The sequence below is a fragment of the Falco cherrug genome, chromosome 10 (genome assembly GCF_023634085.1).
Source record: "Falco cherrug isolate bFalChe1 chromosome 10, bFalChe1.pri, whole genome shotgun sequence".
Classification (NCBI taxonomy): domain Eukaryota; kingdom Metazoa; phylum Chordata; class Aves; order Falconiformes; family Falconidae; genus Falco; species Falco cherrug.
The window spans coordinates 11255207-11398929 of NC_073706.1; the positions used below are offsets into that span (position 1 = coordinate 11255207).

The following is a 143723-nucleotide window of genomic DNA, read 5'->3' on the forward strand; positions in this document are numbered from 1 at the left end:
AGGGATTTCCAGTCCCCCGAAAATACCCATTAAAACTCTATTGCCCTGGTCTGTTGCCAACTATTAGGAAATTACCCTAGCAAGGAGCATTCCAAAGAGAAAGTGCAGTCAGGCTCAAGCTCTCCTACAAACTGTAGTAACTAAACGGCCAGTTTAGCTAGAGAACAACGCCATGAATACTTAAGCTACAAATTAAAAGCCTGTTTGAGAGCTGTCATCTTAGCTGCAACATCACAAGTACACGAGCTTATGTCATAACTAAAACCTACAGATCCCACCCAGTGACCTATATTTGAAGTGTGGACCTCTGGGAAACTCACCGACCGTACCTTGAAACGTGCCAGAATCAAGTTAGTCCGCAGGTATTTTAGGGTGCGGGACCAGACGCCTGCTGCAAGGCCCAGGGCACAGCCTGGAGGGTGGCACGATGCCAGGGAATCTCCTCCGCCACTGGAAACAAACCAGTGCATTCACCCTGCTGCTGGCCACGCAGGCGGGCCAGGCTGGCCCCTCTGTCCCTCGCCACCAGGGCCAAGAGCTCTCGCCCATCGCTCAGGAGCGGTTCTGTGCAGTCCTTCCCAGTGGGTTTTAGAAGGCACATCTGCACCTGCAAATGATCATACCTGGCCGAGCAGGACAAGGCATACGAGAGGAGGTAATGCCACCTGCGGGCCATCACACACAGCTTTTTCCGAAGGCAGATGCAGTTGGGTTTAGTCACACCCAGTCGGTGGGATGAGCCAACCTGCCTAGTGAACAAGCGCTCCTGGCGCTGCTCGCCCGCAGCTGACATTCAGGGGACCGTGGCCAGCGTGGCCACAGCGCAGCAGTGCCATCGCTTTCACACCAGGAGCTCTCATGTACTGGGAGAGGGCAACGTCCTTTCACAGGGACAAACTGAGGAGGCCAGGCTCCAGAACCCGGGCTGAAGGGAGCACTGTCAGACAAGGCGGGATTTCCTGCTCAGCACTCCCTTTCGATGATTTAAAAAAAAAAAAAAAAAAAAAAAAAAAAAAAAAAAAAGTGATTAACAGATGTCCTTTCATTAACAAATGTCTTTTTATTCAGGACAATAAAGTGACCTCAGCCAACCCAAAGGACCGTCTGTTGTGCAAATGCAGATTTCTGGAGAAAGGCAGCTTTTCTAGTGCAAAGCAACAAACTCCCCAAATGTCAGAGCCACAGAACTAGTGCTTACCACTCTTCTTGTATTTCAGTGGCCAACAAAAATGAAGTGTTTCTAGGTAAGAAGAAAAAAGCAATAAATAAATGAGACTCAAAGAGGGAAGTAAATAATCAGAATCCTGTTTGCCAGTATGAATTGCTCCAACACCGTAAGTCATTACACTCAGCATGAACAGCAGTTTTTATTGTCTTCAAGCCTCCATCAGAACTGATGTGCTGAGTACGTTCTCCACCTCAGACACAAAATAGGCGAGGCCATTTGGGTAAAAATCCATGGCCTGGGTGAGCAGGAAGGTGGCGTGCTCTACAGCCATGGCTGGAGAAGCGTTCTAAGAACATTACCGTGTCTCAGGAGAAACTTGGCAGTTTCACCACGACCTCTGTGGCTGGCCACAAGCAGTGCCACGAGTGCTCGGTGCGCTGCCCGCTCCTTTTTCTGCTCTGGTTCCAGTAACTCCACGTATGGCACGGTGCTGGCAAAGCTGCTTAACTGCCAGGTGGGGTGTTTGCTGCAGAATAAGCACAAACCTTCCAGTCTCTTTCACAACAGTAGTCTGATTCTTTTTAGGTATCAATAAAATGTCATACCTGTATTTAGGGATGCTTGCACACTGCATACATCACTCCAAGACAGCTAAATAATACCTGTTTCTTACTCTTCTGCCCCATCTTGATTCTGTACTAGCTAATGGTATTTATCCATAGCCAGCCCTCGGAGGGAATGTTAACTTGGGTTTTCCTTTTATATGCAGTTAAGCAGCACTACAAAATCTTCTAGAAATTGTTTCTTTTTGCAATCCTTGTCCTTCTCTCAAATTTGTTGGGAACTGACCTGAGCTTTTAGTGAAAGAGGACTCAGCATTGGCCATGTAAGCTCAGGTTCCTTAGGAGGCAGTTGGGACTTTGGACCTTAATTCCAGCAGGCAACTCAAACCCCAGCCACCTCAGGGAACAGTCCTCTATCACATTCTTTCCCAGGAGGAACATTTTTTTTTTTGTAATAAGCCCAAACACACCAGCCCAAGTGTTGCTGTGAGGCATTTTGGAAACAATTTTCAGCTGCCTCATGCTGCTCTTCTTCCTGAGAAACCATTTCCATGTCAGGGTGCATCCTCCGCAGTGTGCCATCGTGTTCTCATTTGGTAAGTGGAAGCCCATTACTAAAACAGCTGTAGGGTTATTTCTTAAAAAGAAGCTTTGGGTTTGTGGTGTCTTTTTTTTTTTTTTTTAAATTTGAAAATCAACAGTGTCAACAAGCTTTCTGTGGGGCTCTTATGCCAAGACACCTTTCATTTCAAAAGAAACCATTCATCTTCGTGGCACATCCTTCTGTTTCCTGCTCTACACTGAGTAGGAAGAATCTTTAATACACAGGGAACTAGGGAACTCAAAACATGGGCAAACCCCAAACAGAACAAAAGGAACAATTTGCCCAGTAGGAAAACACAAGCCCTTTGCGGCACGAGGCGGAACAGCTGCTTGCCAATGAACTGCAACACTACGCAACAGTTAAAAGGAAGAGAAGGACCCAGCGGTACCCATCTGCAGCGTTGGGGAAACGCAGAGGAACAGAACGGGATGAGCCAGGTCGGAATTTGGCCAGGACAACAGATAACGGTCCTGCATGAAAGGCTGCCAAAGGATATTTCATGAACACATCTGCTCAGGCCTGAAGGGGTACAGCACAGAGCACTAGAGTACGTTGGCTTTCTGCTGAGGCAACACTTCAGTCCTAAATCAAGCAAGCAGCATGCCCTCTATCAAAGCACCACAGAAACGATTTGTTCTATAAAAATCAAAGCTTTCTTAGTGGTCAGACTTGACAGGATCGCAAACTGAAGATGGTCCGTAAACTGGCACCAGGTAAAGTGGATGAGATGAAGAACAACTTCCGAGTCTTGATTTTGGTACTGTCACATATGGAGTCCCATTCTTATTCCAGAGTCAGCATGGCTGAAGGGGGATGGGCTCTGAAACAGTTTCTGCCTCCAGTTCTCGTAACAGACAAGGCACTCTGCCTCACCAGAACACCCAAGAACAGATAATCTCGATCTCCTAATGATGTTCTAAGACAGCCAAGAAAAAGGTCTTGTTTACATACTTTGTATTGTTTCTCCTGTCCATATAAAAAACACAGGGATTAAGTATATTTTGTTGAGAACGCATCAGAAGAGTAAATGGCAGGCAGCTGAATGAAAAATGCAAACATTTTTCAGACATCAGGATAAGCAGGGACAAGAACAGTACTCTGAAAGTATACTCACATCAAGCTATAAAACAGTGAAAAGAACTTTCATTCCAAGCATATGTGCTGTTTACTAGTAACAGCCAAAAAGTCTTATTTCTAAACTGAACAGACTGTATTAGGGATTGACCCCTTGGTTTTGGATTACCAGCCCCCTTGAAATTATAATTTCCATTGTGAACTGTGGGTGCAACCCACAGAAAGCCACAGTTAACATGAAGTACCAAGGCTGTAGGAGAAACATAACTGAAATGTATCCATACATACATGGGGTCTTTATTCTAAGAACAAAGCAGCAAATTCGATCTGAGAAATCAAAGAAAAAAGTGTTAAAAAAAAATAAATAAGAAGAAAAAAAATAAACAAGTTTGAAGGGCTCTCTGCTTGTTACCTCCAAAGCCAAGTATTCCAGCACCACACATTCAGCTCACAATGGGAAAAGCCACTGCTGCTCCGCACGTGTCCGACTGCGGAGGGGCCGGCCAGGGCTGCTCTAGGCTGAGGTGAACCCAGCCAGGCACCGCCATGGGCCGGTGGCAAGGCTGTGCTGACCTCGAAATCCCCGCGTAATCTCTAATCTAAAGAGATGCTGCTGTGCAGGCCATGGCCTTTAAGGAGTAGGAAGCAAAGTTAACGGTCCGGTCAAGAGCTGAACCCCAAGTGCAGTACAGTAGAGAGAGGGAGGCAGCACCCTGACCTTCATCCAGGACCTAAAAGCAGCTGTAACCAGCAGGTAAAGATACTATGAATAACTTCCATGACTCCCAGCAGTTCCAGGTTCTCATCTCCATCCAGGTGCTGAAGCCACTGGAAATGAAGGGGGAACCCCAGTCAGCAATCCTAAATGGGACTCATACTTCTTCAGTCAAGTTATTTTGGCATCGAGGCAGTGAAAGATCTCTGTAGTTTCAGCCAGGTGCAGCTTGGCAACAAAGTGGTTCCTTTGTGTTTGTGAGACCTGGAATCCTTACAAGGACTGGGGTCTACACCTGGTAGTAAGTCCTCCCTCCCCTAGACCTCCCCTCGTACCAAAGCCCTCCAAGTATAGATCCCCGTGTACCATAAGCACAGCACAGTATCCGAGCAGTATAAACCGACATCAGGGACATAGAGCCTGCGTGTGTGATGTAATAGCTTATACAGGCTAGAGACCACCACAGAAAGTAACGCGCCAGAGTGATTACAAAAGGATTTTTGTTCCTGCCCATCATTTGATTTTCACTAGGATGGCATAAACCGACTCGGAAGGCAAGCAGTAGCAAAACAAAGTAGTAACTTGGGTAAATACCCAGAGCTGCCTGTATTTCATGTTCCTGTTTTCTTCATTAAAGTCTAGATTTCAATCTACCCGTTTAGTCTAATGCATAATAAAAACACCATATGGCTGCTTAATTTGCGTTCCCAGTTTACAACATGGGGGTCTTGTGCCCTAACTCGGAGCATATGGGTAGGCTTCACCAGGGGGTGCAGGCACTGTTTATTCTCCTCACTTTTGCATCAGCTAAAATCCCACCAAGAAAGAGGGGAGCTCAGATACTCCCTTGCAGCAGTTCTAGAGCACAGGATGGGGCAGCCAGGGAGGGCCTGAAACAGCCAAAAGGGCGACTGCAGCAGCAGAGGATATAGAAAACTCCTGAAACCAGAAGCAAAAGCAACCAGACAGGTGTCTATTCATTTCCCATGTACACACTCCCCGAGGCGTAATCACGGAGTTCATTAAAGTAGGATGTCAGAGTGCAACGCCACACTGGGGAAAAAAAAAATGTCCACAATGTCTTTCCAGGCTAGTGTTTGGAGAGGGAAGGACTTAAGATCAAGAGCTGAACGCCAGTCTCGCTCACCCCATGCAAGTTCTCTTTGTTTAAAATACCTTGTCAGAATTTCAAAGCACTTTTGGCATGCTCACTTCAAGGAAAAAGTGCAGGAAGAGCTACTTCAAACTTCTGGACATCTAATGAATTTTTTACTACACAGTACGAAGAATTCCACACTCAGCCCTGGTGGGGCAGATGACAGTGTTTACACTAGGGAGAGGTTTCATTCACCGAAGGAATACACTCACCCCCACCTATGACAAAAGTCAGTTACCACAAGTTGGTTTATAAAACAGTCACAGGATTTATTGAGATAAATACAAAGTTACATAGATTCTCTGTTCTGACAAAGGAATGACACTTCCAGAGTGTCCCCACTGAACTGGGTTCTAACCACCACCGTGTACAGACACCGCTGCCTCTAGGGCAGCAGCCTGGCCGATGCCACGTGTGCATCACGCAGGAGACACCAGGGAGTCTCAGCTCTAAGCAACATGACTAACATGCTTTGGATTACAAGTGCTCGATTATTTGCTATAGCATCCAAGCAATATTGCACGCACTAACGTTACCTTCATGTTCCTTAGCTAGACATGTTTACAAGTGATATTCTTACTGCTGCTGTGAAAGTGGATCAACTACCTAACTTTGCTCCATCTGGACTTTAAAATACAAATTTTTGCATAATTTAAACAACGCAGAGAATTGTACGTGAACACACCGCTTTACTCATTGCATACGTTTGTCTAGTACAAGACGTAGTGTGGTCTTAAGTCATGCTGAAATAATTTCTAGTTTAAAACTAAAGCAAAAAGACAACCTTGTAGAGGGTAAATCTGTTTCCTAGACCTGCACATTGTCTACAAAAAAAAAAAACCCCACCCCAAAACTGTGATGACCCTCATTAGTGCATGCAACTGCAGAGTTTTAACAACAGTTTTCAAACACTCTACTGAAATCATATCATTTAAAACAGACATGACTTCTGGAGCCAGAGAGGTACCAAAATGTTGTTACCAAAGAACTTTGTTTAGCCTTTTAATGAACTTTTATAGCTGGTGGCTTACTGTTTCACACATACTAATTAAAACCTCTTAGTGAACACTAACCAAACATGCTAAAACATATGGAAGCTTGTGTTTTCCAGTGGATTATTGCAAGTAAAGGTAACTAAGATTATCTGACAAACAGAAACCTGGGTTGGGTTAACACTCAAAGTATTTAATTTATATACAGGACGTTTCAAACATACTTACATATACACACACTTGAAAAATTTGTTCAGTGCTGAGAACTAATAATAAAAAACAGAAGTAAAACCTTGTCAGAAAGGCCTTAGAAAATTTGAACTGTTAGAAAATACGTATAATGCCAGCATTAGAAAAAGATATTAGAACTAGAAAAAAGTAACTTGAGGGGTCTTTTTGTTAAGAAATTGCAATCATAAAAAGTCTGTACTGAAGAAGCATTTGTTTTAAATTATAAAAAAACTGTAAAAAATTAAATGTAGAATGTTGCAGAATTTACAGAGTTTATACTGTTTGCTGTAATAGCAGGGGTATATTTCTGCCTGCAACTTTGAAAAAGCATTTTGTGATCTCACAAGAAAACAATCTGTTACAAATACTGTACATATTATATTACAAGAGTAGTTAAACTTACACAAAACTGAGCCCTCCAAAAATACAGAACCCAGCCGAGGAACCTACTTGCTGTATTGCAGCCAAGCCTGATTTAAAACACAAAGGAAAAAGTAACGTCTGAAAAAACATTCACCAATGTGAACTACTTACTAGTACAACAGTGAAATAAGAGGCAGTATTTACACAGGTTATTTATCATGAAGTATTTTGTTCACAGAGAGAAAGTAACTGTTATTACATAAAACCATTTCTTCAAGCGATTGAACTGAACAAAGTCCCAATCCACAATCTTAGAAAGTCAGACTTTTTTTTTCCAGGCCCCGCATTATCTACAGATTTGGGACACAACAGAAGATGGGATCCAATTTAGTTTTTTAAACCGGTCAGAAAATATCCCATTTTTTTAACAGAACTTGGTTCTATCTGTATATCCTTTCTTTCTTCTGAAAGACCTGTTTAAATACATAGATGATGTCCTACTTAAGCTTAAGGATCTCAATAACCTGTATTCGTTGCTTGCCCCAAAACAAACGATACAATCAACGGAAGTTACAAATCAAACTGCATCACTGCCTTTCCCCTCAACATTTGTTACTTGGGGTTTTTCAGAACTTAGAGGTGCGTTGTTGGGGCTGCTTGGGATTTGAACATTGGGATTGGACCCAGCTAAAAGGTGTTTTTTAAATAACATGTGTATGTAAAACAAACAAACACTGAAGTCTGGAAAATTCTGTAATACCCTTCTACAGATACCGCACATATTGCAGGAACTGAATTCCTTAAATGAAGTTATTCTTGCTAGAGCAGAATGAGTAATTTTCTGTTTGGGAAATTTACAGTCTACCTACCACTACAAGAGCCAGCAGTAACAAAACCAGACATGTTAGCACACCTGTAAGCGTATAGCTCAGAAATAACAAATTAATAGAAAAGTCACCATATACAAAGAATCTTGAGCTCTCTGTGCTTTGAAAAATATCACATTAAGTAAAAATTAACCATGCCTTAATTCCAGTAACTACTTTATAAAATGAAATTATTTTTGAGCTTTTTTCCACTGATATAGAAGTTTGTAATTTTTTGTTAAAATCTGAAACTATTCACATATATACACACCTTTCTTTCTGTTAAAACGCAATACTTGAAACAACTCAAAAACTACAACAAAAGTGAGGAAAGAAATCTTCATGTAAGTTTGCTATAATCAGGTTTTAAGATTTAGAAACCATTTTAAGCTTATAGCAGACTGCTCTCTTACAGGAAATGTGTTGTTAAAAAATGAAATATGGATTTCAGTTACACTGGAACACTGAGTATGATGCAGGACTTTGCATATAATACTTAACTGCAGGTGAGATCAGTTACCACTCACAAAGAAAAAAACCAAAAAGAATTACTCACACATCTCAGATAAACACACAGCTGTAGATGAAATGTGGTCATGAAAGGAAGACAGTGACATTTCTCAATATACCCTTTCCAGCTCAAGTACATAACAAAAGCTGCATTATTTGTCCATGTTATTCATACTAACGGCGAACAAAGTGAATAACCGTTTTGATGTTTGGTGTTTACTGCAGAAGGAGACATTAGCTTTGTTTTTCAATGCTAGTACTGTCCACGTTACCCTGTTTCAGTTTTATGGTGGCAAAGAAAGACACATCTTGATCTCTGTCAGACTGCAAGGCTAGAATGGTCTCTTCTGCTGCTTCTAGATGAGGGTTGCCAACACTTTTAAAATAAGCTAGAATAAGAGGAGAAAAGGACAATTTTAATCAAAGCCAAAAGAATAAACCCCTAAGTAGTGCTGAAATACAGACGATGCAAAAACATCTGGGTTAACTCATCCAATTTATAGGTTCTTTAGAGAAACTACAGGAAGCTAAGGAAGCTGACAGAGAAAGACAAATATGCTGCTTCTTACTCATCTTATTATGTACTTAAACATTACTAAGAGAAATTATTTTTGCTGTGCCCTAAATAGAAAAGTATCAATAAGTAAAAGCAAGCTCAAGAAACTGCCACTGTACAATGCATTACAAAACATTCTCCATACTTTATTCTGAAAAAAAGACAGGCAGGAGTAGAGATTTCTGTGCATCTTCCTTTGCATAATCAGAGACCAGCTGATTTATTTGTTTTTAAGGAACTGGACGTAACACCAGAAATTGCGGCAGGACACAAAATACAGTGCAACTGTTCACTTGCGACTACAATGACAAAGCAAACCATTTCAGAAAAAGGTGTAACGCTTCACCGGGAGGACCCCAAAGACACACTTAACAGAAATGTGTATATATATGTATACACACATACATACATACATATATATACACATACACACCCAGCCTACCGGAAGGCAACGCTCCCCAGCCCCCGCCGCGCCCCGCACGGCGGGACGTCACCGCCCTCTAGCGGAGGAGAGGCGACACGCCTCCGGCTGCGGGCGCGGGCCCTCGGGAACGAGCATCCCGTATTCCAAGAAAAAGCAAAGCCACTGTAGTATACATTTCTAAATCTATATTCCTAAACCCCAATTTAAATGCAACGTCCCAGATTACAGGCTATAATTCTGGCTTCCGTATAACCAGACCCAAACGGCCTCTGCCAGCAGCGCCAACGTATAGAGCTGCGCCGGCAGCAGCGGGACAGCATTCGAGAGACCGAGTTCTGGCAGAGGAAGCGAGCGAGCACACCTTTCTCCAGCAGCGTCTGCCTCAGAGCCTTGGCGAGCAGAACCCTGACGTTTGGCACAGGATCTGAAGCGAGACTTAAAAGGCTGGGGAGTAAGTGTTCAACAAACTGGTCGACAGGCATGCATTCTTCTTCTACTACAGCCTACAGGATAAACACAGAACACGAGAAACAAGATTTACGTTACAAATACACTAGCTGCCATTCCTCTCCACCTTGTCCTTCATTTGGGCCGTCTATTAAAAAAGCCAGTGTTTCACCCTGCACAACTGCACCCTATGCTGGTGAAACAAGCACCACCTTTGAAATACTGTTACGAAAACACATCTCACCATTCTGAAGATGACCCACTGAGAGCGGGTACCTTTCAGGTACCTTTCTTTCAAGTGTATTTTAGGCAATAGTGCTCCTCTGCCCATCATCAGCCTTTTGCCTTCCAACATTCCACCCCTGCTCCTCACTGCCACCGAAGTAATAAGCATTTTCGGTTTGGAGAGGGGTGGGTAAGTGGCAATGAAGAGGGGAATGGTTCCTGGTGCCTGGCACCCGTTGGCAGTTTGCAGCACTCTTGCGAATCTCTCTCCTAGCACATCAAAGTATTACAAAATGCGTCTGCGTTTAGGATTTAATTCTCAATTTTGCTACTGGGATACTATAAAGTGCAAGGATCGGCTATTTCAGCTGGAGGCACAGACCAAAACAAGGACCACAGCTTTGAAACTGGGTAGCCATACGCTAGTCCTCAGAGCGGAGCGACCCTGACACTGCCAGAACCCATGGATTGACAAAAAAAATGGTGAGTCCAAATGTCAGTTTTGCCCATGTTGCTGGAAAGCCCCAAACCAGGTCCGAATTAAATGCACACCCAGGGAGAGAGAACATTCCAACCTGACAGATGAAGGCAAAAGCTTGTCTTCCAACCCACTTGGAGCAGTGACGAAACCGTACAACAAGTTCATTAATGAAATTTAATCCCAGTGCATTTGCGTTGTTTGCGTAGAACTTCTGTAGTATTGCTACAACCTGTGAAGCCAAGGAAGGGGGAAGACGAAAAAGGAGTGGAAAAAAAAAAGGTAAGACTTAAGCTGTAGCCCCCCTTAAAGTTAAAAAAGCATAATTTCATTTAAATTCTAACAAAGGGACACCAAAAACTGTATTCAGCATAATCAGGTGTGCTTGCAGGATTTAATAAATTACTGTGTTTATTCTGGAGAAAAGAAAGCATAAGCTTTAAAAAAAGCTATGTGTTCAGGTTAAACAAAAAACACTAAAAGAAATTAAAACAACCATTAAAATAATGCCCCTTTCCTCAATGGTATGAAGGAAAATAAGAGATTGAAAGAATCTTTCTGCTGTCTTTCAGGACATTTATGGGATGATGGCATTACTATGAAGTTCCCAACAAATTAAATTAACTCTGAGAAAAGATCAGTTTGGGTGTTTTGCTTTTTTTTTTATTTACACACACACACACCCCGGAACTGAGGGAAGGTCTCTCAAATCTTCTACACCCCAGCTTTGATAGAGTTGAAAATACATTTATCAGTCACATACATCCAACAGACTAAGATTTTAGCATCTGTGGAAGTCTGACAACTCAAAGTATTTTTTATGAATTTTTAATTTCACTTTTTTCCATATCACTTAGAATATTTATCAAAACCATGTCTCTCTTCACCCTGCTTGTCTGAAAGGAAACAGAGTGATTTCAGGAATCCCTCTCCTGCCAGGAAGTGAACTAAATCCCCCTACCAGTTTGAAGGAGATCCACCGAACTTCTGAAACTTTATCGGAGCAGAGAGTTAGTGCAATATGTCTTAAGTAGTCATAGACATCATTGGGATTGTAGAGTTCCAGTATCAGGATCAGCTGCCTGGAACACAGAGAAAGTGATTAACTCTAGCAAGTGCGACACTTAACCTGCTGCAGCTATGCCGTTTGTTATAGGAAAGGATCATTTGTAGCCTCAAAAATGCCATGGTTATTATAAAACACTGGAACAGTTTGTTCTTCTCTTTACTTTATAAAGGTACACGTGCATATTAAAGAGGCATGTGCTTTAATCCATCAGAGTCCAAGAGAAAATTTATCCAAGCTACAGGAACCAATGAATCAAAGTTATCCCAAATAATAACAAAAGTTACAAACAGAAGTATAACGAGAAGTTTCTTTGTAACTTCAGACCAATATCCTGTACATTGTTGCAAAGCAAAAATGGAAGATTTTTTTGTAGAAATCTATATTTCTGAAATATTTATTTCTGAAATATTTCTGTTTCTCTCTCACAACTGCACAGAGCTCATACCAGCCACACCACAGCCAGCAGCCACACACAAACCAAGTGCTGAGTGACAGCTCTCCACTAGATGTCAGGGAACTACCACGACATTCTTGCACCACAGAGAGATCCAGTCTGTTGTGCCAAACTACAAGGGGAGAGTAAATCCTCAATAGCCCAAAAACATCACGTTCAGATTTTAGCTGCAAACTATGCCTATGGACATCCTTTGGGTGAATAATAAATAAATAAATCTTCAAATAAACAGGACTTGTAGAAAAAGATTTCTCAGATGTTAATTCTATCTCCGTTACAACCAGTCATATGGAAATATGTAATGAATAAACTAATTTAAGAACTGTTTTTTCTTTCATACACATTAGAAAAGTTACTTTGTACACACATTTCACTGATTCTTACAAGGCAGTCTAGAACTGAATAAAATCTGAAACCTCACTGAATAGTATCTATCAGACTGTCATATTTCATAAACTGCAAGCAAACCCAATCTCCATTTTGGTATAATCACAGACATTTAAGTTTGTAACACTTGATTACAACACAGCTTACAAAAAAAAACCCAACCACCAACCACCAGTAGCTTTTTAAATTCAGTTCCCTGATAAAGAATGGTTGTAATCTTTTAGCTCCCCAATTAGGGTGTGCTAACTTCCTCCAATGTAATTAATTACCTATTCCCAATTTAGTAACAGATTAAAAATCAGAAGTTAAAAAAAATACATACTCCGCCAGCTCGTAACGAAACCTCCAGTTCCTGCTGTTATCAGTCACCACAAATTCTTGAAGTTGGTAAAGATACTCTCGCCTTTTGTCTGCATGAAGTAACTAAAAGGAAAAATATTGCTAGTATAAAACTGACAAAATTAAATACTTGCAGTTCTCTCTATATGCATTTTCCTACTTGAGAGCAAGCGATCACTCACAAGATGCTTACTAAAAATTGCACACAACCAGTCAAGTGCCCGAATATGCACATTAAGTCATCACTTCTGCAAGGATGCCCATCGAAGCACCATCTCTGGCCATAAGACCAAGCAACCAAAAATTAAAAATTTGTGTTTATTACACAGCAGCTCACCAGAAGCTGCTCTCTTCTCTCCCAGCCCCGAAACACAAACTGCTAGTGGTCCAACCTCCCAGCTGGACAGCACAAAATACTAATTCCTTTACAACAGGTCGTAGCATTAACAAAGGGTTTCCAGTTTTGAGATTTTATTGGGATATGAGAAAGAAGTGAGGGACCTTAAGAAAGCAATGGGGGACACACAGAAAATGGCAGTATTGCACAAAACTGAACATGTTAATAAGTATTGGTACCTGCACATCTCATTAAAAAGCTCTCTTAATATAATGGAATCAGAAAAAAATTTATCTTGAGAAATTAAGTTACACTTTCCTACCTTCAGAAAGTCATACAGATGTTTAAGGACACCAATACGCACTTCATCCAGATCTTTCAAGAATCCATTGAAGATTGGCACCAGATCAGCAGCTGTTAGCTGATCCCCCAAAATAACCGCTAGTTCATGTATGGAGAAAGCTAGTGTCCGACGTACCTTCCACTGCAAACAGTTTAAGAAGTGAACTAGATTAGGCACTGTTACTAAAATAAAGAAGCTTTTTGAACTATACCTGTGTGAGGACTGAGAGAGCAGAAGCAACAGGGCTAGTTACACAGCAATAGAAAATGTTAATCACATTTATGAAGTCTGATTAAATCCTGAATTTCATATTTTTAGTGCACATTTCATCTCTTGTAAGTATACAGTGTTACAACTTCAGTGAAAATTGAACAAAGCAGTTAATCAAAATTCTGATTTATCATTAAAAACTTTTTTTTTTTTACCTGTACATCTGAGGCCAGCGTCTCGTATGTATCTTTCAGGCAGTGCCAGTTCTGCCTGCCCAGTGTTAAGGCCACCCCAGGAAGACTATACGCACAGTGTTTGGCTATTTCAGTATCAACAGTCTGGGCTCTAGCTGGGTCGGTCATTGACAAGTACTGGTCTAATAAAGGTTGAGGTATGATATCCTATAGACAGAGACAGTGCATCAGCAATACACACTTTAAAATCAGAAAGCAAATACATCTGTTGTGCTACAGTATTCTCTTGCTACCAACTAGCTAACAACAAAACACACACAGTGGCAAGACAACCCTTTTATGTGTTAGCTTTACAAAGTGTAAATGACCTCTATAGTTATTTGTCCACTCATTAGGACACAGCAGGCAGCAATGAACTGTAAGGATTACTTTATCAATGTGCTGCACCAAACCAAACTGAAAATTACTTCCTTGCTGAAGACAAACAGAAAATCTAGTGATAAAATAGTCCAGTTTGTGCCCACCTTGGTTGCACAGATTGCCTCTAAGGCACCGAAAATTATTCTAGCTTTCTGGTTTAAAATAGTTATCCTCAAATGGCTGGAACATTTCTTCATATTTGGCAACTGATCAATTGCAAAAGTTATTGCTGTATGTTAACTATATCAACTACTTCACTAATGCAGTTAGATGCTGTTTTAATCACCTGTAATTTTGACTTGTCATCTTCAAATGGTGAATTGTTTTCTTGTTCTTTCTTTAAAAACACTTTGGTTCCTCTGTGTTGCTCCTCCGAGTCCTGTAAAAGGATGTACTAGCTAGTGAAAATGAATTAAGACTTACTGCTGTTTCAGTTATTTCAAAGCATCACGCTACAGAACAATGCGACTCATATACAGAAGAGCCTTTCACAGACAATGCCTTGCACAGGCAAAGCCTTATTCAGTGTGCTGTATTATACAAGTACAAAAAGAGTTGTACACCAAGGCAAACACTGTTAAGACCCCAGCAGCAACAAGGCTAGATTTACTTCTAAAAAAAAGCAATCTAATTTAAGACAATAAACCCAACATTCATACAGATTCTGGATGGTTTCTTTTACCATACTCTTAAATAGTTTTTATTCTTGGGATCAATTGAAATTGTATTAAACAAGACAGCTTAACAGTCGATCCAAGTCAGTCAATACCACGATAAAAGTTTTAATTATTTTAGAACATACATCCTGAGCCTATCAAATTATGAAGCATGCACTTCCCCCCAAATAGCAACAAAAAATTCAGAAGAATTTAAAGGTTTAAGCGACCAAAACCATCCAAAGTTCAAAAGCTCACACAGTATTTTACATTTTCATTTGTACAGGTTTTATGTGCAATTTGTCGTTCATAGACAAGGAGAGCTTTTCTTTATATTTCACAGTTAGCTCCAGCAACTGTGCAAACCATTATTTTTTTCCAACCCTATCTGTACATTATAACCAAGAAACAGTAACCAGGAACTGAGTATGTGTCACTAACTGATTCAGCCTCCTGTCTGGAGATAAAAAACTAATTTTAGATTCATTACAGGAAGAGGCAAGAAGGTAGTGGCTCCATTTAATTTGAAAAAAAAAAACCCAACAAAAAAACAAAACCCAAAACCAAAAACCTACAAGACTACAGCAAAACTTTAACTCTTTGGTAACTTGTGTGCAAACAGAAGTAATAGCCCCCAATAGCTTTTCTTTTTAATTAAAGTAAGTAGCGTATGATAGCTATGGTGTGGTAACATTCAAAGGCTTTAGATTCAGAAGTGGGTCAATTATGTTCAAATATGAACACACGCTGTACTTCAGCAGATAAGAATTCATTTCAGACACGGAGCACAACGCATACTTACTGTGCTTTTCGGGATACTTGTGGTAGCCTGATCACTGATGTTATCCTGGCCAGCAGCGGATGAGAAAGTATCCTCCACCACCTGGCTGCAGGTAGCATCTGAAACAGCTGTTTCATCTGAAACTGTTTTGTTCTGAAGTTTGCCACTGCTTTCTTCCATTTTTTTGGTCTCATAGTCACCAACAGAATCAAACTGAGCAGCTCTGAGAGCAGCGGACAATACTTGGACCTGAGCTGTATAAAACAAGACAGCTATTTAGTCTCCCTTCCACACTTAAAACCTTTAAAATTTTAATTAGTTAATCCAAAAAGATAAAAAGAAGCCCAGTTTGAGCTACACAGAAACGACATATTAGCAAACATTGGCTCCTAGAAAGAAAAGGCCCATTACTCTTCCACAAAACCATCGCAAATTAAGAGCAACAATTTGGATGTATTAACATCCTGAGCAGAACCATTCTACCAATTTCTACTACTGAGAGAGATTTCTAGTAAACCCCTATAATGAGGTACTGCAGCATACTGGCTCACCTGCCATTCTTCATACTGTCAAACACTTTAATACAAATTCTTCTGTTTTATTGTTTAATTGATTCTACTGCTTGGAAAAGGCATCAATGTGCATTTAAAACATTGCTGAGAAAAACTTTATCCAGAGGAGGGAATCAGTAAACCCATCTGTGAATTTTTTTGCAGAAGCAGATAAGAAAACAAAAGGTCGGGTTTACCACTGTATCACCAATAAAGTCAGGACAAACTGTATTTGGACATTACGCTACATTCCTGCTAGGATCATGAAGTTACCAAGTTTAGAATTCAGAAATTTTGCTAGCTACATCTGCGCAAGCCTACAGCACATACAGTCTTAACACAAAACATCAGCGCATACTTTGAAGGTGAAGAATACTACAATACTTTAGAAATAAAGGAAACAGACAAAAAGGCAGAACATACAAGTATAGTTATGAATGTTCTAGCAGTTAGAGCAGGAGGAAGAACAGAAACTAACATCCACATCTCCTTATTCTGAGAAAGGAGGGACAACTGTTCTGCTAAACTCGGGGTGGGATGGGGGTTGTGTGCACATCTCAAATCTTCACTGTTTTCTCCCATACCTCTCCGAACCCCTCGTTTCTCACTGTACAGCTGTCAAGCTAACATCTCTTTATTTGTCTTATTTCTACATAACGGGGTTTTTGCTCTTTTCTTTTTGCTTTTACTCTGACTTCTTTCCAAAATTCACTTTTTCCCTATATTCGTTCATTTCCATTTCCACTTTTTCCTTTACTACTTCAATCTTTTCATCTCTTCCACTTCTACATCTTTCCCTTCCCCTCTGATCCTTTGCCTCTCACACAGGAAGAATTATTCTTTTTCCTGGTACCTTTCCAAATGGCCATGCGGAGCCACCTAAATATGCCATGCTGCCAGACAGCTTACTACTCACTACTGCTACAGCGAGGAATCCAAATGATGCTGCAGTTCCCGCAGGTATGACTTTGCATGCAGAGAAGGGATGAACAAACAGGTAGATGAAAACTGTTAACTCACTAGAGTACTCAAACTTAGTGGATCAAGAAACTGAGTTGACTACGGATGATTGGCTTGTCAAGAGGGATTTGGCCCAGGAAACACATATGCATCCCACTACCAGGCCATCACCACTTCAGTATGTTCATCAATGGGCTTGTATGTGGGACACCAAGAAAAGATGACATAAAATTAGGGCTATTCTCATTCAACCAAATGTCAGATGAATTCAGCTGACAAGACAGATCTGTCCCTAAAGCCACCGTACTTGGTTACAGTACTTAAAATTACAAGACAGTTTTTATAGACAAGCTCTTTTCCCTTTTGTAGTTCCAAATTACTTCTCATGCAAACAGAAGCAAGGAACACTTCCCCACCTGTTCCAGAAATAACTTGGGTCTTGTGGAAAAGGTTGTTGCATAACTTTCTACTATAATTTACTACTCAAGGAAGTATCATCACCTTACGAGTACCAAGCCAATTAAAATACAGTTAAGGGTTTTGTAAAGGCCAAGAGAAAACCTGCTCAGAGAAAACATAGTTTTACTGTTACAATCTCACCTTGAACATCTGGATCATCTATGTGCTCTTGTAAGCTTTCTAGAACTTTTTTTATTTCATTACTAGCAACACAGTTATTACAGGGCACAGAACAGCTATCTTTGTGCTTTTCAGTCTTGAACTGAAGCAACTCCAGATCGTGACTTATATCAGGCAGAGGAGGGCGCCAGTATAGAAACGTATTAAATACATCCTCAGCAGACTGTAGCCTTGAGTTCACTCCAGGAAAACTGCTGTCCTTAGTGACTTCTACGACACCAGCAGCAACTCTGTCACCCTGAGACGATCGAGACACATCTTCTCCAGGATTAGTACAACGATCTGAACCTTCTTCCTGTGTATCTTTTAGGTTCTCAACTGAGAGCTTTGCATTAACTTCAGCTGAAGCCTCCTCAGTCGATGACTCTGGTTTGATTTCCCTTGGCTGTTCTGAACTGGTAACAGACACACACAGTTATGCAAAATAAAACTTAACAGTACTCTGTAGTTTTCAGTGAAATAATTCATAAAATACAGCATCAACTACAGAAGCTTATTTTCTCTACAGAAAGACAGAATTTGTTACCACTATGGTTTACTTCACTAGTTTTCCCTTTACCCTCCTGACAAGCCAAAGTGAATTTTTCAATGAAGTGACTACACCTAAACAGACACATGCATGACCTCACTCTTCATACCTTTTCTTAAGTTTGTATTTTTAGCCCTGAAGAGCAGCAAAAAGATGTATCTTATTTTTTTTCCCTTCTACTACACATCTTTCCCATGCTTTTACCTGGGCAACGCAGCATTTGTACTAGAGGACATTAAAGTTATGTTGTTGCTTGGCTGACAGGAACTGGAATTCACATCTTGCATTGGTGGTCGGATACTCAGTGTCCCATCTTCTCGAATGTAAAGACCAGCACTTGAAGGGTTTGCGAAGGTAGAAATAAATGGGCCAAGAGACTGAAAAGCAGCCTGACGAACCTGTGATAGCATAAAGACAACAGTCAGGACTCATACAACTCCCACAGAGCTAACGCTGAAAAATAAAAATTTGGTTCTTACCAATTGGAACAGATTAATATCAAATATAAGCAACTATCAATTACCAAATAAGTGACACATAAGCAAATGGAGACAGAATATTAAACATGTATCTACAATCATAGTAAGGAGATTTTTTTAAAAGCTATGAATTTGAAGGACATCACTGTCTACTTCAACTAATACCTTTAACACAAGCTACCTGTTCTAAGAAAACCTGTTGATAGAAATGCTAAGTAGTAAGAGAGAGGAAAAATAAGATACTATCTTATCAGAGGAGATTAGATCTTAGTAGATTTTACTCTAATCTCAGCAAATTTTGTTCAGAGAATTTTTACAGCACACTTCTGAATTGCCATTATTTGTGTAAGATCTGCCTGGGAAGATGCATCAATTATAGAGTTACTTACCCATCTACAAGTGTCACTGATAAGACTGATAAACAGCGGCGATAGTTTGCTTCTGCGAACTTCCGGGGATGTGGTGTAAGACACTGCCATAAAGCATTCAGCGCAAGCTTTTCTCATTCCCCAAACATTATCTGAACATAGTTCAAAGAACTTGGGAATCTGCCAAAAATAAGCCAAAATCAAGACTAATTAAAGACTAAACAAAGACTGCAGCAACATACTATCAAGATATTTGGAAACTGGAGATAATGATAACTCAAGAGACAATAAATGAAGAATAGAAGAAGAAACAGGGACAGGTTAAAAACAATATATTAATTGAAGACACTGGAAAAACTATCTGTGTCCCACTTCGTTAGGATTTTATGGATAACTCTATGCACTAGGAAATAGAAAGAATTACTAATGGTCTATTTTTCCTGAAATTGTAATTTGACTGATTGTCTAGTTCAGAGAAAAAAAAATGAGTATTTCTAAAGTAAGAGTACATGTGTGTATACATGCTGCCAAATATATTTTTAAAAATGTCTTACAAAACAAGTACTTTGCATTTCAATTCATTCCCAGTTTTGCTACATAATTGCAACCAAAGCCTTAGCAAAATCAATTAAAAAAAATACGTATGCACATCAATTAATTTACAGGGAAGACAATAAAAGAATTCATTATTAAACCTGTTGAAATGAGAAATACAAGTTTTGTAAATTGATTTTGATTTTACATACCAGCAGTCTTTCTGTGGCTTCTTGCCCAACTGCATTACAAATGTCACCAAAATTAGCTGCACATATCTAAGAAATAATAAAAAAATATTTTTATTCTTTCAAGTGCATTAGTCTTATTGTCAACCTCACCATGCATTATTTACCCCATGTAACAACTGCACATTTGCTTATTCAAATTTCAGCCATGTAACTACATCCTGTAATCCTAACTCATCCTGAGCAAAGACTCCTTAGAGCAACCTTCCGTAAGCCACATGGCTTTGAAATCAATAGTAATAAAGGTTTCTGCATGAAGAGTATCTTCTACTTCAGTAATCACTAAAAGGGACAATAAGCCTACTGGAAAGTTTAAATTACTTTGAACAACAGCTGTCAAAACCAAAGCAGATTAAAATATGATACGAGGGTGAGGACTTAGGTGTACTGACAGAACTACCTTCACTATGGCTGAGACTGGCTTAAGTACTTTGCTGAGGCGAAGTTTAATCAAGGTCTCAAGTTAGTGGCATTCACAGTACATTACAAATGATATAATGTAAGGCAAAAGGGACATTCCCTCATGTTGGAGAAAGAGGTTGCCAAAATCTGAAATCAATTAAAATAGCACTGTATTAATACAGGATTTATTTATTCTCTATGCTTATTTAAAAGGCCACAACGCAGCTCCAATTCCAACAACAAGTACAGCTTATCATAAGGACCCAAGCTGAAGCTCTGCATGACTCAAGTCTACTCAAACATTTTAAGACTTATGCTGTAAGTTTCCTTTCGCCCTCGACTATGAGTAAGAATAAGCCTTACACTTCTGGGATTTCTCAGTAACACCAGATTTATTTTTGTTTTTCCTTTAAGGGAATGATGTCTCAAATATCCATTACTTTTTACTTTCTCATTTTGAAATATGATGGTTGAGATCAGGTAGCTTGTTTGCATCCTATAACCAAGCATGGTTGCTTAAAAAAACAGGTTGTACAAAACTATTAAAATGTGCAAGATCAGTTTAACTGTTACACCAAAGCTATTCACCAAGGACTGTTACCTGTTTCTTTACTGTACTACAGAAACTACAGCCACGTCAGTAAATTAGAACTGCTCTTCCAGACTCTCTCAAAGTTCATCAGCTAAAGTTATGACTACGTTATTCAGGAAGTTAATCTGAACAGCAATATAAAAATTCATTTTTAAGTGGTTTAGGGTTGAAAACACACCAACCTTTCGTACTTGAAACAATTTCCCATCACTGCACAGTTCACAGAAACGAGGAAGCAGCATGTGCTCAACTGTTGTTCTGCTCAACATAGAAGCCATTTTACAGATTATCTAAAAATCAAGAAAGGAATATGTGTGAGGAAAATAAAATTATAAATCTTGTAACACAGCCAAATATTCCTCCTAAAAATTACCTCCAAGTACAAGCAACATCCATCAAACAGATTTAACTGCTACACATTATTTGTATTTTCATTCACCTGTTCTATGTGAAGCACAACTATAATTTTTATTTAAAAATCATTCAACATCACTGTGCCCAACATTTCTGCACGTAATTAATTGTCTTTTTATCCTGCTAAATAGACTTTTAGTATTAAGTGCATTTTCAAGGGGTTTTACAATGTGGCATACACTGGTATTTTGTATGGAGAAGACTAAAGTTCCATTGCACTAGCCAGCATATCAAGCCACAATCTTTAAGTGTATTACAAATATCTCAAGCTTAAGCATGTAAGTTCCTTAGCTTTAAAAGAACTGTTCAAATGCTTACACAAGTGTTGTCAGATTAACTGTATTCATCTGTATTTATTTTTACAAAGTTATTGAAGTTTTCTACCTCCACAAAAATAAGCTTTATTCCTAGAAATGTTTGCCTTCATAATAGAATGCTAAATAAGAAGTAAGGAAGACACCATTCAAGGACTTTCCTGCAAGTTTTAGAACTCCTAAAAGGCATCTGGTGCTCAGATGTCACCCTGGAAAACTGCCTAAGCAATACACAACTCCCAAACAAGTAAGAGGAAAATCTAGCTGGTAAAACTATTTTACAGGTCAAGTGTCAGATATCCATGCTGAAATGTAATTACACACCAGCCCTTTTCTGTGGAGTCAACCGACTTCTTGAAAGTGAACAGGGAATGTTTGGTTTGGTTTTTTTTTTTCCAAAATGCTTAAGCATTAAGATCAGGTCATGATTCATACTTTGAAAGCGTTACTGTGAAACCTGGTAGTGCAACTGTAAAGACATTGTGGGGGAACATAACAATCTGAAGAATTAAAAAAAAGGCTGCCAAGAACCAGCTGCATTTTGAAGTTACTTGGCTACCATTTTGGTATCATTTAGCATCCTGAAGTATAAAGATGGTCTCTTTAAACGTGATTTTTTCAAAAATTCAGAATAAAAACTGAAAGATTTGTTGTGTTAAACTAAAAATTCAAATATATCAATCAATAAACACAAAAGGTTTGATTGTTTATTTTATTTGACATCAGCATTATTCCTGGGCATCATCTTAATTACTGTTGTAAGTGAAAAGGAGCAGTTCTTGCTAATCCTCAGTATCATCAATCATCTACAGGAAAAAGACCCTCATCATTTTGGGAAAAACTTTTGCTGAGTTTGGAGATACGATACTTTACATTTTTAAGCATACAGTAACATTCTTGTTCCCAATCACTCTACTGTATAGTTTAATTCTCAAGAACCACTGTTTCAAAAAGATTCTTCAAGCACTTAATTGATGCAGAAGCCCAAATTTTTTTCATCTCACAAGAGATACAGGACCTAGGGAAAGCTTACTTGGAGTACCTCTACACTTAGCCAAGGGCATTAAGTAAGTAGTACCCAGTACAACAGAGGGCAACTGCTTTCTTCTTGAATTCAGTTAATATAATTTTTAACCTTTCAGTATGGTGCAATAGGTCTTGACCCTGTTCAAATTCGTTGAGAGTTCACACTGAAACAATGGTACTCAACTCTAGAAACCACTAGGAAACCTACAGATTCAAGGCTTAATGGCTTAGCACACTTCAGCGTCAACTGGACCACAACAGCAGGTTCTCAATTCACAGACTGACTAACAAATAGAGAAGGAATAAATCAAACTGAAACAGTAATGATATTTAAGTTCAATGATTAACGTAAAGCTCTCAAGACACTAAGAATGCAAGTACAATTTATCTCATACAAAGCTGTATATTCTACAAGAGCTTTACAGCACTGCTAAACGATAAAGAACAAAAGCAATTAAAAAAGAAGGAGTAAAGATAAAAGATGTCTTCCAAATTCACTTACATTCACAGCTTCCACCTTGTACTCATCATCACTGTCGGGAGCTGAGAGGTCCAACAGAATTGGACACACCTTATTTTCAATGTCACTCTGAGCAACAAGATCTTGTTCTAGCAGTATAAGCAGTGCTTCTTGACCTGCCTTTCTAACCTATTAATATGAACAAATATTTAAAAAGTATGTCACTATAAAAACATTTGCTGATAGAGGAACCATAAAAGGCATGTTTTCAGTGAACACACAGACACAAGTTTAAAAAACCCTCTCAGTTTTAACATCATAAGGAATTAGTAGTAAATACAGAACTTCAAATATAATCATTACATGACATTTCATCAAATTCTGATGAGAAGCCAAATGATCAAGTAGAAGACAGGACTTGTAAGTCAGGACTCCTGTAACAGACTGTGTCAATATACTGCTAGGCAAGTTCTCTACGTTTCCCATGCTCTGCTAAGGAAATTATACCCAAAAAAATAGTTCAGAACTCCCTAACAAAGTGTGCTGAATCCAATAAACAAAGCACCATGTAAAAGCTATCAAGCAACACGGAACTTCCTAGTCTCTCTTCCTCATGCCTTAAATTCACTAAACCACAAAGAATTTTCCAATGATTCAAACTCATGTTGTCTGTTTTTCCTACCTGATTATTAACATCTGTGAGGTATCTCACTACTATGGGCATAAGGTATTCAAAAAATGCTGTTGGGAATTTTGGTCTACTTTCTTGCAGAAAAATGGCAATAGGAGGTATTTGTTCCATCAGCTCTGTACGTACAGTTGGCTCTAGTAATAAAAAGAAAGTAAAAGCTACATCAGTAAATAAACAATTAAGATCAAGAACCTTAAGAAAAAAATAGGGGTTTTTTTGTTTAATGTTTTAAAACAAGGAAGATTAAAATACTCAGAACATTAAAGAAGGATCACCACTGAGACTGCCTTTACTTAAAAGGAAAGCTAAATAAAATAGAACAGCCTTACATACATCATCACAGTCCAGAGACTTGGAATCAGTTCCCAAACAAATCAGATAAAATGAAAGCACCAGTTAGAAAACCCAATCGCATGAATGTATGAAGCATTAAAATGCACAGCTGTTCTGTGCCACAAATACCACAAACGTTTAGATGTAACAAATTGCTTGAAAAATATTACTTCAGGCCCTATACTAAGTAAGGGCCTTTCATTTATGCACCTACCATATAAAGTACTTCAAAACAGAGAAAAAAATTAATGTCATCTTCACTGACAGATACTGCTGTTATATGATTTAGTTTCTTTAATTCACTCATTGCCTTCTATATTGCAGCTTATGTAAAAGAAGTTACAGAAATTTAATGAAATAAAAAAATTCAAACCTGCATCTTCAGAGAGCCTGACAACTATTTCCATCACAGTCAGGAAGTCTTCTTCATTATTACTGAAATCTCGAAAGACATCCAAAAGACCTCTAGCAATAATTTGCCTGTGGAGTGAACAACATATTAATTGCCTTAATAGCTTGCCAATGAAATGTAGATGGCATGCAAGAGGAACTTGTCAGATATAAATAGGCAGTTTAAAGATCAAGCTCTTCTCTGAGCATTCAGACATACTAGTTAAGAGTTTTTCCACCATCCCAACAAAACAAAGATGGAGTCGAGAGATCTTATTCAGATAATCAAGAAATAAAACTTTTTATGGAAATTTTATACAGAAATTACTCAAACAGAATAATAGTAGGCATGCACTTAGAATAACAACAGAAGTAGTGACACCTTAACATCCACAATGCTATCAGACTCAATTATCACATAACGTGTAGCCATTGTACCCTTACCTGTTAAATATGTTATCACTGAAGGCATATTTTTCAAGGCGAGCCAGTGGAGTCAAGTTATCCTGTCCAGGAATATCCAAGAAAGCAGTTATCCTCATGCTATCGCAGTCTGGTCCATAATCTTCAAACCCAACTTGAAAGACGAGTAACCCAAAAAAAAAAAATTTAAAAAAATCCAAGAGTCAGCAAGAGATGTTACAGTGAAAAATACACCAGAGCAGTAACTATTTCTCTTCAGAGCTATTCTTCAAAGGAAAATTATCTGTACATCACTGGAAACTGCTTACAAAAAAACCCATGTCTTGAATTGTACCTAATGAAGTCAAGAGCAACACTGCATATAGACCTGTTACTTCAAGCTTTGGAATGTAATTAATTTCAAAAGGTCATAAACCCCTTGGCTTTTAACATATCTTACTTGCAATTTCAGTGGACTAGCCACATGTACTACGAGTTAAAAGAGGGCTCAGCTGACAAAATTGCATGCCACGAACTGACCAATGCATTCAAAAGGAAAGTAAGTCCCATTAAAAGAAACTGAAATGTTCACAAAGACAGAAAATCCCAAACTGTACTACTTTAAAAAAACAAATTCTTGGGTCTGTTTCGAAGTTATCAAGGTACATTTTTCTCACTGTAGTTACTGGATCTGTCCCATACATCTAAATCAGACTGGTAGTTCTGGGAAAAACTTCAGCTTTACTCTACTTGGGAACATACTGGGAGCCTTCTACTGCAGGCCTATCAACTACAGACTTTCCCATGTAAACCTACTCTTTTTCTAAATCTTTTTTTTTTGTATTTGCAGCTTCAGACTTTACCAAATATTACCGTATCAACTGTTAATGCCTGCTTCACCAAATCTAAGTCACCTTATCCAGTAACATGCACTCGATTACAGACTATAGGCAAAAAGTAAGACTGAAGAGGAGAGGGAATAGGATAACTTTGCTGCCAAATTTTTGTAATCCTTCATCCTTAAACAAAGACAGTGAAATAACGTGTCTGTAACACCAATCTTTCACACAAATTTTCTCATTTCAGCAACAGATACAGGAACACAGAGCGACCAAACCTACAGGAAGAGTTGTACTAAAGTAGCTGATTCTCCTGCTCTGGGTTTACAACCTCCCCAATCAAGCATTCCTAGATTTATACACACTTTGTTCACGTAAGTATGATCTCAGTTGCTGTATTATTTAAGTACATGCGAATTGTGCCAATAGGTCTTTTCATATGCAAGAAGTAAGTCTCTCAAACCAGCATATGTGAGGAGAATAAAAACCACTGAAGACAACAAGCCAGTTTCTGACTTGACAGAAGACAATATTAGATATTTAAATCAGTGAAGAAAGCACAAAACAGGTAATAACTTCAAAGCACAATGACAAGCCAAATAGGTTGTATTTGAAACTGTGCCTGTAAGACTATAGTCTCAGCACTGCAGGTTATGCCTCTACAGGCAGAACCCTCCTGTCCTTGCGCACTGGCACTTACAGAGTTTTATTATTAAAAAACATCAGAGCTTTGCCTAAGACCCAAAAGCAAACTAGGACTAGTTTCATTTATAGCACCAGTTCCCCCAGTTCGTAAAATGGGAAGAAGAGGAATACCATCTCCCACTGACACACTTTGAAGATTAAGAAATGTGTATATAAGGTACTATAAAATCCCTATCTTCAGTATTCTCGTTTAATAAAAAAACAATATATAAATAACTATAGTCCTTCCCAACATGTCATCCCAACCAGTACAAACCTTTTACGCATCTTAAAGTGTATTATTTCATAACGGACTCAAATTGTCAGTGGGTTAAATTACATATATATGTAATCCCACGATTTCCAATATAACAATTTCTTCAGGACTGAAGTGGCTGTACCTTAAGCAGGATAATTAAGCTTCAGCTCTACCGTCAGTCTTATCTTACCAGTTTCATATTATAAACAGTCTTCCCTGAAGAATCTCTTATCTGAGACCTGGCACAGTGAACTTCGGCTCTAAACTACATTAATACTCATTATAAATCACTTTTTATATTTAAAAAATCCGCTATTAATGAGAAGTACCAAGCCTCAGCTTTCTTCCTACAGAAAAACTCGTATTTCACATATAAAACTCTGTTTTCCAATTATTTAACATGAGCCAAAACTTTCTCAGAAATACAGTTCATTTAAAGAAGAAATCATCCTGACATACTTGCAGCAAAACGTTATACCTGGGTCTTCAGGGAAAAAAACAAAAAGCAGATTGGTTTAAGAAGGCAGAGAGTCTCCAAGGAACCCAGCTGCATTAAAAGACTAGAGCAATTCTGAATTCTGCTGCTCTTGCAGACAATATGATCTGAGCAACAAGTTTAATGGAATTTAAACAGAAGAAAATTGTGGGATTAGAATAAATACATTTCAAATGTATACAGATACTACAAGTGAACCCACATCTACACCATCAGAAACATATGCTAATTATTCATGGCTTTTTATAATGTTGTACTGAACCCTTGCTTCCATTCAACTAGTCAGTATTATTCTAGTGGCTGCTCTTTAAGTAGTCATCAGGTTCAAAACATTCATCTGCACCAGTGTACTTAATTTACATTGCACAGGTCTGTCTGGGATTGATCTACCCACATGCTCTAGGGCCATCCTTCCCACCAAGCTCAGCATCTGAAGAGGTAGCATCCAGGATTTGCTGCTTCAGAAGAAACCTACTGTATTACTGAAAGCTCACAGGAAGTTAGGCAGCAGATGTAGGGCTGCGGATTTCCTTTCTGAGGTTGCAACCTCCCCGTATCCAAACCCAACTCTGACCATCCTTATTATCTATGCAATTAGAATATATACATATATATATTTTTAAATCCACACAGATCGGACACACTTTCACTACCTAATTTTTGAGGCTAACCACCTGTTACACGAAGACAGATTTATCAGGGCTTAAACAAAATAAAAACCAATATACTTGCCATTAACTTCATCTAGTGCCCCCCTGTTTTTGAAGTAAGAAACATTTTAGAAAGGAAGGCTCTTGGCAGTTCACTTCAAATATTTTAGAATCCCTACCAATTCAAACAACAATGAAGTAAATCTCAATTCTAACTTTGACTACAATACTAAAACTGGGAATAAATTTTGCAAACATGATGAATATGCTTAACTTTACTACTTGGAGTACTTCTGTTACTCATTCAAATTAGCTAAGCACACATCAGTGCTTCTAGGACTAGAGGGGAAGCAGAGCAAACTACTACTGCTCAGGATCAAGAGAGTTAAATACCTGAAATTTTTTCCACACACTCTCAGTACACATAAGTAAAGAACAGTCATGGCAGAATCCATTTTGTCTTCTCTCAAGAATTTTCTTTTTCCATAAAATAAAAAGCCCTAAGTACTTACAAGTTTCAGAATATACCAGAGTACTAGAAATTGCAGAAAAATAATGAACTAGCATTGCATATCTAATGTTCTTTCATAGGTGAATCAAACATTAAGTATTTTTCCCCCTCTAACGATATCAACCAAATGGCATCTGTCCATCAATAAGCAAGAGTAAATGTAAAAATATTCACAGCTGAACCTGAGTTCACTATACCTTAGTTTGACTCGGACTCAAAGGCTGCTTCGAGTCTGTAAGAAACACCTACAGGGTGACAGAATTTATGCAATTCAACATCATTAGCTAGTATCACTATGCACTTTTTCCAATACAAAACAGTAAATACTAGCGTAGAGTGCAAGGATTTCATGAACTCAAGGAAGTAATTTTCTCTCCTGCTGTTTTTAGACTGAAAACCAATTTTTAAAATGTATATTCTTTATTGTAAGAAGGGCATAATTAAGCTTATTTTTCCAGATGATCCAATATCTCATCTTACAAAAAACAAGTTTCAAGCTGTACTTAATGAATTTCGGTAGATTTTACCACAGCTTTTCCCCATATTCAGAGGAGCACACACACACACACACCCCCCATCCGTTTGTTTCAATTTAATTGACCCTCAATGTGCATAACGCTATTCACCAATTTAGTTAAGTAAAAATCCAGTTCCAGTGATTTCACTGAGATTTTCCTAAGATGCATCATGAACTCTTTGCCAGACCAGACCGAGATAGTTGTGCTAATGTAGTGACTAATGGGACACCTGAACTATGCTAACAGAAATAGAAGACAGTTTCAATGCTATTATTTAACTTCATTGGCAAGTTAATGAACTTAAAGAATATTTTTACATCATGAAATCAGATTTTAGTAATGCTCTAAAAGGCACTTTTGTTTATATGCTCATCCTGAAACTGATTTCTTTTACACAAATCTTTTTTGTGATTTATAGTGACCCATATAAAAGGCTTATTAATTACTGCTTAGAGCAAAATTTTCTTTATCTCAACATTTTTATTAACTTCGTGACTCAAACTATTGAGTTTTGCCTACAAGCATCAAACTTCTTAATCAACTTACCAGACAAATCCATTACAGTCTCAACAGAACAGCCGAAGCCTGAACATTAAAGGAGAACAAATACTTAACTCCTAGTGACAGTCACCCCTGGTTCAAGGCCAAGACCCATACCAGAACACTACAGGAAGTTTGCATTTATGTTCACTGCTTGCACTTTACACACTCAGCAAACAGAACTCAAATGACATGCTAGGTGTTCTGGGTTTTATTATTATTTTGTTTTTTCTTACTAGAGAGACAAGAAAATTGGAAAGGGAACCAGGAGCAATTCAGACCCAATCAATTCAAATAGCTAAGCATTCATTAGCACTATCAAGGGTTTCAGGTTTTTGTTGTTGCTTTTTTAATTAGGGCAGAGATATTCTCAACTCTTAAATATGGTCCTACAGCAACAACTGCTGCAGCTCTTCTGCAACTCACTGAAAACAGTCTTTAAACTGGCATAAGCACATTGAGATGTATCAGCTCATGTCCTCACTTATATCCTGTTCAACACATACATGCTTTTTGCTATCTAAGGTGATGACTACTTAAAAACTCCTTACATTTACTTACTGCAGCAAGCAGTAACCTTTAGTACCTCTTTTTAAGCAACTTCTTACAGCGTTATCAAAATTTTAAATCCTTGTGTATTAAATTTCAGGTACTAGCCTCCCCACTTACTACCTTTTTTTTAGATTTCTAGTTTTTCAAATAGATAAATGTATTAAGGATACTTTTTAATTGTAGCTTTACATTCATTACGACTCAAGAGTTAGCATTTATCTGTATAAGAGAAATGTTGAAAATCTTTTCAAATACACAAAAATACAACCATAAAACTAACCAAGAACTCTTACATACACAATTAATCTCATTTATACATCACTCACATCACAAAAGACCCTAAGCTTTTCTTTCTAAAACTTCATCAAAATACAAACACTGCACCTTTTCTTCTGCCTAACTACTAGGGAAATGCAGAAATCTCAAAGACTGAGAGCAACAACACCTTAGAGCAACTAACAAAATCCTGCAGAATGACCTCCTGCCCAACAGAGGTAAAATCTGTGCGCATCTTTCCAAGTAAATACTTTAGATCTGTTTTTCTAACATTTCCCCGGTGTTCCTGAAGACCATTTTCTTCCTAAATTAGCTTATTCATGCCAGACTGGGGGGAACGAACAAATCCATCTGTTACGTGCTTTCAAGTACTATTAAAGAATAACGGTACTGTGGTAAGCAAGTAAGAGACTCTGTCAAGAAAAAAACTCAAGTTGTTTCCACGTATTTTTTTAACAGAAAAGTCAATCCAGTACCCAAAGTGCCAATGAAACCACCCCACGTACACAGCTGCTTTTTAAAGCAGCACAAGTTCATGAAACCATTAGTCAAAAACATTTATCTCCTCAAGTAACAGCTTCTTACCACGCTAATAACTGTTCAGCTCAACTCTAACACAACTCTGGACTACACCGGCTGGAGGTGGAGCTGTTGCCTGGTCTAGGACCAGGTACCTGGCCCGCACCCCCCGCGTTAGCCAGCCGGAGGGCACCGGGTACCTGGCCCGCACCCCCCGCGTTAACCAGCCGGAGGGCACCGGGTACCTGGCCCGCACCCCCCGCGTTAGCCAGCCGGAGGGCACCGGGTACCTGGCCCGCACCCCCCGCGTTAGCCAGCCGGAGGGCACCGGGTACCTGGCCCGCACCCCCCGCGTTAGCCAGCCGGAGGGCACCGGGTACCTGGCCCGCACCCCCCGCGTTAGCCAGCCGGAGGGCACCGGGTACCTGGCCCGCACCCCCCGCGTTAGCCAGCCGGAGGGCACCGGGTACCTGGCCCGCACCCCCCGCGTTAGCCAGCCGGAGGGCACCCGACGGCGCTTCTCCTTCTACCCCCGCCGCAGCCGCCCCCCGCTGAGCGCCTGTGCCGCAGGGATGCGGGAGCAGCAAAACGCGCGGCGGCCCCAGCAGCCTCCGCAGCACTCGGCAGCCTCGCTCGCCCGAGCTACTGTAGCGAGGAAATCCCTCGGCTACCCCAGGGTCATTTCCACCGACAACAACCGCGGAACTAACCCCCTCAAAGCACCGCCGGCCAGACCCGCTTTCCTTTCCCAGAGGCTCATCGCGGGCCATTGTTGGAGGTGCTGTTTACACTCGTCCAGCGCCCATCTGAAACAGCGAGGAGGGTCTCTCGGCCGGCCGGTCCCAGCCGCCACCCCAGGCCCAGCCGCCCCGCCAAACCCTGCTCGGAGCAGCCGCCCGTCCCCCGGCGGCTGGGCCCGCCGGCCAGGGCCCGAGCTGAGGGAGGGACCGAGCCCGCTCCCTCTGCCAGCGCCCCGCTCCTGCGGGCACACAAACAGCTCGTTAACTCATGAGCCCTAACGCCCTGCGAGCCTTCACCTACCAGCACAAACTGCCTCAAAATCCTCCCCTCAGCCTAACCTGGATAAACAGACGGAGAGAGAAACAGGACGCAGAAGGACCCAGGGTGGGAGAGCGGGGGAGGGCCTAACCAGGGAGCAGAAAAATAAAAAAACAGTTACTCACAATCATCTAAGTCATCCTGCAAATCCACAAAATACAAAGGGATCCCTACAAACAAAAACAGAAGAGAGATACCGGGGGGTTGGTTTCGGAGGGCTGCGGCGAGGACAGCGGCAGCCCCCAGGTGAGGCGCCCCGGCGCTCCCCGCCCGCCTGACCGCCAGCCCCACTTACCGGCCATCTTGGAATGGACATGGGCGAGGAGGAGGAGGGGAGCGGGAGGGCAAAGGGAGGAGCCGGGGGTACTTCCTGCCCCCGGGTCGGCCCCCGCGCCGCCGAAACACGGCCGGTGTAATAAACAGCCGCTGCCGGGGGGCGAGTCGCCCCTTAGCAGACGCCGTCGCCTCCTGAGAGGGAAGAAAACCGCGGCGGCGGGCGGGGGGTGCAGTCAGGTGATCTGGCGGGCCGACCAAGATGGCGTCGCGTCCGCGGAGCCTGAGGAGGAAGGTTTACTGGTAACCACGGCGTAGGGGAGGCGGGGGGCTGTCCCCGCAGGCCTCGGGTGAACGCGTGCCTCGGGAAGGGCTATGATCGTACTGGGCTGCGTCTCAGGCGCTCGTTAAAGCCGCAGTCTGCCCGGCCATGGCTCTGAGGGAGCTGAAAGTTTGCCTTCTGGGGGTAAGTTCTCTGCGGCCGGCTCTCCACGGGGCCCCAGCGCGGGCTGGGGGCGGCGGGAGGAAGGGAGGGAGACCACTGAGGGGCTGGCTTGAAAAGCTTTCGCTGGTGGCGGAGAGCTTCGGCGTGAGCCCCAGAGGGGCTGCAAACTCGGGGGTCTTCTCCCCGGAGAAGGGTGGGCCTCGCCCCGCGAGAGCTGCTAGCGCGCCCGGCTGCCTGGCCGCGTCCTCCTGAGGAGAGCGGGCGGCCTGAGGGGCCTTCCCCTCCGCGGCGGGGAGGCGTTCGCTGAGGGAAATTAGCCCTCCTTCTTCTCCCATGTTTTCCTTTAAAAAAAGAAAGGAGAGGAAGCATGAACGTCCAACGTATGCATCCCTCTTCCTTGCAAGCTGGTTGGGGCTTGGAGTTCACAAAATAAATAAATAAATAAAAGCACCTGGAATCAAACTCGTGGGAGAGAGGGAGGGGCCTGAACTTTTTTTTTTTTGATGCAACATATGTGGGATTTGAAAGTGCCCTAAATGTCACAGGTGGTGGAAGGAGAAGATACCAAGCAACCTGATGTCGAAATTTAAAAAAATGAAGGCTTGTAAAGCTGTGTCTTGGCACGGTTTGGTCGGAGGGCCTCACTGGATAACCTTGGGTTGAACAGGTGGAGACAACTCCTGTTACTACGACTACAACAATTTAGATATTACAACAATTTTCTAAATCCTGTGTTGTACAGAGTACAACTGGCAGAATTGTGTTCTGCTTCTAAGTGCCCACATTGCCCTTCAGAGGGAATAATTACGTGTTTCTATGCTCTTTGTGTGATGAAGGTATTTCTGTCACATAAGGAGAGTAAGCATCCAGGAAAACTGGTCCTTGAACTCCCAGAACCAGGAACTGCATCGGTGTTTCTCTTAAAAAGACTTGCTCTGCTTATTGAGACTGCAAATGTTGTGAAATACAGAACTGAGATAATAATACACTTTTCTGTGAGAGGAAGACAGCTTGAAAAGATAAACACAAGCATATGTTCTGTACCCAGATTTACTACAATGTTCAGAAGGTTCAAGAAGATGTATGAATGGCATAAAACTTCATTTTCAATGAAGCAGTTCCTCAGGTTGTGTTTTTGCCCTTAAAATTTTAAGGACTGTAAAGCAAAAAATTTGTCTTCACCTGTCTTAATTAAATAACCATTTAAAATGGCCAGCTGCTGTGGAAAACAGAACTGCTAATAGCTTATTGAGTTATTTCACTCCTAAATATGCGTTCTATATTTTATTTTTTTTTTAAACTATGGAGTTGGTGCGAATACAAATATGACATAATTTTTGTGTTACATTTCCTTTTTTACCATTTGTAGCTCTGTAGAGTTGCATTAGAAACATGTTTCAGGTGTGTCACAAGAAATTTCAAGTCTTTCATTAAGCAGGGTGGGACAGCATTAGTCAGAGGTTGAAATGCATGTGTCACGCTTGTATAATTTAATGTGCTTAATCGTCTTGCAAAGATGGAGTACCATACTCAGTTGCTGTATATTTTACTAAAAGTGGTAGATGGTCTTTCCTTGCTCCTGTACAAATGCAATTTCTGCATGGTTTTGGAAAAAAAGAAAATGTTTGTATAATTAATAATAAGCATGAATGCAGATTTTTATAGTCATTCATATAAACATCTTAAGCTACAGGTTTTTTAAACAAAATTGTTATCGGAAACCTTTTATTTTTTTATTAAATTAATATAATACCTGAAGTATTTATTTCAGTATCTAATTTCTGTAAAAATCTCTGAGGAACATATTATTCATGCACAGTGTATTGCAAAATTTGAGGACAAAAGAATCATCTGTTTATAGTAACTAATGTGTCTCTCAACTCTTTCTGTTCTTCTTTCAGGACACTGGTGTAGGCAAATCAAGCATCGTGTGGAGATTTGTAGAAGATAGCTTTGATCCCAATATCAACCCAACAATAGGGTAAGAAACTAAAGTAAAGGTGACTTATTCAAGAATAAAACCAAATTACATGAATATATATTTGTACCTCCTGAATAGATCACTTGAGGTTTCTCCATGTGCGGCAGCTAAATTTGGTAATAAACACAACTGCAGCCTTAATTAGCTTGTGAGTTACTTTAGGGAATATAGGAGTGCACTCCTGTAGTTTGCATTTTTTTTGTGTAAGATCTGGTCCTATTTTGTATATTGTTAATCTAAGCTAACAACATCCTGGTAGGAGTCTTGGGTTATTAATAAATTGCACTGTAGATGCTTCTGTTAAAATAACAACATTTTTTTCTCATGCACTACTCTTAAATTTCCAAGTTGTTATGCAACTACATGATTTTTCTTTTAAGAGTCAAGTACAATAACAAGTCTCCTAGATTTTTGAGTGTAGTTAACATACTAATTCAGCTTGTAGCTCCCTTCATTAATTAGTTCTAACGTTATACATCTATATGCAATACACACACAAGTAGCTGATGAAATTGTTAATGCAATTGGTCTCACAGGTAAGGATATTGGAAAATTGAGCCTCAGAGTAGCAATGTTACCAAGCTCAAATCTTCAAATGGATAAAAGGGCAAGCATCAGGAATTCTTGGAGTGGTTGGATCTTTTTATTTCTTTTTCTGTCTTTTTTGTTTTGCAAGTGTCTTATGGGTTGCTTTGCTCAGAAACAATTCTTTACTTACAGGACATGACTTCACTTGGTGCTGAGAAGTGTGAGTGGGGGTGTCAGTGCAACTTCCTGTCTCAGGTGTCATACCGGGCTCTACTACAGCTTTGACCAAAAGAGATCCTGCTGATAAAGATCAGCTGTGACTCATCCTGTCCTAAAAAATGTGGTTTCCATGATATGTCTCTTCCCCCCTTCTTTTTTTCAGAGTACATACTGGTACTGAAGTATAAGATATGCTGTCAGAAGTAGGCTTTTGTTTAAATTTCCCTGTAAACAAAAGTAGCCTTTGGAAAGAACTTCATCAAATCTTGTCTTCCTTCCAAAAGTTAGTTTCTCTTATCTGGTAGTCTTCTGACTGTGCAGTGTGTGGGTTGATTTCTTTTTTTTCTTTTTACTCCTCCCTCCAACATAGCATCTATCTGAAGGCAGAAACCCAAAGAGATCACATGCATGTCTTCCCAGAGGAATGTCTGTCACAGATACTATATAGTCAGGTGCTGTTAGGAGATGCTAGCCATTCTGGTAGTGAGGCTAATGTGTAGAATAAAATTTGTTTCATGGGCCTAATGACAGTACTGGGACACTTTACTGGTATACGAGTATACTTTCTTGAAGTGACAGCCTAAAAAAATCTATTTTTTCAGTCTTTAACAAAATCATTCATTAGTCTGAGGACCTGGTATCTTGGTAGTTTGCTATAGTAGTTTAAATGAATCAAAACTTCCCAAATGCAGGGATTGTATGAATCTCCAGTAAGATACAGTCCCACAATTTTAAACAAACTCATTTTGAAACTTTTTCTACATCTTGTTTTTATTTCCTAATTGAGACTAGGAGGTGGGAAGAACAAAGCAAGGATTAGAGAGGAGTTTTGAGCATCTTACAAAACTAAAGATGAGAATGTTCATACGTTTACTCCTGGGTTTGAGTTAATGAGATACAATTTTGTTTCCTGTCCTGTTCCCATTCCTTTTAGCAATCTGAGCTATCATACTTTGTTGTCATGAATGTTCATCATTCAGGTTCAAATATGGGCAGATGTAGAAACCCTGTCTTGGAACTTCTGTCCTCAGGATGCTGAGGACACATTCTGCTTTGCCTGACCAGCACGTATCTCTAGGTACTGTAGAATATCTAGTCTTTCATCACAGTATCAAAAAGGAGTTATGAATGAGTATAAAACTATTTTCAGGTGCATCTTGTTCATACAGTTCTATTGCTTACTTGGCTGGGAAAAGCAGCTAGAAAATTTAGTAGGGATAATGCCTGTTTTCTTACTAGAAGATGTCGAACATAGCTCTAGTTTGGAGACTTTCGTTGACCCAACGTTTGTCTTTGAGCTCTTTGGTGAGTTTTGGGTTGGGGTTTTTTGTGGTTTTTTTTATGTAATGGACATTTTTCACAATGAAAGCTTCTTCAAATTCTTTGAAAGTAGAAGCATTTAACCTCCGTTGTCAGCTACCATCTGGGATGTTTAGTTGTGATGTGAAATAGAACAACACAGCTGTTCAGTTCAAGTTGACTTACAGGAATGTCTTGGTTTATAGAACCAAGTAAGATAATTTTCAGCGGGAATCTGTGATTTAGGAAATTGTTTCCATATCAGCCAGAGAATTCAGAATTGATGCTTAATTTGCAGCAGTGTTAAGGAAGTGGAAGTCTTTGTTGTGCTTTACAACAGAAACTCCTATCAGTTTATTTTCTGTTACTCATTGCTAAAATACATCATCTAGTTAACTGTGTTGAAATGCATTGCAGTTGGACTCTTTCTTTTTAGGGATGTTGCAACCTTATGTTTGGCTTCTTAAAAGTAATCAGCTTTGGAGATGGGCATACTATTTGGCAAATCGTCTGAGCTTAAAGAATGGGGAGAAGGTTACCTCCTAACAGTTCAAAGCATTGTGTGATTGCTCCCTTTCCTTCTTTAAAATGTAGATAGCTGGTTTTTGTCCTCCTATAATGTTGAAACGTGTCCAAAGACTCCAGTTATATTAACTACAGAAGTGTCATGGGCATTGTGAAAATCTATGCCTTGGTGGTACTTAAGATCCAAGATGAACTGAAGTTGAATCTTGGACTCAGGTATTTAATGTTGTTGATCATGCTGAAAGACTCTTGCTTTCTGATTCTGAATCTACAGCAAGCTTTAGTGTACTGTAAGAAGCTTCAATACAGGCCACCTCTAGGATCCTATCCTGAATCCTGTCCAAAACTGACAGTAGAACAAGTTTGGAAGTCTGTAGTATTTTCAACTGACAGGGACTAAGCATACAAAAGATATTCAAGATCATAACATACAATGTCATATGCTTAAAATAATGATGGCACCTATAGTTCCTCTTCTACAAGGATTTGAATTCACTGTGGGGCTTTTCTAGTAAAAAAATGTGCCTACACATAATAGATACAGCAAAAAACTCCCTCTTGCAGATTAGGTCTCTGGATTCCTGTTCCTTGTGGGAAGTACACTGATTCATGAAAGAAGATAAAATAAAGCACAAAAGTATTTTTGTAATGTTTTGCAATATTTTAGTGTGAAACATCTAAAGTTGGGGGCAGGGGAGGCAGCTGGAGCACAGGAAGAAAGTTTATCTTTTAGAAGTGCAAGAACGTCTGCAGACTGAAGTGTGTAATGACAGGTAGGATTTGGGAGCTGTACAGACAACAAACAAAAAGTTACTCATTGATTTCTGTGTCCTCTTAATACCTACCAATAGTGATAACAATCTCCCATATTTTATTCCCAAGTATGGGCTTTACAGCTTTTATCTGAATGTTAGTACAGGGATAGAAAAAGCTGATACAAAAGGAGAGGATTTGATCTCCTCCCTTCCGGAAGTTTCCAATATACACTTGAATGATTTGGTGTGATGATTCCCCCATTTAGGAAGAATGTTGTTAAAAAGGCTGACATTCCTGATTATTTTTGGTCATACATCCTTTTATTAAAAGCTTATCAACAATAAAAGCTTATAATTTGCATTAGTGTTACTTCTGTTTTGATAGTTGAATTTCATCCTCTAAAAGGAAATTTCATCCTCTGAGATCTTTTACCTTGTTAATTTCAGCCTTTATGCATGAAAATCTTCATTATTTCTCTGTGTGTGTGTAAAACGCTTTTATTGGAATGTAAACCATTTTAAAAGTTCTTAGTAGTAATGTTCTAAGAATGTATATTCTGAAAAGCATAAGCTGTAATGTTTTTCCAGAGCTTCATTTATGACCAAGACTGTACAGTATCAAAATGAGCTGCATAAATTCCTAATTTGGGATACAGCTGGACAGGAGCGGGTAAGTAGAATCAATATCTGTGGTGATAGTTTTGGCTAGAGTTCGTGCTGCTTTTCAACCATGCCCTTGAAAGTCACAGTGTGATCTGGTTTTACAAACATGTATTAGAATGTTTGTTTCTATGCAGGTTTCTATCAAGATATGGGTGCTGTAAATATGTTTTTATTATCATAGTTAAAGTACGAAGTTAAGGATGATTACCCAAGAAGAGGAGCTTATAAAACAAAAGACTGGGTTTAGATGCGTTGAAAGGGAGTGCCATTTCAAAAGAAAACAAGGTCGGGGAGGGGGAAGCCCCCAGCTGTCTCTAGTACTATTTCTACTTGAGTTTTAAATGTTCAACTGCAGTGTTTGCAGCCAGTGCAACTGGCAATGTGAGAATCAAAGTTAAATGAATAATCGTATTTCATAGTACAAGTAAGGCCCTGATTATGGAAAAATAGACAACGGCTAATACATTCTGTTAGCTTCAGTGTTACGATTATTAATGTGAGTAGGATGTGGGTTTAGGCTTTCAAAAGCAGCATTTCAAGCAGTGTTATCGGTGTTAACTGATCTTTAATTATTTTGTAAAGTTTTACTTCTCAAATCTGATAGTGTTAGCCATGTCAAGAAATCTTTGAAATCTAAATTTTAATTTGGTAGTCTGGGGTTTTGTTCTCTGTAGCATGCATGGCTCTGAGGGGAGGTAACAAAAGCTTTCAAGATAATGATGAGTAAAATGAAATCACAATTTGCATGATTTTTACTTAAAATTTAAAAGGAAAGCTTTGCTAGTTAACTTGCTTGTTTATGGATTGCTAGTAACAGTTGTAGAAATTACAGCAGCTGTATTAACAGTGCTTATTCTTGCAGTTTCTTGACTGTTAACTACTGGTAGCTGTCAGTTATTCATGATGAGTTTATTTAGGATGTGAGTTAACTGTAACAAAGGTAGACACCAGAGCTGTCCCCAGTAAGGGTCAGATTGATCAGGTTGGTTTATTACTTCAGGATAATGACTGGCAAAGGCAACTGTACTATTTGTCAGGATTGGCTCGAGAAACAAAGAGCCCAAGCAAAAAAAAACAATCCCCCAACCCCCCCCAAAAAACCCACCAATCAACAAAACCAAAGAACAAAACAAAAAAAAAATACTAAACAAAAAATTCCCAAACCTTTGAAAAGGCTCAGTCATCCCTGTTGAGGGTCACTTGACCTTTTGGACTCCTGGTGGAACTGACTTGCTAGCTTTTCAGCTTGAGAACAGCCTTGATGGCTAGAAGGTAACTTGAGTATTTGTATTGCATTTCAGTGCTCTAGATTTTGAGTGACAATTTATTTCCTTCCAGCAGCAACATATAAAGCAATCTTACATTGTCAGGGATGTGTCCCAGTGATATGTCAAATAGAATCCATGTTATCGGAAATATCAGAGTCCTTCCATTACTAGCAGTCAGTCAGCATTTGCTGTAAATAGTGTCTTAAGTGAACATCCTAGTCTATTCTGAAAAGTTAATGCTGGAATATGAGTCTTCTAAGAGGTAGAGTATGAATTTTAAGAGATTGGTACTCTTAAATGGAAAGCTTTATAAACATACATGCTGCAATTTGGCAGGAAATGTCCATTACATGTTAGCGTTCCGTGCTCTTCACTTCAGCTGTGTTTGCAAGCAATGGCAGAACACTGTAATTTGGATTCAGAACACTATACAATCTGAGGAAGCATCTCTGTGCACGACTAGCATGTTCCTTGTCGTCCTGTTTTTGGATTTTGAGGAATACCTCTTTAATTTTCTTCCATAAAGTTACGTGGTATCTTTATTGAAATTGAAAAAGGAAAAATGTCTTACCTGGGCTCTGATCCAGGAGCTGTGATATCTGTGAAGCTTATGTTCCACACCTGAGAGAAGTCACTGTGAGGCTCCAACATATCCAAGGAAACCAGTGAAATGGAAACAAGGCTATTTACTTTGAAATGATGCCAGTATCTTCATAGATTTCTTTTTTTCCTCCAAAGCAGAACACCACTGTCACTTACTGCTAGTCATAAATGGTCTGCATACCTACCTGCCTTGCCCTGAAATCTGGCACAATTTTTTGGTCATGCAACTCATCTGACAATGAGTTATGAAAGGGATCCCCTCCATGGTGGGTGAACACCAAACAATGTCCACGTTTCAAATACCAAAAACATCCACACCATTCTTGGAACTAAAATGTCTCTGCTGAGCTATGAAGTGTAATGCACAGAATTCATAGTCCTGGCTTCTTGAGGAGCATTTGCTATTTTCCACCTCCAAAGCCCAGCAGTGAATAGTTCTGCACTACACTGGGCAATCCACTTGATCTAAATGGCTTCGGGGAGTGGCTGGCTAGTTTTGTTCTGAAAGTGGAACCCTGCACTAATTCATTTCACAACAGCTCATTTCCCTACACACACCCCCCACATCACACAACCCTCTTTCTTCTACACTGAGTAAAGTTGATAGGAGATTACTTATAGCAATTGGGATTTTGCCTTCTTAACAATTTTGAGTTTTTCTGGATAATTACATTATGTCATCTTAATTCTGCCAAAACACAAATTGGAGGCTGGAGGGCAAGCTGAAGTCTTTGAAAAAATAGCAAAAGGAAAATTCAGTGTTTCTGGTAACATCTGCTTTGTTACTGTATTTTATCTGCTGACTGCTCTTAGGTGGAAAAAAGTATCTAAGTGTTAGCAGGCAGGAAATGAGAGTAATACAAAATCAGCAAGTGAAAGTTGGTTTATTCCCAATGTAAATAGTCAAATAATCAAAAAGCCAGGTTGCAACCAGTCCAAGGGGTGGTTTACCAAATATGTTTCCCTTTACATTTTAGTACTTAGGAGGAAGAGAGGGATTATGTCCCATCATGAACTGAATGCCTGCCCATGTTTCCCTTTCCCACTATTAAATATTTTTATATTCTGACCTTTGTGTTCAAAATCCTGTTTTCAAAACAGAATTTGAGAGCCAAATGTAGATGGTCTGGAATTCTGCTTTATAGCAAGATTTTTATGATTTTATAATATTGCTCACAGTTGAACTGTACTAAGCAAAAGGAAGTTGGTGTTTTATTAGAACCAAATAAGCCTTTGAGAAAAACTTTATTCTAGTCATGATTTTCATGCTGACTAATAAGATGCACAAAAGCTTTAAATCACATATGCTGACATTGAAGCAGTACATACAGTTTACTCTGCGCTTTGACTGAGAGTTTTGGTTCCTAGATTAGTTGTCTCGTTGTTTTTAAATCAACAGAATGTCTCGCTTTTTAAGAATGCTTGACTGACTGACTGATATTTTTGATGCAACTTAATTGTGTACTGTCACTTTTTTCAGTCCTGGATTCATAACACTCTGCCCATGCAAAGGTACAGGTCTGGTTTATACTCTGGGTTATTAACCCACTATCAACCAAATATGCCTGCTGTCGATTTAATTCTGAAGATTAGAATAAAATTACTGTAGCCTTTTACTATCTAACGTGTTCCTTAAAGCTCTGTTTGCAACAGGTCGTGTAGTTGAGGGCTTTTGCAGTTTTTAGTTTTAAACATGCTTCTAACTTCTGAGGCAAAAAATGTAAGAGATATCCCTAAAACTGTTAGATTATGAAGAAACCAACATTTCTAGCTTTTAAGAGTGCCATGATGGATCCATGGGGCTAGAGGTTGACTGACACCAGCTTCTGAACGTTTCAGATCAGCAGTAGTATATGCTAGTTTTCTTGGAAGTATTTTTTTTGTCCAAAAGCTTGAGTGTCTTAGAGGAAGAAGTGAGTTCGGGTTGCAACTAGTTTTGGTGTTTAAACTTTAGCATATATCCTGTGGGTTTGTGTCTATGTATGATCTACAGTCTTTTAAATCAGAGATTTTAATCTAGTCAAAATGGGGTCAAGTTTGGCTTCTTGCTTTTTGCAGCAGGTATGTTGCTGATCCCTAAACTATTTATTGATTGGCCTTTGTAAAACAGTACTTTCATGGATGTTTATGTACTCTACTGCACAAGCCTGTCTGTAACTGAAAAGAACAAAGTTTTCTGGTAATGTGAATTTTAAAGCTAGTTTTCACTTTATTTGATAATAATAATACGGAAATTATGGAGCTCAGTGGAGGATCAGATTCATTATGTATGGTGTCTGTCTTTCAGTTTCGTGCTTTAGCCCCCATGTATTACAGAGGGTCAGCGGCAGCCATTATAGTGTATGACATCACAAAAGAGGTAAGAAATTTGATCTTGACCCAGAATTACAGTTTCTAGGGTGTTTTTTTTGTCACAGGCCAGTTCTGACTCTTAATTCCTTCTGTGTTTTTTCTTTTTCTTTTTTTTTTTTTTCTTCACCTTCAGGAAACTTTCTCAACATTAAAGAACTGGGTTAAAGAGCTTCGACAGCATGGACCTCCAAATATTGTTGTAGCTATTGCAGGAAATAAGTGTGATCTTAATGATGTAAGGTAAATAATCATTGGCAGGTTGGAGATTTTCACTTAAGCTCATAGTACTAAATATTTTAAGATTTCAGAGCAGGTGAAAGGTATAAAGCAATTTAAACTGTCTTGCACTAGCATTGTATTTTCACAAGTGGTCTGAGCTGTTTCGACTGTCAGAAGATTTGGGAGTCTGCCCTTGGACAGTCTTGCCCACTTCCTCCCCTGTGCTGGTGTGAGTATGTGCGTGATTGGGCAGTATATCAGACTGTAAAATGGATTCAGATTAAAACTAACCATTTAGAAAAAGGAAAACTGATCCAAGTGTATTTATTTTTCTCACACCATGGACACTTGCTGGCATAACAAAGGGGAGATAGCCGGTTTGGGAATGAGCAGTTTACAGGGAGACAGGATTACCTTTTCTGGTGGCAGTGCTAAGTTACACAAGCCCAAACTGCCTGTGAAACTACAGTGTAATACAAGATGTTTACCTCACTTTATAAGAAGTATTCCTGTCAGTCTGTAGCACCTCATTTTGGTAGGAAAAACAAGAAGACTGTTGGAAAGCATTGTGTAGGTTTTTCTGACTTGCTTTTTCAGGTGCCTTCATTCCCTGCTTAAATATTGGGGTAGAATTGGCTGTGGCTGAAATAGTTGCAGGGAGCAGGGAAAATTCCTGAGAAACTTTATGAACATAAGGCAAGTACTAAAAACAAAAGAAGCACTTTTTGATTGATGTCCTGGTTAAACCAAAATTCAGAAAGGTGTGTGCAAACTTCTTGGTTTTTGATTTCATTGGAAAAGGCACCACAGCTGGTGTCTTAAAGGATGGTTATGTATTTAAAGGACCACTACAAAGTTGGCTCTTAGTATAGTTGTAAAAATTTTTAATATATAGCAGTTATCTAGTGAGCTCTAATAACTTGTTAGAAGTAGCACATCTCTTGAAGGAAATACGGCATAAAGTTACAAAGTTACGGCATAGAGGACAAATATAAAGTATGCAGTACTAAGTTTCAATGCTTGTTTCTTGGTGCTTAGGTGGTATCATAAATTATGTAAACATTACTGTTCAAGCTAATGAGCAAAATTCCTTGTACTTTATAGTCAGAGGCAATATTTGAGTCACTGATCAAAGTCTGTGCTTTTGATATCCTAAAGTCTCTTGTTACTGCAAGTAGCCTATGTTTTTTAGAAATTGTATGTAAATTGATACAAGTATAGTCCGGTCCTCTCTCCACCTATGATGTTTGGATTTTTCATGTTGTTTAAGGAAACAAACTTAATTATCAACTTAACTACTTAGGGATGCAGAGTAACTTTTTCACTTCTCAGCTCTGTTGTGTGCTCAGTCTAAATATGTTCCTGTTTATAGCTATGTCGCCATGCTTCATGTAATGTATAAGGTATACTAATGATCTGTGCAGCGTTGTGAGATACTTGGCTTTGTAAACAGCTGGATTAGTGCAACTAATGCTTTAGGATCTTCTCAGTACATCTAAAACTGCTGTGTGTGTGAAGAATAAAGCACCCTATAATGATTGACTGCAGACCTACGCTTAGAGCACTCAAGAAACAAACCCCACACTAATGTTGTCAGATAGATTAAAGCCTTGTTTAGTTTAATTGTGCTTCAGTGATGCTCATACTTCAAGGCAGGGAGGCAGCATAGAGTAAAGAATGAGCATCAGTCTCAGGATGAGGGAGCACTGTGATGCCAAAAAGTAAAATAAAAATACTCATTTAATAAGACACTTAAAAGCTTAACCTATCCCTTAAGACTTTGAATAATAGGATATTTTTGCATTCACAGTTTTTTCTTTGCTTTGTTTTTCCAGAGAAGTCATGGAAAAAGATGCTAAAGACTATGCAGATTCCATTCATGCAATATTTGTAGAGACAAGTGCGAAAAATGCAATAAACATTAATGAACTCTTTATAGAAATTAGTAAGTATTTAAACAGTTACTGTGCTTCCTTCTGAAAGAAGTTCAAGTAGAGATTTGATTACTGTATTTTTTTTGTGCTATTAAGGTGAGACTATACTGACTTGAATTTGTTATAAATGGACATGAATACAAACTGCAAAACAAGCTATATAAAATTTTAGTCATCTAATGACCTCTTAATATTCCTTCTAGAGATTTTAAGCTTACTGTGATGCTGTTGGATAAATAGCAAGCAAATGACTCATTTCAGAAGTCGGTGTCATCTTACTGTATTTGTTATTGAGTGTTGCAGTTGGTACTTCCAAGGTTATGGAAGGGGAAGGAAATGGCATGAGGAAGATCCAAACGTTATACAGCTGAGAAAAAGAATGAAGTCTAAAACAGTCTATTTCCAAAAATACAACAAATCATAAATGCAAGATTGCTGCATGGGAAACAGCAACTATTGTGTGTAGATTTTTTTTTCCACAAGTATTTTTGTGATACCCTGGGTGTTTGCTTTTTTTTAATTAAATTGCAAATCTTTTCTGTCTCATTCGTGGCAGGAATGAAAATGACAATTTTTTCTGTGAATGAAAAGCAGACAGTATTCCAAAGTGAATTCCGTGCAGTATTATTTACAGGATATGTTCAGGCAGCAGCACCAATGTGCAGGTTATGTCAGCCTCTTTGTGAAAAGGGGACAAACGGCAATCCATTCCTCTTGTGTGTATGTGCACTGCGCTTGAGCTTTGGAAAGCTACAGAAATGTTAGACTTGAGAAAAAGATATTCAGCTGCTTATAAGGACCCTATATTGAAGCTGATGTTAGATGTGCTGTAGATCAGCTTCCTGATTTACTGACTTAATAGTTGCCCTCTGAAGTTGATCTTGAATAAGCTGTGGGGGGACAAAAATCATAAATCCTCCTCAGAAAAGAATACCTGACTAGGAATAGTCAATTTAAAAGCCTGATTAGATGACTAAAGCAGCTATCTTTACAAGCACTTATGTGCTAAGCCTGATGCAGGTGATCTGCTGTGGAAATAAAGGTCAAGATGGTAGTTCTTGGTGAAGATATTCCAGATGGCATTCTGCAGAGTATATTCTCTGGGTGCTTTTATAGTTTAGTTCTCCAAGTCTAGATTAGCCTGAAGCGTAAATGCTGCAAAATTAGCTTAAAACTGCCTCTAGTTGTCTTTTGTGTAACCATACCTCTTACAGACATGGTATAGACCAGGGGTCCTCATACTAGGGCCTGCGGGCCAGATACGGCCCCCAGGGTCCTCAGTCTGGCCCCTGGTATTTACAGAACCCCCGCCCCCGCGCCCCCTTGCCGGGGGTTGGGGGGGGAAACCAAGCAGCCACAGATGGCTGCCTGCCACTTCATCTGCGCACCAGCCCCCTGTTTAAAAAGTTTGAGGACCCCTGGTATAGACTGTTAACTGCTGTTCGTCTGTTATGCGGGGGTGTCATCACTAATGACGTATAACCAATTGAAGATGCAGTTTTGTATACAAAGCATACACTGAATGCTTAGAATTAGTTTCAAGTATAATGTTTACCATATTTTTTTTTCTGCCCTCTTGCAGGTCGCAGAATTCCGTCAACTGACACCAACCCCCTGTCTAGTGGTAAGGGCTTCAAACTTAGAAGACAGCCATCGGTGACAAAGCGCAGCTGCTGTTGACTGATCCCTTAGCAAATCAAACTTGTTTATACAGTAGGTGGTCTTGGAAGTTAATAGTTCACGTTGGGTTTATATTATCAGTCTTAGATCTTTATCTGCCGGTGTTCATACAGCCAAGGTCCCACAAAAATGGACTGGTTCATCTGACATCTGTACACTCGCAGAAGAGACTGCAATTGTAATGTCAGCCTGTTTACTTAGAAAAAGTGTAGTATCTCTTGCATTCAAAGGGAATCCATCATCACTTTTTTGGCCTTGCTTGACAGGAAGGTGACTATATGGATGGTAGAACTGAAATGTTTAATAGTTTTGTAATCAAGATTTTTGGGGTTTTTTTTTGTAAAAAAGGGAAATGAGCACTTTGTGGGACTTAAGGGTGGGAGGAGTCTGGAAGTGAGATGTCATTTCTTCCTTTTCTTCAGTGAGCCTTATTTTAAATTTCATTGTAGCTAATCCAAAGTATGATAGGACAGTTGATGTGAGGTGGCTACAGAATAAGCAACTGAAGACAAATAATAGGCAAATCAGTCCATCCAGTCCCCAAATCCCATTTGCACTTTTTATTTAAAGATGATATGCGCTGGGGGTGGGGACACAAGCAACAGATTTTAAATCACAGACAATCTTTTTTTCATGCTGACTTTAATCACTTTAAGGCAAACTGATATGCTTATAGGCATCTTTTTGTTCCTACAAGTATTTTAATACTGAGATGTTGGTTGAAGAAAACTTAGTTGTAGTTCTAAGTGGTTACTGACTAGAAACAGTTGCTGTAAACAGGTGATGCCAGTGGTTCTGATAAGACCTAAAAGTTTTTGGGGAAAGCTTTTAATTGCTTGGCATATGTAAAGTGTTCATATTATATTTATGAGAGCAGTGTTTAAAGTACTATAAATTATGTAAAAACAGTAAAAAATAATGCAATCTTATACACTCCTTCCGTTCCACACCTGTGGATAAACTTGGGGGGAATCTCCATCAGGTTGTGGGGTTTTTTTCCTGTATTGTAGGTACTGTCACTGTGAGTTCATCCAGAGGCAGGCTGCAATTCTTTCTTTTTCAATAACATTTGCAAGGGCCAATAGAGAATGCTGTTGGTGCAGCATGAGGACTGTCTGTTAAACAAGTTTTCATCTGTGGTCCACCAGGTCTTTCCTGTCTTGGGCACAAAAATACAAATAGGAAGTAACCTTAAGACATGGTAATGTAGATCATTACCTCTTGGTTCCTGGGCTTTTTCATCTCTGAGGGTTTTTAGCAGATCAGTGTTTAGCTTATTCTGTATTGCGTTTAGTACGCTTTCAATTAAACTATAGGTTGACCATACCCATTTGTGCTATCTTATTTATTTTTACTTTTTGTTTCCTACCAGCACTAGTGAGAGACTTTATACTTTTGAAGAAAAAGAGCTTAATAGACTTCAGTATATATTAAAATGTTGTTCAGCTTTAGTATCAAAATGAGGTCACATTGATGATGCTTATTCTTTCTTTGTAATGTGGTTTTCTATCATCTCAAGTATTTTCTCTGAAGGAAAGGTAGAAAAGTTTGTAAGAAATGAAAGGACAGATTAGGTTGTATTAGTGAAAATTGTTGTAGAGCTATTCTGGAGCAAAACAGGTGAACTGTAACAGTGAGATTTTGGATGGGTCAGTATGTGTTAATGAAATTTGGTGACTACATTTTTATCACACCTTTTACTTACCCTGCATTGTCAGTTATGCCGCCTTTCCTGCAGTTGTACAGGCAACGTGCTTCTAAAGAGCCCAAGTAGTACATCATCAAATGAAGGCTTTTTGAAGCCCCTTTGAAACATTGGTCCTTAAGAAGGCATCTAATAGTATAGACAGATTTGTGTTTGGTGTTCAGCCTGATGTATAATATATTTTTTTATCTATCACTCAAAGCAAATAACTTATGAACAGAAAACTTACTCACTCCTCCAAAATGCTTAATGGAAATACAGCCAATAAAGAAAGAACAGAGTAAACTTGCTCTTGGGCATATTTTTAATTTAAAAAAATGCAGGTTGGCAATTAAATATAGAACTTTCACAGTGGCAATCATGGAAATCCCTAATTTCTTTGAAATAGCGCAATTCTTACTCCTGCCAAATTTTTAAAAAAATAAATTGTGTGGTTATCTAATTCAACTGATTTTTAAAGCATTTTGTGTTCATAGTGCTTCAGAAGTCTATTCTATACTAAGATACTGGGCACTGTAGTATCTTAACTGTGATACAGAAACTACTGCTTTTATTAAAGTTGGTTAGTAATAAATCTGGAAATTCTTCAACTGAGAAAGATCATAGTAGGAGAAGGAAAGTCTCAGATATCGGGAATATCTTTCATGTAGATTAGTAGGAAAAAGGAATGTCAGACTTTCTAAATTATTGTTATTGCCTGTTAGCATGTGGTGAAAATGGAGTTTAAATCTGTTTTTCAGTGAGATAATAAAAATGGTTTAATAGTATTTATCCAACATTCATTGAAAAGAAAACATTGGACTCCAGGCAAGGCTGAGAGCTAGGATAGTATTGAGGTAGTTGTAGTTCTCTTCAGGCAGGGGAGAGATACATTTATCCTAGCAAATCTTTATGAATGGCTTTCTGATCTTTCTTCACTTATTTGCTATACACCAAAATTAGACTTTAAAAACAAACAAAAAAAACCCCACACCAAAACTTTATAAAGAAGCAGCAACAATCTGGCCCTTCTCAAATGTAGCTGAGTCTTAGTGCCTCAAACTCCTTATGGTTTGTTAACCAGTCTGAGTGGAATGCCAGCATGCTTCATGTCCTTTTTTTTCAGTTCTGGTCTTGAATTACTGCAGTTAATGAAAACATGGAAATAGCCAGTGTTTCAGATTGTCCAAGCTGCAAACACTGAAGTGAGGCTGCTTTTTAACCTGTGCCTATTTAAAATAACAGACTGTTGATGGCAAGTTCTTTTGAGCCAAGATAACTGTTTATTGATCACTTGGCCCTAGCTGAAAGCTCGAATGCAATCTTCCCTGGATGAGATGCACATGTTCATTGTTTGACTTTTGTTGGAGAAAAATTGTTTCTTCTGTATTAATTTGTTAGGCCATCTGCTTTCATCTTGCACTAGGCTTGCTGGAATTGGTTATTTTTTGTTCTAACATAGCTTCTCTATTTGGAGATGCATTGGCCTTTGTTTGGAGTGCTGATTATCACCATTCCAGCTAAATTTTTAATAACTTTTCTGTTAAGAAATTGTTGGAAAAGCTGAGGACTGAAGTTTCATTCCACTAATGCTTTTCTGTTAAATGAATAGAGCTCGTCATAGAGACCAGGCTTTCAGATACTCTTGGAGGGAATTAATTGTTGCACAACAAGTTTGGAAGGGTAAAGTATCATGTACATAAAAATATAACAAGGCGCATATCGCATTCATTGATCCCGAACATTTTTTAACTGGCAAAATACAACTACTTTAACTTCTAAATGCCACCAGTTCTTTCCCATGAAAGTTACAGATTTGTAGAAAAATGACATTTGATAAATGCTTAGTTCTTAAGCTTTGGAGCAACTTAAATGTGCTCCCTGAGTTTTGGAGGATGTCTTCATCTGATCCTCTAAATTACAGCAGTCTCTTAGCTGACTTGCCAGCCTCTTAATCTGTGCTCTAGGTAGTTTTGTAGTATATTTTATATACATGCTGAAAACTGGTGTACTAAATGCCTAAGTAGGTGAAATCTGGAAGCTTGTTTCATAACAGAAGCATCTAGTGGTCAAACTACTGAAAATTGTTATAGGTGCTTTGAAAAATTCTAAGATAATTCTAACAACTTTTGCCATTGCCAGGAAGGTAAAGACTTTGTTTACATTATTAGATCCATGTTGAAACAAGCCAAATCATTGCACTTCAAATCCCTACTGACGTGAGTGAGACCCTTTCTTTAAGTGTTACAGGATCAGACAGTTAATAGTTTAGAGGGGCATTTGTTGGTGTACACAATACCAATTTAATGCTACCAGCCTGCTAAAGAGAGATTATTTACATGCTTGGGAGGAGAGTAAGAAGAGAGCAGACTGCCTGCTTATTGATTTGGAAGTCTAATCCTTTAACCTGGTTGATAGATACGGCATTCATTGGGAGTTGTTTGCATTCATGGTAAAAGCTTCATTTTAGTGACAAAAAAAAAAATCAGGCTGAATATATTGAATGGTTTAAAAGCTGACCTCAATGAGATTTTTGTTAGACTGTTAATGCTAAATTATTCCTTAACATTACTGTTAATTTCCAGTATAACATATTGAGTATTAGTTGGAAAAGGAAGCTTTAGCAGTGATGTTTGAATGTGTTTCTTGTGAAACAGTCTTTAGTGTTTATTAAGGATGGTGTCTATTTGTAGTGTGCTATGTCAGCAATCTGCAAAGACTATCTTGGGAATTGATTTACAGGACAGAAGCTGTCTGAATGGTGTAGCTAGTCACCCTGTAGTAAACCTCACTTACAAGCAGCAATAGCTACATAAAGTAAAAAAAAAAAGTCATCTCAAATGTGAGGAGAACCTGAATAATTGAGACTTCAACTTCTACACTGCCTATTCATTTTCTAAAAAGCTTCGTATATTTCTCTTTAAACCTCTAAAAAGAGAGGCTGGTGTGATCATGGATAAGGGAGGACAAACTTTCTTTTTTAGGAGGAAGTTTTACAGTGACCTGAGACTTGTTTGTATGCCACAAGTCAGTTCTTTGAAGCAGGAGAATTGTGTGCATGGAATTAAGCTTCTAAAATCTGCACAAAATTCTCTAAAGAAAACTGTTAAAATCTTATGTTCAGATTACATTCCTAGTAATAGATCACAGCCCTAGTAATGGTAGGTGACAGAAGCTTTATTGAAGTAAAATGTTGGTGTGAATTACCAATCTAAGATAGAAATACAGGTTCTAGTATAAGAAAAGTCACGTCAGTTGTCCTTTTCAGAGTCATATGGTTCCAACTTGTCAAAAGAAGTATGCTTGAAACTACAACTTTGTTTCTCATGCAAGTATTCAGGTGCCAAAACATATTTCCCTAAAATTATTAGGCCTTCTGACACCAGTGGTTGTTTCTGAAAAATTCCTTCTGATATTTTGGAGGTCTTGGAAGTTTGAATGCAAATCTTTTCTTGGTCAGCTAGAATTAAAAATGCATGGCTTGGAAAAAATCAAACTTTATCCATAAAGTGACTCGGATAACAAATCTCTCAAGGGATATAAGACTATCCTGAAACCCAAGAATACTGATGGGCTTAGTCTCTGACATATCAAAATGATCCTAGGGTCAGCTTTTTCCTCCTTCCCCCACCCATTTCCCCCCCGCCCCAACCCTGAATTTTTAACATAGTGTTGTCAGGGTGTACATGCTATAAACAGCTCTTTAAAAATACTTAAAAAGTTCTAGTGGCTTAGAGTTATTCGGTGCTTCCTATTTTACATGGAAAATCAAGGCAGTAGGATGATCTGTCCCCCTAAAAATTGGGACAGCATTTGCTGAACTGCTCTCATTCTAGGATAAAGAATTCTTAGAAGAGACGATTTTGCTGTTCCCCTTACATCATCTTGCAAGCTGGGGTTCTTAGATTTTTACTTAAACACTAACAGTGAGTTTTATTCAAATATGTTTTCACATATGTATTATTGAACAAACCAACTGCTACTTCTTTTTTAAATGTTGAAGGATACAGACCACTCATTTTGTCATGCTCATCTGTGTGAGTGTGATACTCCATCCAGCTGTCGCACTTGGATATGCTGTAACTCTGACACCTAGATAGATTCACTGCTACTATCTTGTCTGGCTTTTACTCATGTTACACTATGTATTTCCTATTAAATCCATTATGTTTTTATGATAATTTGTTCTTTGTTTCCTTATGGGATTTAGCCAAGAATATGTGGTGTCTTTTTTTTCTCAAAGGTTCTGGAAGTGTCTGTCACAGTGGCAAATATTTGTAAACAAAATGGTAATTCATTGAGTACAGCCTTACAAAACTGTTACAAAAACGTAGCAGCTGAGACTTACACCACTACTTTATTATACCACAAAAGGAAGGCTAAAAGCACATTCACCTGGGGGAGCAAATTATTGTAAGGCTGTAGTAACACAATGTAAACGCTACTCTCTTTTAACTTCCTTTTTTTGTACTTTCTGTTTCTGAATATTTTGTATCCAACATTGAAATTGTGTCAGTGAATTGATTTAAGACACAGAAATGGATTCTGTAGGTGTAAGACACTTAAGACTTCCTGGCAATCTTACCCTCGTATCCCCCTCCTGCCAGTACAATGAAGAAAAAAAAGAAATCATTCTGAAGGTTTCTTCTAAACAAGAAACATTGCATTTGTGTAGTCAGGGCACGAAAGTAACCTGATATGCATATAGCCCTTGCAGTGTAATAAATGTTTGCCTGTAAAATTAAGCATGAAGGTTAACCTTTGTATCAGCAATTCTTGTCCCTCTTAAGAACGTTCTGCCTTTTTCATTATAGGATTGGGTTAACCTGTTACAAGGGTTGAGAGGTCTGTGCCTTCTTATTATAGTATCTCTTACTAAAACAAACTTAAGCCGCTCAAAGTTACAGAGCATTTGCAGCACTGTAAACTGCACAAATTTACAACCATTGCTTCACTGCATGAAATGTAGTCAGATTACTAGTGATGAAATATTGTAGTGATGAATTCCCAAGCTTATGAATGTTTTGAGATATTTTTTTTTTCATCTTCTCTTGGGCTGGTCCTGAGAGTGTGTACAGGTTGGTCTGTATTGTTGGTTTGTAGATGCTAATGAGGAAAACCAGGCTTTTGTTCTCTCCTTTTTGTTTGAATTGTTACACTCCCATATAGTGCATAGAATGCAAATAAAGAAATGTTGATTTGGCATAATGTAAACAGCCTTTTCAGCCTAAGCATTCATAATAAACTTTTATAGTGTAATAACATGCTAAATCACTACCAGTCTGATGTATTGTGGAAAAAAAAAGGTGTAAACATTTTATTAATAAAAAGCTTTGTTTATATATGTGCTGGTTTTGTTTATAAACACTTCCAAAATTCTCAACATCTTAAACAGTCTCTGTAGCAGTAGAATTATAGAAGGGGAATGTAAGCAATCCCATGGCAGAAATTAATCTAAGTGATGATTTGAATAGCTGTTTTCCAAAAAGTGCTGACTGCTAGTCATTCTGAAACTGAACCTTTTCCCTGGTTTATGTATACACAGACAAAGGCAGAAGACAAACTTGTACAAAGGCGGGATAGGGAAAAGCAGCAGAGAGAATGCAGCTTTTGTGCAATGCTTCCTTTCTTTGCAGCATGATGTCTGAGAAACTGCAGGCCACACACAGTCTTGTAAACCAGTGCAAGGCCTGACAAATTCTACCAGGGTGAGGTTATTGAATATATTGCTTTTACTTTAGACTGCATGAAATGTGAAATTCTTGACTGCTTAGGCCAATTTCCTGTCAATCAAAACTGTAAAGTGCTTTTAATATCTGTATAGTGTTGTGGAGGCCTGTCGTGCTGGGAAGGGAACCTTTCTTATTTGTTAATACAGCCAGCTGATTGGTAGCTTGCATTTCTTTACACCACTGCTTTGGTGTTGTGTAGAGTGCGAAAACATGGAGTTGGCTACTGTTACCTGACTTGTCTTATCTGATGCTTAAAAGATGTAGTTTTCTTGTTTCAATGTGTGGAGCAAGACTAACGTGTTCAGTTAATGGCAGCCTTCGAAAGCATCAATAAAAAAAGTCCTGTCTGACACTATTTCACCTGACAGTGTTGGATACAGGTTTCTACTAAGCAACTGGTTGTAGTTCATGTGCAGGGAATGGATACTGTCGTCTTTTTAAGAGACCTGGAGTAACTGAAATTTATCGTTCAGTACCTGCTATTTTTAAGTTAACCTCTTAAATGTGTGTAAACTGCTTTTGAAGAATGTCAAATATATTTATGTAAGGGGGTATGAATGTGCATCAGAGCAAGTGTAAGAAGGGTAAACACAAGGAATGTACTAGAAAAGAGAGGAAAACACATTTACATGTGTTTGCATAGGGAATCTAGATAACTAAATGCAGACTACCTAATTTGCATGCACACAATATGAGAGAATGTTTTACCTGGATCAAGTCTTCTATAGCTTTTAAGGTAAAAGTTTTGCAACAGATGAAACTTATCTTTAAAATTGTTCCAGTACAAAGTTTTCAGGTGCTCTTCAGCATTTCCTGGTAGTGTTCATCCTATTTTCTCCTGTTAATCAAAACCCCACCTGGGCAACAAGTTGCCATCTAGTCTTGTCATGGCTAAATTGGTAATACAGTGAGGATTGTTTTGTGTAATTGGTAAGGATGTGGTATTGCAGGTGGCTTTCATGCATGCCCATTTCAATGAACCTGATCTGCACAATGTTAAATGTACACACGTTATTTACATGTAACAAAAGCCTAACAACCTACATTCATTAGACTTCATGAATTTTCAACTGAAGAGTAAACAATGCTATGCTTTATAAAAACTTCAGCCTGGATGAAAACATGGGCAAGTCCTTCAAATACAAGCAGGTAAGTTCAAAGTCGCCAGTTGTGGTAAGATGATACAACTTGCCAAACCCTTTAAGATGTGAATCATCATACGCTTAAGGGGTGTTCTTTGTACTTTCAGGAAAAGGAGAACTCTGAAAGATCTGGGCAGCAACATTGAACAGTTTAGGGTTTTTTATTATGTATGACTATGTTGTATAAAGTTTCCTCTGTCTTATTCCTCACCGTTAGTTTCCCATTAACTTGCAGATATGTATAAAGCTCGTCTTTTCTGACTTGGAATGCCTAGCTCAGTGAGAGAATCCATTCGTAAAAATAAAACCTGAGATTAGGTGAAAGAAAATAACCTTTCTGGAACATTGGCCAAAGAAAGCTCCACTCCAAATTGTAAGAACTCAAATTCTCTCCTGATTTGAGATCTAGTAAAATGTTATGACATAATCTGTAGCTTATACTATGAATTAAACCCCCACAAGTAGCAAAAATAAGCCAAGAACATCTTAGGCTCCAAATCTAAGCAAGCAAAGTAGAATAACGGGGACCTTGAAAAGAAAATGCACACCTTCATGACATTGTGACCATGTTTCCTCCAACAAAGAAGGAATTTAAGGAGGAACAGCAGTACATTTGAGTGTGTTGCCATGTATTGCCGAAGGTTTTAAAAACTGGTCCTGATGTGTTGGTTAGAAGGAGTTAGCAGGTTTCACTTGCTTTAATGCAAAACCAAGAGTTATACTAAACATATAAATGGGTTTGACTTGTTTGGGCATGGAATGAAAGCAGTCTCAGAACAAGACATAAAAAATGAGATTGGAGGCGGTTAAGCAGATGCGCTGAAAACCAGGGATTATCATGGACAAGAGCAGCTGAAGTGTTGAGATGTGGTATAAATACTGCAGATGTGCTTAGAGCATTGAATGTCCACATCCCCTTTAGTGGTATTAATTTTAACATACATCAGTCATTTGCCACTGCTTTTATTGCCAGAAATGAAAACAATCCCTTTTGTTACCAATTCCAGATCTTTTTAGCTACCTTATGTGTGTTTGGCAATGATGAAGTAAATTTTTTATCGCATTCATGGTACAAAGAACTTGTGTGAGGTGCACTGCATTGCACAGATGGCACTGGTGTGCTAAAATGAATTCTCACAATGTTTTGCTATCACCATGTTTTTATTGACCTCTTACTCCTTAGCTGATTAGGACTTACTCAGCATAACTGTGCCTTGGCTTGCTGTTCTTTGGAAGCTGATTCATGCCAATACAATTGCTTTTTACCTGTGCAAATGGCATCTCTTCCCAAGGTACTGTATATATTAAGTCTAGTTGTCTAATGAATACTTTTTGGTGTATGTAGATGACCAGTTTTTAAGACCAATATGTTTCTGTTGGTAACATCGGCATCCTAAACTCCTGCTTCGTTGTTACACCACCACCACCGACTCTGACAGGTTACAAGGATGCTTTATACATTCTTAGGGACTCTTTAGAATGTTTAAAACAACCTGAGAATAGGGGAAGGGGAAAAAGACAGTATGCTGCTGTTGTAACTACACTGGCCTAAGGCTACCAATAAAGCAGTGCTTTGTATTAGAAGTACTTCGTATTAGACCAAACTGTAAATTCTAAAGATATTTTAAGTCATGCTAGTTGGAGTAAAAACAAAACAAGAAAAACCTGAAGACAAAAAAAAATAAACAACAAATGCCCCAAAACTTTGATTACAGTTTAATTAAGGTTGTATGCGTGTCTTAAAATCACTAAAATGATCTGAAATCCTGGCTTTATTTTTTAAAAAGTTAGGTCTTTCCTGTAGCCTGGTATGGGCTGCTGGGACTGTCCGGGGGCTAGAACGTTCCTTCCCCGCCGCGGGCCGAAGTGCTGCATTTATTGCCAGCAGTGATTTTCTGTGGTGACTGGACTTCATTAATATTAATGAGATCTCTTTCTCGCTCATGAGGTTACAGGTGTAGGGAGAAGCTTCGGAGCCGGCCGAGCACCCTACCAAGGAGGCAGCCGGCCCGCGGCCCGGCACCTACCGGCAGCCAGTGCGGGCCGCGGCGCGCAGGGGGCCGAGGGCTGGCCGGGCCGGGCCGGCCCCCTCACCGCGGCGGGAGGCGGGCGGCGGTGCCGGCGGCAGACGTCAGCCGCAGCCTCTCTCTGGGCCCGCCGTGCTGCATCACCCCGCCCCCGGCCCGCCTCCCGCCCTCTCCCCGCGGCCGTGCCCGGGCAGCGTGCGCGCCGGGAGCCGCCGAGCCGCCGCCCGCACCCCGAGGCCCGCCCCCCTCCGCCGCCCGCAGCGCTTCTCCCTTCGCCGCTCCGGGGCCGCTCGGCGGGGGCCGGATAGAGCAGCCGGGCGCGCCCACCCCCGGCGCCTGCCCGCCCGCCTTCCCTCCTCCCCTCCCTCCCCCCTTCCTTCCCCTCCCTCCCCGTCCCTTCCTCTCTCCGCCTGGTGCCGCCACCGCCGAGGAGGAGGAACATGGCGAAAGCGGAGCAGGTCCTCAGCCTCGAACCGCAGCACGAGCTCAAATTCAAAGGTACGAGGCGGCCGTCGCCGCCCCCCGCCGCCTCCCCGCGCTAGGCCGGCGGCCGCTCGCAGGCCCCGCTCCAGCGGCAGCCATTTTCCGGGGGCCGGGGCTAAAATGACCAGCCGCTAAAATGTCCTTCAGCGCCGCCGCCGCCCCCCGCCCTGCCGGGGCTCCCCCGCCTGCCGCGGGGCGAGGAGGCCCCCCCAAGCCCCCTGAGGCTGCCGCGGGGGTCTCCGCCGGGCCTGCCTCTGCCGCGGCTGCGCCACCCGCCCCCACCCGCGCCGCGGGCGGCTGCTGCAGGGCCGAGGGCGGCCTGAGGGGAGGAGGGGGGGGGCGTCCGGGCCGCCGCCTTCTGCGGCCAGCAGCGGGTCAGCGCGCCCCGGGCAGGCGCGTTCCCCCGCGGGGTGCGGGCGGAGGGCTGCGGACAGCGCCCTGAGCCCCGCGGGGCCTCCCGGGCGGGGGTGGGGGTGGGTATCCCAGGCGGCGGGAGCGGCCCTCGGCCTCCGCGGAGGTGCGGTGGTAGGGGAGGAGGTGCGGACGCTCGGCGGTGCCGAGACCCCGGCCCTGCGGCGGGGGCTGCCGAGCCCTCCCCGCGCTGTCAGGCCGGGCGTGAGGTGCGGGAGGTTCGGCCGGGCCCGGGCGGAAGGCGCAGGGCCGCCGGCCAGCGCTTCCTGCCTTTCTCCTGTTATTATAATTTGACAAGCTATCTAGATAAATCAATCGTGAATACGCTGGGTGCGCGAAAATCCGTCCGTTCTTTAAATAAAAATCTTGAATGGGTTTGAATTTTCGCTAGCATTGGAATTCCTGTCGTGTAGCCTGACAGCACTACTGTAATACAATATTCTGGGATTACAAATAAGCATTCAGCAAGTTTATTTATGCTGCTAGAGTCAGAGGTGCTTTATAGCTTCATTTGAATATCTGGCAAATACACATTTAAAAAAAAAAAAAAACCCAAACAAACCAGATTTCTTTACTGGCTTCTAGTAAAAATAATACTTATAGAAGCTCTTATGTACCTTTTCAAATGTAGGGGAAGTCTTTATGTGTTTTTATTAGTAAATATATTGGCAGTAGTAATATAAAGTGGAGTTATCAAAGCCATGGTAATAAACACTGGGTGGAATGAATGTATCTTTGTTGCAAGCTGAGGTATTTGCATGTTGTTATGGCAGCAGTATCAAACATGCTTAAGAGGGAAACTATTGTTGTTTTAACGTTCTTTATGTTAAGTATGATCAGATGAAAATCAGCTCTTGTTCTGAGTAATACTGCTTTCAAAAACCAAGTGAATCCAAACTCAGGTGGGCAAAAAGTGGGGCCATAACTGGTACTGACTTGCTAATGAGACATAATTGTGATTCAGGGTTTCGGGGGTTTTTTGCACTTCATTATAGGTAGAAACCTAGCCAAGCTCTGTGTTTTGTTGAAATAAAGATAATTTGTCAGGCTGCCTGTCTTTTCAGTTGAGGTTCTGGGCTAAATAATCAATAACTGTTGAAGTTAAATCAACTAACCATATAGATTTTGGTTGCCAAATCTTTAGCCAGCAGCATATACTCCTTAAAACATGTTACTTGACTAACTGCAGCTATTAAATGGCTTAAGTTTAGAAGTATGTTTAAATATTGATGTTCAAACAGACTTAATGCTGTGTATAGCCTTCATACGCCTTGGCAATAAATTCTGTCTTACGGTCCTTTCTAACAAGCAGTGCTGACCGCTGTCCTTCATTCAGGAAAGGCCAATTTGAAGTATTACCAAAGTAAATTCTGTCCTAAGCATTTCTTGTCCTACTGGTTTTGTGGTGGCGTATTGCCCGGTAATATGGCAGTAATGATTTTCTCACCTTTGCAAATAGTTGCATTTATTTCCAGAGCATTACTTTGCCCTGTACAAGTGGATGCAAACTGACAGAGGTCAGTAGTGCTGCTAACAGGTACGGTTGTGCTTCCCTGCTAGTGTGTGCTGAAGGATCTGATGCTTCATGCAGGGCAGCAATGGCAGTAAGGTAGGACTGCAAACCAAGTTCCACAGACACTGGGAATGGATCAAATAAAAATGTATACAGATAGGAAAAAGCATAAAAGAGTTGCCTCTGATGCTGTTAAAAGTGCTTTCTGTAGTTCTTAAATACAAAATCTAGAGGGGAGTATTAGGTCTGCAAAATGATGTGGGGAGTAAGATACCTAAGCAAGGATTTCTTCTGTAATGTGTCCCAGTCACTACGGGGTTGTCACCAACCTGCTTTAGCCAGCACTTTCATTTGTAAAGGATCAAAGACCTTTTTTTAAGAAGCTTTTGCGGCCCCTTGGTTTGCAGTGAACCTAGATTTGTTTGGTACTCTGTTTCAAAATACTGTGTTTGTGACTTGTTTGCAAAAATATCAAAGGAGTTTTTCATTCTGGAATATTTTTTTTTGCAGCGTGTGAATATGAGCAGGGGGTGTCTTTCCTCCCCGCCTCACGTCTCCTACACCATAACACACATGCTCCAAAATAGCATCAGCATGTGCTGTGTGAAATGCAGCTGTGAACAGTGGGAGGCAGGACACCATTACGTGGCCGGAGGTGCCCGTTTCCCTGCCCTGGTCTTTGATGCCATGTGAAATAGGAGCTTTACTGTCTTTCCAGTGGCTTCCTCCACATCTTGGTTGATGTAGACTTGCAGCCTAGGTGGGAAAGCTAGGTTTACTGCTCAGACTTTGTTGGTAATGAGCTGTAAAAAAGGCTGTTGTTGTTACATACGACACCATTTACATTTATATTTCCTTTATCTTTTTTTTTCCCCTTTTAATTTTTTTAATCTAGGAGATGACATCCGATAACCTGCCAAGAATTAGTTAGATTGCAGTGTTCAAGGCTCTGACTTCAGGAATTACTAGATTTAGACTTAGGCAAGGGTGTGCAGTTCTGGCCCCTTTTGCTAGGTGCTTTTTGGTACAGCTGTTAATGACAGTGCCACACTAGTGCTGCAGGGCACTGCCTCGTGCCTTTTATAGGGCGGCTACCCAGTGAGGCTGATCTGTCATTTCAGCATAATGTGCCTGTCTGGAATAGAGATAATTTGTTTAGTGTCAGCAAGTAAAATTTTCTTAAATGTAAAGAGTTTTAGAAACTTGCCTGGGATTTTAGGTGTGTGAAACGCTGCTGCATTTTTTGCAGATGCAGAGTGTCGGGAGTGGTATTTAGTAGGGGACAAGCACAAAACCGGAGGTGGCGTGGGCTGAGGTACATTTCAGCGATGTTTTCAGAGGTTTGCCACAGGTTAGGCTGGACTTGTGACTCAGCACTCTGTTGCGGTGCGCCCCAAGTGGCAGATAGCAGTACTGCCAAACGCGGGATTCATTCCTCGCAAAACCGTGCAAGTTGCTGCCGGTTGGAAATGCTGTTTCCTGTCCCCAGTGTGTGATTTTGCACCTGCACGTATGCAATATGTCACTGTGTAACTTTGCTTTCTGCAGAGGGCACAGCAATAAACCAGAATAGCCAATACTCTCCAGTCCCAATAGTACTGATTCAGACCTGGCCTGAGGCCTGGCAGTGTTGTTTCCAAGCTGTCACCTGTCACTCGCTCGACTGTGTCCCCTGGGTGCAGCAGAGCTACAGTCCAAAGGTGTGGCCTCGGTCCCTATAGATCTGCACAGTCCAACAGTGCATCTGCAGCGCTGCAAGTGAAGCATTTAGTGTTCAGCCACAGTCCCATGCAGCCTGTGTAACCTGCGTTACTGTGGTTAGGTGGCTGCCGCTCCCGAACAAGGTAAGTTTGAGCTCTTTCAGGAAAGTCTGTGTAAACTATAGTCAGATCTGTGCGTTGCAGTGTAGGTGTGCAAAACCTGTGTCTGACATGAATATCCAGTTCTTACCAGGCGCTAGGCTAAGGCTCTTCAGTCCAACAGTTCAGTAACGTTTGGAGTGTAAGATTATAGTCTTCACTGAACCTGCAGTTGTCAGGTCTCAGAAGAGAAGTTAAGGACTTAGTCAGACATTGCAACTAAACTAATAATTCCATCTTTGTCCCTGTCAGGATCTGTCTGTAATGATTGAAGCACTCCTGCACTGAAGATATTCAGAGGGATTTGACTCTGTGCTGGTTTGTTCTGTATTGGATAAGTAGGGATTTCTAGTCACTGCCACTGGAACAGGCTGTGTTTAAGGACGTAAAATACTGGCAGTGTTGTGAGAAGTTATCTGTTACTTGTAATTAATACATATCTTTTAAGCTGAAAATTTATATGCGGTTTTCTTTAAACTATGAAAGCCCTCCCGGTGTTCACAGCATAATGGCAGTCAGTCCTAGGGTTTCTTTACTCTTTGAAAGCTGCTGTGTCAATGGCTGTCTACGTTTCTGCTGGAAAAATTTATCAGTCCGTGCTTCACTTTGTCTAGCCTGATTCCTAGTGAAATCATTGTTACTGCATTAAATACGAGTAAACTTTCACATCTGTCCACATAGTTGAATTTGATTATCAAGTCAGACACTTAAAAAGCGGACATAATGTTTAAATAACAGGCAGGCTTCCTAAATCTAAACAAATCTAATTATGTAGCCCAATTATCAAACAAAATTAGTCATTTTCTGGTGACATTTAAATATTTACAGTTCATGTTATGCTCGCTATTCTTGCAACTTTGCTAAAACCAATAGCTTATTCTAACTATTAAGTGTTCATTATAGTTGTACAGACTTGCTGCATCTCGCTGAATTATTCTAATTTCATGTGCACCGTTTTTTAATTACTTCATCACTTTGCATAGACTTAACTTTAAAAGAGCAGTGTTTGGAGGAGAAGAACTGGAGATAAAAGCAAGATAGCGATGCATTGTGTCTTGTGACATCTCATTTTTTTGAAAGTTAAAGTATATGTTGGAGATAGTGCTTCTGTTGAGCTTCCTTAATCTGCTGGTGTCCTGTACACTAGAGACATGACACTAACAGGTCCACTGGGAAAGAGGGGAGGAATTGTACACGTGTGGGCTAACAGAAATTTGAAACTTTGAATAGGATTATTAGAGAGCCAAATAACAGTTACTTGAGATGTGTGAAGCAGTCAGGGAGGTTTAGCTGCATTTTCTGTTAAATTTAATTAATGTATTTAGGTCTCAAGATATATTTCCAAAAATCTCACAATCTGCTTGAAGGCTTTGGCCAATGTGACTTATGGGTTAAGGACTTCTGAATAATTTTGTACTGCCTAGATTTTCAGAACTGCAGCTGAAGTACTGAGCTTTAATGGGATCAAAGTATTACTATTTCAAGGAAGGTCCTAATGCAGTGATAAAATCAGCATGAGCAACTGTTACTTGGTGGTTACTTCTTAGTTTTGTGGGATTTTGTGGTTTTAATATGATTGACTGCTTGTCTTTATTGTAAGGGATGGAACACATCAATTCATAATTTCCTGTTCCTTGGGAATCTCATGTTTGTGCATCAATTTTCAGCTCACTTTGAGCTATGGAAGCATTGCAATGATACATGAAAAAGTTTGTCACGTGTGTTATTTAAAGCTCATCAGAGTGGCAGACTGCCAGTCTGATTTGGTTGATGGGATGTGTCCTCTATTCATCACTTCAGAAAATATATTTGATTACAAATTATATTGAAAATACTTAAGTAAATGTAAGGTAAGGGGTGGCTGGCTTAAGTCCTAGGAGCGTGGCTGTCATGTCAAAATAAAGACACAGGTAATGTATCGTAGTGGGTGCAGGCTCACATGAAAGCTTAGGAGTAAACTATTTATCAACTGCCACCCTGCATGCCATGTGCAATGTCTTAGCACCTGTGAAAGAGGAATGTGGAGTAGAAGTTTGCACAGGAGTTTCTGATAGTTCTTTCTCAGTGGAAATGAAATGACGATTGCCTTTTTCCTCACTTCATAAGTTTTATAAATTAAAAACTTACCAGTAGTCACGCAGTGCTTTGTTTCTTTTAAAATATGTTAGCTACCTTTAAATACAAGGCTGATTTTTGTTTAATTGCACTATAATTTGGAATTAGGATGGTAAAAATTACAGACTTTAAATAGATTGTCAGATCTGTTTTGAAACTCAGCTGGAAAAAAGGCATCATCACCATAGTGAATGATCCAACTTTATGAGCTCAGGTCAGCTTACATCTATGAACAAATACCCGGTTTTAAAAGAAGCTTAATTTGTTGTATGCACCCAGCTCTGGAAGGTATTGAGTGCATCAAATGAATTTTGAATCAAATGAGCACCTTCTACGTATATTATAATGCAATTTTTGCAGAAAACTGGGTGACTGAGGGTTTGTCTTGTTTCTTGCTTTTGGAGTACCTCTAAACATAGCTTTCTGCCTAGCTGGAGACAATGCAGGAGTCAAATGACCCTTGCTAATTCTGCCCACATCTTGCAGTCACACTCATTTTCTACTATCTTGTTACCATATTGGTCTTATGTTTGCTCCCTGCTGGGAACAGCTAATAACTACCGAATGCATTTTGTAGTTGGTACAATAACAGCCTTTTTGCTTTTTCTGTCAGTGTAGTTGGTTGGCTTTGAAAGCTTTCTTGATGATGTTTGCCACAGTTTTGCTTGTGGTAACAGCTGTTGTTTCAGACTTAAATTTCACCATTGTATTGGTAGGGAACATGATCTTTAACATTATGATCGTGCTACTGCGAGCCAGGGTTTTTTTGGGGTGTTGTTTTTTGTTTGTTTTTTCTTGTACTCCAAGTAAATCCTCACTGATTTGTTAGGTATGGGACTCTTTCCCAGTTAGGAACTCTTTTTCTAGTTAGACCTCTCTCTTCTCTGCATAGGAAACTCTGACACTGGTGTCATAGTTCTTACCAGAAGTAAACTGAGGCCTCCTTTAATTGTCTTCCTGTGTGATGACCAGAGGCAGAAGGAAAGCCTATTCTACATACATACATGAATATTTAAATATTAAAATACCTGTTTACCTAAACTAGAGGCCAGACTCATGCCAAGTCTCTTCCTTTGGCATTTGAGCCAATATTTATTCAATATATAATTCCTTTCATACATGCTTTGTAGACTCAGGTGTCTGTAGAGGCATATAGGATATTTTCTGAGATGTCTGGGATGTTGTTGAATTTAAAGCTTGGCCTGCTAGGCAACCTTCTGTAAAGAGGGATTGTGCCATCAGTCTGGAACAGCTGTCACAGTCGTGCTGTCATTGAAAATGTATGCAAAGGGAATCACCATTGCCATGTTTAATTCAGTGCAGGATTAAAATGTACATCGATTGAAGTGATTGAGTGTTTACACTAGCAAGACAATCCAGTCTGAGAGTTGACCAACTCTGTCCTTTCTGTACTAAAGTTGTTTTGAAAATTGCTTGCTTCAACTTTTTCTGGCCTCAAAAACATTTGTACAAATTGGGTACTGCTGCTGCCTGCAGTACTTTATCCAACATTATTATAAATACTTTATGAAAATAATCTCTTTACTAAAAAACTCCTTTAGTGTCTAGTTCTCAGAGCTGTAAACGAAGCCCCTCATTCCATGGTGCTGTGGATTAAAGATTTTATCGTTCTAAATTTAATCCTGTTTTCTTGGTTGGTTTCCACCAGGGGTGGAAAAAATAGACAAGGGGGAGGTTTGCCTGGTGATCCAGTTACTTATGATGCAAATTATAAAATCATGTAGGTGTGGGGCTTGCTATGGAGCCAAATCTTATGTTTTTGCAAACAATTTCAAAGACCTAATTCAAGTTAGTTGTGCTTGTAGAAGGCATGTCAAATACCTATGTAATTCTTCTTAAAAAATAAATAATTTAACTTTTTATGACTGCTCCTTTTTATCTAACCAGTTACTTCATCCTTAACTGGTGGTTCTAATGTTTCACACAAGCAGAAGTTCAGCTCTCCCATATGCAGTTTCATGTTTGGACTGCCGCTGTTGCCTGTTTATATTTGCAACTGCTGCTGCTTGCTGTATGTGAATTAACAATATATTTGCATCTTCTTCTTCTCAAAATACTTGTGTGCGTAATTTCCCCTGGTTTGCAAGGTCTTGTCTTCTGACCTTCCTACATTTTTACCAGACTAGGAGCAAAAGTGTAACGGCAGTAAGATGATTTTTTTTGGGGGTGGGGGGTGGGTGTATAGCTGTTTTTACACTATACTTACTGACGTCATACGGTGGTGCAGATAACACTTACAGAGGTTTATTAGGTTTGGAGGATGCAACTTCACATCTCTATCTTGTTCTGTGCCAGACAGTGTAAGCTGTCAGGTATTTTTTTCCTGATGTTTTCTCGCTGCTTCTGACTAAATTTCTGATTTGGTTTTGGTTTGGTGTTTTACTTTCTTTCCTTTGATCCTGAGAGCACAGTTAATAGATTAGTTTTCAAGTGGCTCCTCAGAAATGTATCTTGCTAAATTCAGGATTCCTTTCTTATTTGTAGCTATAGTTAGTATCTCACTGCCTGTAATTTTTTTTTTAAACTTACTAGAAAAGCAGCTACTTATTGGGCATCCCAAACCCTCTGGTTTTGCTTGTTTCTTCTGGTATTTCCAATTTATGCATAGTTTTGCACTTAAAATATTTGCTCAGTTGCTGTTTAAATTGCACATTAAATTTGTCTGTTTGAGGAGTATATATGAACATAAAATTTGAGCAGTTAAGATGCTCTTTCCCTACCATTTTACTGTTCATTTGAAATGGAGATTAGTGATGTAATACATCAGTCCAGGAAAAATGACTTCTCAAGAAGTACAATAAAAAGTGTAGTTTGGGACGGTGGTTAAAATCACGATGCTTCTTCCAGGGAGATTGACTCTACATTGACTTCTGTCTTCAGCACTGGTTTTGCCAGGGCAGCTTGCACGTCAGGCCATCATCATGCTAGGCTCCACTCTCGAAGTTGCATCCCCCCTTCTCCCTGGGGGGCTGTGCTTTGGTTCTGCACCCTTTCAATACCCACCCAGCAGCCCCCATGAATGAGGCTTCTAGCCACATAGGGCGAGTCGTTGTCTTACTGTTACATTTTGCCATGCCGTGCTTATCAAAAGAGGTGTAGCTACTATTGCGCTGTCAAAAGATAGTATGCTGCTATTTTCTGAGCTGTTTTCATACCTGGAGAGAGTTGGTACATGTGATATTTGTGAGTGAACAAAGTAATACGATATGTTTGGCATTCGGTTCTGAAAGAATATGAAAGCATAGTTGAAACAGAGATATGCCTCTAAAAGCTAGCCAGCTCTGCTATTAGTCTCTTGTTTATGAATTGTGTGCAGAAATCTGTTTTAAGTTTAGGATGTAGAGAAAATATTGTATGTTGTGCGGTTTTGTTGCTGAAGATTGCTGTAAGTAATGTTTGGGTGTAATAAAACTCTGTAGAGACCAGTTGGAAAAAACAAATGGCACTCTACCAAAATTATTTGAAGGACATATTCTTTCATGTTTCTTGGCATGCTTATGTGTGGCCTCTCGTTTCTTACAACTGTGAAGTCAAACTGTTAGTGATCCTCTGAGGAATAAAAGGACAAAAGTTACATACTAGTAGATACCCTGAGAATAGTCTTCAGTCTCATATTTGGGTTTTGGGTTTTTTTTGTTGTTGTTGTTGTTTTGAGGTTTGGGGGTTTTTGTTGTTCCCCTATTCAGCATGAGGCATGCTCTGGGAAAAAGAGTTTGTGCCAAAATAGGCCAGAGGAGGACAGAGATTAATCCATCCAAATGGAATAATTTACTGCCAATCTTGCTCCACCTTTGGCATCTGTATCATGTAATTTTCTTGTTTTCCTACGCTTTTTTTTCTCTTAGATAATTTTATTGATTGCATACATCTTAAAAAAATTAATGCATCATCTATTGCAAGGGGAATGATTTGCATGGCACATCTATTTTTAAATGTTTTTTCATCAGGGCTTCTACTGTTTGACACAGCAGAAGTGGAAGTGACCACTTCCCTCCTGTCACTTTGCTTCAAGGGCCCTTTAGGGTGAGGACAGTCATGGTAAGAGTAAAGGAATTGATTCCACAGGGGTGGGGTTTTCTGGCTACTTCCATTTGAAATCTGAGCTGAGATTGAAAGGTTTGTGAGTGGTTTATAGAAGCATTAAGAGTGGCCTAAGTTTTTCTTTAAAATAATTACCAAATTTGGGGTTGTGGGTTGTTGGGTCCTCTCAGTGTATTACTTGTGAAAGCAGATGTTTATGCAACATGATGCTTCTTGTTTCTCTTTCTTTGATTTCTTTGATTTCAAAAGTTGTGGATGCTCACTTAATTATGAATGTCTCCAGAGCCAGATGATGATGATGATTAAAACTTGGCATACAGTACTTTTTAAAACACTAATCTTCACAAGATTCTCTGTAATTAGATAAGTATTCTCCTGACTTCACAGAGAGGAAAACTGTAAGGGTCCAAACCTGCCTCTGTTGTGGAGCTGCTGTCAACTCTTAAGGCTCTTAATAGCAGAAGATCAAGCCTTTAAGTGATTTGTCTAAAGACAAGTAAGATGGTGGGAGAGTTTGATTGGATCTTGGGTGTTCTTGATTTGCAGGCACCTGGCTGATAGCTCAAGATGTCTTGCTTGACATTTCTGCTTTTTTCATTTTAGTGTGTATCTTCAAAGGTCATAAACTTTATATATAACTTCAAAAAGCAGTGTACGGTAAGTCAAGCCTACACCTGTTACTGAACCTCTTGCTCATCGCTAGCATTTTTATTTTGACTGTCTCTCTCTACTGCTGATAAGACACCCCCAGAAATAAAATCGGAGAAATTGTGGATATAAAATGAAATCATTTGGTTACTATCAGAAGCACAGTAAAGGAACTGAGAAACAACTCAGGTATGATGATAAGAAAAGTTATAAGTAGAAAGGCTGAAATACTCAGATAGAGAGATGACTGTGTTCTTGAGTGGTGGTTGTTTTGTTAGTGGTGCTTTTACACTGTCACGTAGGACTGCGGCAGGTTCGTACATGGTAGAGCAGGGCAAGGTGCACCCCCAGTGTGAGGGGCTGACTGAGCTGGTGGGGGGACACTTCACGCCGTGGGAGCAGGAGCCAGCATGGTGTGTGTGATGGTGAAGGGAGCCTGAAGTATCATGTTCAACCCCCACCCTCTCCACTCACACATGCAGGGTCAATGTAGCTCTTTTGCTGGATGAATTACTGCTCCATGTGGACATCTACTAGTCGGGGCATATCAACATGTAGGATTTGGGCTCTTGAGAATAGCCACAAAACAGTTTAAATTTCCCTTCTACTGCTTTTCACCATCTCCCTTATTAAAGATACCTTGGTTACTTTTCTGTGGCTGATTAATATGTCAGGTGATTAATGACTTTCATCTGACACATCAATGGGATTAAACCATGGTGAAATACATCCTTCCACTCCTATTGTTGCTTTCAACAAAAGAAGTACAAAAGGGGTTGTCTCACTAGAAGCTCTGCCTGTATTTCTGCCTGTTTCCAATTACCTTGCTTTTGGATATGTGTCTGTGGGGCTGAGTTGGGGTGGCAAAAGTTGTTGAGCGAAAGTGATGAAAGCGCATCTGAAACATTCTAGGAATAACATGGGCAGCTTGATGAGAATTTTTGTTAATCTTGTTGATCAGCGGTTGCCAGTTTAACATGATTACGATTCTATCAAGTGCTCCTGCCAGTAGTGCCTTTGCTCTGAAAAGCACCAGTTCACTGAATTTTTCAGGGGATGCCTGGTTTTACACATATGAGAATTTGCATTAGATTTAAGCACAAAAAAATTAAGCACGTGCCTTAATTACTTCCAACAAGTATGCCAACACTAGAAGTGTGACTGCAGCACATATGCCTAGATGTGCTAGCTTTAACCTACTAAATATGAGACCTTGTTCTCTCAATTTGGCAGAATGCTGTGTGCAAAGGTGCAGTTTCCCTGATGCCAGTGTCTGAGTGCTGCTTGATCTGGCTGAAAACTGATTCTCCTTTGTCTCTTTGCTGCTGCCCCCTCCCTCCCTCCCTGTCTTCTAAGTGGATTAATTTTCAGCTCAGCGCAAGCAGATGAGCACTGGTGCAGCTAGCACAAGCAGTTGGTGGAGATTAGAAGTTATCCCACCTCCCCTTTAGAGTGAGATGGACTGATGCAGGCATAAAGCAATCCTAGGACTGTGGCTCACCTACTGCGTGTAGTTAATTTTAAAGATGTAGTAGTATTTGCACATACAAATCTGCAGAGGACTGTGCCTGGTTTGAATGTTCCTGCCCAAGCCAGTGCCTCTGCTGATGCTACTGCTGACTGCTTTCACAGGCCAAACAGTGCAACAGCAGTGTTCTTGCTGCATTGAAAGTAGATGTGTATAAGGATTGTTTATTTGCCAAGCTAAAGCATGGAATTTCGGTTAAGGTGAAAATAATTATATTAAGATTCAGTACAAATGATGTAGGTGTGTAACGTGGCTACTGTGACTAGTGAGTGGCAAGAAACTTATACTTGAGTACTGTGCTGATCAAAAAGTTACTGGCCTGGATTTGCTTGTACAACTGTGGGCAATTTTTATTGCAATGAAAGTTACTTAAATTTTAAACAAAGCTGACATCATATTCTTTTGACCTAATTCCCAGGCTTCTGTATTCTTACTAAAATGATCCAGGATGTTATGATGCAGCACACTGCAGAATGGAACTCTTAGGAAAGATTGATACAGCACTGGTGTTTGAATAGGAAATGGAGCATGGCAAATTCTGAGACAATGCTGTCATCTTCAGACATGAAGGGTTGTATGTGTAGCTCCTGGGTGGAAAGCTGCAGTTTGTAGTTTGAAAATAAAACTGCTGAAAAGCGAATCTATGAAGAACCATGATACCTCTCGCTGTTTGTTGTTGCATGAGTGTATGAGGCCGTTTCCTTTTCTTTAAGTAGTACTGCTAGTTTGCATATCACTAGATGCCCAGTTTTCATTAACACAAGTTTACTTTTTTCTAACTGGCAGGAAAATATCATTGAGCCCTTGTGGAATTTTCCAAACTTCCACTACCAAATTCAGTTTACTACATTCTTCCTTCTAGACAGCTTGCTCCCATGACAACCCCATGTCAGATGATGCATGTACAGACCCTTAGTTTCCCATAACTTTGTCCTTGGGATGACACCAGTGACATTTTTCTCATGATCTTTAAAAACATGGGAGAAAAATAGTACTTTTTTTTTTCTTTAAGAAGTGCAAGTTGTCATTTGGAAAGCATCCTGCCCCAATATAAGTTTCAAGTATGTGGAAATATTAAGGACAATCAAAAATACATTATTTTGTTTTGAAAGTTAGGAAATAAAGGTTGTGTGTGTTAAAAGAGTGCAGCTTCTGTTTAGGCACACAGTATGTCAGTATTCCCTGCAGAGTCAGCTTGTTGCTTTTACCCAGGTACCATCTGGATGCACAGTCTTGACTCATTGTGGTTGTAATTACAGCCTGCCTTAGAGGCATAGGCATATACTTGTATAAGTGGTCCATCCATTTGCAATGAGGACAAAGGCATTGGAAAGAAGTGTAGAGCATTTTATCTTGCTATATCTGTGGGTATGATTCCAGAAGTCCTAATGCCTTGCATTGAACAATGGAACTCCAGGGTAGATGTGTGTCTCATATGACTCTTAATACCCAAATACCCAAGCCAAGCTCACCTGCAGTGCGCAAATCCAAACAGAAAGCAAAGGTGTATCTCCAGTACAGAATTAGCTTCTGTTTACCCTGGCATCAGTTCCCCCCCATACCCCAACCTCCCCCCAGAATGTCTTAACTTAGGCTATAGTAAGCTAACAACAGGCTGTCAAGGTTTCATTTCAGTCTGAGTTAGCAGTCCATGGGCTTTGCTCTTAAAAGGCAGGCCAGCCAAGCTGATAATATTTCACTGCCGTGCCGTAATTACCCCTGAGTAATACTCTCTTGTCCATTTCTTTTTTTATACACTCAAAACCACCAGTAATGTCACTTTAACCCTCCATTTGTCTGCTCTGTTTTGCTTTCCTACAGTATTGGAACAGCAGTGCCATAAGGAGCATGCCTGCACAAAAGTTTGCTGAAAGCAGAGGTCTAGTACAATTGTGCTGGCTAATCTGTAAAACCTGTAATTTGGGGAAAATGGATCTAAAGAAACTGTTTGAAGTTCAGTGGACAAAAAAGAAGAGGAAATGTCAAGCAGACAAGAAGAAATTAATTCAGTCTGCTGAAAGGTTTTGCTGCCAAGTATTTTGGTATGATCTGTGTTAGCAATAAGTAACTCCATTTGGAAATTATTTTACACGCAGAATTGTTGTCGTATTACTATTATAAACAGCAGCTCTATGCTGGGGCACAAAATCCTGCACGCATTCGTGGATCAACCAAGTAAAAACATGGTATTTCCCGCAGGAAATCTATCCCAGCATGCAGACTAGTAAAGCACTATAGAGGATGCAGCTGCATATGTAGGGCTTTGTACAGACGACCCTCCCTCTGTGCTGGAATAGCTCAAGCTGTAATTTTTTACTAAAGATGCATCCTTAATGCTTAGGCATCAAGTAATTTCTGCTGAAATGTTAGACTTCTTCCAGTTAGAGCTGTCTGAAGATCTGCTACGTAGTCTTTACACACCTAAATGTTTGCTGGATTATGCTGGTAGTTTGTTTAACAGTTCGTGGCTGCTTCTGCCCAGTTATTTTCCATTAGACTTAAAGTCTGTCTCTGCATGCAGAAAACAGAGAAAACTTGACAGCTGTGTTTCATTCTCTTTTCACATCTCAGTGTTTCATCTGGCACAGGTTTAGTGAAATGTTTCATGAGATCTGAAAATTTTATTGCCGCTTTATTTTTTTGCTACCAGGTTTCATTGTAGATGCAAATTGGCTTTTCCAGAGTGCGGGCAGAAATGGTGCTACATTTTTGACTGGTTGGGTTTTTTTGGTGTCTGATTGTTTTGAGTTTTGTCTCCTTCTAATTACTTAAAACAAATTGGATCAAGGATAAAGGTTGCAGGACTGTAATACTTTTACAGCTGTATTAAATGTCATCTTAGGAAACAAATTTGTCTGCTAAATTTGTAGAAAAGGAAACAAACATTATTTTAAGCCAACCATGCTGCAGGAAGAGGATGGTGGAATGTTGCCTGCTAGTATTTTTATTACCATCATCATCATCATTCACCCTTTTTAAATATTAAGGTTGTCCCTTCTGCAAGAAAAGCTTCGATGCTTTTTTTTTTTTGACCTGTTTGCTTTTATTCCTGAGGATAGATGAAGATACTTTATTCAAGCATCAAATTAATTACTCTTGTGCAGAAGACAGTTGATCAAAGTGTGGTTATATTTCTTGTAATTACATTTCCTTACCATCTGAGCAAGCACTGTAGTTGCATGCTACCTGTCTGGTTTATCAGTGTCATGTAGAAAATCAGTAACTAGCCTTTCCTGTAACCGGAGGGATTCTGGCAGTTTCAACTAGGTGCTGAGCCTGTGAGAATTCAATTTGCCTGCACTTGATGTTGCAGAACTTGACAGTGGTTTGAGTCTAGCTTTACTAATACAGAAATCTTTGCCAGTGCTCTCAACGCCCAAGAATTTTCCTATTTCCGCATGGTTGTTTCCTGTCTTGGGCGAGGTAGGCTATTGTATGAAGATTTCTTTCGGTTTATCATTTCTAGTAGCCATGAGAATAATTAGAAGAAGGAAAAAAAAAAAAAAAGACTTGGAAGGAAAAGGGGATACACACTAAATGCTTGTCTTGCTGGTTTTGGTATGGCATTTCTGAAAACCTAGTGGAATCCTCCTTCTGTGGATGTACAGCCTGAATATACAGATGAACCTGTAGTAGCCACTTTATCATTCTCTTTCTAGGTAACATTCTGTACCGTACTCCCCTATTTATCATCTCTAACGTAGGTACATATGGTATCTTTGTAAGCCTGGGTTTACTGGGATTCAGTAGTTAGAATGGAGTAACTGTGACACAGCAGAGAATTTGGCATCTTGTGAATGCCATGTTGTTGTGTTGGCACAATGTATAAATGATTTCCCCCTTTTTGTTTTGCTATTAATGATCAACTTCAGCTGTTGTGCTGTGAGTGTTGGAGCATGCTGCACATCAGAATGCTCAGAGGCCTCACAGCTTTGCGTGCACGATTATCTGTACGTGCCAGAGATGGAAATTGAACGTCTAATTACTTTATAAGATTTGTGAACAAGAGATTTAGAGCCTGCTTAGCCTCTGCTTGAAAAGTACTTTCTGTGTGATTTCAAGTCTGCTTTTGCTCTTCTCCTCAGGTCCTTTCACAGATGTTGTCACTACAAACCTGAAACTCGGCAATCCTACAGACAAAAATGTGTGCTTCAAAGTTAAGACCACAGCACCACGTAGATACTGTGTAAGGCCTAACAGTGGAATTATCGATGCAGGAACATCAATTAATGTTTCTGGTAAGCCATTCAAGCAGTTTTTGGTGATTAAAAATAGCTTTTTCTAATAAATTATTCCTTGGAATGCTTGGCAACCTGCAAGTATTTTGTTGAATCTTTATAAAAGGAAGAGGTTGTGATTTTGTGGGGAAGCATCCATTTCATATATCCTTCCCTTATTCCTGGTCTAGCAGTAATAGGTTTGGTTTTACATCTTGTTTTCAAGGGAAAAAAAGGGAGAAGTACATAAATCACTTAAGATAATTCATTAACAGCCTTACCAGCCTATCCAAACCACCACTGCTGCAGCCCTGCCCTCCCTGTGGGATTATTTTTGTACGGTTAGTTTTTTGCCAGCTTAACTTCCTGAACCAGCTCACCACAGGGTCACACAAGTGCTTGGACAGGCATGTCGAGGGAGGAATAACTGAGCGGGCTGCAGCCACGGGGTTTTAGACAAGCGTTGGCTGTTGCCAAACTGCCTAATATAACTAATAATGAGAACATTCACCTTCAAACCATACTTGTTTTGTGTTCCTTGAAGATAGAACATGCTTTGGTGTTAGAAATGCCAAGTGACTAAATCTTTGCTGTTCCATAGGAAAAATTAATGATTTTCTCTATAATGAGTCAGTAGCTCTTGATTTGCCTGAGTTTGGTAATGGAAAAGCAAAGGAGTGGCTTACTTTGAAAGCACGAAGAGCTGAGTATATCCCATAAACAGAATGTCTGTATATTAACTTGCTGATGATGCGTGCTTGATCTGTTTTCTCAATGACTTCTCCAGTCCATGTTTTTAATAAAGAATTCTGTCAAAGCATGTAGTAGTGGCATACTGCATGAGTGAAGTCTGACTTCTTAATTAAGAAAATTATTTCTATAAACATACAGATATATTTTTTACTATTTCTAATAAATTTTAGTATTGGCATGATAAGAAAAATTACTTACTGATAGGTTATATGATTTGCTGTTACTGCTTACCAAACTTTTCTAGCCTGGAATAAAAAAAAATTTGGGAGCTAAAACTACTGCTTTTCACTTGAAAAAAAAAATGTAAAAGTCAAGACTTCAGGTTTTTACTCAACAAAATGTAAAATATTTAAACTTTGCCCTTGAAGAGCTTGCTTCAACAAAATAAAAACTGATCCCAAAAATACTTTGCAGTGTAACATTAAGAGACTCTAATCCTGTAAGTCTTCTTGTGCATGCCTACGTTTGCACACTCATTGATCTGTTGTCTTTAGGATTTCTATTGTGTCAAATTGAGCATGCATATGATTGCAGAATTGTGCCTCGCTCGCAGTTAATGTCCGGGGAGTGTCAGGAGAGGAGATAACCAGTGCAGTGTGGTAGCAGGTGATGTGGTGGCGCAGGCAAAGCATTTCTGCTTCAGGAGAGGGCTAGCACATATCCAGTAAGCTCTGAAATGACTAATACGTAAATGAAAAAGCTCCCTAGAGAGAAATTGAGATTTTTAAAACTCGGGATGATTCCCAAGTAAAGCTGTCTGTCATCCATATCTCTACTAGCTGCAGGAAGCATATTAAATGCATAGAAATCAATGAAGTGATAATGAAAATTAGTATGGTTTCTAGCTACAAATTATCTTCGTGCTATAAAGATGTGGATTCTTTTCCTCTTTCAGATGAACTTCAAAATTAAAAGCTTGCTTCCTTTGTAGGCAGGTACCACGCTTTTTTAAATGTCACCTTGATCTCAACATTGTTTCCTTAAACTTCTCCTTGCAATGACCCTTCACTCTACCTTGAGCAGAATACAGTATAGGCGAGCGCTGTATGAGCCATCTTAGTTACGCTGACAGCATGCCTACGTCTCGCTCGCTTTTCCAGCCCGGTTCTTCCCAGCAGCATACCAGATAGAGCGTGGATCTAGTCCAAGACTTGACTGAAAGTATCCCGTTATGAGAGACTGCTGTGCTAAACCTAAGCTATGCTTTGCTCTTGCTTACGTAGCTTTGAAAAACTTTCCCTTTTCTGATAACTATTTGTAGTGGTTTATGATTCAGTTAGTTTTGCAAATGGCTATGGTGTATTTATTCACAAGCTCACATTTGTGTTCTACATATTTTCATGGTGATAATAACTTAGTAATAATAAATAACAGTCCTAAACTGCTGGTTTCTACATTAACATATTTTAAAATGCAAGCAGTACATGTTCATTGTTCTTTAGGTAATATATAGAGGTAAATTTATAGGTAGATGTGTTGCACAATTCTGGGGTTATATATATAATTCTTTATTTCTTAAAACACTCTAAACTGAAGCTATCTTGTGCTGTGGCTGAATTTCTCTTTAATAGAGCTGTATATATTGCACTCCCGGTAGCTTCTTTAAACCATGCATGGGACCTAACTTTGGACTTAAAGGTAGCAGTGTCTTTGGTTCTGATTACCAGAAGGGATCTTTTGGGGAGGGGGTGTAAAAGAGGGAACTTTCATTAACTTACAGAACATAATTGTTTTCTAATTCACAGAAAGGAGGGAGATGTGTTTAACCTTTGCTTTGGAGTAAAGTGTCTTAAGAACAGAGGGCTGATTTTTGAGTTAATGAAGTGAAAAATAAATAGAATTTGTTTCTTTGCCTCTGAGTCAGTTATTTTTCAGTCATGTAATTCAAGTCTTGCACAGGGCATAAAAATAGGATTTGAATAAATAGGACTTGAATTCTTCCAAAACTAGTGAAAATACTACCAATGAGAAATTGTTAGAACATAGTTAATACAGTAATAATTTCCGGACACTTAAACTAATTGGGCTGTATTTACTATATGCAATCTGTCCTCTTGAGAATTGCTGATGGAATTGTAACGCAGCCGCTTGGTAGCACTGCACTGGTGCTGCAACTTCTCTCTCCAAAAAATCAGTGTCTAAGCATAGTGGCATGAAGCTCTAGAACAATTTATTAGTTTCTCAGAATATTACTGACCGAAGCTGAGTTTGGGGCAGTTGTATCTTCCTTGTGCTGTAGTATTTGTTACACTCTTGTGAAACTATAGCTGTACTATTCCGATGTAAGTATTTGAGAAGATATTCTGCCCTAAGACAGAGGCAGCAGTCAGAATGTTATACCACTTTATTTCCTACTAGTATGTTGGCTCATTTGAAACATATGAAATGCTGGAATAGTAAAGCTTGCTTTATTCTAGGGAATCTCAAATACTGGCTTCTTATGCCATTTCACAGCTTTTCCTAAATATCAGCATTTAAGGCCCTGTCAGCATGCACTGCTCACTGCGATGGCAGGTTTGTAGCCCCTGTTTTCACCTGTTACATAATTGCATGTAATTTTAACAGCTGAGTTTATGTAACTGTCAGGAAGCGTGTGTGTGTGCTGTCATCGGATTTTATTGCATTTGGTCTGAAATAATTCGAAGAGTATTTGCACACATTCCATTTTTGTTTAACATGCCTTATTTCAACAAAGATATCTGATTTTGTGGCTTCTGAGAGGTTGGAATGTAAATAAAAGGCATGAATGGATTACAAAGGAAAAGTGAAAAAATGAAAGCAGATGCTGATGAGTCTGCAGATAGGTATATAACAGGGGAGAGAGGAAGTACAGATTGTACCATCTGTGCACGCTGTCCCGCTGAAGACAGCAGTCTGAACATGCTTCCTAAAAATGGGGAGAAGCTGACGTTATCCTTAGGCTGCTGTCAAATATCCTTGAATTTTTAGGTTTTTGTAAACCTGCCTGACTTTGAAAAGGCAGTTGGTTGGCATTGCCTTCAGGAGGGTGCTTGTGCAGCTGCTGTTCTCTTTGGTGGCAGTGGGGCTGCCCCTTTTGCTACAGTCACCGATGGTGTCCTGCCTGCTGCTGCGGCCCCCAGCTCTGCCAAGGCAGCATCACTGCTGCGTCCGGCTCCCCCAGGACTGCATAGCCACTGCCCCGTTTCGGTTTGGTTTTATCCACTTGATTTAGGAGAATCTAGCTTGATCTTCATAGATTCAACGTTTCTTAGTAGTATTGAAGTATTTACAGAAAGAACTATGTAAACATGGAACTAGTGTGGAGTGGTGCAGTGGATTCTGCCTGTTTGCGTAGATACAAGTGTCCTTGGTTCACCTCTAGCAGAGCTGATCAAATTGCACAATGATCTTGAGGCTTGCCCCTCTGGCTGCTTGGGGTGTTTCATGTAGTGGTGACATAAGTGTGGTAGATTGGATCTATCCAGACCATAAAGAATTTCATGTAGTGCCATTTGGGAAAACTATCTTTAAAGCTAGAAAATAAAAATAGATTCACAGACTAGTGAATGGACTACTTAAGAGTAAACACTGTGGATGGAAATGTAATAGCAGGAAGTTACTAGCAATGTTTCTTCAGAATGATTCTTGGGGCTAATCTTGTTTAATGTTTAATTCTGGCACAAAGAGTACGCTAAAAACACTGATGATGATGAAAAGTTGGGAGGCTGAAGATACACAGCAGAACTGGGTGTCCTTGAAAGCTACAGTAACAGAAACAGAGGATGACTTTCATCAGAAAAACTGCAAAATCATGTACTTGGCGAATAAAATACTCCTGCTATAATTGCAAGCTTGTTAAATGAAGGGGGCTGGCTAGGGAGACCAGGATGCTGAGATAATGTATCTGTGCATAAGACAAAACAGGCTGGAAAATGGAAGAGATAAGAGGGTATAAATGCTGTTGTCCAAGGCACTAGTAAAATTTCCTGAGTGTATAATCAAAGTAGCTCATACAGAGGAGTTCAAGCCAGAACGGGTGCAGAGGATGAATGGGGAGCCTGGCCCAGAGCAGACCCACGGAGTCTGGCGTGCTTAGTTTACCAGAAGGCCAAGAGTTGCTGTGATTGATGTCTTGGAGTGCGCTAGAAGTAAATGGCTCTTCCCCTTCTTTGATATTTAAGCATAAGGGCAGTATTGGTCCAGGACCAAGTAAACAGGCCATTAGTAAATGTAGATGGAAACTAGAGGAAGGTTGCTGACTATCTGAGCAGGGGGACTTTTCTGTTCCTTTTGCTCTTGGAAGGGAATGTTAGATCCTAGCAGGTGTTATGGGATAGAATCTTGCCTCCTTCCGTGTTTCTTGCTTCAGATTTCCTCTGTTCCTTGAGAAAGCAGGTTTCCTGTAGGAAAACCAGAAGTGTTTAATGCTTCTGACGTTGTTAATAACTTTGCCAGTAAACTGTTGTAGGAAAAAGAAAGAGCATATTGGGTGGTCACTGCCTCTCCTTTGCTATCTACAGAGGGCCTTGCGTAAAGCATTGGGAGTATAGCAGGAATGTGTGAGAAAACTGGTATCCATTTCTTTGGAAACACTTCAGAGCAGGATGTACATAAGGTCAGTCCTTTGTGTTTGAATTTTGAGGCAGACGAGTAGGCTAACCAATACAACTTGCCTTTCTCCTCATTCCATTGATTTCTCAATGACTTTGCAGGTTTTGCTTGTGGTAGAATACTTTCGGTGCTTTAGGTGTGATGAGATCAGTTTAGAAAGTGGTTGAAGTACATACCTCTGCCTAATGGATGCTGGTACTAGTAAACTTGAAGATCATGTTAATCATTCAGTTTCTTAGAACTCTGGGTTCTGATGAAAGCTGGTCAGAAACTTGACCAGGTGAGATGACTGATTTGATAAGGCATTCTGTAGGAACATACGCTTTTTACATAATTCTTGCATAAGGTATGAAACTTCCAGACAACACAGAGGAGCCAGAATCACACTAGTGAATTCTCCAGCAATTAGGGCAGTTACATGAAGTGACCTTTCACAGAAGCCTCCAATAGTATGTGAATAAATGTTGAAATGGTTTGGTTTCCTCTTTAACAAAGTACACATTTTTGAGTTTCCCATCTGGTTTACCAGACATTTGCTGAATAATTTGTGTCCATGTGGCTTTCATGTATTGATCTAAAAATACAAGTGCTAACAACGTTTGTACTGTCAGGGCCTCTCTAGCTGCTTGCTCTTACGATTCACTGAATGGAATTCAGAGCAGCAATTGTTTGGCTTTTGAGAATGGCTTCAGCACTATCACTTGGGAAATAATTTTCAAATGAGCTTATAGTTGCACTCGGCAAAGCAAACTGATAAAAATTCAGATCTGGAGAAGTTCTATAAACAGTAGATAGTTTTGACTACTCAGTTGGATCTTACACATTATGTAGATTTAAAATCAGTTAGGTCTCTACGACGGGAGAAAAAATGACGCTGCTGCTTTTCAGTGATGTATCATGCAAGGTTGAAATACGTGTGCTTTCACAGTACAGGCACTTCTGTTTGGAAAGATAAGTTCTAAAAGTAGCCTGTACTTTGCAGATGTTTGTTTTGGACTAGTATTTGATTACTGTAAGGTGAATTAAAAATGTGTGATAATTTTTAAAGCACCTAATCTGAGAGAATTTGCTGTCTTCCTTCTCTTCCATCTTTAAAAGACATGTGGTTGTTGATGGCCACAGATTGTGTGCTTGATAAAGGCAGCACAGCCATAACATGTTCTGCTCATTGAAGGAGGCAAATTTTTTTGCCTTCATTTCTAAAAAAATGGGATCATTGAATATTGCTTTGGTACGTCAAACCCCTGCGATTAGTGCATATGAATTCGGGCACATAATGTTAATAGAACTGGTACTTGAAAGTAATCCTAACTCTGAACTGCTTCCCTTAGTGGTTGAATTGAGGGACTAGAATAGCCTTTATGGGTCGTAAAATGTGAATTTTTAAACCTTACACAATTATTTTTTTTATGCTAGCAGTAATTGCAGTATATGCAAGCTTCACTTTAAATTTGAGTGGGTAATAGCTTTTTGCAATATTTCATAACATGTTTGTGTAAACTGCTTATTTTCACGTGTTCTGTCTCATGTTGATGCTAAACCTGTGTGTGTTAATGTCACAGTAGCTGAATGTGCAGGTGTCATTTGCAAAATGTAGGGTTCTGAGGGGCCACTGTGATTAAAGAATATTCCATGTGAATGAAATGCCTAACTCTCCCTCTTTGAGTTTCTTAAACATGTTACTTCTTCACCCAAAAATAAAAGACATGGGAATTCCTAATATGAAGTTAATTTTTAAAATGTTTTTGTTTTAAAAGTGCGCGCACACATGCAGCCTAAATGTAGTGTTCCTTGCTCTCTGCCCCCTGACCAAGTTATTTTCTGCATAAGTAAATTCTGGAATTTTTTGAATTTTTGAATGGGGAGAAACACATTTCTTGTATACCTTTCAGAGGCGAAGTTTATGTAGCATTTAACCATAAACTTTACAGCTGTAAATTGGTAACAAACTTTCAGCAACTTGTTTTGCAAGAGAAATACTTGTACCTGATAAAACAAATACCATGAGACTCCTAAACTTTGTAGAGGAAATTTCCATCCTGAGACTTGAACTTAAAGCTTTAAAAGGTTTGACTTTGCCTCTGTAGCTGTTCTTGGGAACCATCAGCAGTACTGTGTGTACAGCTAATCAAAATGCCAGCTTGTTACTTCTGCCCCAAGGATGGAGGAAAAAAGAAATAAGCTTTCTCTGAGAATTTTCCCTTCTGTCTCAGAAGATATGTAAATTATCCCATTTACTTTAAATTACTACTATTATCTTGCTGTAGTTCTGTATGGAGTATTGTACAGTAATCAGCATTTCCAAAATTCTCTGACAAAAATCTGGACTGAAGAAGTCTCTTTTATGTTCTTGTAAAGTTTTGGTTTAAAGTGCAGTTCCTGATCTCAGCTGCTGCTTTGATCATAATGGACAAACTACTTGAAACCATTTTAATGTTTGTATTTCTCAGATCTGGGAATTGTATCATCAGCACATGACTATTCATCAGAGCAATGTAACGTAATGTGTTTCGGGTTTTTCTTGCAGTGATGCTACAGCCTTTTGACTATGACCCTAATGAGAAAAGTAAACACAAGTTTATGGTTCAGTCTATGTTTGCTCCAGCTGATACTTCAGATATGGAAGCAGTAGTAAGTATGGAAATTAATTAAAATGGTTTTCTTTCTGATTGTATAATTTTATAAGGTCTTTTACTCTGATGCTTAAGGGCTGTTGTTAAACCACACTGGAATGATCCTTGAAAGCTTTGCCAGATTTTCATCTCTGCATGGCAAGGTGTCTCCTGTTTATTTCAAGCCCCAGGAATCTTGCACTGAAAAACACAGTTGGTGTCTGTGGTTGCTTCTTTAGGATGCTGCTGCCAGTAATGGGATACTAAGCCATGAAACAAACATGCAGTAGTTTGTAATTTTTTTCAGTGTATCGCTTCTTGGAAGGACCAACTTGAACTATATATTCTAGAAATATATATAATAACTTCTAAGTCTGTGGCATCTTTTGTATTTTATACCTCTACTCTTGATCTTGAGTCTTCCCTTGAGCAGCTCCTTTTCCCAGCAAGAACCAGGAAGATGATTTACAAGTATTGCATTTTTCTTTTTCCCTGCCTGTGTCTGTTGTGGCTTAGTTAAATGAAAGTCCCTCTGATATTTTGTCTTGTGGCTTACAAATGAGAGTAACAGAAGCATGTAGGTACTGAAGCAGAGGACAAAAGATATAGAAATAAGATGTCAGGCTACATTAAGGCAAATTGGAAAGGAGCAAACCAGTATGTCAGCCTGGTGGCTTTTCCTATAACAGCAAGATTTGCTGCAGCAAGAAGGCACAAGGACGCTTTCTCTAGCTTTTGTTAGTCTGAGAGAATACTCCAGTAGCTATTGGGGACACAAGAAAAAAAGGCCATTGCTGTAAAGTGTGGAGCTTGTCTGTGTTTGTATGCATTGTATTACTTAAAAACAAAAAAAAAACCCAGAAAACCTCAGAGTATGTATCATGGTGTTTTTATAGTAGTCTTTACGATATGCATCTTCTTCTGAATAGCTTTTTTAAGCTGCAGCGATTTGCAGGGTTAAGAAAATTTCCCTCCTGAAAGAGATTTATGGAATTATATTTATTTAATGGCCTCAAAATAAGATCCAGTGGGAGAAACAGCAGTAGTAATAAAATGTCTGCATCACTAGAAAGATAAGCCAGCCTGCCTTTCTTTAATTTTTATGAGTTACTTTATACCATGGGAAATGTTATTCTTCCAGCACATAATGTTTTTAAGACCTAGATGGCCCTTTCAGTTTTCCAGAGCTCTCCAGATCAGTGTGATTCCTTTTCTGTAACACTTGATTAGTTCTCAGTTTTTAGTTACCACTCTCCAAATCTCTTCTTGTTCTGGATAAACAGGTGAGACAAATTACTGGAGTACTATAAAGCTTTCAACGCTTCACAGGCAGCCAGTGAGCTCGAAATAGAATTCTGACTTCAGCCGCAGAAGAGCTGAAGTATGATTGAACTATTTGGGATGAGACAGATACTTCTCCAGGTTGCGCAGGGGTTAGCCATAATTTGACACCTACTTGACATATGCTGAGCAATACCATGCTACCAGAAGTATAGTCAAAGTGAAGAGAAGCATGTGATAACTCCGGGATATAAATGTGGATGCTTCTTGCTGTATATCACTACTATGAATCATTCCTTTCAGTTCAGGGTTACAGCTGACAACCGAGCAAAGATTTACAACTGTTAATCCCTATTTAAAATATTGGACGGAAACTTTTGTATGGTAGGCTTCCTAGCTGAAGGGGAGAGGATGAGAGGGAAAACTGTCCTTTTTCTGTATGTAGCACATCTGTTAATTGATGCTGAAAAATGAGGAGGGGGAAGGACAGTCCGGTAGTTCATACCAATCAGGAAGAAAACTTTATGTGAAATTTGAAAAGCTTGAATAGGTGCTCTGCTGAGCAAAGACTTTAGAACTGATCAGAGGTGTTGCTATCTTTCCTTTCCTTTGAGTGTCCCCTTCTTGTTTCGTGTGGTTGGGTTTTTTTTTTAATGTTATCATGACCATAGCTCCCCCTATCTATGCTAATTACTCTTACACAATTCCCAGTTCTCTCAAATTAATAGACTATTTAGCATGTTTTCCTTCAGAGCATGTGGTCTGTCTTTATGGTACCACTCATTTACACATTTGGTTTCATTTTTCATCATGTATGTGGTTAACAGTAACAATATAAACACCTGTGGGGTTTTTCCTGAGTAAGATGGTGGTGGTTTGTTTAGTTAATACGCTGCGTTTTTCATCTGCCTTATTATGCTAGTATGTTTAATATTAAATTAATATTAAATTATTCCAGTGGAAAGAAGCAAAACCAGAAGAACTTATGGATTCGAAACTTAGGTGTGTGTTTGAGCTACCAGCGGAAAATGATAAGCCTGTGAGTATTTTCAGATGCTATTGAGTGTTTTAACCTAATACCACAGTACGTCATGTAAAATGGCATGTTTATACAGACAGCTATATAAGCAAAAGACGGAATCCTCTTGTTTCACTGCCTGGATGGCATCACCCTTTGAAAACGCAATATAAATTATTTAAAATCTTAGGGATGCTTAATGTAACTGGCAGCTAATTTGAACAATGTGAGTGCAACACTAGCACAAAGAAATCTTTGAGCTGATCTGTTTTCAGATGAAGAATATTTTAAAAACTTTGAAAGATGCTGACTGATGGTCATAAAGCTCAGACTTCATACTGAAGCAGTTACAACCACCAGCAGTATAAATTTGCCTGTTCAACACTCCAGTATGTTTCCTTGATACAACACTGATTTTAGCAAGTAAATTGGTAGAAAGCTGGTAAGGAGGACACAAATGCAGTTAGGGGTTATATTGCAATTGGCAGCTATAATACTGTAGAATTCTTTTTTGTTAGGGTAGTGAATGCCTCAATTTCTAGTGGAAGGATGTAGTGTCAAACATAGAACTGATGGTGGATTGAATAAACAGAAAAATGTTTCCCTAGTGTGCAGGTACTGAAGGCACAATTGTACTACCTTCCACTGGACAGCTTGCAGTTACCATTATGGTACTGTTATAATGTTATTGTTGTAGTCTCACCATGTCTGCTCTACCCGCTCCGGACAGCGAACACCTGCTCTAAAAGTGGGTGCTTCTGCTTTAGGCCAGGGTACTTTCTGCGTTGTCAGTCTAGAGGTGTGATGAGAGGAAGGAAAATTAAATGAAATTTCTCTATTCTGTTTAGTCATAATTTTTTCTATAATCTCTAAAATTCATTAGGGCAAAACAAAGCACAAACAGTAACAGGATCAATTTCTCTATTCATATAAATAAAATCTTCATGTTAACACTTTGGTGGTGGTTTGGGGGGGGGGGGGAGTGGTTTGTATTTTGTGAGAGTTAGGCCCTTTGCATTCTGAAGTGCAGAACATGGGGAGGAAGGCAGGAAAGAGAGGAGGGTTTGGATGTCTGTAGCTTCCTTCCTAACTTTGGCTGCAAGTTCCTCCATCACCACAGAAGCGCAGAAAGATGGAGAGGTGATAGCCAGTTGTGGGAAGTGAAGAGAGAGGGAACTATAGCAGAGCAGGTGGGTAGCTCCTAGCAACACCCTGCTTCCTGGAGTAGCTTCTTGTGTTGTGCTTGGAGGGGTGGGTGGGTGGGACACAAGGTGAGAAGAGCATATAATGTAAGCAGACTGTGAGCAAGTAAGTTCCCATCCATGTTGTGGGACATGGTCTAAGGAGATTTCCTTTTCTATGTGTGCAGGGACTGAAAAGTTGAGGTCATTCCGTCTGCACTTACTGGAGCTGATCTGGTGTTTTCTGTGAAACAGAAAGGGGAAGTAAAGATTATAGAAAGAAAAATGTTTATTTCTTTTGATACAGGCACGTTTCACATGTGCACAGACAATTTTACCTGATTCTCCTCCTACATATGAGGTGTGTGGTGTGGTGTTAATAACTAACCAGAATCACTCTATCCTTTTTTAACAGCATGACATAGAAATAAATAAAATTGTATCTACAACTGCAACAAAGACAGATTCCTCTGTAATGTCTAAATCAATAAGTTCTTCTTTGGATGACACTGAAGTTAAGAAAGTAATGGAAGACTATAAGAGGCTTCAAGTAGAAGTTCAAAGGTTACGGGAGGAGAATAAACAGTTTAAGGTAAAGATACTTGCGGGGGTTTTTTTTCCAGATTTACCCCTTTCCTGAAAAAAAAGCTTCTGACCTAAAGGTTTGGTTGCCTGACTTTGGCACAATGTTTTAATATTGTCTATAAATTAAAGGATAATTCAGGTTTCTTTCTAGAAACAGACAAAGCGTTGAAATCAGTGCTTCCTTTGAAAGGAGCGTATAAGTTATGCAGTCAGAGAAACTGATCGGATAGCAACCCAAACTAATTTCTCCCTCTTTTTTTTTTTTTTTTTACCACCTAATTTTCTCAGTCTGAATTAAGCATTCAGTGTTACATTTGGCCCTGTTCTCTCAAACTGATGGGAGCTTGAGGGCAGTGTTGTGCAAATACTGAGTGTTCTAGTTGTTGAATATATGCAGTTGAAATGACCAAAGTAAGACAGATTAATAGGAAATACACTTCCTGTCACATGCAGCACATCGCTGTGAAATCAAGTAATTGAGAAGCCTTTATCACCATGCTGAAAAACTTTTACAGTAGTTTCATTTGTTGTAAATGTCTAGTTTCATAGATAACAGCTCCAATGAACCCTGTTCTGTCAGCTCTGATGCTGCTTGGCTGGCTGATGCATGCAGAAATACTTTATAAACATTTGTAAGCAGGTTTTGGTTTGCACATAGAAATAATATATGTATATAGGTGAGACACGGCCTTAACTACTCGTGTGCTTGTTTTGCCAGTGTCTCACAATATTATAAGTACAATATGATGATTTTTTTTCTTTTTTCAAATCTGTCTTAAATAAATGCTCTACAGGAAATATCTAGAATTGAGTTAATGTCTTACAGTAACGTGTTAAAAAAGTGAGCTGTTTGTTCCCTTTGTGGAGTGTTAGAAATATTTGTAAAGCATCAGAAAACAACGTTAAATTGCTGCAAGCCACCAGGTGCTGTCAGTGTCAGGCTAGAGTCACTGTTTAAAGGGAGTTAAAATACTTAACATGAAAATGTGTTGTTCCTAGCAGTAGAATTACAGGATAGGTGAACAACATTTTATTGTTTACAAAAGTCAGTTGTCCCCATCCAGACTTACAGCAGTAGTGAGGTATCGGGTGGTAGCCTGTGACTTCTAACAAAAAAATGAAAAATGTTTTCCTCCAGAACATTAGGTGCCCCTTTATATTCAGAAGTCAGAAACACTGACCTAGACAGAACCTTTTGAATTTCACTTACCTGGCAATTTTTAAGGCTGCAGTAACTTCTTACAATTTTATTTCCTGAGCATTTTTTTGTGTATAGACTGGAGGCTTTTGCTTCAGTATCTTCTACTTCTGCACTATAATACTGTATCACATAAAAAGTCTAACACTGTTGCTTCAGCTGTACACGTTGGGTCACAAAGGGCTCATTTTACCATCTCCTAAAGTGGTCTCTGTGTGCGTGGAGTGGAGTGCGCTAACACACGGCTGTGCTGCACAGTAGTTCAATCAAGATGTGGGGAACACCATCTCCACTGGAAATTATAATTAGTGTTGTGATGTTGTTTTATGTGTTGTCTCATACACCTTCAAGTTAAGAGAGCTGTCAGACTCGTACCAAGAAAATATCCTACTTACTGCCATTAGTTTCAAGTCAAAATGTCAGCATTAATATGATGGGGGGAAATAGATTTCCCTTCAAATGCTGGTGAAATTTACTTGTGACACCTAACAAGGGGAATAATGAATATAATTGCCTTAAAGTTGCATATTTTTCACAACTTACCTTAGTTATACGGAAAAGCACTTTTCCCAACAGCACTGTATTTGTTTACAGAGCAAGAAAGGCATCTTCATGCCATTCCCTCCATCGTTGTTTTTGGTGTTCTGGAGCTGTCTCCAGGCTTTGGAGAAGAGTTCTTTGCAGGCTTCCTCATTGCATCTCCTATTACCTCAGTCAGCAGGAAAAAACTTCCAAGAGCACGTGGTTTTTGCTCTGCTAGTCAGGCAGATACAGAATTCCTCTTCTACCTCACTACCCTGTCCTTAGGATTATCTAGGAGGTAAAGCTTTAAATTAGATTTCACCTATTTTATTGTGCCCACCTAAAATAAACAGGAACTGGATAAGGTGACTATTGAAAGCTTTTTTTCAGTAGAAATAATCAACGTATCTTCCTTTAGGAAGAAGATGGACTGCGGATGAGGAAGGCACCCCAGACAAACAACCCAATATCTGCTTCTGCAGCTGCTGTCAAGGACGAAGGGCTCAGCTCCAGACTACTCGCTTTGGTGGTTTTGTTCTTTGTCTTTGGTGTAATTATAGGAAAAATAGCCTTGTAGAGGCAGCATGCTGGAAATTGTAAATTGGTTTGATGGTTCTGCCATATCATTGGATTAAATTTATTCATAACAATGTTTAAAAAAAAATTAATGTATGACATCTCACAGGTCTTGCCTTTAAATTACCCCTGCACAAATACTATGTAACATAATCTAGAAAGTTTAAAATGTACAATGAGTGAATGAATGAAAGAGAATACGCTTCAGTGGTGAAGGGGGGGAGAAAATAATGATTTAACACTACAATGGAATATTGTATATGTCATTTTAAACATTCTTAGACCCTGGTACATGTTGCTGGATTACCTCTTTTTAAAAAAAAAAAAGATAAAAAAAAAAGGAAAAATAGAAAAAACTATTCCTCCACTGCTGGAGCTGGCCCTATTGGATGTTTGGAGCTGGGTTAGGCAGGAGGTGTTGATAACTTCTGTAAAATACGTTAATCCGCCATTCTGCTCATAAATTTAACAGTTTCTGTCAGTGTCTTCAACTCTGTGCAAGTTACCAATTTCTTGGCACTTAAATGAATAGTGAGAAGCTGAAAAGAATTGTATGTGGCAATGCTGAATGTGCTAGGCATCATTAAGAGGCATATATTGACTGGTATGACGCTCGTTTGGAATAAAGGTCAATGCCTTGTTCTCATAAAGGGACCAAGCTATATTGCTGTTGGTTCATTTAGTTGAATTAAAATGTTATTCAGAGATGTTTAATGCATATTTAACTTATTTAATGTATTTCATCTCATGTTTCCTTATTGTCACAAAATTGACTAATACTATATGGTATGAAAAGGCACCTGTTTAAAGCCAGTGACTAGAACTAAAAATTTGCTGCTGTAGTGATGCAAGATTCTTCTGCCTCCTGGTGTTTTGGGCACTACAGAATTGTTGGGAGTTTTGATCATCTGAGCATTGGAGAAACAGTGGTCAGGAAACTTTTTGTATGTAAATAAGTCTGTCTAGGGGAAAAAATATTAGTAGTAAACTAGTCCTATGCCGTAAAAGACCAATCCTGTTTGACTATGTAGCATCTTAAAAAAAAAAAAAAAAAAAAAAAAGAAAAGAAAAATTAAATAAAGCCCCCAAATTAATGTTTCCTTTGTTACTTTTGTCATGTTCTCACAGTTTTAGAGGGTGGGAAGGAAAAAGTATTCTCTGTCAACAGAGTTTATTGCATAAGGAAACTTGCAGCCTTGTTTCAGGATGATTTTTTTTTTTCCAGCCTAATTTTAAAATCAATCCAAACAACCCCATCATGAGCCCCGATAGACCCAAGTGTTGCTCAGAGTAACCATGCTGACTGCTGCATCACCAGGTAACTTCCCATTTTTCAGTGTAGTTGGGTTCAGTAGTTCAGAGGCTTGTTAGCATAGTAAGATTAAGGTAACTTTGTTTCTAAGCATAGTTTCAATACAAAATACACTCAGTCTGTTTTAACATGCTGCGCTTCAGCAGACGAAGTAGCCTTTGAGCAGGTAAATTCCTGTTTGTTCTTAGATGGTAGGTCCAAAAACCATCAGCGACAAAAGGGTTTTATGACACCTTTCAGGATTAAGATACATCTTTTTAAAGTGACTTCTCTCATTCCTTGATTATTCTATGATTTCTTGAGAAAGCTGTTTGGGCTGCAGCCTGTCTGCTAAACCCGTTGACCTTTATATTTGTTCCGCTTGTGTGTCTCAAGGGTTTCCGCCCTTGCAAGTGCAAATAAGTGAAATTTTATGTGAGGTTTAGCAAGAAAATAGGAGGCAAAACTCTTAACTAGTGTGTTCAGCTTATGAACAACCCTCAGAGTACCCCTGGAAGATTCAACAGGAATGAGAGGTGTATCTTTAGCATTTTAAAAAGCTAGTGCCTTGTCTGCTCAGGATGGAAGTGATAAAGCTGAAGTGTGCCTGTAAAGGGCAGAGAAGATGGGAGATGAGCTGGAAAGAACAAAGGAGTGAGTGCGTTATGACAAACTGGGCAGAACTGATCAAGAAAAGGATACATTCTGGGCAGTAGAAGCTAAAGACTTACATGAAACGTTTTGTAAGAGCCTATTCAGAAAGGCAAGGTTGTACGTGATGTTGCAAACTTGTTGAAGAATATATTTGAGAAAATCTTTAGTGAAGGGAGACTGTAGGTTTGGTTTTTTAAGAGGCTGCAAGTATCTTGATCTCACTAAAAATGTGAATCCCTAATTTGCTTTAAAAAAAAACCAAAACTTTTTTTGAGCCCTTTGTTCTGCTGAAAAACAGCCTCAAAAAAGTTTGTTTAAAAAAAGAAAAAAAATCACTGTTTTTGCAGGATAGAGGGGGAGGATCGAAGCTTTAAACTGGTCTCTTTGTGAACATATCTGTAGTAATGTCCCAGGCAAATTTTACACACCTTGTTAGCTACCACAGTTGACTCTGCTGGCATAGGCAGCTCCCAGATGAAACGGAAAGCCAGCAGAATGTCTGTCCTTCCAGTGTTTCCTAGTCACTTAGTGATCTGTGACAACTTGGAACTTTAAATCATTTGTGAGCAAAGTTGTTCCCGTTGTTTGCACTCCAGGATTATAACGACATCCCGGAAAACACTCTGATGTTTTGCTAGATGCCTTACAGGTGTGTGGTGATAAAAGCAGCAAACAGAGGACCTTAGTTAGGGATCTGTTGGTAACAGCTGTAGCTGGGGCTGACCTGCACCATCGATCCTGGACAAGACTGTTCCATCAGCTGCTCGTATTTTGGAACTTTACAAAATTCTGAGGTCTTTCCTAACCGTTTCTGACAACAGCCTGAGCAGACGGTAGCAGTGAATTGTCTGGGTAATGCTTTGCTTCTGTGGAGCTGAAAATAAATTGGCTGATCAGTGGAATCCTTCTTACCTGTGTTTGACCAGACCCTTCGTTCATATGCAGTAGAAAGAAATCTGAGGATGTCCAAGGTTCCTAAAAGGCCAGTCTGTAGATACATTGCAAAAATATATTGGATGGGTGTTCTTAAGCCACCTGGATCTTTTGTAGGTTGTTTCTTACATGATGATACCAGAGCGAATGTTTTCACGAAATGTTCATAGAAAGTGAATTATTCTGGAGGGCATTGTATATCTTAGGAAGTTATGCATGAAACATAGAGTTTCTAAATAAGATTATTGTCTGGTGTCCCCACACAACACCAGATATTAGAAAACTGTAATTGATACATGATAGTAGAAATCAAAGTTATTACTCAATCTAATTATCATCCTTACTTTAAGATGCCCACTTGCATATACATTTATTCTTAATTTTTGTAAGAGCCAGTAGAGGCTGCCTAGATAGTCTTCATTTTGTGGAGCTTTACACTCCTGTCTGCACTCTTTGAGCAAATTTGGTATAAATAGATACCTAAAATGTCTCGAAGCCTAGTACTGGGACGTGAATGGAAAATTATTTCTACTATTTTTATGTAATTACCCACATCTTAAAGCAAATATTCCGTGCATGAATGATCGTAACTATTGCTCTGCATAGGCAGTTGTCAGCTGTGAATGCACAACTGCAGCAATTGCAGATGCAAGCTGGGCACCCAGTTTCAAGTTTCTGTGCAATAGCCTCAGGGCTTGAAGAGCAAGATAATACCACGTGTGTCATGTTGAGAGGGATTGATGTACCATAATGTAATTTTCTAAAAATACAGGATTGTAATAGCTTGATGGTGGTATTCCATGTTATTTTTTGTCCTGAAATGCTGTTAGTGGGATAAAGTTGGAACCTCACTTTGCAAATTGCTAGAGTTTCTTGTCACCAATAAACTATAAGGGTTTCTATTCGCCGCACATGTAAATTTGCAATTCTTCTGATCTTGACTTAGCAGTCAGCATATTTACATAGTGGTGTGCACGCAAAAATGGATTGTTACTGTCTTAAGATACTCGATGTTGCAGTTGCCTAATGAAAGAAGACTATGTCATCCCTTTTCTTTAGAAACGTATATGACACTTTCAGTGCTTAATTGGAACACTTCCTTAATTCTCGGGCACAATGGTGACTTAATTGTAGTATTCAAAGTTTTTGAAACTATACTTCTCTTGCTCTACATGATGTCCTGAAATGCCATATCCTGAGTTCTGTTTTCTGTATAAAAGTAACTGAGAAAAAACCACAACCAGAATCCCTCTGTTTGAAATTAAAGAACATGTAAAACAAGCACTCTGAACTTCATGTTTGTTGTGGCTGTGTTACAGCTGCAATAGTACTTCACAGCAGCACTGGAGCAGCTGGGGGTTGGAGAGCCGCTCGTGCGTTGTTTGAAAACGGGTTAGCATCCGTTACGCAAATCCTCAAGTGAGCAAGTTGAGAAGGGGCAGGTGGCGAGTGAATTTCAGTGTACACACTTGAGACTCTGATTTTGGGGAGTCAGAAACACTAATGTAAGAAGAAGAAAGCAAGCTGTATGTGAGTGAGGCTGATTCAGATACCGTATGGGGAAGTTCCTATTCTTTGTAATTAGGTATACGTCTACATATTTAATTTACCGATTAGAGAATGTATTTGTGTAAACCAATGTTTAGGCATTTTAGAAAGAAAGGAAATACTGAGCATGGCTGCTCGCTGGTATAGTGAAACCTAGCAGTCTCTAGATTCACTTCATTAAAAGATTACAGTAGAATACAGCGCTGGTATAAATCATCTGTTACAGTTAGGTAAATAGTGGGATTTATGGTTCAGGCGGGGCGGTCCTGATCCTTTGACCACAGCCAATTAAGATTTCTTTGTATTATGCTGACAGCTTCATGTATACTGAATTGCTTTGTCTAAAGACTGTCAGCGCAGAAGTGACATTACTCATTGTGCTGTTAACTAACTTTATTTTGATTAGCTTCAGAGGACAAAGTAATTGTGTTTCCAATACTCAAATCCGCTTAACTAAAAAATTTGTTTGTTTTATTAATGGGTTGATTGGGGTTTTTTTACTGGATAAATGTAGATTATTTTTTAAAATAACACAAGTAAGAGCCAGCCAGAAATCAATCTTAGACGTAATATTCTAATAAGCATGCACTTGCACACTTCCAAAATGACTATATATGCCCGTCATTTACTCCACCATTTCCTCTGGCTGCATTTCCTTTTACAGAACTGCCTCCACATTTGTAGTTTGAAGAGTAAACGTTCTGAAAACTTGAGTAAACTTCCATGTAGATCTTTTTGCCTACAAGTCCAGGCTTAAGCTTGTCCTGAAGCTTCTGCATGAGTGAAAACTACAGAAAGGAAAGCTGAGCCTACGAGCGCAGAAACAGGGCTGCTTTCCCTTGAAGCAAACTTGAACTCTGGATCTTTCCTCCTATGATCTGTCATTAGAAAATGGCTTTTTCCAGATGGCAAAACAAAAGAAGTTAAGAAAACAAATGAATTAAGAAGAATTAATTGAAGCCGCATATTATAAGTTGACATTATATATCTGGCATTTCTGTTTATGTTTCTGCATCAGTACGTTTCATTCTTATTTAATAAGTTCCTAATTTTGTGGTTTGAGGGGTTTTTTCCCCAAGATTTTGAAGTGCCACAAAGAACTGAAGAACAGCCTGTAGTGAAGTATTGTTCCCAGTTTAGCTGTACTTCATTTTTTTAATCAAATCTTTTTCTTCGGTGGATAAACTCACAAGATTAGAAAAGCCTCTTGAACTCCCTCATGTTTGAGTTGGCAAAATTCCCACACACAATTATCCACAAAACTACTTTTAAAAGGCCTTTATTAAGGCTGTACAAAGTCAAGCACTCAGGAGTTAGGAAATGGCAAAACCAAGTTTGTGCACTTTTGTTGTGAGCGTGTCGCAGTATCTGATCGGGCCTTCAGTACCGGGTCAAAAAGGGAGCTGGGGCTGCCCAGTTGCTGTCTGAAACTGCCCGACTTTGTGTGCCTGACCTTATATAATCTTATGTTCCCTGAAGATACATATAACGAGGGGTTTAGTACTTGAACTTAAAAAAATGGCATCATGGTATTAGGTGTAGCCTAAATGTTCTGCGTGTAGACGTCCATTCTTGACCTAAGCGTCCAGTGTAATGGTGAGTAACTGAGCTGAAGCAGCAATTTTTGTTTTCACATTTCGCTGGGAGGCCACACAGAAGTGTGATCGGAGCCAGGACTTTTTGGCTACGGGCTGAGCACAAAAGAGTGTTTCTGTGAAGGCTGCAGCCTCTCCTCCCCAGTTTCTTTTCTGATCTGTTCTGCCTGAGCTGTCGAATCTCACTCTGTTCCCTCCCTCGGCCCTTTGGTTCAGTCCAAGTCATCCTTGTTCCTTCACTGCTCCTTGGCAAAGAAACCGACGTTCAGCCGAGCGCCTTTAAATGGCTTGTTTTCCGTGCTGCCTATTTATTTTCTATCTCAGTCTCTTTCTTCCTGTTGCCCTTCCAGACTCGCTCTTCCCTGCCTGCCTGTCCCAGGCCGCCTGGCAGCTCCCTCACTTGACACGTGTCCAACTCCGGGCCCAGGTGCCTCTTCCTGGTCACCACTCACCTTCCCGCTTCTCTTTCAGCGAGTTTGTTCCTTCTCTTCACCCTGGGTAGAGTTGCAGCAGTGAGTCTTGTCACCCATCCTCTTTTGGTCTCCAGCTTTTTTTCTGCTGTTTCAATGCAGCGTATTTATTTATAGTAAGTAAGTAACAGGATTTTACATTCTGTGTGGGTTGTTCATCAAATGAAGCACTAGCTCAATGCTGTTCATGTACCCAAAAGTGTTTCAAGACTTTTTTGTGTGTTCTGTTTCGGTGTAAGAATTGTTTGGGAAATCCAGAATGCAAAATACAGGTGAAGGTATTTTTAATAGGAGGGCATGAAGATGCCCAATTGGAAAAATCAGGTTACTATTAATTGAGCTGTGGAGATCAGACTCACGGCTTGTGTCTGGCAGATTCGGCTCATGTTTTAGATTTTTGTGCCTGCTAGAGAAGCAGAAAATTGCAAAGGCAGCTTGTCTGAGTAGCTTATGGTATTAAAGAAGGTACAAAAGACTCTCATGCTCAGACTCAAGTGCAGGGAGCTAGTAAATGTATTCGGAGTGTTTGAAAATTATTTTACTTTTTCCTCTGCTTGTTGGAATGGTTGAAAAATTACAACTTTTGGAAAGTATTACAGAAGATGTGAATGGGGAAGAGTTTTCCAAGACACATACATGTGCCTGTTACCACGGACTTTCAACTGGTAGTAACCTGCCAGCGCATATTAGCTTGGGTTTTCTTCACAGGTACAATAAAAAGGTATGTATTTATTTTCCAGTTGAAAGAAACACAGTAATCAGGACTGATGTTCGTTGTCTGTGTCCTAGACCTGTTTTTCTAATGCAGTGTTAGATGTGAAGTTACTTAGTTTGGTCTTGTTTATGTCAGGTAAATGAATTGCCGACCTAGAAGTTGGAATTCTGATTACGTTCAGGCTAGACACACAGCCGTGCAAACTGCTAATAAATGTAATTGGTGCCTCAAAAGGGCACAGCTGAGCAGATTTTGTATCAAAGCTGGTAGTGAAGAAGAAATTAGATGGGAAACTGAACTAGCATTGGCACTCTTCTAAGTGAAAGGTATTAAATGGCCAAAAACCCAATAATTGTGGCAACGAGAAGGGGGACAACTTTGGCTAACTGCCCACCCTGTTTCCATGATGAAATGAAGGAAAAAACTAGATGTAAAGTAATAAACAAATAAAAAGGGAAGCAGGCAGCAATTGACTCAAAAGGAGAGTTATGAAGTATATAAAATATATTTTAAAAAAAAGGCAATATCCAAAGGAAGAGAAAATGTATGGGTTGGAGCACTTGGAGAGGGTGATGACGAGCTGAAGGAAGTTCAGAGGAAATCTGTAGATCTTGGCAGTAGGATAAAGGACCCGTTACTAGATGCAGGTAGGTAAAACTGCTGGTGATGCTGCAAGAGAACTAGAAAGGTGATACCACTCATGAGCAATGTTGAGTATGAACATTTTTAAATTCAGTAGGTCTAGAAGCTCTGTATCATATTTCTAAGGGAGACGCCTGGGGCAGTCTCTGACCTGCTGGTGGGAAAGATGGCCAACGGGACAGGACAGCTAGTAGGGAAGGGCTGGAAAGGAGATGAGTGTTAATGAAGGCACATAATGTCATTGCATTGTCTCTTGGTTTTCAGTTTTCTTTGGGATTAGAGAACTGAGTATGTCTGGGCCCTTTCAGCGCTTGGTGTTCTCTGACAATCTCACGTGTCAGAAGTGGTTGTTCAAAGAGAACCACAATGAAATGGGGATGCTCATGGAAGGGTTCTGCTGGGACCCGGTACCATTCAGTGGTTCTAGATCACTGGTGAAAATTGATAAAAAATCACTACTGATAAAATGTTAACACGACAAAACTATCTATACCCAGGACTGGAGTGAGTAAGAGCTCCACGTGTGTTCCCAGTGCAGTCCCAGGGTAAAAGACTAATGAATAAGAATGTGTTCTTGTTTTTAATTACTGTTAGCAGTAAGTGATTATACTTCTGTATGTCTCAGCTGTGAGAGCTGGGAATTTTGGATGCAGTTTGGATATTTACATTTTAAAAGAGAAGCTGAGTAATTAGAATGGATGCACAAAAAGATTCAAACAATCACTGGTGGAGTGTGAAATTGCCTTAGAGAGGGTAAGAGAGAAAACTCAGTTGGCTGAGCTTATCTACCAAAATTGAGAATGTCTTGATTATAGTGCACGAGTACCTTCACGGGGAGAAAATACTGAACACTGCAGCTCTGGAGCAACACAAGAATCACTGTCTGGCAATCAAAGCCAGGCAAACTCAAATTGGAAAAATGCACAAATTCTTAACAGAGAATAACTGTAATTCAGGAATGTTTCTCCAAAAACTGTGAACAGAACAATAAAAGTTATGATATTTATGCAAATAGCTTTTTCATGGCTTTTTTTTTTTTCTTTCAGAAGTATAATTAAAGTGGGGGGAGACAGAGGACAAAGAGGCTCCTGATGAGGCTTTCACAGGGGAGTTGAGTCAGCACAGCCCGCTGCCGCGCGGTTGTGGAGCTGAGCGCCCAGTGCTGCCGCAGCCGAGTGGCGGCCAACCTGCTGTGGGAGGAGGTGGGAGTCCCTCAAGGGCTCGTGGCATACGTTGCATAAGCAGGTGATGTTGTCTTGTAACTTTCTGCATCATGCTGATCCCGTCACCACCTTGAAAGGATCTGTGATCTGGGAGGATTTTACACCACGCGGTATCCAAACACTTGCGAAGCTTAATGCGTTTCTGTACGATGTAAACAAAAAAAAAAAACATCTGCAGACAAATGTCATTCTTGAGGGTTAATGTAGGGCAGAAGTTGCCTTTGCCCTCTGCCACCCACCCTCCAAAGGCAGCACAAGGCTGTTCCCTGTCCTTGCCGTGGACATCTGTGGGTCCTGCAGAACAGCCGTAGCTTGGCTGATGGGAGTCACGGGAACCTTTCCTCCGGGCTGCAGCGAGTGACCGCTCTAGCATGGTGGTGGGAAACTGCTCTGCTGCAGAAAACGTTCTGCCCCGTGTGTGGCTTACGTGAGAGGGAGCTGTGCCAGCCTCTCACCGGGGGCGTCCCAGAGGAGACGCTACATTCTCCCAAGATGCACTGCCAGTTCTTCAGATGTTCCTCCATGGATCTCCACACAGTAGCAGGCAACAAAACACAGCAGCTCTTAGAAACAGGTGTTTTGCCTGCTGAACTAACCCCTGGAGAAGTCTCCTCCATTGGTTGCAGAGGGAACCGAAGGCAAAGCAGCCAAGCTTGGCCTTTTTGTGCATCAGCTTAAAAGTGTAACTGTTTATGTGCGTGATGAACACTTGATCATGCCTGGAACATGCAAACATGCTGAGAATATTTATGTCACAATTGTATGCATTTAATAAGTATCTCATTTGAATTATTAGTTAATGTACAGATCCCCCAAAAGTATTTTTATCTTATAAACCCCATAATTTATATAAGTACAAGCTGCAAGTTTGTAAATACAGCATTAAGAAGGTAGCTATTGCATAGCTGGTTTAACAAAATACCCTTTGTGAGTAAGATAGATAGGCTTATTTGGAGAGGATTTAGCTACTGGGAGGAGGGCTTCTCCAAGTTATACGCTTCTTAGCTGCAGCAGACAGTGAATATAATTTCTTAGTTTGTCCTTCTTGTCAGTAGAAATCAGTTTGACCTGACTGCGCTGTCTGATTTGAGTGACTCCTCAGACCATTGTTCACTAGAGGCAGATTTATAAAAACACCTTTACAGGAATGAGGCTGAAGTGACATTTTGATAGAAATGAGAGCTGGAGGATTAACAACTGGTATGCCAGTACATAAATACTGAAAATACAAAGCCTGAGAAGACTTGTAAGTGATCTTTTGCTTCACTCTGTGCATGGTGAGTAGGAGTCGTGACTGCCCGGCTGTGCCTCTGCCGGACAAGATGGGCAGCGACGTGGGGCCATTGCTGATGTACCAAAGCACAGACCAGGAACTGCACTGGAAAAGCCAGGATAATGCAGCAAGGGCGCAGTGTCTGCAGCTACGTGATGCTGAAGGTTGGAGCCATTGTGCACAGAAGTGTTTTCCATTTACTGCATCTTCTTTTATGACCAGGGTTGGTCCTAACAGTCTGCTGAGGTAATGCTCTGTGAGGGCTGGTTTTTGTACATACTTAAGTAGAAGACTGTATGTTGCATCTTTGCGTGCACACACACATAGGAAAACTGCAGGAAATGTCTGTAAACTGAGAAAGGCACGATTAACTGTGCCCTTACCACGGACACTTGCTGACTTTTTTATCTATTGCTGACTGCAGATTAAATTTGCAAGAACAGCAATAAGGAGTATGATGGGAGGGAACTTAACCTCAAAGAAACTCAGCAGCCAACACCGGATGTCTGAATTACATCTGAATCAAGCTCTTGATTAAATCTCAGCAACGTCAAAAGCTCAAAGCAGCAGTTGTAATTGACGTCGCTTTTTTCCCCCCTCATATTGCGAAGTTATCTATTGCAATGTGCAGCGCATCCGTGTCACTACATTAAATTTGTAGGCAAAGAGGGAAGGTTAGGCAATAAAGCCACAGGACAAACAGTATGTAGTCAGGCGTATCTTCTTGGCTTCACTCACTGTTGTTGGCTGTTTTTAAAAAATGTTTCCAAATCTAAGTAAAACTGATTCCAGATGTGTTCATTTGAGGGATATAAAAATCACGCTAGCACCAAGACTATCTGAATCCTGTGCTGTACCTGAATAGATAATTAGTCCTATCTTAAAAACAGAAGTGCTATAAATGATAAAAAGGCCACAGGCAAAGGTTTTAGTGCTTCGCTCCCATTAGCATCCTTTTTTCCCAAGTATTTTAGACTAACATAGTTAGAGAATTCCTCTGACGCTCCAGCACACCGAACCAGAGGTGCCTGATACGACGTGGGTCGCTTGTCTGGACTGTCGGGACTGGATCCGTCCGTGGGCCTTTCGCCAATGTACAGCAGGCTGCGGTCTTTCATGTCTTGCTCTGTTTTGAAAAGTTCGTACTCTGTGTGGGGCAGCTTGATGCCCAAAGCCAGACACCCATTTGTGGGTGTTATATCCTGCTCCACGCCAGCGCTCCAGGAGCTTGTCAGCCCACAGCTTCCAGGTTCTGAGGAGTTCAGCATCATCACCGTCACCTGGTCCATGGGCGTCACCTGAGCCTGGGTGACTTTAAAAGCCAGCTCTGTGCCACCTCTCACTTTGGAGGAGGGGATACCTTGCGTGTAATGCCCAGATGCGTAGATGGTGAAAGTTGGCTGTTTGCAGAGTGGGTCGGAGTAGTGATAGTAATAACCTTCCCAGGTGTGGTTGTTACCATGGAATATGAAGTACCTGGTAAGGAAAAGTACCGCAGGTCGGACCTCACAGTGGGTGCTCACCCAGCTGCCGCTGAGCTGCATGGGCAGCTGAGCTCTGACAGGTAGTATGGGTGGGTGGTGCTCATCAGCTCTGTATATAATCCCACAGACCGGGCAAGGGTGCACGTGATGCTGCAGGAGACAAGAAACAAGTTTTTGTAAACTGATAAGCGAAAAACCCTTTCAGAATATTTCAAAAGCTCAAATTCCCCTTTTCCGCACCAGGGTGTCCAACTGCGATGAACTTGGCCCAAGGCATCCAAGCAGATTAAGCCAGATAAAGCGCTGCCCTGGCTCTCTGCTATTCCAGTGTGCTGGGAAGGACCGAGGCCTGTGCCCTGAGGCTGTGCCCTGCCCGGCGCCGGGGCTGCTATGGGCAGGCTGCAGGGGCAGGGAATGCTCCCCGGGGCCATCCAGGTTGCTTCCCCCACAAGTTTCCCACTGCAAGCTGCTGCGCTTACCCATGGGTGAGGATGAGGGGGCTGGGGGATGTCAGCTACAGCACCGCATTTCTGCACCGATTCAGAAAAAAGGATGCAGAGCCCCTGCCCGTGCCCCACCCCTGTGGCTGCGTTTGCAGGGCGCCGTGCGAGGCGGGCAGGGAGTTTGCCAAGCAGCCAGAATGAGCACTGCGCTGGAGATGGAGAAGAAAAGGGCCTACTGCAGCAGGAGGACCTGACCTTTGCTTCTCCGCCTGTGCTTCGTGCAAGAGCTCTGAGTCAAACCAGCCCTGCGGCTGATCCAGTGCCAGGAGGTTTTTTGTGTAGCTTGGAATTTCTTCTTATACTTCATATATCACAACTGATTTATTTTTAAGTAACCAGGGTTTGAACATTATATTGTTTTCTAGAACATGAGCCAATCTTTACTGAACTGTCGTATGCAACAAGGTTAAATAACTCAGTAGTTAACTGTAGGGTGGGTAATTTACATGCACGTTGATTGGAGTCTACTGTAATTTAGTCATTTTCAGCTTGCTTTACTGCTACTGTCACGTTAATGAGTGCTGACAGTACACAGTACATTATGGCTAAACAATCCCAGAAGTTGGCAAATATATATGCTCTCCTTAGACAGGAAATTCTTTGATAATGAAAGGTAATTTGGGGAGAATGGGTTTCTTTAAAACAGATATAAATTTAAGAGGAAAAGAGTAGTATTTTCATAAAGAGGGTTAAAAAATAATTCCTTACATAGCTGTGTAACTCACCAGTGCAGGCAAATGGATGTTAGTTCAGAGAAAAGAAGAAAAACCCTGTGCCAAATAAAATTATCACCATAGACATGGAGCCAAAAATCTTGCTTGCTTAAACCAGTCGTGTGAAGTTATTTCTAATATATGGCAGCTTCTAATTATCGCCAAGTGGTGACATCATGTGCTGGTCCATTGGAGAGCTGTTAGCTGATTAATTACAGTGCTATATTCAGAGAGTGAATTTCAGTATCTTTAGGTTTGGTTTGAAATTAGCTTTTAAAAGTGTTTATGTTTACCATCTGGTTTTGCTCACATATATGGTTTTGGCCCAAGATAACACAAGTTTAACCAATTTGAGAATGTTACTTTTGATGGGGGAGACGGGTGTTGCTCTGTGTTTTTTAGAGTTCAGTTGGTGTAGTTTGGGGTGTGGGGAAATGTTGCCCCACAATAATTTTTTTTCAGTTCGATTCTGTCTGGTAAAGTTCTGAGAGGTTTTGTCACCCCATCTCACTGCTCAATCATTTCTGAATTGATTACCTATGGTTCAGATGCAAATGTGCTTTCCTGGAAAAAAAAATAACCTGCTGCCACATAAAATATAAAATAAAAGGCAACTAAGTCTCCTGCTCAGTTTTGTTTATGTCAAAATGAAAGTTTGATTTCTGTGTAATAACATAATTGTATTCAGGGCAACTTCCTCTTCTAATGGCATTACACCCAGGACTAATGATTTAATGGCAGATGTTGCTTCCTTGCTCCTCTCTCAACCTGGAGGACATGACAAAGAGCAAAAGAGAGGGGAGGAAGACAAACGACAGAGCAGGCAGTCTCTAAGGACGTGCAGGCCGAAGCTGTCACCAAGTTTGGCGCGGGAAACTAGGAAACTGCATTTCCTAGGAAAACACAGAGCCAAAGAAAAGCCATTAACTGCAGGCCCGTGCCAACGCAGGCTTGTTTCCGATGCCAGTTTTGCTGAGCTCTCACCCATCCCAGTCCCTCGGTAAGGGAGAGGGTGAACTCCACGTGCTGCAGATCACCCAGGCAGCACCCTGGGAACCTGCACCTACAGCCCCATGCTCCTCATCCACGTGTCCTTAGGGCAGAAGGGGGCTAAGTGCAGGCAGGCAGTATTTTAACAGTAGGGAAATAACAAATGCTTGGCAAAGGCCATGAACAGACAAAGGGACCGCGTAAAGGCATCATCCTTACCACGGCACTCTGCATAGGTTGCTGATAACCAGTCGGTCGGTAGTGGAGCCTCTCCACCCACTCCGTGTGAATGTCCCCCAGGTACAGCTCCTCCACCAGCCGGCTCCCGCTCTGCTGTGGCTGCAGCAAGGGCTGGTAATGCTTCTCCACCCGCACCAGGCTGAGCTCGTGCATGGCGAAGCCCAAGGCGGCAGTGCAGTCACGCTCAGTCTTGGCACTCAGCAGTTCGTAGAGGGCTCCGGGAGCCCAGGTGCGCCCCGGGGGCAGGAACCCGCTGCAGCCCTCGCCCGACGTCTGGTTGATCCAGGCGGCCACCTCCCGCATGGCTTTCTGGCTGTGGAAAACGATGCCGACTTTGTGGAGGTGGTAGTCAGCCTCGGTGGCCCCACGGGTGATCCAGGAGGCCTGGCGCAGCCGAAGCTTGCCCTTGATGACCAGCGAGTAGGAGGGGTCGCGGCAGGAGGGGTCCCAGTAGTAGAACTGGTAAGCCTTGAAGAGGCGGTTGGCGTAGAAGAGGTAGGATCGGGTGAGGAACTCAGGTCCCGGCCGCACCTCGCACCTGGGGAGGAAGGCAGGGCTGGGCCCCCCGCAGCATGTGGCTGGGGGGGGCACAGGGTGAAATCCCTCCCCAGGGAAGGAGAGGGGCAAGCATGGGGGGGTGCAGCTTCGTGGGCAAAAGCCTCCCGCCCCCGGTGGCCTCCCCTGAGTGAAGAGCTGGGCACCTGCTACCAGAACATGCCAGTGGACCTTGCGCTCTGTGGCACATCCCAGGGAGGAGCGGAGGGGGCAGGGGGGGCATCAAGGCTGCTCGGCCCGGCCCCGGGGGGTCGGGGCAGCGCCGCGGCGCGGGGCTGGGCCGGGGGGGCCTCCCGGGGCCCTGGGCGCGTTCCCGGGGGACGGGGGGGCCTTACCCGGTGGAGACCCATCGCCCCTCCAGGCGGGGCGGCAGCCGCGCCGCGATCCTGGCGCCGTCCTGCAGGTGGCGGAGCTGCTGCCGGCACCGCGGCTCCCAGCGCAGCGGTGGCTCCGCGGCCGCGCAGGCTGCGCGGGGGGAGAGAGGGGCAGTCAGCACCGCGGGGCAGCGCGGGGCCTGCGCCCGCCCCACCCCCACCCGCGCCCCCCGCAGCCACCCCTGCAGCGGCCGCGGGGCTCGGTGGCGGGGCCCTGGCCGGGGTACGCGCCGCACACGGCGGGGCAGGGGCTGGGGCGGGCGGGTACCGGCGGGTACCGGCAGGCGCAGCTCGGCCCCTGCCCGGCGCTCCCCGCCCGCCGCCCGGGCACGGAACCGCTGCCAGCGCCAGCGCCCAGAAGCTCCTCGGGCCGCGCTCCCGAGAAGGGCCCGCTCGAGAGGGAAAGCCCCAACGGGTTCGCGAAGCGGCAGGCTCTTGGTTAAGGACACTGATTCTTTCATTTTACTGTTTTCCAACTTGAGTTTCATTTGAATCCAACTATTTTTCAGATTAAATGTTCACATAAAACTGAGCGCTCTTTGTTCGTGTTCTCTCCCTCTCAAGCTATTGTTGAAGCGGTAACTGGAACAGGGAATTACAGCATGGGAACATTAGACTCGCCTGTCGCCTGCCATAAGGACAGTAATTCTGTCACTTACCTCATTTCCCATAACAACGGATGTTATTGGCTTAGGGAATGTGTGAACACTCAGCTAAATCCTGAAGACCTTCGCATGCATACATATATATGTACATATATTCCTATATATTATTCACTCTTAAGCAAACTTCTGTTGCACTCAGGGTGAGTGAGTTGCCTTCAGTAAGAAACCCGGGGTTCAGCTCTTCATACCTCCATGACATGAGCCCTCAGTGAAGCTCATCCTGAAGCCCCACCGGTTTTCTGAGGCGCGGCACGGCACGGCACAGCCTGGCTCAGTGGGTTCAGCCCAGCCCAGGACTGCAGCGGGTTTATGAGCCCAGCCGGGCTGCGCTCGCTCGAGCTGTACTTTGCATTTTGCCCTAGTAGTGTGCTGGAAATTTTCAAGACAACTTTTATTCACTACATACCAATGGTTAGGACACAGGTTGCTTTCCAGCCTGCCTATCAGCTGGAAAGAAAGGTCTAACATGTATTTATTACCTTTCCACAGAGTGAGGACGCTAAACGTTTGCACACCCTGTGCCTCAGTCAAGGAGCACAAGATACAGAGTCAAAACTGCTCATTAGCCCCTGTGTGCCACACAGGTACTTCTATATAACCTAACCACCCTGCAGTCTTTGCCTTAGGGGGAGATTTGCCTAAACCAGACCCTTCCCTGGGATGAGAAACCCAAACCATCTGGCAGCATGTGAGAGAAGTGACAGGGGAGACTGTGAAAGGCCCAAGCCCAGCTCGGAGAGTGCCACCACCCTCCCAGCAAGAAGTGTTTGCAGACGAAGGTAGCGCGTACGGATCTGCTGCAAGCCACGGGCAAGACCACGAGCTGCTGAGCGACACCAGCAGAATTCCCTGGCTCACAAGGTCAGGGTAAAACACAAATATAAATACTCAGGGTGAGATTCACAGCCGGGGTCTACCAGAGAGACTCCTCCGACTCCCACAGACGATTTATTCCGAGACAGGGGCCTCTCATCGCTGGCATCAACACATCATACACACACACAGAGCGTTAAATCCTTGTTACAAATCTTCCGCATCCAAGTTTGCCATGCATATAAGCCCCAGACCAAGTCAAATGGGAACTCGGTAATTAAACGTCTGCTGTACGGGTCAGAGGCTCCTGAACATGTGGCAAAGCAGAGAGATTTCCACTCAAACAGTATTTTATGACTAACCTAGTAATATATAACTTAAGTCTGATGGACAAATTCAGTCACTTCACTATGGTGCCGCCATTTGCAAAGGTTTTACACGTCACAGCAACAGAGTCCTTGAAACGTATTTGTATAGATGTAAGCATGCAAACCCTGAAACTACCACAAAGGGAATAAACACATGGAAAGTGAAGCCCCCAGTGAAGCAGGAGAGCAGTAACAGAAGCAGCCTACCTACCCAAAGGCCAGTGAAACCAGCCTTGGATTTTCTGTTACCTCACTATGCACTGGAGTGCATAAACTAGCTGGAAAGACACATTATTAGTGTTACGGGCTCTTTTTGGAGCAGACTCACAATTGCACGGTTTTTATTATCTTTAAGGGCTGGACATGGCAAACAGGCATAGCCAGGTCCTTCACAACTGCTGCACTAGTGCTTCCTAAAAAGCAGCTCCTGTGAGTCTTCATATGAAAATGGGAAAAGAGTAGATGACAAACCCCATTGCTATTAGTTAAACCTTTAATTTGGCAGCTGCAGCATGCATGCGGGCTGCCCCATGGGTGCCCATTTAATAGAGTCCATCAGGAGTCAGGGCTCTGCGTCCTCATCCCAGGTCTCCCACTATTTGCTCTGTGGCCTCAGGCAAATCATTCCTGGGTGCTTCTTCCTCGCAGGTCTTCTTTTACTCACCTGCAGAACATGCCAAGTTTCATCTGACTGCCCTATCAAGAGGCCTAATTACTGCCAAAGCTTTTGGAGAGCCATCAGTACAAGGACAGTCCAAACTGAATTACACTTAAAACAAACATGAAATAATTATCCTGGAGAATACAGTAACCTCAAAAATTACTGTATTTGTATTAGAAGTAACAGATTACAAGGGTCAGATTTGCTCTTGCTCATAACCATAGAAAGACTCTATAGGTATCAGTGTAGTCTAGAGCTATACCAAAATAACAGCACAGAATATAGCCCCACTCTCAAGCCACTAACTGCACTCTGTGTGTTTATTGCAGCAAGAGCTTCAATATTTGACTGAACCCTCAGTGCTACTTTTGGCTGAAACGCTGAAAGTCTGCATTGTTTGAGAGCACAGTCACTTTGGCAATGCAATCACTACATTTTGACACATTCGACAGAAAAGGGACTTTTTATATCAGGATCAAACTCGGGGGGGGGGGAAGCCTCTAGAATGTAAATATTTGACATGATGGGAATTCCTAAGGATTTTGCCTTACTTAACTGTACACAAGACTCCAAACTGGATGCATCCTCAAACCAAAAGCTATTGGCTTCTGTCCAAATTTTGTGGCTGCTTTTCTCTCTCAAATACTCCAGCTCAGCCCCACCAGATCCAAACATGCTTTCAAGCTGGAAAAGTTCAATTCCAGACCTAGAATCTGTAGTTAGGGCACATCTCTATTCCAAGAGCAGTGCAAAGTAGCTGTCACTCATATGTCACTGTTCCTCAGCCCCTGGTGAAGCACATCAGAGCAGCTCCTCTCTTCATCTTAAGAGAGACACAAATTAACTGCTTTATATAGTTCTTGGGTAGGAGGAAGGAATTATTCACAATTCATGCTCAAGACAAAAATACTCATTCATAGGAAAAATCTAAAAAAGTCCCTGTGATCTCTGCCACTCACTCATTACCCCGTGTGCCTGTATCGATTAACCACAAGTGTTTCCAGAGAGCTCCTCAGTACAGCAGCTAGACAAAACAGTATCTTTTTCCAGCTTTCCGGTGTGTGCTGCATCCAAAGCACTGGCCCAAAGTCTCCGAGCAATGTGGCTGTACAAGCACTCAGGCAATTAGGAAAGCTGGTAACCGGGAACGGCAGCTGATCACTGCAATCAGCAGAAACTGGATAAAGCCAACAGCAGCAGCAATCACTGAACAACTATTCCATACTCTCTTTTGTATAAATGACTTTCAGAAAAATCAGACCCATGGCATCAAATGATAGAAAGACAGCACTGGAAATTCTCCTCAAAGTAAATTGTTGGTAAAATTAAGATGAAAGATTCCTAGGCAATGGCCAAGCCCGAAAACAGGAGCCTGCATGCCAATGGGCTTGTGCTACATAACTGCTGTATGCTCTAGATTCAGATCCACTTCTTACATTTAAAGGAAAAAAATACCAACCACAAGAGAAAGACTGTAATATGCCTTGTTGGAAACAAATCTTGTTTGTGTTCCTCCAAGCAGATTACTTTGGAAAAAAGCAAAGTTGAGTCACACATCTGTTTCTTTATAAATGGAGGAGAAAATGCATGCATTACAGTTTGCACCAAATTAGTTACTGTAGATCAACTCTTCTCCAAAACTACACTGCTTAATCTGTTATATGTTATTGCCTCCTATGGCCAGAATTTATTATTCCCATTTATAATTCTAATGTTTCAGTTAGTCACCCATTTACAGGGATAAGATCAGTGCCTGAAGTCATGGAGCATTACACATTTCTTCATTTAGAGAAGACATAAAATCTTTGATATTTTCTAAGGAATGTTCAGAGTGAGATGAAATGGATGATAAGAAATGTATCAATATATTCTGCATAAGCAAATTATACTTATCCACACAGATTTCATTAACAGAGCAAAACAGTGTTTCTTTAGCATTTTTCTCTCCTGAGAGCATGCAGAATGGATTTTGGGTCAGCCACTAAAAGAGTAAGCACTCTTTTAAAAGCAAAGAAAAAAACTGTATTTAGCAAATCAATTTTTCTTGCATTAACTTGCACTAATACAAGTTAGTGGTGCTTTTAATTCACTCAGAATAAGTCATTCCCAAGAGAACAATTTGTGGGAAGAGATACATTTTATATTATAGTACTATAAAGTTATAAAACTTAAATATAACCCATCGGGAGTGGAAAACTATCACAGTAGAACTTTGCATTTTGCCTGACTGCAAACTGAACCCAGTTCAGGACAGGACTTAAGCACATGCTTAAGTCTAATTGGTTTCAGTGAAACTTAAGCATGTGCTTGAAATTAAGCCAGTGCATGAGCATTTTTCCTGATTAGTAATGCCTCCCTGAACTGAAGCCAGAATGTGGTCAAGTGGTTGAGAGAAGATGCCAGTGCTTTCACTGGAGTACTGTTTGGCTTCTGGAAAAGTATTTCTATTATTCATATTTTCTCTTATTTGTCTGTAAAACATGTATAAAAACATGCATAATTACACATAGCTGTTTCAACAGCCTGATGCTCAGTTCATGCTATTTGCAAAATGCTTTGAATTCACTACATGTTTTCTTCTAAGGATGGCACAATAAATGTGTTTACATGTCAGCTATCACTACAGAGCATCACCTTGAGTTTCCTGTGCATAACAGAGCATAATCATGTATGACATTCTGCAGATCCTAAGAGGAAACTCAGCCGACTCAAAATTGCCAAGCAGCTCAGGATTTTAGAGAAATTTTCAAAACATACTTTCACCACATACTTTAAAAACATTGGAAAATAGGTTCAGACACTGTATTCTGTGGCTGTAGTCTAGCTTTATTCTGAGGCTGTGATCATTGCCTAATTTGTCCCATGTCCACAGTCAAAATAGCAAAGCACTCATGGTGAGTTGACTGGAGGATTTTAAAGTGCCAGAGAAGTAAATAATTTGCTCTCGGAATCACGGAATCATTTACTTCTCCTTTAAGTGTCACGTCCAGCGATAGATGTCAAGACAGATAGGATTTGTGGTAGGGAAGAGAAGAAGGGAGAAGGTACTCTCTCCTGTACCACAAAGATCTTCTTCAGTATAAACTATATTTAAATAAAATGGCTTCTTAAACTGCCCTCTCTGGCTGTTTACCCCCAAAGAAGAAAACCAGGCCGACCATTTAAATAGGACTGCAGGGTTCGATCCCATTTTCAGTGGAGTCTGTAAACAGGAAAGATCCCATGACTGTACCAACACAGCATCATCACCTTATTCAGAAAATGCTCCCCCATAAACTGACAGTAAACACTCCATTTGGAGAACGAAGGGATACAAAGGAGAAGTGGGATATTCTCAGATGGAATGAACTAAGCAAGACATGTAAGAGTTGGCCTAGATGATTTGTGATGACAAATAAAAGCACTAGAGGCGGATGTGAGTACATCTTCTCAAGAGATCTCCTACAGTTAATGTTAATCAAAACGCCACGCTTTTCAGTTACACAACAGAGCTTTACTCACCACATACTGGCTGTCCTGACAGATACAATACACGAGCCATTTCACTTCATGTTTCTCCCTCCCACCCCGAGAATATATTGCGCAGACTCAGAAAGAGGAGTCATATGCTTTCTCCACATCTAAACTGGTCAATGTCAAAAGATTACTGGAGAACAGCTGAGCAATTCCATATGGCCTGATGGCCCCAGTTGGCCGAACCATTGTGGTCAGCTCACCGGTAACTGGTCCTTAGCCGAGAGCCCTGTCCTGCTGCCAGCCCTGCACTGGGCAGTCCAGCTGGGGGGTCCTGAGGAGCGGACAACAGTGCTGGGAACAGGGTCCCGCTGTGAGCCAAAAAAGCAGAGAAATCACAGGGCTCCCCAGCAACAACTCACTGCCTCCACCAGACCTACAGGACAGAGTCTGGAGGGAGAGGGATAGTTAATCAGGAGAGGTAAGAACTAATGGGATAATTGCTATGTGCCTTATTTTTTCAGCAAGCACTGGAAAAACCAAATAGGTCCAGGCTACACTAACACATCATGACTTGTGTTAAACTCTGATCTTATGTTAAACAGCCACATAAGTTTGGCACAGAGAAATATATAACCAAATAACAAAAGAAACCGAAGGAAAGAAGGGTGATACTAGAGCTTTTCTCCTTGAACACTGGTGAAAGTTTAAATTTTAATTTGGTGAGGCAGGTGAGACCATAGTGAGATGATCCCTAATCCTCTAGGCCTAGATGGTGAGACATTGGTGAGAACACCTGGGGGAAAGCATTTCCTTTCAAAAGGAAAGCAAACCAACTCAGCCCAAGGCTGAACCATACCCTGGGGGTACTATTGTGACTCAGTTAAATTCTAACTGGAATGCATATTCTTACCAAATGGGAAATATTACATCTATCTTCCTTAATTTAGATGAGCTGGAAACTCATTAGAAAATACAGCACATGGTTTTGAAATTAATGCCACACTGTCATTTTGAATGTATAGAGCACCCATGCAGTTTCTGGCAAGTCCCTCAAACCTCTGCACAGATACTTTATTAGTGACTATCGTGGCCATTTTTAATAGTGATGGCTAAGCATATTTTTTCCTGGAGTGCTTTGAAGAGCAGAACCAGTAATCAGGCCATGGTTTGGCTATAAAATGCCAACCTCATTTCAGATGTCTAAATCACTCATACGGACCATGAGTGCAGAGAGGACCACCCACCACATAACGTTAACATAAATATAGCATTTACCCAAAGCAAAATGAGCAACTGGAACTGGCGGGAACTGAGAGTAGAACAACAAAAAATGATTAGGGGGTGGGCGGGATTGAGTTACAAAGCAAGATTAAAAGAGCAGAGTATATGTAGCCTGGTAGTGACGACTGAGGCAAGATGGGCATGATAACAGCCAATAAATATTCACAAAGCATAAACACCAAGGAAAGGAAGGGATTCCTTGCAGTGAATAAAGAGGTTCTGTTGGGAGTGAATGAAGAGAGGAAAAAATGTGGCTTCTATAGCAGGGTGAACTTCTTGAGGCACAATCTAGTAGGCAGTGCAAGTCCACTTGCTTGGCAGGATTTTGAGGGATCGAACAAAGCATTAGTACAGCAGGGAATAACCTGCTCTTGGCAGGGAGTCGGCGGGAGACTCTGAGTGGCCTTTCAGTCTCCCACTGCCATGGACCTGTCCCAGTTCTCTGCTCCCACGGGAAACAGCTGCTCTCCTGTGTAAGCACATTGTTCACCATCCTGCTCATCAAAATCACTGCCTGGCCTCCATGGGTCTGGAAATATGGGATGGATACACAAAAGCGTTTACGTCTGTAAAGACATAAGCAACTGCAATAAGTACTAAACTGCTGGGCACAGCTGGGAATCCCAGTCAGTCCCTGCAATGTCAACTCATTGTTGAAAATCTAAGTCCAGGAAACTAGAAAACCCACTAAAGCAAGAAGGATCCTTTTGTTCTCTCCTTATTTAGCACCTAACACAACAGGATTCTTGGTGCTGCTGCAAGGATACTGTTTACAGTAATAAAAATAGGATCTAATAGGATCTAAAAGGATCTAATAGTCTGAGGCTACTTGGCTTCTGCAAAGCCAAGGATGAGAACAGTGTTCAAAAGCAGTCACAGCGGAAGGTATCCTCAGTAAAAAGGCTCTGCAGAAAGGTGGTAAATTGATACATGGCCCACACCAGAAATAAGCACACATGTTTAACTTAGAATCACAACTGACCACAGAAAAAGGTTACTTGTTCAGCTGAGGCACAGAATTAAAGTTACTTCTAACATGTGTTTTGGGGTCCGGGTGTGGTTTCTAGATAGCCTGAAATTTCAGTCTACTGTTTTGCCTGTCAACATTAGCCAAGTTTTGATGTGTTCCAGTTCTCTTAAACACTGCCGACAGATGCTAAAATCAAAGTTGACATTCAACCTACGTGCTGCATAATCTAATAATGGGACTTGTGCTACTCAAAACTAACAAAACTTAGGAGTTTTTCTGTAGGAAATCTTAGCTGTCATTTGTATTTTCATCTGCCTTTTCCAGGGAGTCTAACTGGTAAGAATTTTTTTTTTCTCTGAAAAGCTTTAAAAATAACGTGTCGTTGTGTTTTTGTATCAACAGGGGAGAAGAGACACTTAAAAGCCATAACCTGCCAGTGTCCAGCACTTGTGGATTTAGTAAGTGCGAACAAGGTGAATCCAATTGTCTCAGCGGGGAGCTTGGTATATACATTGATCTCAGAGTACAGGGTGAAAGCCTGCTTCCAAAGATCTGTCTTTCACTTAGACACGTCCAAAATGTCACGTTTGTCAAAGTTTCTATTAACCCAGTAGAAACCATAGGGGACTTTTTCAGTGCTTGACCAAATAGATACACTCAGGTTTAAACCGTTATTTTAAAAACTAAACTCAAGTAAATCTCTTCAAACACTCAGTGGTGAGACCTCTCCTGCTGATTTATGTACCATCACACCAGTTGTAAGTCGAGAGCTGTTGTTGCACTGATCCAAATGTCTGACAGTGCCACAGGAGATGATCTTCATTGCAGAATTTTCAGTTTCAGCTGAATTCAAACCATGATGATTTAATAAGCTATTCAATGAAAATGAGAAAACATAGCATGAAAGACATGATTATCACACCATCTAAAACTCAAAAATAATGACGGATTTTGACCCTCTTACCACTTAACACTCCAGAGCTTTGGCATTTCAAATAGACATCAGAGTTTCTTTCCTAATACACGGAAACAGAACTTTCCTAATTTTTGCATTTTAGAGCACGAGGCCTATTTACTCTTTAAAGAAAAAAAAACCCCACAGATTACAGACTACTAACCCCTCAAATCTTAGACAATTTAAACTGGGTAGAGAAGGAGCTGTTCTATCAAACACATTATCAGTTTCTGGCAGCACTCTTAGGCTACAGAAGAAGGGTTACACATTAAAATTCTCGTGTTCTCACTGTCAGTTTCTTGGTATTGTTTCTCTGAGATACACCATCTTAAAGTGAAGTTAGGAATTATCTTTTTTCATAGCTTTATCTTCCTCAGCAATTGTGTAACAGCATTGTATAGGTGCTCCCTAATTTTGAGGTTGATTTTAGCAGTGATTGCATCTCATCCATGAAAGCGTTGTCTTTATAGATGACATATGCTATGTTGTGGGGAAACACAGGATCCCATTGAAAGCAAAATCTCTTTCCAAACTTTGTTCTGCCAGATGCAGCCTTCCCTAGCATTGAATTCCAGCTTTGGTTTTCTTCACAGCAATTTCTGGGTTTTGAAAATCTCCTTACTCAACAATTTGTGCTTGTGGGGAAAATATAGAAACCACACGATATTTTTTTCACTTGTGCTTTTTTTACATCTCAGCCCTGTTTTTATCTATATCCATATACTTTGAAACACGGCTAACCTATCATTATCAAAAGAACAAATAGAGTCATATCACATGATCCAGCATAATACATTAGTTGTTGATTTTTTGGCCAGCTTGAGAAATAAATAAAAACCACCAACCTGGTAAAAATAAATTAACTAAAGTAAACATTGCCCCCAAAAATATTTGAACCAAAGACAATGATGTTAATTTAATAGTAAGTACATATATATGTATGTGTAAATACACAGACATATATATATATTGAATGTACTATTATTTATGGGATTCTCTTCCTAATCCCATAATTGAATGCAACTGCTGATCTTATCTTACCTCAACACTGTAATTTTCAAATTTAAAAATAAACATTGAAAGCAAGAATAGATCTTTTATGTTAAAACCACGTAGGAGAAGCTACACATGAAAAATATCAGCGTGGTGTTACTGGAATGTAAAGACTTTAATGAAAGCTTAGGTAAAACTCAGCAAGTCTCTGGGGACACTTCCAGGAATGAGTGATTCTTTTCTGGAAGAGACTCCAAAATCAGATCCAGTTACCTACCTAAAGTGCTTTTTCAACTAAGTATGCACTGGTGTCATGCTCATGCTGATGTTCGGTTTATGCAAAATAGGGGATGCCAGTCTTGCTCACAGTGAAGTCACTGGCAAACCTTGCTTTGATTTTAATGAGCTGTGGATCTCACTTTGCTATTTAAATATATGTTTTAAGGTCCAGCTTCTGTTCTTAGTGAAATCAATGGAAATTTTCTCACTGACATCAGATGGAAGAAGCACAGGGTTTAAATTAGATCAGACTAAAATAAAATGTATGAGGATTTAAGAAAGAATTATTCTAATTTGACTTGTGAGTAATCTTACGTAATGCAGTATAACACATCTCTCAGCAGAGCAACTGGAGCTAATAAAGTACATATAGAAGGAGAATACATATTTCTCAACCTGTTCAGCCATATCTTAGGGGAACAATATATGACAAAGAGCCCACGTAAGGAGAACAGAAAAGTAACCCTATAGAAGTACCATGCTTTAGACATTTCTTCCTGTAGTCTGGTCCTTTACACTTAATGCAAATGACGTCCAATAGCTGTCACTACACGATTCTTTTGCAATGAACACTGAACTAAGCCCTGAGCTGGAGAGGCAAGTTGGTATGATATTTTGCTGCCCAAAACCTCAGATGAGTAAATTAAGTGGTAGAAAGGAACCTAGTAGCAGGAAACCCAGGTGTCTGGATTTCCAGTGTCCAGACTGCATGGGGGCCTTGGGGGCACCCTCCCAACCCTCCTTTCACCTGCCCCTTCTGTTCAGGGGTGCAAAGTCTCAACCAAGGGTCTCCCTTGCATTTCCTAGGAAAATACTCTGTCCAGGGATAAGAAGCCTCCCTCAGGCTCTGCTACTTGTAAACAGAAATAATTTTGCTTTTTTTCACAGCACAGTTGTCTTTGTTCTCCCATATGGTCTCCTAAGCCAGAACCTTTTCTTCTGAAACTGCTCCAAGAACTGTGGGGTTGAAAGATGCCTTTCTGAAAGGGAGCTGCAAAGATGCAGCCTGCACTGCTCCGAGGGTCTGTCTGTGTAGCTGGGCTTGGTGGCCTGTCCCGGGAGCGGGCAACTACTTGCAAAGTTGTCCCTTGCTGGGGCAGGTGCTGGATCCTCCCAGGGATAATTCCCAATTCACTGTGAAAAGCCACGGAGAATCAGCTCTGAGCCCTTCCCGGATCTAAACTCAGCTCCAGCGCTCACCGTGCTCCATGCTCCGGACAGGAGCAAGCTGCAACGGCACAGGGGAAGCCCGACAGGGTTTCGGGGCGGGGGGCGCACGGACAGCGACCCTGACCATTCGGGGAGCCTCGGGTGGGAGGCAAAGGCTGAGTCCCAGCCCAGCACTGCCCTGGACAGTTCAGCACCAGACCTCCAGCCCTTCTGGCATCTCCACACGCCGTTCAAAGTTGGGGGTGGTGGTGGGGGGAGGGGGGGGTGGTGGTGGCAGGGCACGGGAAAGGCTTCAGGGGAGCCCCTCGGCGATGGGGCAGTCCCCCGACCCCACAGCTCGGCAGCATCTCTGGGGCTCTCGCCGGCCGTCCCCTCCGAGGGAAACGGCAGTAGGTAGTGCAGGGCAGCCTGGGGCCGCTGCCCTGGCTCCTCCGCGGCCGCTCCGGCCGCACGCTGTGCACAGCGGTGAAAGCCCCGCGGGCCGGGCGGCCACCCGGGGGGCAGCCGGGCGGGAGCGAGCGGAGCGCCGGGTGCTGGGTGCCTCCTCCCGCCGCCAACACTGCCCGGGGCGGCGGGGCACCCGCGGGACCCCGTCCCAGAGCCGGCCCCACGGAGACCCGCCTGCCAGCTTCCCTGCGTCCTCCGGGCAATCTTCTCGCACCCTCTTCGCACCCCCTGTGCAGCCCTCTTGCCAATTCTTTGCACCCTCCTTGCACTCCCCTCACAGCTTTCTTGCATCCTCCTTGCCATTTAGTTGTGCTCTCCTTGCACACTTCTCGGACACTTCTTGCTTACTCCTTGCCATTTCTTTGCACTTTCCATACAATCCCCTTGCACCCTAATTTCTTGCACTCTCCTAGCAAATTCCCGCCCTCTCCTGCCCCTTCGCAGAGCCCGTGGGGCGAGGGAGGTGGCTGCAGCCCCCCGAACGGACCACCCCGACTCGAGCAACCGCTCCCCCTCCCCTCCACCCGCCCCAGAACGGCAGCTGCCGCCGGTGCCACCTACCTACGAGCAGCCCAGCGAGCCACCAGCACCGGACCATGGTGGTCACTCTGTTTCCTCGCCGAGCCGGCGGCAGGAGAGGCCCGATGGCCGCCGGTGCCTGCGGAGCTCAGCGGGGCGCGGCGCCCGGCGGGGCAGCCATGGGCCGCCTCCGGCGCTCCAGTGCCCGCGGCGGCGGGACCCCGGCTTCAGCCCGCCGGCGGGAGGCTGAGCGCGGCGGGGCAGGCTCCGGAGCAGTCGTCCTGCTCAGCCCCGAGCCTTGCGAAGGGAAAAAAAAAAAAATAAAAAAAATATATGTACGTAAAATAAAACACCACAACCCACCCCGCCTTCGTTGTGGAGCGCGTCCCCCCGACTGCTGATAGCTTTAATGGAGCTTGGCAGCCACAGGTTCAAGTTGCCAGAAGAGGTGGAGACTCCGCCGCCTGCGCCCCACATGCGGCCGCGCATCGCACATGCGGGGGAGGAGGAGGGCTGCGCCGCCGCGCCGGGGCCGGCACCCCTCGCCGGGACAGACACCTCCGCCACGACGCGGGACCTCCGCCACGGGGAGAGGTAATTCTCCCTCAGGGCCGGCACTTCTCCTTCAGGGACTGTCACTTCTCCCTCAGTGGCCGGGCATTTCTCCCTCAGCGACCGGGCGCTTCGCCCTCAGGGACCGAGCACTTCGCCTGCCGAAACCAGGCACTTTTCCCTCAGGGACCGGTCACTTTTCCCTCAGGTGCCGCATTTTTCCCTCACGGACTGGGCATTTCTCCCTCAGGGATGGGCACTTTTCCCTCCGGGTTTGGGCGCTTTTCCCTCAAGGACCAGCACTTCTCCCTGAGGGGCTGGGCATTTCTCCCTCAGTGGGCGGAGGGACCGGCACTTTTCCCTCAGGGACAAACAGTTTTCCCTCAGGGACAAACAGTTTTCCCTCAGGGACAAACAGTTTTCCCTCAGGGACCGGGCATTTCTCCCTCAGGGGCCGGGCATTTCTTCCTGGGACTGGGCATTTCTCCCTCAGGGTCGGGCATTTCTCCCTCAGGGGCTGGGCATTTCTCCCTCAGGGACCTGGCAATTTTCCCTCAGGGACCGGGCACTTCTCCCTCCTGTGCCGGGCATTTCTCCCTCAGAGTCGGACAAACACTTTTCCCTCAGGGGCCGGGCATTTCTTCCTGGGACTGGGAACTTCTCCTTCATGGGCCGGGCATTTCTCCCTCAGGGACAGGCACTTTTCCCTCAGGGGCCGGGCATTTCTCCCTCAGGTGTCCGGCATTTCTCCCTCAGGTGTCCGGCATTTCTCCCTCAGGTGCTGGCACTTTTCCGTCATGGGCCAGGCACTTCTCCCTCAGGGTCTGGCACTTCTCCCTCAGGGGACAGGCACTTCTTCCTCAGGGAGCGGGCACTTCTTCCTCAGGGACCGGGCACTTCTTCCTCAGGGATCAACACTGTTTTCCTCAGGGGCAGGGCATTTTTCCCTCAGTCACTGAGCACTTCTCCCTCAGGGACTGGGCGCTTCTCCCTCAGGGGCCAGCATTTCTCCCTCAGCGAGCAGGCCCAGCAGCTTCCCTGACTGTGGGGCACCATTGCTGCGGTGAGCTACTCTGTGCCTGAGGGGCTCCCCATGGCGGGTGTCATCCTGCCTCATCCCCACCTGTGCCGTGGGGCTGGTCCAGCTCCTCAGAGGTGTCATAGGCCACTGTGGGGGCCTGGGCCAGCTCTCCTTAGTGGGATGCTGTGAGGAGATCATCCTCATGTCCCCATGGCCTGGTCCACCTGCCCAGTGCAGGCCCTGGTACCTGACAGCCCTACTCTTATCTCCAGCCCTGGCTGCTGGGGTCATCAAGAGAATGAAACCACCAGAAACTCTGTCAACATCCCATGCTGGGAAATCATGGGACCCTTTGAAGGCAACTCGGTAGTACCCACCTGAGGCAGCATTCCCCAGTGCCCCTGTGCTCATACCAGCCGGCTCCCTTCCATGCCTGTTACCCAGCCATCCTTCAACTTAGACATAGCTGGGACAAAGCAACACTTCTTGCCTATATTGCTGATTAGCAATGAACCAGTCTGCTCACTGCCCTTCAAGCACAGTAAAACAAGATGGGCCCAATAATGTGCCTGCTGGGTTACCCTTGGAAGCAGTGAGGGGAAGAGGCCAAGCCACTGTAGCTCTGATGTCTAGCACTCATGCTGGTGCTGGCACTAAAGGCTGAAGTTTAGTGCATTTTTCGAGACTGAAAAACTAAGTTCAGTTTTTGCAAATGAAGCAAAGAAATTAAAATAACATGTATGCCCCCAGCAGAACCCCAGGACCCTGCAAACTGGCTGTTTCACTGGGTAAAGGGAAATGTTGGGGAAAAAAGAAAGCTACTCTCCTAGTTCACAGCATTAATCCTGCTGATTGCAATGAGGAGAAGTTGAGGCCTGATTCTGCAATCACATATTTGTTGAGCAGAGGCTTCAGTGTGCTGGGCTGAGGTCTCAGTGCACTGGGTTTATTACTTTGTCAAAAATAAAGCACAATGTTTTTAATGTGAAGTGGGACAAACTTATCTGTCATGGGTGCATAAAGAATTAAAGTTTAATGATACTTGCCAAGATAAAAATAACAAAGTCCATTAGTAATGCAGGCACTCCTTTTCCAAGCTGATGTTTTTATCTTTTTGTTTCTCAAATTCCCCAAACCAGTCATTCTCGGTAAATGTCCAAACCACGGTGGTTTTATTATATTTACAAATACATAAATTATCAAATGCATAGGCAAAAAAGTTGTCCTTTAGAAAGATGCTAGAGAGAAAGGAATAATTTTGCAAGATACCTTTACAAAGCAGGACATACTCTTTTCAGACATCGTTGGTTGAAACCCAGAAAAAATGATGGTAGAGGTAATCTACCGGTACCAAACTTTGATTTTGGCTATGTACTTCTCATGTGACATTTCCAACCTCTAATGCTAATCTCCTTCATTTCTTTTGGAGTATTTTAAGAACATTTGTTTGAGGGAGGGAATAAAATCAAAGCAGAATATTTTTTACACAGGTGTTTGAAAATTTTAATTATCATATGTAAACTGTCACAAGCTTTTATCATATGTCAGACTAAGAGGGCACATAGCGATAGATTTCATTCATATGGCCTCTTTCATCCCTGTAGCTCCTGAGGGACTTTGTCAAAGTAAACACGTCATAAGCACTTTTTCTTTGGAAGAATTCTTCCTGCCACCATTGTGTTGCAGAGCCGCATGAGCACAGCAATGCAGCTGTTTCACAGTGTGCCGCCCCGGGAGGATAAGAGTGCTACAGCCTGTTAGAAATACCGGGAGGATTTAGGCAGGCCATCGAGTCTTCCAACCTGGAAGTCTGCCAGGACATCAGGCTTAAATTCCCACCTCATGTAAAAATTGCTGGGTAATCTTCAGCTCCTGCAGAGGACCAGCAATGTAAAAATGCCTATAATTTTTATTATCAAATAATTACAGACTACCTGCTGGGCAAAGCACGTGGAGGGAGACAAATGATTGCAAATAGCCTGTAATTGCAGCAGAACTATGTGGCCTGATTTACGCATTCAAAATGAATATAAGTTGTTCCTATTCTGGTTCAGGAGCACTTTACTCATGGTGCTGTAAATACTAACACAGCTGCAGGGTAACTGGGAACCAGACCAAGGTGTTTTTACATTAGCTATGCTTCATTTGCCTGGCACCTTGTGTAATATTCATTCCTGTGCAAAACAGGTACAGAATATTTGAACTCAGAATCATGCACTCTTGTCAGCAATATAGGGCAGCGAGCTGCCTAGCCCCTGAAGGCCAAATATTTTCTCTTCCCCTTGCCAGACTAGCAAGGACAGGCAACCACACATGAAGGCAACAGGCCAGGAAACCAAAGATTAGTAAGCCAAGAGCTCTGAAAATACTGTTTGTCTGAAGAAAGGGATCCTCTGAGTAGACACTCAGGTCCCCAGAAAGCCATGTCCATAATCCATTGCAACTCTGCTTCTGGAGTTCAGTCTCTAGGAGGTAATACCAAGGGATATAATGTTTGCAGAGCTGAAAATACTGGGTGACCTGAAACTGCTGCATTTGTGCATTTACAACTAATGTTTAGCCTGTTAGAATCACTTGCACTCTATTTCAGTTTCAGGGGTGTATTTTATCAGGCTATGGGTATTGGTGTGCCCTGACAGCTTTCTAGGATAGCCTATATGCTTAGGCACAAGACTACTGCAAAAATGTTAGTGAAAGTACATTATTAAAAAAGATCTTAACATTCAGACTCTGTTTTCACCTACGTATTTTCAGCTGCTATGGATGATCACCTATAAAATGTTCTCCGTCAGCATAGAGTTTAAAGGCACAGCCAACATCTTTCTCAGTGCCTGTAAATGACTTCCAATCTATGGCTTCTTTTGTCAAGGTTCAGCCAAGAACAGATGGAATGAATAATAAATCCCTGTTTTGGGGGGCTTATGGGAGAAGAGTTAGGCATCCCTCATGGCAAGAACTTCATTGAATCTCACTGGGAAACTCTGGAGGGAGCTATATACATTTAACACTCTGACTCACCAACAGATGGACCATGATGCAGAGTTGGCATGTTTGGGGCTGAAAAAAGATATAAAAAACTATAAAAAATAAACAAACCTGCAAAGAATTCTGTAATTTATCACAAAAAAAGGTGCATATTCTATTTCTTTCATTCTTAAAATGGTTACTATGTGCAGAGGATTCTTTATCAGAAATACAGTGTACAGAACCTTCATTCATTAACTCTCATACCATGGCCGAAGGAAGACAGTATTATCTTCCCCACAGGGCCACTAGGGCCAGGGATGATATGTTTTGCTCAAATAAGTAAATGGTGCCATCAGTGCCTGTCTCAGGACATCTCCCAGCTATAATGTGCAGTTATGAGTACCCTGTTTCTCTTGATTCAGCACAGAACAATACTTCTCTGCTGTGCAATGTACTGTATTATTGCCAGACTTTTCACCAATAGTAAAGCAAACATAACATTGCCCTCCTTGATCACCTCTCATTTCTTAAGCCAGCTTGTTCTCAGGCAGGTAGTTTGCTCTTGCTTTTTCATAATTGGCAATAGCCTATTTGGACTCTGCCATTGGAGGCTGCTGGTGAATGCAGACAGACATCACTGGTGTTTTGGTTGTCTTTACCAGCCACGTGAGACGAGGCCTTCTGACAGTGAAGCAACAAAGGAAATAATCACCTTCCTTTAGCCTGTTATTTTGTGCTATTCACTGAGAAACAGCATTTAGAAAAAAAAAAAAAGTATTGCAGAGTCATGCAATGCACACCCAGTGCACTTTACAGAGTAACAACAGGAAAATATGAATAAACTTTCCAGGGTACCTGGCTCAGTGTATGTATTTGTATGCTAAAAAGTACTGGAGTATTATTTACATGCTTAGCTGGGGTTTGTCATTTCTAAAGAAGTCTGGACTGCTACCTGTTATACTTGGCTCTTGATGATTTAAGTAAGAATTTATAGACCCTAAACCATCTGCAAAATGTCCCAGTTCTTCAAGGCCAATGTAAATGCAATGAGCGGGGAAAACCACAGAAAGAAGAGGTTAACAAGGTTTCTCCTGGCCTCCCCCTTGGCACATTTTTTAATTAACTGGAAGCAAAGGTCTGAAACAGATAAAGCTCCCATGCCCTTGGAGATAATTGCAACAGTTTGTGTAGCACATTACACAAGAAGCAACTTTGTTTGGTTTCATTGCACTGCAAGTTGTTGAGAATATATGCACTGCAGGGCACCACGGAGTGGCTGGCTTCACATCTCAACATGAAAGCAGCTTGCTGTGATTTATATCATCATGCTAATCAGGAATGTGCATTAATTCAAGGTCCCTCTGGGGGCTAAGGGAAGAAGAAAGAATCAAAAATGTGCCAGCTTTCTATCTTGTGCAGGGTGCCACCATTTTCTGAAGTGTGAAGGAATTAAGTGTGTCATTAGTTTTTACAGATGCTTTAATAGGCAGCTAGAGGAGAGATCTTGCTGCATGCTGCAGTGAAAGCCACAGGCAGCGGAACCTTCTTCTGCCCCCAGACTCTATCAGAATTAAGGAAATTTAAAATTTAAATAGATCTTGAAACTCTAGCCCACGTTTTCTTATGAATGACAGATCCTTCCTGCCCTCAGTCCACCACATTTCTCCAAGCTTGAAAGCTGACGCTTCCTTCTTAACAGCAAAAAGTGGGAAAGACGTTTGTGGTCTGGTGGTTACACCATGGGGTTGGAAAGCAGAAGAAGTGTTGTTTCACATCAAGGCCAAGTTTCTTGGTCACCATGGATTTGATCCTGCCAGATACTGAGCACCCATTGATTTTTCAAGGCCAAGCCCTCACAATTCATGTGAATCCAAGTTCTTGTTTCAAAGCAAAACCTGGGCCCGTATTCAAAAAAAATGGTGCTGATTCTGTGGTTATGCTGCTTTCTTGCAATCCCAGCAGCCCAGCATTAATTTCCATTCTCCTTCTAGTGGCATGAGAGCTGGGACCGTCATATCCCAACACTTGACACCTCCAAAGCCCTGGTTCCTCATTAAAATTTCTTTTTACTCCTCTCTAGGTTTTAGCTTTTTCATATTAGTGGGAGGTTCTGTTCTCTTCTGTTTCTGCCCATATGCAGGAAGGGAGAAGAATAACAATCTGGAAAGAAATCGCTTTTATTCTTATGAATTTCAAAATCATGACTAGCTCTGACTTTCTTTAGAGGAGAAGCTACTATAGATGCAGACAGTCTGTACTGAGACTGGTTTCTTTAGGGGCGGCATGCAGCTTAGAAACAACAAGCAACCATAATCATATATCTAGTCTGATTGCTGGGCAAGTAATAAAATTTAATCAAGGTTTATTAGTGTTCACCATTAGGACTGTAGGAATTTAGGTGCTAGCATCTTGTAAATACCTTAGATGCATGATTTTATGTATGTTTTCCATGGACTTTGTGGTTGCTGTGAACTAATTCTAAGGTTCTGCAAAAAATAACCAAGAAAGGCAGGTCTGTTGTTAGTGACTCCATGGGGGTCCATGAATCCTAGAAGACTGGAAACCACCACTGAGATCAATGGATGGATTGTTTAGATTGGATATGGCCCCTTTTTTGCATCCTTGTATGCAATCCAATTTTCAGTGTAAGATTTCACTGTAAGGAGTGCCAATTGCACTACTGCATGCAGAAAACTGCGCAGGTCCGTCTGACTCCAAAGGTCTGTGGCTCCAAGCATGGCCTCTGCCATTCTGCAGAGACAGAGCAAGTAAGAGGGAACTTGGGCCATCAATAAAGAAAGGTGAAACAGCCGTATCTTTGTTCAGTGACTATAGTAGCCATAAACAGCTGTTAAAACAGATTGGAGTGTGTTACAAATCCAAGCCTTTCTGTGGTCCCTAGTCCAGGGCTGTTATAATAAGGCTTGTTTTCTCCTTGTTAAAACAATCATTTACTCTTTATGTTTAGGAAGATAAATGTTCTCAAGGCACATAAAGATATCAGTAAAGATAAATTACGAAGGCCACCAGCCAAATTCATGCTACTGTGAGGAACGCATCATAAATTGTTGCAGCAGACACATGTCTATTCTAGAAGCAATGTTAGTATGCACCTGCTCATGGTTTGAGACCAGCCCTTCACATGTTATATCCCTGCAAAGCATGAGAATAATCTTTACAGGAGTCTGCAAACAGCAGCCAAGACTTGTGCCCTATTCAGGAGAGCACTTAATCACTTATTTAAGTCTTGCTCTACCCAAAAAAGTATTTAAGGATATGAACTATGCATTTTTTTCTGGTTTATATACGTGCATTTTCCCTGCTGCTGTTCAAATCTATCACAAACTGTTTTCAAAGCTTTTTTTTTTAAAGGCAGAAGGAAATGATGGAATAAGGGATGTCTTTTGAGTGCCTTGGATTACATAGCACACTTTCATCTGCGAGTCCCCCATGGGTACCCGGCTGTTCAGCATGCTTGCCAGTATGTCTCGTTGCACAAACCCTCCTTGCTGCCCCATAACAACCACCAACTGTCCCAAACTGCTGACCTATTAACCAAACAAACTCTGCTAAATATTGCCATGTGTAAGTGTACTACTATTTTTCTAATTGCTAAAAAACATGTCCTTCCTGCACTCAATAGCCCCTGGAAGAGATTGTTAACATCTGGGTATTTAGCACAATAGAGGCTTTAAACTTAAAGGAATATTGTCCAGGTTAGCAAGTGAATTTGGCCATATGTATTTTTTTATAGATTATTCTTTTCATGTTGTCCATGTTACATTTGAAACTGTGAATCAATGGCTTTCATGAGGTTTAAGTCAGCAGAGAGCATAGTTCATTATAAAAAGAATAGACCTGAGAAAAGATGGATGTAATCTCGGACAGGTGATGATGGATTGGAACTGCTTTTTCACTGGATGTACAGCCTTCTACTGGGGGAATGAAGGGGCGGGGGGGGGGGGAACAAAACCTTTCTTGGTATTTTCTGATGTGGTTGTGTGGATAGCTGCGAGCATTATGACCCAAAATGTCCCAATCGCTCCCAGCTATTTAGGGATCAGTGTATGAAAAGTACTCCAGACAGCGCTTAGCCTGTGGCTTCAGTGGTGAGGGAGTCCATCTTATATATGGCTGTAATAATTTTGAAAACCCAGTTTTATTTTCCAAGCAAGAGACTTTTTCCTCGTGCTTTTTGCTTGCTGTGGAGGACAAGTAATTTTTATTCTCGTTTCTAGACAACTTCAATTCCTGCAGTTGTGAACTGGTTTGCTGTTACAGCAGTTGTATTTTAAGCATGAAAAACAGATATCTAGACCCAGCAGTGTTGGGGAGAGAGATTGAAGTATAAATATGGCAAATTTTCCCTTATCTTATATTCTGTAAAGCTTTCTTGGTACAAAAGTATCTAATCTTAAATCAAACTGTCTCTTTCTAGTTACACCAGTCCTTCGGAGCCAATACAGTCTATCACATCAATGACAGTTTAGTTATTAAAAAAAAAATAAATTACAGATTTGAGCTCTCTACCTTTTTGTCCCAAAATATTAAGGATAAAGCAGGAATACTCTGCATTTACAGAAGCAAGATTTAAACCTCAGTATGTCAGTGAGTTACATGTGTGCTGTAAATTACAATATTGTTGGGCTCAAGAGTCAAGTTTTCACAGAAAGAGGTGATTTCTTCTGTGACTTTCAGTGCCAGTCTTACCCGTTTTCTGCATCACCACTGCAGCCTCATGGTAACACACCTGCCCAATTGCATGGTTGCTAAGAAGTCACAGCTACCCAAATGCTGGAACTACCTTGAGATGCCAGCAGCAGGAGCCTGTAGGGGCAGATGTACTGCAGGAGAGAGGGGAGACAGAGACCTACACCAAGCCCCCAGCCCTTTGAGTAACTGCTCAGCCTGAATGCAGAGCTGACAGGGGACCTTTGGTCCTCTGAAAACAGAAAGTGCAATTGATTCTTTTCACTTAGAAGCATGACTGGTGTTACATTTCCTGAGCTGGACAAGGGTGGTCCAGATGTCCGTGACAGATTTTTGCATAAGCACTTTACATTTTTGTTTTTCTAGCTGTTTGCTCTTCTTCCCTAGTTTAAAAGAAGCTCTTCACACACAATCACTGTTGTTGAAATCAGTGTCCTAAAAAAGGAGTTACATAAGCCTTTAGTCTTCAATAGTTTATTGGCTCTCTAGATTGCTAGTGGGGAAAAGCCAAAATTAGGCAGTCAGGAAGAACTGTGGGACAGATATTTGCATGAATTTTGGGTCATTTTTTCTTTCAAACAAGTTGCTAGTACAACCATATGCTGGAAAAAATATGCCAGGTTTTACCCAATCTACTCACAAGTCAAATAATTGGACATATGAACCGATTATTCAATCGCATGTGCATTTTGAACAATCTGGAACATTATTTTTCATGGACCAGATTCCAAATCATTCAGCCAGTCTGCAAAGAGTCAAAATGCAATAAAAATGTCCTGATTCTGTCTTCATCTTTATTCTCCTGCATGTTTATGCGTCCACTCCATGACGGCTGTGTACATGGAAGTCCCCAGTCCTACAAGCAGAGAGCTGCGTAAGATCCCAACAGAGAAGAAACAGAGACTAGTTGCATACCTCTGGGTTTCTGTAGAGATGGGCAGGTTAAAATATAGATCCATTGAGATCAGAATGGCCTGACTGTGTTTACTGCATACCGGTATGCTACCAGTATGGAAAAGACTGCTGTTTGAGCACAGTGGTTTCTGTCCACACAAGGTATAATATGATCAGCAAAAGCATCGTTGTTAATGAAAGACAATGCAAGAATACAGGAGATGGAAAAAGCTGGTTTTGTGCTTCAGTTTGTAAAAATCTCAGTGGCTTACAGTATATGATCTACAAGCATGGGCTGAGAGTGAGAGTTGGTCCCCCTTGGTCTAAACTGGGGTCACATTCAGTAGAACATGCATCAAGATGGGGACATTACCACAGAGAGTTTGGCTGTCTCTGCAAGCTGATCCTGGCTTTCTTAGGTGAGAGGAATCTTCTCTGTGTTGCCTCTGAGCCTGAGCTCTGGGTTTTGTCCCTGTAACTATATGTGGGGAGGACCAGCCCCAGCAAACAGCCTGTTGCCATGACTGAGTGTTCATGTGTGGACTTGACCCAGACTGACTCAAGATATCCTGGTCAGCCAAACGCAGTTAACATATGTAGCAATTAGCATTTACTGCCATGCACAGTGCAACTGTAAGGACATAGCCATCCTTTAAAAACTTGTTAAGTTTGGAGAATGTACATGCTACTTAATCCTTTTAGCTAGGTCAGTAGGAAGGTGTAAAATTAATATTTTTTGTTAAATAAATAAATGTTGCTGGGTATGCAGCCATACATTCCCTTGAAAAATATCATTTTTCATCCTGGCAGTGCCACCTTACTTAATGAATCATTATGCTCAGTAGTGACATACTTCCTTCTAGAATTTTTACAAGATTGTTTCTTATTATTTCTCTTTGTAAGGATTCCAAATAAAGGACAAGAGAATATAATGACCTTCACAAAGCTCCCCACTGAACCTTTGAGATAAAAGGTTTCAGTATGCACAGAAATATTTACCTTGTCTAGGCAACTCCAGGACAAGGACTTGTAGGGTCACAAGGAATTTTAGTGTCAGACACAGTAAGAAATAATGTATTAGTACAGATCATCATAAGTAATATTAGAATTTGAATCTCACAGGTTACGACATTTAAATTCCTTCTTTCCTTTAACATGTAAGGAAACACAAAATGCTGAGTGTACCAATATTAGTCTGTCTTTCTGACCTTGCCCCCTCCAAGGCCCACTGAGTTCGGTGGAAAGGCTGCTGTTTGTTTCAGTGGGCTACGGTCACCTCTGTACACCTGCAAGACACTGAAAAACCACAACAGTTTCTGAGCTACTTCTAAGTTTGCTTCTGGAATATCAAACATAAGTTTTCATTCTCTTATTTCTTGATTAATGCATTGAACATCAACTTTTTTTGGTCACTTCTAAACTTTAATCGAGGAGCAATTGACCCCTCAATGGGCATTTTAATCTTGTTTCTATATTTTCAAAGGAAATTAAATGTTAATTGCTGCTAAGTAAATTCATCTAAAATAGCGATTTTCAATTCATCCCACAAACAGTAAGAAAATAAAGATAATTGTGTGGCATTTCCTGCTGAATAAAGGGAGCAAGGGCTTTTTTTCCCCAAATAATATTTTAAAAATGAAGTATTTTTGAAGATTACTGTTATTGTATATTTTTAAATGTCTGTTACTTTCAAATGCCCAGCTAAGCCAACTGCAATAATTGTTAGGAAAATATTTCTCTCTCTCCCTGTCTCAGAGGTGACTGTGTAAGAGCTATGACTTTGTTTAAGGAGAGATTAAGAAGTAACAAGCCCAGCTGCATTAGTGGACTCAATATGTGACATCCATGCTGCTACAGTGTGTGTAGCTTGAGTCCATTGAAGTAAATAGTTAGACACTGGTTATAGCACAGCCTGTTATCAACTTGCAAGTCAAGACTGTTGATTTGGGGATCTCACCACATGTACTTGCCCTTTCATTATGTATTGGGACTGATCTTCAAATGTTCTGGCTACACCATCCCAGGAAGTTGGGAGTTCCAAAAGATGTTACAGCCTGGATACCCTGAAGTCAGGGCATCCCAAAACACATGCAAATTGGGACCCATGCTTTTGGATTTCCAACAGTGCTACCCACAACCATCCAAATTTTGGGACTGAGCTCTTTTTTTTGCCAAAGATTCAGACCTAAAAAAATGGCTCTGGACTAAAATTTCTGTAAGATTTACCACTAAAACATCTCTGTAAGCAGCAGGCAAAATCCTTATGGTTTTCAGATATTACTTTTTGATCTTTTTGACAAAAGCATTGACATTATTTTTTGAAGCAAAGAAGAAGCTGTGAATATTACATCTTCCACATCATTGCAGTCGTAAGAAGAAAAAGAAAAAAATTGAAAAGTCTCTATTATATAATCCACATATTAACAGGTGAAAAAAGAGCAACATAATTTAGCTTTTGACACAGAAAAGTCTTCCTTGGAGCCAAGCAAATTCACTCTGGTGTTTAATCTGAACAGTTGCCAGTTTTCTGTCTGTAATGGGAATCCAGTGGAAACTCTGGAGGAGAAAGAATTAAAGATAAATGCCACGTTCATTGCAGAAGCTTTGTCTAAGCAAATTTCATAGGGTCTAGCAGAGCATGGTCTTAGAGACCATCTCTGATCAGCAGTAGTATTGCCTAAGAAGTGTGCCGGTTTGCTTCTGGGAGTGTCTGCTAGAGTACGAGGGTGACTTAGCTAGTGTGTAAAATTATCATCATAAGTTAAGATTTTAGCACAAGCATAAGTTCAGGTCCTCGAGAGTGACTTGCTCTCACACACACAGACACATGTTCTGGACCAGACATTTCAGTGATGCTCTGCAGCCACTCCATCGTGTGGTCCACGACCAAAGCAGATGCTCATTTCTCTCTGTCTCTGGAAATTATTTGAGAATACACCCATTACGGTCCTGAAAGTTTCCTGCTTTGTAGAAACATTGGAGTGCAAGAAAAAGCCCTAACACTAAAGAAAACTGCTCACAGGGAAGTGAAATATGCAGGAAGGGCTTGTGGGAATGAAAGATAGGTTTGCATTGGGTCAATATACCCATTTAAAATCCAGAGGGGGTCAAAATTAATATTTTTTTCTGAATTTCACAGATGTTGTTTTATTAATAGGAAACCCTGAGATGTTCAAAGGAGGCAGGGAGCTAAGCAGTGTAATTGAATTTTAATGATAGATATATTCCTTAGGCTCTTTTAAAATCCCAGCTTTATGCAAGGGTAGAAAGCTTGATTCCAAGCAATAATTAAAAGTCTTCTAATCCCAAGAAAAATTAGATTAAAGCAGAATTCCCCTTTATAGTGATTAGACCAAAGCTACTAAAATTGAAGCTTCCTCATAGAAATTACTTTCCATTTTTTCTTGTTAGTGCCTCAGTCTGAATCAAAAGCTGCTAAATATAATGTTAAACATACTAACAATTAAGTTTTTAGTCTAATCAATCTCTGTTACTACAGCAAATGTAATTATTTTAATGGAGTGTCAAGATAAGTAAGAAACTGAAAGTAATCTGAAAATTTCTCTAACTGCCTGTTAATAGTGGACTTTCCTTCATTTTCTCCTTTGAAAACATTCCAAGAGTGTTCAGAGCTTGAGTGAAATATCTCCTTAAATATTACCTAAGAATGACTTTTGTGTTGTCTGGTTTGAATGAAAAAAAACCCAAACAAAACCCAAACACAACAAAAAACCCTTCTAAAAATTAATGCAGTCTTTCCTTTTGCAAAGATGGTGAAAAAAAATGTGGAACTTACTTCTCCTTTGTTTGCATAGATATGTGTTTTATTACGTTACTGGAAATTGAACAGACATTAATCTTTTTACCTCCAGCGTAAAACCACCAAAAAATGAGGAAAATAAATAAAAATACAGGAGGTGAAACTTATAAAACAAATTAGTTGCTCAGTAAGATAATAATAAAACAAAACGCTTATGATACCAAAATTACATGGCCATAACAAGGTCTCTGCAGTAACAGATTTGTTGGAAGGTTCACCATAAACTACAAATAAATGTTTTTAAAGCTTTCTTGCCTACAGGATAAGAGATGAAATATATATAAAGACATTTGCATAAGTGAGTTATGTCCCAGTCAATTACTGGTATCCCTTGTGGTTTTTTAACCAGCTACAACTGGGGCAGGCTGTTCCTCTGCTCAGCTACTCAGAAATCTTGAGATTGGTCCTGTGGGAACAGGGTGGAACACAGAGCATGGGACTCGGGGGGTCTAGGCCGTATGACAATCACGGTTGGGCACATTGTATGTTAGCACTTCCACAGTAACCTGCCTCAACAGGGCATCAAGACCACAAGTCTGAGCTCAGTAACTTTTTGCCAGCTGCAAACCCTCGTCTCCCAGCTCCTCAGAAAGCCCACAGGCTGACAGGCACCAGGCTTTTCCCTGGAGCCTGATCCTGCAGGAGCTGCCCCGTCTTGGCTGTGGGGCAGGCACCAGGGCACAGGCAGCTCTGGCAGAGCCTCCCTGCACTGCAGCCTGCAGAACATTTCTTTTTCCTCTCCTCACAACCAGTATTCCCAGCTGGTTGTGGTTTGCTGCTCGCATACCCTCAGAGAGGCATATGCAGGAAGAAAGTCAGGGTAGAGAGGTTTTCCTCTAGATTTAAGTACCTTGGGAACGTTCTGTCTTGTTTGGAAAAGGACCTTGGTGCGTCTGTCATGTCACCGCGACAAACAGCAAGAAATCCTCTTGCACCATTTGTGCTTCTAAATGCCAGCCGTGCTGCGCTGTCCACTGAGAGATCTCAGCGCCAGCCTCTGCTGGAAAGCACCTGGGCAGTTTGCAGGGGGATCACTGAAATCCATCAACGATGGAGAGTTACTGAGCAATAGGCATCGCTGCCAGAGCCACTATGGCATGAGTGAAAGCCCCGTGCTGTGGCATTTCTCAGGGCAGGAAGTTTTCAGCCGTCGTCCCTTTCTCTCCCCCGGCAGGCTGGCACACAGCGTGCTGTTGGGAGACGTTGTTATTGCAGCCTGCAGTATGTTTTGAATGTTGCTGCCATTAGCCTCTCAGGAGCAGGCTCCCTCTTGAGCCCCTCACTGTCATGCCTTAAATCATCAGTCTGCCATTGTTCCAGTGCTTCATCCCAGCTTCTAAGATGTATTGGCAGGGACAAGAATGGTTTCCAGTGAAAAGCTTATAAAATGGGCCCGTTTATGTAGGTTTATAATACATAACATCATAAAAAGTGCCCATTTCTGTGGTTCCCCCTAGTGAGCATATGAGTTTGAACAAACAGGAAAATGGTCCAGGGTAGGTTTCCTCTGCCCTAGTTGCTCTTACCTGTCATTTTACTCAAAGATATTTGTGACATGCCAGCCCTAGGATAGCTATAGCCATGCAAAGCTCAGCCATATGAATAGTTCCCAAAGCTTCATTTCACAAAGCTTCTTCCTTTCAGTTTATTTTTAAAAGAGGAAGAATTTCCCTGTGGAGAGTAATTTTGCTGCATTTCTTTGTGAAGCATTTCATCTAAGCTTTTCAGTAAACTGAGAGGCCAGGGAAAAAACACAATATACCTGGTGTTGAGGATATTCTTAATGCAGCCTGAGTGGGAAAACAACCGAGGCCCATAAGGCACTGCAGAGGGCAGTTCTGCTGTGTGCTTTCACAAGGAAAGACTAAATCAAGTTGCACAACATTACCTGAAGAAGAAAAAAGTACAAAGGAGGGAAGTGTAGATGCTCAAGCACTTAACTGTGGTGCAAGAGGAATCCAGGCTTTGGTTTGCTGTTTAGAAAAGGCAGGCTCAAACCTCCCGTTGCTGAAGTGTATGTAGATGCGATATAGACACTAGCAGCCACACTCACATGGAAGCAGATACTCAGTAACTGTCCTAATTTACTTGCCATATCTGTTTCTCAGTGCTTCGCTTTTTTTTTTTTTTTTTTGCTATGAGAAGGCTAGTCTCATTTCAGGCAGAACGCTTCTGCCTAACTATATAGAAAGCATATAGCACTTCATGCTGCCTAGAAGTACAAGCCATGACTGCTGCACACTTTGGTGTTGGGCTGAACAGTATCCCTGACACTAACACAGAACTTTTAATTGTAACAGAGTAAATATGTTTTTCACTAAAGATAACTTAGCCTACAAAATGACCCGGCTTATTGAAATCATCCACTGGCTTTTTAGTAAGCTTTCTGTTCCAGTGTATGTGTACAGAATAGAGAAGTACATTTTTTGCTGCACTGGAATTCAAACCATCAATCAATAGTTTAAAATAAAACTAAAGTCCAAATAATTCAACTTATGAAAGTCCTTCAGTTGAAGCAGTTTTTCTTTTCTTGCATATAGTTTTCTTCTTGTAAAATCCTTTTGACACCTTTTATCTGTTTATTGAAGTTTGATGATGCCTGATGTGATGAACTCTGGAGAGACACAGTGTGTCAGCCAGCAGAACAGATCGTTCTTCATGACTTAGTTTTGGGAGAGTTCACATGTCCGGGACTCTCTGAACATTTACACAGATGAGTATTTCACACCTTTGTAATCTGGAGCATCAGTAAGTGATGCTGTGACCTGCACTGTTTTGATATAGGATGTAAAAGAGTAAAAACACAAAAACAGTTTGATCTGCTGACCTGAGCAGGAGGTGGATGCCCCTGAAGGAGAGCAGAAGGCAGAGACATTCTTGGGGGCTGTTGTAAATAGTGCACAGGACTTGGATGTGGCTCCCTGGCTTTTTGCAATGCTTCTCTTTTTATCTACTCCTTACAAAGACACAGTTTTCAAGAATAAGATTTTAAGCCCTCCCTAAAGAGCCAATACCATTAAAGGGCACTGAAAATCATTGCGTCTGTGAAGTTCAGACCAGTCTTGATAAAAGAGCTCTGTTCCTGCTTTGCATCAATAACTGCCTGTACATTCTGTACATTCATCCTCTTCTTTGCTGTCTTGTCCATATACATATAAGGACCCCTGGCACAGGAATGGATTCCTGTTAGATGTTTGTGAAAACCTTAGCATACAGCACCCATTTAATTTATTTTTTTTTTAACATAAGAATAATGAACAGAGTAAATGCTAATGTAGATGCTGACCTGGCTGACCTTGGTCAGCTCTGTACCTGGTTATCCAATGTGAGTACTCAGCTCACACTCAGATCTTCTGTCTGGTTCCTCTCCCATCACTGACACACATGGACACACACCCACACACCCCTTAGAGATTCAGAAACCCAGTACAGACCCAATGAAACATTTTTGCAGGCACTTTGAATTGGAATTAAAAAGGAAGTATTTCCAGTCACCTGAAGTACTTACTTTTCCTTTCTGGCATATTTAACCAGGTGAGAATTTGAGGCAGGTGCCCTCCAGTGACTGCTACTATTTATCTGCTGAATCTTGTAGTGTAAAAGTTATTCTTTTGCATTAGTGGGTAATGTGTGTTTGTGTACACATCTCTAGAAGCTGAAAATAAAAATGGATGCCAATGATGAAATCTTAACCCAAAGTGCTCTAGTAGTCTAATATTATCCAATTACAGAAAAAGCAATGTTTAATTTGGAAAGAAGAGGTACCAGTTATATGATGAGTTATGGGGATTTAATTACAGAGCCAGATTCTCATTAAATTGGTATTACATGATGCATGAGTAAAAAGCTCTTAAGGTTTAATAACTTGGTCTTCCTGCATTTTTCAGTTCTCCTATTTATTGAGAAAAGCGATCTCTTTGCTTCATGGACACAAGACCAGTGTCAGAGATTTAGGAACTGAAAATAAAAAGGAGAGGTCAAGCAAGTGGAATGACAGGGGAGCCACTGTCCTCCTAAATAAACCACAGCCAAGAAAAATGCAACTGCAGTCCCCTTGTTCTATTTTTTAAGAACACTCTTTGTTCCTAGAAACTTCCCATTCGTGTATCAGTTAATCTACTGAGCAAAACACTTACTTGACAATAAAGAATATAGCTTTTGTGGTAAAAATATTCTGGACAAAATTTTATCTGTCCAGTAGAAACCTTTGAGCAGGCTGGCTTGCCCCCCCCCCTCCCCTTCCCCCCCCTCCTTCTGGACTGGGGGATGGAGCTAGGGGACAATGGCGCATCACTGCCGGTCCCCTTTCCTTAGGTATGCCAACTCTACCACAATCTGCATGGGCTCCAAACTTTTAATTTTCTTTTCATATGCAAGCATGAAAGGCTCTGACTTGTGATCTGACCCCTAGTATTTCCAGAGTTTGGAAAAATGCAGCTCAAAATCTGGGCTTTGGGGTTGTCCCATCTAGCGCAGGCTGGCAAAGTGACTTGTTACCATATGCCAGATGCAGGGACCCAGTTGCACATGCTGGTTCATGCAGAGCTTTCACAGGCTAACAGAAAGCCTAAACATGGGATGTGCCAAAGTCAGTGCAAACTGTAAGCTCCAGCTGCTGTGAAGAATCAAATCCTCTTTAAAATGCAGCCCTTGCTGGTCTGTATGACAGAGATAGGAGAAGAGAGTGCAGTGCAATATTTGTGTCAGCTATCACAGAAGTGTGATAAATGTGCTGTCAGAGTCCTATAGCTCTATCTGTTTGCTGTCTGGAGGTTGCATGATTCAAGATCAGTTTATGAGTTTCTTCTGGAACCAGATGGTTGCAAGGCAACAAAATGAATGCCAGCTACATATAAATGTCAAATGTTCAAACCATTACATGTCAACATACGCAGGGTGTGCAGCCAGCAGTGCTGCAGAGCACAAAGCCAGAGGCAGGCAGCGGGTCCTGTTTAGCCAAAGAAATACAGAATTCAGGAAAACTCTGATTCTAGTAGAGATACGTGATGAAAATAAATCAGCTCCTTATAACAAAAATATGACCAGGTCTCTGTGTCATGAGATAGCCTGCAATATATGTCATGAAAGTGAGTCCTGTCAGATTTAATTACTTTTTCCTTGCAGCTTTAAACATTCTGAAGCCAGCTCCTTATTAAAAACTAAATATAAAAGATGAGATTATTAACAACAAGGAATTTACCAACAGAGACAGTTTCTAATCCTGTGCAATATCCTGTGCAATCATACAATATCTGTGATATCTGCAGCATTCCAGAGAATTATAGTTTGGCATTAATTAGTCTTCTTAATTAGTGTAGTCAGACAGAACCTAAACTCAAGGCCTTTGCAGTGTTGGAGCGCATACTTCAGTGGGTTACATTAGCAGATAAGATGTACTACTTTATTCTAGGTCAAAGTATTCTGCCCAGTAGTTCTGCCATTTTCTGCCAAATACCATGGCCAGATTTTGGACCTTGGCCTGTTTCTATATGTTGTGGCAGAGATGAATGCAATTTTGTAATCAACTATTAAAAATCTTTCCAAACAAACTCAGTAATAAAAGGATTTCCTCACTGTCAGAAATGAGGTATTTAGATGATTCATGATGAGTGCAACCTTTTCTAATAGGGGCTGGGTATATTTTCTTTTGAGCTGCACTTCATTCATTTGCTAGAAATCCAGGAAACATTTGAATTGAGTTAGAACCAAACAGTGCAAGGGCTGAAATGTGGTTATCATCATGTCATGCACAAGGCAAAGACTCAGGCAGAATTCACTCCCTCCAGAATGTTCCCATCAATATTATGGGTGCGAGAAGGAGCATGCAGCCATCTGGCCTTTATTAGCCGTGTTTTCAAGCTGATAGACATGAGGAAGAAGTCTAAAAGACAATCTGTCACAGTCAAGGATTTGCATCAAATGGCCAGTCCCTGGGTGAGTGATCCCAGGAAACTACCTGCTAATGACTATAACATGGCATTTTACACCAAGGATACTGTTGAACTGATAAGTTTTAAAATATGGTTTAAGATCACCTCCCTTTTAAAAATCAAATAGTACGTACCATCCATTTCAGGGCCTTTATAACTATTCATTTGTCTCTGCAAGAACAAGTCTTTTGGTAGAATATGTGTCATGCTATAATTTGTTTCTCACAGACTTGCAAAATTGTTTGTCCTCCCAATACATCAAGTTTTATTGCCATCAGTTACAACTGCACAACAGTGTAATATGACTATAGCCCATAAAAGAGTCGGCAGCATATCACTGTGGGCACATCTATGAACCTTTCAAAGTAAAGTGCTTTTCACATGTGTTCAACAGTCCAGACAGTGAGCTAGTGCCTTTATGTGGATGCTGGACCCCTCCATCCTGAAAACTGGGACCAGAATGGATCAAAATCCATATTACCCTTGACCTTACAAGACCTCTGCCTGCTAAATTCCTACTGACTTCAGTGGGCGGTTGAGTGTGGGAGGTTGGCAAGACAGAGGCTGGGGTTTTGCTGTGGGAGCCATTAAGGGACATCCTACTGTATGCCCCCAAAATCTTCCAAAGCCTTAATTAGAGCTGGGCACCACGTGGTCAGTGGTTACAGAGGCTGCAGAGATTTACGTGGAGTCCTCAGAGAACAGGCAGTCACTCCATCATGGTTGTTCCCTGGGTTTTTTCTCCACAGCAGTTTGCACAGCATGTGGAGAAACGTCTACCAAATCCATCAGCACATTCTGCAAAACCCCGCTCCAGCCCTGGTGGGATGATCACGGGTCTGTAATTACCAGTGTAAATGTGGCCCTGGCTCCTCCCTGGACAAAGCTCCTCCCTTGCAAAGTCCTGGGTCAAAACCCCCCATTTCTCTCAGTATGTTGAAAGCTGCAATTCTTCCTAAAAAACCCTAAAACAGTACCTATTCTAAGATTGGTGTGTAACATAAATCAGAACTAATCCAATTGGTGTTAAAATAAAGCTGCTTTTTCTTACCAGACTGAAACATTTTGACGTTACTGAAATGAAATGGTAAGGGCAGAACTACCACTATTGACTATTTTAAATGAGACTTCACTTTAATCAATAAGATTCTGCAAAATGTTTCTGATCTGTTTTCCCTGGCTATTCTCAGAGCCTTGATCTATTAATATTTATTACCCATATTTTTGCACCCAGAAGGCTAGGTTGTTCCCTACTGTTAGTGAGCTACTATAAATTTGAATTGCCCGTCAGGGCTGTACTCTCAGGCAGCTCTTGCCAGCTCCTTGGTTAGTGCAGGGATGGGAAGAGCCAGGCTTTAGTCTTCCGTGTGGTTTGGGTTTGTCATCTTCAGATTCAGATTCTTGGCTGCCAAGTGGGAGACAGTGTGTGCAATTTTACTCACCCAGATGTGAAATTTTCTTTGAGATGCTCAGCTGAAAAGTCAAGAAATTGGGATGACTTTTCTATCATTCACCCTGGTACAAGAGGTTTGTTTACTAAAGACAGCAAGTCCATTTGCTTGCGCATCCTGCTGGCATGTGGCTGATGCCCTTTGTGCACCAAATTGCCTTTACTGTGATGCTTCAGCTTCTTCTGAGGAGCAGGGTCTGAACCAGCATGCAAACATAGCATCTTCTCCAGCCAGAAGTGCAGAGCCTGTCTGGGGACATTGAAAGCAAAAAGAAGCTCCCGTGTTCACCAGAAGGGAAGCTGTCTTTCTGGAAGTTGTCCTTCTGTTTCTTCTTCCTCCAAGGACAAGCAGATAAAAAGCAGCCAGAGCCACAGAAACACCAGAGATTTCCACAGAAGATTCTTGCAGAGAATTTTCATACTCAAAAAATGAAGAAATAAGACTAAAGATTTTTCAGTTCTCAAAAAGGTGGGACTCCACTGAGAAAAGAACTAATCTCCTTAAAATAATACTGCTAACTGAAAACGTGTCAACAGGATCTCTTCCCAAGCCTCCCGCACCCCGGGGTCAGTGCCTCCTTTTTGCTGCTTGGAGGAACCCCTGGAGTGAAGGTGCCAAGCACCCAGCACTGGCACTGTAATGGCAGGGCCGTGCTGTGCTGGGGGGACGGAGCTTGTCCTCATCCCCTCTGCTTGTCCCAAAAGGTCAGAGTGGGGGCACGTGTGAGGAGGCTTCTCCGGGGCACATAGAGAGGTGCTTTATCACTCTGCTGCCTTCCTGCTGATAAATCCTCGCTTTGTCCTTGCACTCAGCAAAAGGCTTTTCAGATTGCCTGTGCAGTTAACTTTATCTCTGTCACCAGTCTCCTCGTTTCTCTTCCCACACAAAACAAGCAGCCTGACAGCAGAAAGCTAATCAGCAGGAGAGCCAGAAGCGGTGCGTGCCAGCGGCCCATAGCGTGCAAACAGCCACTGCCTGAACTGTGTCAAAGCACCTCTGCTCACTGCAGGGAAGATTTTTTGATGCCCCAGACAGATACCCAAGACAAGACAGCACTTATATACTTCATTATCTGTTAGAGAGAGATGGAAAATGGGTGATAAGGAAAAGAGGTGGGGTGGGAAGTGCTCTGTTGACATTGGTAGTGAAGAGGTGAGCATGGAGGCTCCTGGGTGGCCTTGGGGAAGCCACCGTTGCAGGTCCTGGCTCTCTGAGAGGAGCAAGGCTTGTGTCTCCTCAACCCAGTGGCATGCACGGAAGGGACCCAAAGGACTGCTAAGTGCAAGTCGTTGTACAGCTGGGGCAAAAGATTTATTTTGTTTACCAAAGCGAGTGAAGTCAGTCAATGTAGAGGCCCAGTCCAATTCAGTCTGCCAGGAAAAAGAGCGAAAAGAAAAGATCAGGAACTGGGATGGTGATTGTTGCCCTGGCCTGCAGGTTATAGACTTGGTGTCTGCTCCTTGCTGTGATGGTGCAAAATTCTTATCCACTAGTTTAGTCCCCTCAGTTCTTAGTCACTCTCCTTACTGAAGGAGAAGGGATCAAACCGTCTTTCCATCATAACATGAGGTCAGCCTATGGACCAGCCGGGGAAGCTCTGTTTTATCCCGTTCTTCCAAAGTCTAGTAGATCCACATTGCTGCCCCGTGGTTTGATGAAGTCAGTATTGCAAGACAGCCACCGCCATGAGTCACAGCCTTACCAATGTGATGCCAGCCCAGCGCCATGCCTGGGTGTCTCCAGCACAGGTTCCCATGGGAGAAACCCATGGATGTGATCCCTGAGCAGGGCCTTGCTTAGCAGACACTCACTGACAGTAATTGTATTCCCCAGAGGGAACTGGCCTGACTCACACTCAAAATTTTAATGCGACATTTGGGATGGGCAGCGTTTCCGCTCTGAGTCACACTAAGCCATTCCTCTTTACGACTGGAAAGATGCTACCGCGGGGTTTCAGCTGAATGCTGTGGTGCAGAATTCACGCAGCTGTCTTGGGGCCTTTATGGACGTCACTTTGTTCTCAGGAGGATCAAAGCCCCTTTGCTGCTGCAGCCATTCCTATGGCACGCTCCAGGAGTTCAGTTCTGCACAGAAAATGCTCAAAAGCAGTCACTTAGCAATCACAAGTAAATATGTAATTGGAGCTCAACACTCAGAAGTGTTGGGAGCCAACATCACCACCCTCCCAAGTCATGCTTGCATTTAAAGATCCCAAGGAGGCCCTTGCTGTCCTTATTACAGTCCCAGCTGAAGACTGAGCCTCTTTTTCTCTCTCTGAAGACAACAGCTGCTCTACCGATGCTATTGGAGAAACCACTGCGGAGCTCAGCCGCTCAGGAGGACCCCAGCAGGCTGCCCAAAACTCCAGCCAAGAATAATATTACAGTACAATGTAGTGAGTTTGTTTTTCACAAGGTTCTCCTAGCTTCCATGGGCTGGGTGCATGACTCAAAATTAATGGAATGCAGTAATTAATTTCACTTGTCAAGCCAGCATTACCCTATCTTCTGTGCTGAAAGTGGTGTTGCATCACATCGGGTCTTGGTTTAGGGTGGAATCCTGGAGGAAATTGTACATGGCGAAGTCATGAGCAGGCCTAACCTTGGACTAGATACAGCATATCTAAGAGGGTTACTTTTATGTCTGATAGTTTCCTTTTAATTAAATGTAAGCGTGCCTAAGAAAACAGAACTTGAGGTCAGGGTTTTTGGATGGAAAACCAAATGACCGGGCCACATGTCATGTTTCACAGAGGGAAGAAGCAGTGTGAGGGATTTTGTTATTCAGGGTGTAGAGATTAGCTGGTTTTCCATGCTTTCTTGGGTAAATACTTCAAGTGTAAATACCCAAAGGATTAAAGCAAATAGTCTCCCTTCAACAGCGCCTAAACTGAACCACTGCTAGTACTGCAGGGTGTCCTCAGATCTGTGGGGAGCATGGCTTGGTCCTGGGTGAGCAAAGGGGTAACGCAAACCAGGGGGCTATTCCCCTGTGCTTGCATGTCATTGCTCTCCCTCTTGCAGACCCCAGTCAGCTCTCCCTGTAGATGGCCTGGGCTCAAATGTGAGCTGAACACTTCAGCTCGCAAAAGACCAAAGAGTTAATTTAATACCTAGGTCTCAGTGACTACACTGCAGATTTCCCAGCCAGGGTGAAGAGAAGCACCTGTGACACTGTGGAAAGCCACTGCCTCCAAGGAAGTCTCACTTCCCTCTGTGCAGCAGCAGGTAGAGACTGGAAGTATCCAAATTGCATGAGCCACTATCACAATTAATGGTGTTACTGGATGAATGTTTTCCTTCGTGCTGTGCGAAGTTGCATTCTTTGGGGAAAAAAAAAATCCAACACAAGCCTCCTCAGAAACCACTTAAGACATGAGGTGCAGAGAAAGATTAATGATAGGAATGAATATAGTGCAGTTTCTTAGACTGAGGACATGGCTTGGTTCAGCTGCACTAAAATACAGGCTCAGATGTGTCCTCAAGGGCTCTGGGAACCCACCTTCTGCATGGTGGGTTCACAGCATGTCTGTGATTTCTCTTTCCACAGCATGTGGTTGCCACTGCCAGAGAGCAGGTGAAGCACTGGCTTGTGTCACTTGCACACTTTCCTCCCACCTTCAGGACAGATTTAGTCTTTTTTCTTTTGGCAAAACCCATCCTTCGCTCCTAGGAATGAAAACTATACTCCAGACCAACTTGGTTTTCCCTTTCTTTATTGCTGAAAATTGTTTGCTTCAGGAGTGAAGAATCACAAAACCCAGACTTGGAAAAGTCATTTTCTTTGAAGGGAACAGTCTTACACCAGTGAGTTTTCTGCATGAATAGTTGTTTGCACCCCTCATTTGTTTCACTCTGAGTCAAGCCGTTGGGCTCTGGCAAACTGTAAGAGTCACTGAGGAGAAGACCAGGCTGATCTCTGGTGTCCTGGAAATCGCAGGCAACACTGCCTTGCTGCAAGAGTTCTAGCTTTGATGTGAGCATTTTTTAATGATTTCTTTTTTAGTAAAAGATTTATACTTGGGAAGATCTGTTCCAAATCAACTTCAGCAAAGAGCAGTTGCATTAGAAGAAACACATCCCTTTAGTCTTGGTCACTCTGGGAGAAAATACATTATTTGGTCTATTTGGTCCAATACAAATGCAGGTTAGTAAAGTAATCATTGTAAAATTGCATGATCACTGACGCTCTGCTTGGCTTTAGGAGCTTCCTGTTGTTTAACCACCTACAGCTTAGTGTGACTTATAATTCTTTCCAGGGAAATGCAGTGATCTGCTTTATTAAAATCTCTGCATACCTAGGGAATTCAACTTTTTTCAGATAATTTATCAAGAAAATGTGGATATTTTTTTAATCATCCTGTTAAATTTTGTGCTAATTTTGACCCTGATTTAAGATTATTGATGTTGAGATTCACCCTTTACGAACCTTAAAATTCCAAGCTTATGAAAACTGTTTGATCTCTAGGAACTGATTTCAGTTCTTGAAAGGCTAGCACACACCATGGGGTCATATTTATTTTATGAGATGATTTTTTCCTAGTGAGATCAGTTAATGGAGCAGCCAGTGTTGCAAAATGTGGAATAAATTTCAATAATATACCGCAATACCCAGAAAAGATCTCACCTGCCATTTAGTAGTCAGTATTAGGTGCATTTTAATAGCTTGCATTTTACATATCTCTTGTTTCATAACTCCCCTGCCCTACTCTATCTCATATATATATATGTATAAAATGGTTTCCTGCTTTCTTACTGAACACTGGGGAATTAAAAGTCAACTCTGCTTCCTTGAGTTGCTGAAAGATTGCTTTCAGGTGCTACAGGAGTTCTTCCCGGGGTTTACTATAAATCAAGACAGCATCCACACAGGCCACTGCATACCCCAAATGTTTGTATAGCAGCAGGCTAGTTACTTGAAAGACACTAAGAAGCAACCCACATGAACCACAGCTTTATGTTGAAAAAAATCCAGTAAGCACTGAAAATTTTATTGTGGTCTTGGAAGATTGTGCTTTAGGTGCTGCCAATATCTGTTACATGAATCCAGAAAGCTGGTTTTTTCCTTGGCCCCTAACATCAGCTGGTACCCAAGGCATTTACACAACTTGCTGGAATCATTATTTACCCTTTGGTGCTGCAGCACTAAATGATTTAGTGCCAACCCCCAACATGGCCATCAAATCAAGATGTCCTTCCAAAATGTTGCCTTCTGTCACCAGCACTCCCTCATTTCCAGCCTCATTATCCAGTGGCTGAACACACCAGAATTTAAGGAAAAGGAGCATGACAATTTAAGGGCTAGTGTTAGATGCTCACTGTAGGAGAACCGTTAAAAACTGCACACGGGATCCACATCACACTTAAATCCACTGGAAGCCTTCACTGCATTCACTAGCAGCATGAGTAACACCCTTCACCCACCCCATGAGGCAGGAGACCCCGGCTTGCACCCGAGGAGGAAAGCTCGCCACATCCTAGACGCAGACAGAGCCAAACACTGCTCTTGTTCACACATTTCGCATTAATTTGAAGTTCCAAAAATGGTCTTTTCCCCCCCCAATAAAGTTTGCAAATGCTAGGATGTTCCCAGGCAAGTGATAAATGTGTATGTTGAGAGGGTGGAGAGGGGATGGGGGAGTGTGAACTTTCACACTGTCTAATTTTAGAGGTTTAATTCAATTAAGATCTGTCCTGGTTACATAGTCAAAGATACCTGCCCTCCAGTGAAGGTTACTCAGAGCTCCTAATTTAGGAGCCTGCTGCTTACCGTGAGCTGGACAGGCAACATAAGCCTGGAGTCAGACAGTGTCTGTACATCCTAGACACGTTAGTCCGTTTGACGCTCTCTCCACTGTGGCATATTGAAATACGCCTTTCTTATTTTGTCTCAAAAAAAGCTTTATTGGCTTAGCCTTATGCCCCATTTTAACCTCTCCTTCCCATTTGTTATTTGTGAAGAGTCAGCCTTGATTAAAACCAGCCCCATCCTTTATACTGTGCGATGGCTGTTGCTTCCTCTCCATGGATTTCTTCCACAGGATTCAGAGTTTCCTCAGCCCGGCACGTAGGAAGCCAGCACGCAGAGCAGGCCAGGGAACGAGATTTCCTTTGTAGCTTTACTTTAGTTTTCCTTCTGTTTGATTTCCAGGAGAGAGATTTTATGTTGCCTGTTTTTTAATATTTAAAAAAAAATACTCAGGTCTTGGCTTGCTCAGTCAGGGTGCCAGACAGCCCAGCAAGGCAACTTCGTAACTCTTACTGGTTTGCATCACTATTAGATATTTTAGCAGAAATTTCTTCGTCCTTCATCTTTCCACACCTTCCCTCTCCGATGTA

At 41.3% G+C, this 143723-nt stretch overlaps 4 protein-coding genes across 8 annotated transcripts; 2 read left to right on the forward strand and 2 right to left on the reverse strand.

The window, feature by feature from the left end:
• Positions 1-5524: 5524 nt before the first annotated feature.
• LOC102051611 (serine/threonine-protein phosphatase 4 regulatory subunit 1-like) lies at positions 5525-32225 on the reverse strand. Of its 2 annotated transcripts, XM_055721577.1 has the most exons (20): positions 32093-32224; positions 31923-31967; positions 24937-25069; positions 24476-24582; positions 23761-23903; positions 23121-23267; positions 21047-21154; positions 19835-19900; positions 19110-19268; positions 18446-18639; positions 17674-18107; positions 15584-15816; positions 14412-14504; positions 13727-13912; positions 13281-13442; positions 12605-12705; positions 11334-11454; positions 10470-10604; positions 9584-9725; positions 5525-8631 (listed from the first exon to the last, which is right to left on the reverse strand). In XM_055721577.1, the coding sequence occupies exons 1-20, from the start codon at positions 32097-32099 to the stop codon at positions 8477-8479; spliced, it is 2871 nt and encodes a 956-aa protein (XP_055577552.1). In that variant the 5' UTR covers positions 32100-32224; the 3' UTR covers positions 5525-8476. The 2 variants fall into 2 exon arrangements, with proteins under 2 accessions (XP_055577552.1, XP_055577553.1); XM_055721578.1 differs by lacking the exon at positions 31923-31967 and having other exon boundaries at positions 32093-32225.
• A 112-nt stretch (positions 32226-32337) lies between these two features.
• Positions 32338-53567, forward strand: RAB22A (RAB22A, member RAS oncogene family). The gene is made up of 7 exons (XM_005444902.4): positions 32338-32536; positions 34417-34496; positions 38411-38492; positions 42644-42715; positions 42842-42948; positions 44763-44872; positions 46444-53567. The coding sequence occupies exons 1-7, from the start codon at positions 32501-32503 to the stop codon at positions 46539-46541; spliced, it is 585 nt and encodes a 194-aa protein (XP_005444959.1). The 5' UTR covers positions 32338-32500; the 3' UTR covers positions 46542-53567.
• A 3765-nt stretch (positions 53568-57332) lies between these two features.
• Positions 57333-97120, forward strand: VAPB (VAMP associated protein B and C). Of its 3 annotated transcripts, none has more exons than XR_008734078.1 (7): positions 57333-57624; positions 73831-73983; positions 81815-81918; positions 84139-84219; positions 85795-85971; positions 88103-89578; positions 93351-97120. XR_008734078.1 is itself a non-coding variant. In XM_055721607.1 (6 exons), exons 1-6 carry the CDS (start codon positions 57567-57569, stop codon positions 88259-88261), a joined length of 732 nt encoding a protein of 243 aa, XP_055577582.1. In that variant the 5' UTR covers positions 57333-57566; the 3' UTR covers positions 88262-97120. The 3 variants fall into 3 exon arrangements, 1 of the variants encoding a protein (XP_055577582.1); XR_008734079.1 differs by having other exon boundaries at positions 95987-97120; XM_055721607.1 differs by having other exon boundaries at positions 88103-97120.
• A 2133-nt stretch (positions 97121-99253) lies between these two features.
• APCDD1L (APC down-regulated 1 like) lies at positions 99254-116807 on the reverse strand. Of its 2 annotated transcripts, XM_055721606.1 has the most exons (4): positions 116083-116807; positions 103425-103554; positions 102514-103072; positions 99254-100238 (listed from the first exon to the last, which is right to left on the reverse strand). In XM_055721606.1, the coding sequence occupies exons 1-4, from the start codon at positions 116117-116119 to the stop codon at positions 99480-99482; spliced, it is 1485 nt and encodes a 494-aa protein (XP_055577581.1). In that variant the 5' UTR covers positions 116120-116807; the 3' UTR covers positions 99254-99479. The 2 variants fall into 2 exon arrangements, with proteins under 2 accessions (XP_055577581.1, XP_055577580.1); XM_055721605.1 differs by lacking the exon at positions 116083-116807 and having other exon boundaries at positions 103425-116012.
• Between the last annotated feature and the right edge of the window lie 26916 nt (positions 116808-143723).

Bases quoted from the DNA above. Each gene is read 5' to 3' on its own strand.
- LOC102051611 (XM_055721577.1), bottom strand. The intron at 13,913-14,411 runs GTGATTAAAACA...CTCTGTCTATAG, and splicing joins ATGACAAGTCAAAATTACAG to GATATCATACCTCAACCTTT. The intron at 10,605-11,333 runs GTAGGGGGATTT...TTGGCTTCACAG, and splicing joins GGTGGATCTCCTTCAAACTG to GTTGTAGCAATACTACAGAA.
- RAB22A (XM_005444902.4), top strand. From the start codon at position 32,501: ATGGCTCTGAGGGAGCTGAAAGTTTGCCTTCTGGGG. The intron at 38,493-42,643 runs GTAAGTAGAATC...TCTGTCTTTCAG, and splicing joins ATACAGCTGGACAGGAGCGG to TTTCGTGCTTTAGCCCCCAT. The intron at 42,716-42,841 runs GTAAGAAATTTG...CTTCACCTTCAG, and splicing joins TGTATGACATCACAAAAGAG to GAAACTTTCTCAACATTAAA.
- VAPB (XM_055721607.1), top strand. From the start codon at position 57,567: ATGGCGAAAGCGGAGCAGGTCCTCAGCCTCGAACCGCAGCACGAGCTC. The intron at 57,625-73,830 runs GTACGAGGCGGC...TCTTCTCCTCAG, and splicing joins GCACGAGCTCAAATTCAAAG to GTCCTTTCACAGATGTTGTC. The intron at 73,984-81,814 runs GTAAGCCATTCA...TTTTTCTTGCAG, and splicing joins AACATCAATTAATGTTTCTG to TGATGCTACAGCCTTTTGAC.
- APCDD1L (XM_055721605.1), bottom strand. From the start codon at position 103,951: ATGAAACTCAAGTTGGAAAACAGTAAAATGAAAGAATCAGTGTCCTTA. The intron at 103,073-103,424 runs GTAAGGCCCCCC...CTTCCTCCCCAG, and splicing joins GGGCGATGGGTCTCCACCGG to GTGCGAGGTGCGGCCGGGAC. The intron at 100,239-102,513 runs GTAAGGATGATG...TGTCTCCTGCAG, and splicing joins AACCTATGCAGAGTGCCGTG to CATCACGTGCACCCTTGCCC.